This window comes from Sceloporus occidentalis, unplaced genomic scaffold (assembly GCF_023333645.1).
Source record: "Sceloporus occidentalis isolate IW3139 unplaced genomic scaffold, rSceOcc1.0.p SCAF_15, whole genome shotgun sequence".
Classification (NCBI taxonomy): domain Eukaryota; kingdom Metazoa; phylum Chordata; class Lepidosauria; order Squamata; family Phrynosomatidae; genus Sceloporus; species Sceloporus occidentalis.
In genome coordinates, this window is record NW_028316995.1 from 6,360,467 (window position 1) to 6,504,645 (window position 144,179).

Below are 144,179 nucleotides of genomic sequence, written 5' to 3' on the forward strand. Positions count from 1 at the left end.
TGGACGCGTCCCCATCATCTCCGTGCCTGCCGGGGATGTGTGCCGGCCGCCCGGACAGGGGATTATGGTGGCAGTAGACAGCGGGGGCTCTCATCACTTGTCCGTTAAATAAGCAAATCAAGTCCTGACAGGCTTTCCCTTGTGGGGGAGGAGCTGCCAGCGGCGCCCGGGGGAGGACGCCCTACCAGGAGAAGACCTTGTGCCACCCTCCCTGCCGCATCCTCCTTACTCCCTTCGTATTTTTGCCCATAGTGTCCTTGTAATGATGGCGGACAGGACAGCTCCTGGGTGCCAGCTCCGCTTGGAGTGGGTGTACGGGTACCGGGGCCACCAGTGCCGCAACAACCTGTACTACACAGCCGGCAAGGAGGTGGTGTACTTCGTGGCCGGGGTCGGAGTGGTCTACAACACCCGGGAGCACAGCCAGAAATTCTTCCTAGGCCACAGCGATGATATCATCAGGTAAGGAGCACCTGCCGGAGTGACCGGGGACCGGAATCAGAACCTTCCGCAAACACTCTACACCTGACAGCGCCACGGAGTATGATGGCGCTATAGACAGCAATAAATAATATGTCTTTTGGAAACCAACATGGAACTTGTAAACATCATATAGAACACTTCTAAAAGCAATAGGCACTGATTTTACACACGCACCCATATATACAGTATATATTTATATATATATACACACACAGTATAACACATATATAGTATGGGGATAGACAACGATATGATTATCTCTGTGTGTGTATATATATATATATATATATATATATATATATATATATATATACACACACACATAAGATACACTGGTGTGTATCTATTATAGTGAAATACTATATATATATATATATATATATATATACACACATAACATACACTGGTGTGTATCTATTATAGTGAAATACAGTTATATCAGTGTATATATTATATTATTTGCAATAATAAAGAGCTTTGCAGTGGTAACATAAATGTGCATTATTATTATTATCTTTTATTTATATAGCGCCAACAATTTACGCAGCACTTAATACCATACATAATATTCAAGGGGTCTGACAAGACAAGAATTGACAGACAAACCGATACATTAGGTGGAGAGAGCCCTGCTCGCAAGCTTACAATCTTGAGGACATATATATGCTATATATAGTGCATAGGGAAATGAGTATTAATATATTTACTGTATATGTTGTATAGGGAAATGTGTATTACTATATATATTGTATATATTTTATACTTGTTGGACTCCAGAGGGAAATGTCAGTGAGAGGAAGTCACAGCCACCCTGCAGTAAATGAAGTGACTGTGGGTTCAGGATAAATGCCACTCAATGCCACTTTTTGAGAGTAACCTTCGTTTATTGGGATTTCCCTTACTAGCCATGTAGGCTACCCCACTGGGGTTTCGTGCAGAAATGCTGGTTAATAATGGGGGAAAAGGTGTTACGTTTGGGTTTCCCGTCACTCTGCAGAGCTCCACGCTCCTGCTGATAATCTCCATAACAGAATATGAGGGGTTTGGTGAAAACTTTTGATTAACTTCGCCTTTTGTGTTTTGTTGGCTTGGTACACGGGGATTTAGTATGTATGGGTGTTCAGTAGCTACGCCTGGAGACTGAGTGGATATATTCAGTAAGTATTAGTGGACATATTGTATGAGCGCAGACTCGCTGGACATATTCAATGGGTATAAGTGGATTTTGAGTGGATGTATTCAGTGGGTATGAGTAGATACTGATTGCATATAATTCACAGATATGAGTGGACACTGAGGGTTATGTTCTGCAGTGGATGCTGAGACGATGTCTTCTGTGGGTATAGGTGAATACTGAGTGTATATATTCAGTAGGTATGAATGGATACACAGTGGATATATTCAGTAGGTATGACTAGATATTAAGCATATATTATATATATATATATATATATATATATATATATATATATATATATATATATCGTGTTAGTCCTCAATGTCTTGGTGTCGGAATTCAAATCATTTTCAGATGTCCAAAGAGTGTTTCATTCATGAGCCACGTGCGTGCTTCGTCCACTCGAATTCTAATTCATAAATTATTGGTTTAATTAACTGCACAAAGACATAATTGCTTTTAAAATCATGCGGTAGCTGGAAATATAGAGTTGACACCAGGTTTTGTGATGTTGCAGTCCACACCCCAGTACAGTGATGACCGAACGTGGTTCTCAGTTTATTAGCTGCTGTTAAGATAACCCGACCTTCTCATTTGTTTCACATAAGAGCGGCTGTGATAGTCTCCAAGCCTTTGTGATCACTGCTATGCTTCTCATTACAATGCAGAATACACTGGGCTCCCGCCTGGAGACTCCGGGGGGAAGGGCTGCTTTTCTGGGTCTCTGGGCCACTAAGGAGAAGCTCCGGGATGTAGCACGCCCCAAGTCCCGCCCCAAGCCCCATCCAAGCCCCGCCCACTTCCACATGAAAAACGGCACGTGTCCCCTGATGTCGGCAGAACCTCTAACTGACTTCAGCGTGGGCCTCCACCGACGTTAACGGGACCGCCTACCTGCATCCTGTAGGAGGTCCCGTTAACGTCGGTGGAGGTCCACGCTGAAGTCAGTTAGGCTCACCCTGCTAAAAAGCTGATACCGCTCCATCCCAGGCGCTCCGAGAAAAACCTTTTTTATTTATCCAAAAAAAAGAACAAGACTGGCATGGGTAATATTAACTGTAATTCCACAGTGGATACAACAGTGTACTCCAAAGCCTGTAACAGAATAGTGGGTGGGAAAAAAAGGCGTGGTCAAGTCAACTTGCTGAAGTTCAAACCGAGCATCAGAATGGGGAAGAAAGGGGATTTAAGTGACTTTGAACGTGTCATAGTTGTTGGTGCCAGGCGGACTGGCCTGAGTATTTCAGAAACTGCTGATCTACTGGGATTTTCATGCACAACCATCTCTAGGGTTTACAGAGAACAGTCCGAAAAAATAGAAAATATCCAGTGAGCGGCGGTTGTGTGGATGAAAATGCCTTGTTGATGTGAGAGCTCAGAGGAGAATGGGCAGACTGGTTCGAGATGACAGAAAGGCAACAGTAACTCAAATAACCACTCGTTACAACCAGGGTATGCCGAATACCATCTCTGAACACACAACACACCAAACCTTGAAACAGCAGCAGAAGACCCCACCGGGCGCCACTCCTGTCAGCTGAGAACAGGAAACAAAATTGGACAATGGAAGAAAGGAAGACTGGAAGAAAGTTGCCTGGTCTGATGAGTCTCGATTCCAGCTGCGACATTCAGATGGTAGGGTCAGAATTTAGGGTAAACAACATGAAAGCATGGATCCATCTTGACTTGTGTCAACGGTTCAGGCTGGTGGAGGTGTAATGGTGTGGGGGACATTTTCTTGGCACACTTTGAGCCCCTTAGTATAGGTATAGCTGATAATGTGGCCAGTGAGTGTATGGATGTGTATATATATATATATATATGTTAAAGCTTGCAGGTTCCTGCTTTGATGTCATTCGCAGCATGATACAGGCTTTTTGTTGTCGATAACATCTATTTATAGTAAACAAACATGATCAATTAAATGCTGAGGCAGGTGTTTCCTTAACGTTCTTTGCCAAATAATAGTAATCTCTGTTTGTCACCAGTCTATGAATTCACCGTTAATGGCAGTAATTTGCACCGCGAACCTGCCGGGCAAACTATTTGTAGAAAATCAAGAAAAAATATCAACTCCCATCAGGGACAGGATGGCCAAATCAAACTATGACCGCAAACACATCTGAGTGGGCCGGTGATACAATGACTTACAAAAAAACATTTATGTTGAATTCACTAGCATTACTGCATAGATGGAGCACAGAAAGGATTCTGGCTACCTACAGCATATCAGAAGGCAATGAAAGACATGAGTAATTAATAAATGAATGGAGCTCAGCCTATATGTGTATGTGTATGTGTATATATATATATATATATATATATATATATATATGCATTGCAAATCTTTCATTTTCTCATTGACTATGTAAAAGAAAACCCACAGAAAAGAAAAAAAAAATATATATATATATTTGATATAATATACATTTATATAGAACGTAATATATTTTAAAATGTCTAGTTGAAAATAAACGAAATTTGTACTTTTCCCCCTGTGACAGTGCCGGAAGAGTCAAGGTTCTCTTCTATTAAATAGACAGCATGCCCTTTAAGTATTTATTAGAACCCATCAGGGATTTGTAGGTAATTGGTGTGATAATGAAGCTTCACTGTGGCAGCTCAGCGCTGTGTGGTCTAGAGACCCAGCATGGGCCAAAAATGGCAATTCACGCGGGACCCACTGGGAACACTCCAGCCGCGACGACTGACCTTTAGTCTGAGATTACCTGTTTGTTTCCCGTGGCACGGTTTCGCACATGGCTAGTGAAAACACATAACACACAAGGCAGCTACTGAATTATGTATAAATCTTTGAAGGCTTTTTGTTAACCAACAATGTGATTTATGGATTGAAACGATTAATTTAACTCGTGTTTATCAATAATTGGAAACATACAAAACACTTTCTATTTGTGTGTCCCTCTAGAACAGGGGTCTCCTAACCGTGGCAGCGTTACAGTGCGTCTGGGCTCTGTTAGCTGTGGGGTTATAGTGGCTGTGGGTTTATGTTGACTGCAAGTTTATGTTGGTTATGGCCAACTATTGATTGAGGGCTGATATTGGTTGTGGTCTCTTATTGGCTATAGATTTATATTGGTTGTTGGCTCCTATTGTCTGTGGGTTTATGTTGGTTGTGTGTTTATGTTTGTTGGTTGTGGGTCTGTGTTGGTTGTGGGTTTATGTTTGTTGGTTGTGGGTTTATGTTGGTTTGTTGGTTGTGGGTTTATTTTTGTTGGTTGTGGGTTTATGTTTGTTGGTTGTGGGTCTATGTTTGTTGGTTGTGGGTTTATGTTTGTTGGTTGTGGGTTTAAGTTTTTTGGTTGTGGATTTATGTTTGTTGTGGGTTTATGTTTGTTGGTTGTGGGTTTATGTTTGTTGGTTGTGGGTTTATGTTTGTTGGCTGTGGGTTTATGTTGGTTGGTTTTGGGTTTATGTTGCTTGTGTGTATGTTTGTTGGTTGTGGGTTTATGTTGGTTGGTTGTGGGTTTATGTTGCTTGTGTGTATGTTTGTTGGTTGTGGGTTTATGTTGGTTGGTTGTGGGTTTATGTTGCTTGTGTGTATGTTTGTTGGTTGTGGGTTTATGTTGGTTGGTTGTGGGTTTATGTTGCTTGTGTGTATGTTTGTTGGTTGTGGGTTTATGTCGGTTGTGGGCTCTTTGGGGTTTGTGGCTTATATTGGGCTCTTTTTATCCCCAGGCTTTTATTGACTGTAGGCTCCAATTGGCAGAGGGTGAGCATGTCATTGTCATCCACTGCCATCATTAATGGAGAATACAATATTGGGACCCCCTTTCACTTTAATACTTCCAGTTTTGAGGTTGGTGGCAGAAAACCAAAATCCTTATAAAATTAGTAATTCAGTGTTGTCTCTTTTTCACAATATTTTTCTAGATCTTTTCTATGTGATATTTCAGGCTTACCTTTGTCTAAAATGCTACCTGCCTTTAAATCCACCAGGTTGTGTTATACATTTTATGGATGCCGGAGAGACAGACTAACCGATGCGTGTTAAATGTGGATGTGATAGTAGATCGTAAGCCTTGCCTTTGTAAAGGCATCAAGAAGCTGTAAGACCGATGCCTGCACAACTCTAGTCTCAAAATGTTTATTCGGTTCACAGATGGATCAGTGGATTTGATTATATTCCGGTTGGTTTGGGAATGAGAGATTTTAATCCAGTATTAGCTGGCGTAACGGTACATTAAACGAGAAGTCCCCTTTTTCCTTGTACTGTCTGTATACGTTGATTTGGTGGAACACTAAGGACAGGTTTTGTTTCTTACGGCTCTGTCCTGGAGGCTTGTCGTTGTAAGTAATCTTGTGCTATTAGGGAGCTATCCCCTAGTCTCCAACAACTGTGCCGATTGCTTTATGGTAGAAGTCCTTGCTGTGTCCATTACACAAAGACCTTCATTACTTTAAAGCTTCTTTTGGGAGATTAAAGCCAAGGAAAAGGAATGGTATTTTTTTAATTCCAGGAATAAAGATAGAAACGTTTGTATGCTAGCCCGCTGAATATTAAAACACGTGTGATTACACGACTGTCAAAACAATGAGCTACAGACCCTACAACATCATTTTTTCAAGTGGGATTTCCCCTTTAAAGTTGTTGTTCCACCAGGACAGTATGTTTATTGAGCCTTTCAGCATGTTAAGAAAGTAAACCGGTGTGTCCGCTATCTTCCTGCTCATCATGCTATTTTTATGATAAAAGACTTATGGGGAAATAACAAGTACCAATAAACTGTCATTATTTTATTATTTCTCTGAAGGTTTAGTCACATAAAAACAACATGGACACTTTAAGAAGCATTTTCAGTTTATATGGCAACAACCTATCCGTTTGTTTTTTGTGTCACATGGTAATTAATTATGCCCTAAAGAAATACGAACAAGGCAAATTTGTACTTGGTGAAAGAATTAGGAACTAGGAATGATGTTTGTGATTTTGAAGAGATACAAAGGCTGAATAGGTGGAACAACATATTTTATTTACTTTGTTGCACTTCCAGGACCTTGAATCGTAACGGGTACAATTTATATCATTTAATCTTGGGTAGAGTTCCGCTTCAATCTAGGTCATTTATGAAATAGTGTAACCTCTGGAGAGCATAGCCTCAAGGGCGTAACATAGGCTCATACATCCCCAATAGTGGAAGGGGCCCTGGGCTGGGCTGGGCTCCAAGGGGCCTGTAAAAGAATCGAATTATTATAAAGCTTTGCCAAACTCTAATGTCACAAGCACTTTGTGTGTTGTTTGGAGGCAGGAAAGCGCTCCACATGAAATCATTGAGGTCTCTTTAGCCCACTGCCCCGAGCGTTCACGGAGCCAACACTGAAGCTGACTGGTGGCGTGAAAGTGCATATGGTGGATGAAGTGCCCCTTTATACAATTTCTTCACCAGTGCAAAAAGTTACGGTTAAGCTAAAGCTACATCTTGATTTTTCCGGAAGACCTCATAATGTTATTGTGACAATGCTATTTGTGTCCCCGTTGCTTCTATTATGTATTGTACATGTATGTACGTAAATGCAACATGGCGTCAGGATAGAGGGCTTGTCACATTGTTTGACGTTGTTGGTGTTTAGAAGCCATGTGAAACTCTTACTCCCTGATCATATAATCCGCTTCACTTTCTGGAAAAAGAAAGACCTATGCTTTGGCGTCTACGCCTTCTGACCAGTGCTAATATTCCAGACCTTTTCTTCCTTAAAAATATTAACTTTAACAATTTATACTTTATATAGAATCATTTAATACTGGCTTTAAAGATACCCCAATACTCCCCCATCTAGCAATGACTCCCGTGTCAGTAGAATCGAGATTACTGTGTGTTTTATGCTTGAGGCCTAAGCACTTTATATATCATGCAACGCGCCTCGTCTGTTAGTGAGGCAGATAATAGAAACTAATTACCACAGATGTTGATTATTTGATTTGTGACATTTTCCAGTGGAAAGACTCATGGTGAAGATGAATAATTCAGAAGGAGAGGCAATATATTGTTTTTGAGAGCGGCAGGGAAAATGCCGGGATGCAACATGTTTCTGGAAATAGAGGCAGCGCCAGTGATTTAATCGAACAGTGTTCATATATTTAGAACCGGTAGACAGTATGAAGGCTCCCAATAATCCAGAATAAGGCCCTAAATTGATCGGGGCAGATGGACTTTGTGTGTCAGGTTAAATTTGCCTTCGCTGTTTTGTGCTAAATACTAACACTAAAATATATATTCACTTCCTCGTGTTTTCAGTGGCAACAATACTTTTTATTACTCCCCGCTTTATAGTTATTTTTTTTTTTGCTGTTTGTATTTTTTTCAGGAAAGAATCGCAGAATAGAAACCAATTTTCAAGTTTCATTTGTTAAAGTACCTTGATTTGGCAGCTAATAATGTAATGGAGGTTGGAATTCGGCAACCAATTTTGTTAATTGTTCAGCAGCTGTATTCGTGGGTGCCCATTACTTAAATCAATCGTGACCGTCAATTCAAAAGTAAATTTATGCTGCTGTTGAGGCAGCAGGCAAAAAAGAAATGGTTTTTAAACTTAGTTTAACAGGGAGTGAAGGTAATGAGAGGGTAGACATTGGGAAATGTATGGAAGATAATATTACCCGTTAATCATTAAGGTACCACATAGAACATGGTGGGTTTGGGTGTAAAAAGTGTCGTACCTGTTCGTTAGTGGTAATGTATAGGATTTGAACAGGCGTCTAGACCAGTCATTCTCATAAGTTATTATTATTACTTATTGTTTTATACAGCACCATCATATTCCGCAGTGCTGTACAATGAGTTAAAGCCCATTTATTGGCGCTACCAATGCAGTCATATCCCCGTTTTGGTGACAGCACCTACAGCTTACTCTGTCACTGGCAATCACATTTTGTTTTAGGTCCCAAAAAAGAAAAGAGTCCACCCAGTTCAATGGCCAATACTGCTGTCACATTGAATCATATCAGACTGGCCATAGGAGGCTTTCAGCTGAGATGCTACAACAGCAGTGTGGTCATACTCAGCCTAATGTGTTCCCTCTTACCGTCAGCTTTGGAGTTAAATGACTCTCAGAACCTCTCTGGCCTATGTACGCCTACCTCAGTCTCTGCCAAATTGCAGATTGTTTTGCGGTTCTCTCCTGAAGTTTGTGGTTTGGCTTCAGATCCTTCTCAGCCCACCTTGACTTTACTCGACTTTGTCTGGTCGTCTGGATAACAATTGCTTACTGTCCAGAGCTGGATTTGCAGGAAGTCTTTCAGGTCTCATGTAGGGAAATCATCACAAAAAGGAGACCAGAATTAATGAATCCTCGGACGATATTTTGAAGTGTTCTTCTTTAAGAATTGTTTGCCTGTGAGGTACTCTTCCAGGGAGCTTCCCCTGCAAAATGGGCATAGTTGGCCCTTCATAATGCACAGTTTATGTATATATTGGTCCGGTGCAGAACCTCTTCGACCAGACTTGGCCTCCACAATGCATGGTAGAGCTCGTGGGGTGAAATGTTTAGTTCTCCTGCAAACACCTACTTCAGCAAATAGTGTCAGGGCTTTAACTTGCATGGGGCAAGAGGTGCAGCTGCAGCAGGACCCACAGGGTAAAGGCGCACGCTGGCCAGCGTGTAATACTATTGCGCCCCTTTCTGTTTTTTCCATTTTGAGAAGCAGATGTGGTGTCGTCATTGGATGGGACCTCCAACCCTGCCACATACGACAAGAGCCCTAGTTACGGCCCTCCACGGTGTTATCAATGCAGATGTTTTCCTAATATTTAATGACAAAATATAATGTCTGCCAGCCCATGAAGGGAATCCGCTAATGGACAGATGGACAAAGTAATTCATCTGAATATATAATTGCCCCGGGGAACTTCTGCTATTATCAAACTGTCAATGAACTTATTAGCACATGGAATTATGAATAAATGAACACGAATAAAAAAAATAATATAGCAAAAAATGAACATGGAAACTTCTGTAAGCCCATACTTGTTAGGACATAAACGGAAATTCACACCATTTTTTATCGCAAGTATCATATTACAAAATATGTCTTCCAAAGTATCGTGCTGCTTTAATTAAGCTAAAAATGCTTAATTAAAAAAAAACCTGAAAGTTTTTCAGTTTCTATGGCAACAACCTATCAGTACCTCCTTTTGTGTCATGTGACAATTCTTGGCCAAAAATTTGAATGAGACAAAATCATAAATGATTACGTATTTCCAAGTAAGAGTACCAGTAACTAGGTTATAATGCTGGATATTGTTGTAAAAGTGTTATATTCTGCAGAGTAGATGGAACAGCACCTTTACCATAGGAAACAAAGTGTAGCATGGATACAATTATCAAAATTCTAAAAAGGTAGAGCCGGTGTATGAAATAATTTCCAGGCTCACGCTTCTGATGGAATTATTCAAAGCACTAATGCAACGGTACTTTTGATTGAAGATGCTTATAGAGTAGCGTTATTGTCTTCTAAATACATCATTCATCCTTGCCATCAAGCTTCGCACAGCTAACATTTTCAGTATACAGCAGAAATGTCCCAGATTCCTCATCTTTGAAGCAAGTATGACAATGACATCCTAAATTAAGCGTTAGACTTATGATATCTCAAATTAATTAGAGAGCCATACATTTCTCTTCCTTCACTGAGATTTTAATTATGTTAGGAGTAATAACAGGTCGGGGGATTTCCTAAGCAGTGATTTACTGGTTTAGCTAAAGGAAACTCTGAAAGCACTTTGGCTACCCACTGAAAGTAATCCAAGCAAATTCATTTCTGCTTCATTGGCAAATGATGCCACGGGCAACGAGCCGATAAAAATAATTCCATGTTTGTCTACAGGATGTCTCGCCTATAGAGTCACAGCTTAGAAAGCTATTACATGGCTATATACATATGTATAAATGAAATAAGTAATATTTATGTGATTATTATAAAGACAGGGCAAACTTCACCGACAAGTGTACCCCCCCCCCCCCAAGTGTTTAGGAGGAGGCACACACCTAATAAAACTCAAAAGCATGATGATCCTTGACAAATCAAGGCGCTCTATATCTCGATAAGCATCTGTTTGTTACATCATACAACATTACAGACCTACACTTTCAAAAATTGGATCTTCATCGGGGGAAAAAAAATACTCTTTCATTCCCTGTTTTTGGACCCAAATCTGTTTATCTGTTCTAATGAATTTCTATAGGAAGTTATGTAATTTAAAAAAAAAATCTAATTATCTTTATTTTGAGTTATCATTACACCACAGACGCTTAAAAATATCCCCGGTAAAACTACCCCTATTTACACTTCTAACCTCACATCTAAAACAAAAGTGCCCCTGTGGCAACTTGACTTTGGAGGAATGTAAAGTTTATTGGTGACGAGAGAACTCTTGCCCAATACATTGTATACATGCGCTTGGCATCTCCTGTTGTGATTGGTGTATATTATATGAATTGTTCATTCTTGCATTACATACAGTACGTTATAAATATATATAATTAGTATATGATAAATCTTTTCATAACCTACTACTTTTGCAGGGAAGCAGAAAGAAATGTATGATTTTTATTTGGGAAGCGAAAGATCTTTTGGTGTTTGTTTCACATCTTGTGGTTGACACATCCCACCAGGTGACAGAAATCACAGATCCCGCGTGTCCTCCGTCGGCGTGAGAATCCCCCGTGCTAATCAGTGCAGCTCTTATCAATGAATAATTATCTTCTTTTGTTCTAGTCAGTAGACTGCCTGCACTGCCAATATCCTGAATATGTTCATCATAACGAGCCCAATATCAACCAGACGCAGCAATAGATGCCATATAGGAAAGACTGTTAGGCATAGAACGCAAAACCGGGATGAGTATTAAGTATGACGAGAGCAAGATGAGCATCAAAGCGACCACAGACTGATTCGAGTCTCCAAACCTTCTGCATTGTAAAGCAGACAAATATATTGATGTGTTTCTTGCCTCCCCAGTACGAAAAAAACAGATCCGAGTCCATACTACTTTCTATGATCCTTTCAAGCAAACTGTATGATTGGCGCTCGCTAATGTCTCTTCCTTCACTCATACATCAAAGGAGACCAGAAAAGAAGTGAGGGACGTGGTTGAAGGCAGGGAGTTGCTATTGTAAATTGAAGGCAAATTGAGCAATCTCAGAAAAAGCAAAGAAGATCTGAAAAGCATGAAGATCTTTCCCCAAACGAAGGGTCTAAAACCCTTAACATTAACCTTAACATTATACACCTCCCGGTGTTATGAAGCAATATTTTATGGTAGCCAAACCAGCGAATTATTTCTGCCACAGCTTTTAAACTGAATCGTACATCGTCAACCTATTGATCACCTGGAGACTTTAAAAGGCTGAGAATCGGGATATTTGTAGGATGCATGCAGAGTAACAGCCGTGAAAGTCTCCAGCCGGGCTGATATGATATTCACCTTCTCGTTTCAGCCTCGCGTTGCATCCGGATAGACTCCTGGTGGCCACCGGGCAGGTGGGGAAAGATCCTTACATCTGCATATGGGATTCATACACAATGCAGACCGTTTCCATTCTGAAAGATGTCCACACTCATGGAGTCGCTGGCCTGGCATTCGATTCAGAAGGACAGGTTTGTAGTCCCGCTGTATGGCGTGTGCTGGTAACTGACACATTTCATACATATTAAATAGTTTTAGTGTTTTTTTGTTGCTCTGTACACATACATATTTAAATATTGTTTCCAATGACTGCCTTTTCTCCATTGTTTTATAGCGCCTGGCTTCAGTGGGATTGGATGCCAAAAACACCGTTTGCATTTGGGATTGGCAGAAAGGCAAAGTTCTTGCAACAGCCACGGGTCATTCAGACAGGGTAAAACACAGTACCCGTTTCTCACAAATACCACTTCATGGTGCCATTCTTGTTTTGTTTTTTTTTGGATTGCGATTACATGCATATAACGTACCATTACCATGTAAGAATGATGCCTGAAGGATGGGGGTCTTTGCATTTATATTTTAATAGATATTATTAGGCATCTGTATGTAGTGGGTTTATTCTGTGCGTTAAATATAATTTAGGTATATACTGCCTTTCTGATCAATAGTTTCATTTCATTTCGTGTCAGATATTCGATATTTCCTGGGATCCATATCAGCCAAACAGACTGGTCAGCTGCGGAGTCAAACATATAAAGGTGAGTCCTTGGCTGATTCGTGATGGAAATCCAGGAAACGTTGAAGCTGCCATTTTTGTTGGGCCTCCAAGTGGGTCCTCACACCTTTGGTGGTCTAGTATTTAGGTGAGATGCCAGGGGTCTCTCTTTCTCCTCTTCTTCCTCGCTGATTCCACCAAGAAGAGTGTGCTGGAATATGCCATTGTATTCCTACACCTTCGGCCACTTAGTCAGTAGAGGAGCACAAAGAACAAGGAGCATGATCTGTCCCACTGCTTTCCAACCCAGTATGTAATGACGTCGGAGCATGCTGGCAACAGCATTCAATCTATTCATATCTCTGCAACTTAACAGCTCTGATATATAAATCTTATCCTTTTTTCCGCAAAACATTGAACCATGTTTTAAGCCTAAAATAGTAGACGTGTCTCTATGTCCAGCATGTGAAGCATCCTCAGACAGAGAACACTGGGAAAGTGCTGCTTTATTGTTTTGGTGGGAAAACGTGGCATGCGTATTTGAGAACAAGTGTAAGAGCTTCCTTAGGGTCCGCGTGTTGAATATGGAATCTGAGGACAGTGAATTAAGAGCAGTGTTCTCTATGGGAATGCTAGAGCCTTCTGGTTTTATATGGCACGATGATTATTTTCACTCTATTTAGCACATATGTGTTTAGAACCTCTCTAAATGTTTATTGCAGTTTTGGACCCTTTGTGGAAATGCACTGACGGCAAAAAGAGGAATATTTGGGAAAACAGGTGACTTGCAAACCATTCTGTGCTTGGCATGCGCGAGAGAGGACGTCACATACTCAGGTGCTTTAAATGGCGACATCTATGTGTGGGAAGGACTGAATTTAATACGTACCATCCAAGGAGCTCACAGTGTAAGTATACGATATAAAGAAATAAATTGTTTTGGTGTATCTGTCATCACCGTACCGTTATTGTCATATGCAGTACTATTGTTTCTAATCTAAGTAATGGACCTAGGAACGGTTACTCATTAATTACCAGATTTAGAACCAAAATGTGATTTCTCCTATTATAAGTTGTTTTTTTTTGCAGCAATATAAATAGAGATCGTTCATACAGTATATGAAGAATTGTTTGCCTTCTTTATAGTATTTTGATATTAATTTAACTGGTGTTTGGCATTCCCCATTCCGGTTTGATTTATTCATGAGTAAGAATGAATGCATTATCCCACAATTGTAATTATTTTGTCTCGGTTTTCTACGTGATTCATGGACATTTGCATGTGTTAAAGCATTAAAGTGTACTGCAGTAAAATGTTTTCTTACCTTTAATTTAAAGTGGTAGTATTCATTGGGGGGTGTCTATGATATTATAGTTACTGATCGTTCTGACACCCTGTGCTCTAAACAGCAGAGACAACTGCTCTTAAACACCGTGCAGACTATCACACCCCGACACGTAAATTAATGATCTGATATCATACAATACTCATTTTGCATGTAGGATGACCACAAGGTAATCAGTAACCTTGTTATATATACTACATACTGTATGTGCTATACATGTGCCCGTTTGCATCATGTGAAATGTCTTGGTCCAAAATGGCCAACGTGCTCAACTTGCATGTGGGTCAGTTTTATTTTAAACAGTAAAAGGGTAAATTGGCTATTAAAATTTTTCAAAATGGATCTACCAATCCATACGCTGTGTTAATCTGGTAGAGTGCATTCATATACATACTTGTGTCCAGCTGTGACAGGAGTCCGCTCAGGGCCACTAGACCTGAAGTCAAGGTAACATCACATGAACCATTAAGATTCTTCTGCCAAGAAGTTAGTTACGTGTTCAACTCTGTAATCGGCATGTTTATTATTAATGGAAACTGGCCTTAAAGGGACATCCCAGACATCATATGTACTTTAATGTATATAACAGTTGAGAATCCCCCCATATGCACCATATGACACATCTCCAGACATGTGGCTTTCTTACCGGTAGTCGGCTCTAGTGCTGGCTTTTGATTTGAGTTTTATTGTAGCGACCGCTTTATTCCATGTCTAGAATGTTAAACGTGAGAGTGCGAGGTCTAGTTGTTGTATGAAATAATAAAGAGCGAGAATCGCGGTTGTAATCCGTTGCCGTGCGCAGGATTGTAAAGGATTTCAATGTTTGCTTCCTTGTCATGCAGGCTGGGATCTTTAGCATGTACGCCTGTGAAGAAGGTTTCTCGACAGGGGGAAGAGACGGCTGCGTCCGTCTGTGGGACAACGACTTCAAACCAATCACCAAAATTGATCTTCGAGAAAGTGATCAGGGTTATAAAGGTCAGCAAGTATTTGTGAAACAAATGCGAGATATATTTTGCTAGAATTCAACATATAAACATGATCTTGGTCATTAAAGAAACATTATTTCTTTTAAATATGTGGTTTATACTACCATGATTATACGAGGACTGAATATCTTAGGGGTGCGATCATTATTGCTGATTTTGCAGTACAATTCACAAATGTAATTAAATCATAGAACTACGCATTATGAAAGCCAAAACCCAGTTATCTTATCCTACAGGGAGCCCTGCATATTGCATAGCTAAATAGCTGAGGAGAACTTAAAGAAATCTCCCACATTAACTATTCAGTATGCAGGGCCAACTCCCCTTAAAAATGTAATTTCATTTTAGGAGGTAGTAATATCAAGTTCTCCTGCAAACTCCCTCCCATTGAATAGACCTTACTCCATAAAGTGTATTAATAAACATTCAAGGAAATGCATTAATGCGTGTAACGAAAGCGCGATCTCTGTTCTTTCTGTATGCAGGTCTGTCTATCAGGAGTGTCTGCTGGAAAGCGGACCGAATATTAGCCGGAACGCAGGATAGTGAAATATTTGAAGTGATGGTTAGAGAAAGAGATAAGCCAATGCTAATAATGCAGGGTCACTGTGAAGGAGAACTGTGGGCGCTTGCCGTGCACCCCAAAAAACCTTTAGCCGTTACTGCCAGTGACGATCGCTCTGTGAGGTGAGCTTTGTTCATTAAATATCTCTCTTATTAATATCACTTTCCATAAGGCATCGGGTATGGAAGATATATATTTATATACATATATATATATGTATATATATATAGCTTTCTGCTATGAAGAACGCACTGAAAGATAACACCTAGTTTATGAAATGAAGTAACGATGAGATGTGGCATCCAACACCCCACAGGCTTTAGCTTTCAGACTTGTGTCCTGAAACTGAGATTGAATATGAGAGGGGTAAGTAGGCATTAATAGTCACAAAAATGACACATTCAGCTTGCTTTTCTGTAGAAAAGTGTAAAACATGATGCCTGGTATTTATATAGCGCCTTTCTCCCAGTGGGGACTCAAATCACTTCTCAGCGCACGCTCTAGGAACTAACCGAATCGTCGGCTGAATAATATGTGTTATTATTACCCAGCGATTCATCCTGCTGGGGTGTGAGTCTGCGGCCCGAAGGTTTGAATAGGTACTGTAGGCAGGGTATTTACCAACTGAGCTATCTCACCAGCTAAAGCCTGGCTTTCATTGAATTTTTAGAAATGTTTAACTATGTTTCTGTGAATATTGATAACTTTAACTTTAATCACAAAACAATAGTTTGGTGAGTTATTGAAATGGAATTTGTGCTAAAGTTAGAACATTATGGAGGCAGTTCATTACCATGTACAAGTACAAGCTTGTGTTTGTGTAGGAGGAGTATCTGTGATAGAAATTCTTAATATACTGTATGTCATACACAACATGGCTGAAGTATAATTGGAATGGGGGAGTAAAACAAAAGCATCCATACAAGATCAGATTAGATGCTCTGACTTTTACCTGGTGGGACTGGAGTCTGGATTTCGGAGAAGCGCACAACCGTACAATATTATGCCACTAACCCAAGGACCCGTATCCTAGATAGTGATAAAGGATGATCCAAATATGGGGTCAAACACAATCTGAAGGTTGGGGCCATCAGTATGAGTTCAAACGCAATGGAGGAGCCACATTTTGGATTTCCAAGGAAATTGGCTGAGGAACACAGGAGAAGGTAGTATAGGAGAGGAGGGACAAAGGATAAACCATAGGATAACAGCCAAAACGCTAGTGTGGATGCACCATAACTACTGCTCAACGGAAATTCAAGGCATCGTCATGCAAGCTGCAGTTGCCAGAGTTGTCTGGTTAAGTCTTGTCTACTGGATACACAGGATCAAGCAGCATCTGCCGTGTTGCTCTACTACATACAACATTGCAATTAGCATTTAAACATATCCATCACCATAGAAAAACTACACCTAATCAACATAACATAAAATATAGCAGGGAAACATGACTATATAATGTATTAATGTTTTTAATAGTTCAGTAATGTGTTTCTTTTTTTTAGCTATCTTTAATAACACATTTTTAGTTCTATAGTATTTTATAGTTGCTTGCATTTACCTCCTGGCTGCTCGTTTTGAGTCTTTGTAGCACAGTATAACTGTATTGGATGAGTTCCCCATGGAATACTAATCTTCACACAAGATAGATTGAGGTTTTTTTGAGAAATATGGATACTTAACTGTGGGTGTAGAGATTTTCAGGCTGACATCTTGCACAGTATACATAATTTAATATTTCTTTCAATATGGTGACTTGTTTGTCGATGATAAACATGTTATGATGTACAGAAGGCTTAGTCTTGCTGAATGTTTTTTTCTTGGTATAGGTTATGGAGTCTTGCAGATCATGCGCTGATTGCCCGTTGTAATATGGAGGAGGCCGTGCGTAGTGTGGCTTTCAGTTCGGATGGATCCCAGCTAGGGCTCGGAATGAAGGATGGTTCCTTCACTGTACTCAGGGTTAGGTAAGAAGAAGATCATACATTTTACATAAAAAGTAGCTAACATTTGGAGTTAAAGATATGTGAAGTTTTACTACGTGTTTTCTTTCAGAGATATGACAGAAGTGGTTCACATCAAAGACAGGAAAGAAGTGATCCACGAAATGAAGTTTTCCCCAGATGGCTCCTACCTTGCTGTGGGTTCTAATGATGGTATGGTGGACATTTACTCGGTTGCACAGCGGTATAAAAAAATTGGGGAGTGTAACAAGTCTTCCAGTTTTATAACTCACCTTGACTGGTCCGTGGATAGTAAATATCTTCAAACCAATGATGGGGCCGGAGAAAGACTTTTCTACAAGATGCCATGTAAGTTAAAACATTATATTTTTTGTAAGAGTATATGATTTGAAATATTCAGTCCAAAAAAAGCCTTGTACGTGAGGACTAATTTATACACTATTTACCCTGTTGGTCATTTTCTCACCAGTTCACTATAACAAGATCAACTAATACGATGCTACTTTCACCAGTCATTAATGACTAGCATAGTTAACTGATGAACAGTCGTGCCTCTCTCACACTCTCACACGCTATTTCTCAATGTCTCCATACCGTCTCCGCTAATCTCTTCTGTGTCCCTGTCTCATTTTCCGCAGCTCCACTTCTTGTCTTGCCTCTTCTTGTCCTTTGCTTCTTCAGTGTTCTGTATTTTTTTTGGTCTGCTTCTCCCCGTTATCCGCTCCATTCATTAACTTTGCCTCCTGGATCGGTTCTGTAAAAGGACGGGGCTCTCCCCATGGTATGTGTAGCGGCTCTGCACTTTTGCAGAAGTACTCCAAGAGGCCAAAATAATTCAGACCGACCCGCAGAAAAAGAGAGGTGCAGAAATGCTTCTCTTTCTCCACAGATCTGTCTGCATTATTCTTATCTCTAGGAGTACTTCTGCCAAAGGGCGGAACCACGGTGCCCCCCTTTCATTCCTCCAATAGGGGGAGAGGGTGTGCACGGAGGGTCCGCCCTTTTGCACAAGTGCTCCGGGAGGCCATGTTAAGGAAGCAGATAGCAGGGAGAAGCAGACCAAAAGAACAAGCGGAGCTGCGGGAAGGGAAACAGGGATATGGAAGGTAGAAGGTAGGGAGACATTAAGAGATAGTGTGAGTGAGATAGCATGAGTGACAAAAATAATGAAATGCAAAAGAAAATTTGTTTGTTTCGTTGGAGGTCCCTCCTAGTTTGTAAATATTTGTACAAATAAATGAAATTGGAAAATTTCCTTAAAATTAATACAAATCTCTTTACTAGACTTCATATATATGAAGCAATGCGGTAGTTTCCTGGTATCCTATGAGGTCCCACAATACAACTTTCTTGTCTGATAGGTACCAAGTATGCATGGACAATACACTTTAATACCTTTCATGCAGCTTTGTGAGAACAAAAACGTGTATATATATATATATATATATATATACACTCTACACAGTTGCGGTGTAAGCACAATCCTATTTTATATGTCTGCATATGTTCCAGCCGGTAAACATCTTACCAACAAAGATGAGATCAAAGGGATCCACTGGTTTTCGTGGACCTGTGTGGTGGGACCAGAAGTGAATGGAATATGGCCAAAGTACACAGATATCACAGATATCAACTCGGTGGATGCCAATTACAGCAGCTCGGCGCTGGTGACAGGAGATGACTTCGGACTAGTTAAATTATTCAGGTTTCCAAGTCTGAAAAAAGGTAAGTTCATACTGTTAGAACTTTTCTTCACTGACAGCTCATATACACATAATACTTACTATACATTCCCACTCCTGCCTGAACTTCATCATTAAAACAACTGCATTAGGGCGCTAACATGCATAGTGTGTTCTCCTGCTGAGTGAATTGATTCAGTGCGTAGAAGGTGCGGGATCCTCCGAGTCCCCTGGGTGCTGTATAATAGATTGCTTTCATATGACAGGCTGTATTTTATGGATGAGGAATCCGATGCAATGACTGAATACAAGGTTTTAAGTGAAAAGCTTGCTACTCAAGGAAAAAAAAATCCTAGATCTCACGTTAAACAGAACATTTGAAATATTTATCTTTTTAAATAAAACAGGAACGGAGAGAGTATTTCAAGGATATACTGGCAATAAAAAGAAATGATCTTCTTACGATGGGGGGTATGTGTAGAATGTGCAGCTCCTATGATCGTATCCTCTTTTGGATTTAAATGCCTGGGTCTTAGAACATGTTAGCGGATGTTTAATAATTAATATTTACATACACGATCAGCCATAACATTATGAGCACTGACAGGTGAAGTGAATAACACTGATAATCTTGTTATCTTGGTAACAATGGGAAAGCGTAAGGATCTGAGCGACTTTGACAAGGACCAAATTGTGATGGCTTTAAAACTGGGTCAGAGCATCTCCAAAACTGCAGCTCTTGTGGGGTTCCTGGTCTGCAGTGGTCAGTACCAAAAGTGATCCAAGGAAGGAACAGAGGAGACCTGGGGACAGGCTCATGGGCGGCCAAGGATCATTGATGCACGAGCTACTGTAGCTCAAATTTCTGTAAAGTTAATACTGCTTCTGATGGATAGGTGTCAGAACGCACAGTGCATCGCAGTTTGTTGTGTATGGGGCTGCGTAGCCGCAGACCAGTCATGAGCACGTGAGCATAAGAACTGGACCACGGAGCAATGGAAGGAAGTGGCCTGCTCTGATGAATCACATTTTCTTTTACATCATGGCCGGGTGCATCGCTTACCTGGAGAACACATTGCACCAGGATACATAGCATTTTTTTACATATTTTGTTTATTACATTACATAATTAATCATTTTACATTTTTATGATTTTTTCCCCCTCTAAAGGAGCCAAATTTCGCAAATATGTTGGCCATTCTGCGCATGTGACCAATGTCCGCTGGTCACATGACTTCCAATGGGTTTTAAGCACTGGTGGAGCAGATCATTCGGTTTTCCAGTGGAGGTTTATTCCCGAAGGAATCACTAATGACATTATTGAAACGCCACCGCAAGGTAGGGTGTGTTTGATGTATTGTCTTTCCATGTCAATTTGTCTTACGATGCCTTTGATGGAACTTAAACACAATTTGTATAATAAATCCTTTGCTCTGTGGCGTTGGTTTAGTTTTCCCAGTAGACATCAACAGATTGTAGCCTGACCACTGGCAAACAGCAGCTGCACATCGTCAGTCCCAGTAAAAGTAATAATAAAACACACAATGACATCATTGCATTTATCCTGCAGTTCATGTCTTTGATTAGATATGAAGAGATTCGGGTTCAAGGGGTTGCTATGATGCTATGATGCTATTCCATTGCTTGCTGTTCTATTAACCCCTCTGGGTCTTAAAAAACATGATACAATTGAACAATTAAGTTTATTATACAAAAAGGAGCTTAGGTAATTGAAGAGACAAATATATATATAAAACGCCTTGTACAGTTTATGGTGGAATTTACTAATGAGGGGATATGAAGTACCCACCCTATTATATGTGTAAGGATCTGACACAAATATACAATGGACAGCTAAGGTGGCCAGCTGTTTCTATATGTTTATGTAGTTATGTAGCCTGATGTTGTTACTAAAATACAAGCCATTTCATAGTATGAGAAATATGGCCAAGTAACTTACATAATACTTTGCTTTATAAAAGCAGTCTGTTTACTTGAATTTCTATTCCTCTTCTGGATGAATTAATCAAAATCCCCCATAAAATCTGCACCTTTTTTCTAAACTGTTCCTTCACTTGAAAGAGCAGTCTAATGTCCCAGACAGCCTTCTCAACAAAGAATGCATATTAAGTTACCCAGGTTGATAGGGAAGTTAACATATAGACAATATCCCTTTGGGGGCATCCCTGTCCGCTGCCTTTGAATGGGCACAAATCGATTCTTGTGCCCTACTCCATCCTTGTCCTATGGGTTTGAGGTGGTGAAATCAAAATCAACTTTAAAAACTAATCTAAGGATAAGGAGGTCTATCCTTTTTTAAAACACATTTACTAATTTACCTTTAATATAGAAGTGGTAGGTTATTGAGCAAGAAAGGACATGCGATTTCACTTTGAACTCGCATGCCCTTGTCTGTAACTTGCAAAATTGAAACTCGCAAGCATTTGCAAAGCCTCAGAAAACAACTTGCAGATCTGTGCATTAGCATGAATACTTAGTTGAGTCTGGTCAGTTAAGTTAACCCCTACCTAAACTGACACTCATGTTGTTAGTGAATAGGCCCAATTGAGATTTTACAAGCTTGTGGATGACAGGGGAAACAAGAATATTTGACCAATGTTTGATTAATGATTTTCAAATGTTTACAGAGGGGATCATTGATTCCTGCAGTGAAGAATCTGATTCGGATATGTCTGATGTGCCAGAACTAGACTCCGACATTGAGCAGGAGACGCAAATAAATTATGACCGCCAGGTGAGAACAAAATGATAAACTGTATCCAGGTCTCTTCTCAATTTCTCAAACTTCTGAAATTTAAATATTTCATTTACTTAACAGGTTTGTCAAAAGAAAAATCATCACAAATTAAATGAGCACAATATTCCTAGTATGAATAAGATGTCATTTTTTGTGTGCGCAGCAAATATGTATTGTTTTGTTCTGTTCTTAGCATGCCGTCTCTGTATTATACAATTATGTGATGGAAATATTCAGCTTCCTAATTAGAGTGAAAGCTTATTATGCATTTTCCCTGCAGAAACCATTCATTCATAACCTTTCTGACAGCTCACCCTCTGCCTTCCGTCAATAGGACGTCTGTACACAGTGTACTAATTGTCCTCATTGACTTTACTATAACCAGGACTGACATGTCCCATTTATTGGAGTTTTTATAAAGAGGTAAAAGCTCTGTATAGTTTACTGATTCTAATTAATTAGCAGTAGCATGCTATGGACACCACTAAACAGCACTGCTTAATGCCCAATGATGTTTACGGCATGCCATGACTTCCTTGTGCTTGCAGAGCTGCTTGTACATAGAAGATATTCCGTCTGGTTCCCCCCTCCCCAAGCAAGGACTGAAATTTTACCAGCAGCCAAGTCGAGCTCCATTTTTGTTCTGGTCATCAAGTTATATATTTATATATATATATATATATATATATATATATATATATAAAACACTTTCAAAATATATATATGATAACTCAGTATCCCCTTTATCAACAAAATCCCCTTCTATGTATTTCCCTGCTTTCCATGCCACCACAAGGGATGTGTTTGGCTGGATAGATGCCCCAACAGTGCTGCCATTGATTTCAGTAGGGGTGATTTCTTGCCAGTGGTTGGCTGCTTCAAGCAGCCAATACCGGTGAGGGAATTGCACAACAGATGGGGGGATGCACTGCTGCTCTGGAGCTGCAGCTTTTTCTAAACGTAAGTCATTTTTTTTATTTTTCACACAGTAAAGAATGTATATTAAAGTACTTAAAATGCATGTATTGCTCATTGGTTGTGCTACACGGTGCCCAGTACTGACCCTTTAACATAATGATGTTTAGATAGCGAATATATTACTGAATGTACCAGATATTTCTTATTTCTCATTTTTAAGGTTTACAAAGAAGATCTACCTCAGCTAAAACAGCAAAATAAAGAAAAGCAGAATCCATTGCCTTCCCTAAAACGAGAGAAAGCACCAGAGGAGAGCCTAAAGCTAAAGTTTGTGCATGGGTAACAAATGAAATTTCTTTATTTTCTTTCAAACATCTTTTAATGTAAGCCAAACCCTGGATGCTGCTCGTACAGCTAACACCCTTTCTACATTTTGGGTAAACCGAAAGCCCGGAGTTCTAAAACCTACTTTTATCTCATTCAATAAACTTCCTTTGTCTGCAGACCTGGAGGCGGCCATTGCTGTCAGTCATGTGACTTTCCCTGATCAAACACCACACTGGGCTGATTCTTTATGGCAATGCTAATAGAGTCAGTTCCTCTATAGATTTCATTAGTCAGAGTGACAGGCTGAGTAATTAAGATTGAGCCGTTCTGTTGTTTACCATAGACAGTATGATAAGGAATCCGGATGTATGTTGAGTACATACTTACAAAGGGCATTATATTATGCTAAAAAATCAAACTACACACTTTTTAATCTGATAATAGTTATAAATATAAATAATTTGCTGCAAGATCCCCTTTAAATATTTTAATGTACCTTTATACCGTAATAAGGACAAGCAGACTTTGGTTACAGATCAGATGGAAGAAATGTGAAGACGTTTGGTTCTCACCAGCATCCTATAAACTCCTGGCCATGGCTAAAATGGAATTTTCACCCATGTTAGAAAACAGAGGGCTAACTTTACTATCTCTTTTAATGAGAACGTTCATCCGTCAACAAGTGGGCTACAATTACCCTTACTTTACTGACCCCGTTGTGTCTGATGTAGACAGCTGTAATCTGATGAGGGCCAAAATAACACAGTGTAGAAAGCAGAATGGTGGCTTCTAACAGGCATCAGAAGAAGCAGAACTTAGTCTGTAAACAACTTTATGTTGGTTTATTTACTGTAAAGAATTAAAAAAATGTAGGATTTGGGAAACGTTTAGAGATCAGCTTGTCCTGAAAATGAATTTATAGTCAAAACTAATTTTTAGCATTTAGTTTGGGTCAAAACCAGCCTGTGTCACATACATTCTGTCAAAGCTTTATGCTTCTCATTTTGACTGCCCTCTTTAAGAAGGTTAATCACAAGATTTCGACGTTATGGCCATGGCTGCTTTCCGGTGGAATACATGTAGAATCACTAGAACTTACATACCTGTAAAACCTTACAAGATTCTCTTGATGGCCCCTTAGAGTATGTGAGAGATTTGCCATAAATGTTCCCTCGAGCTGTGATGCCCCCATGTGTCAATCCCAAGTATTGTTTCATTTCTTGGCACAAGTTTTATAACCTCTGAAAACCTCCAAATCCAGGATTTGATTGCATTTTATCTTGGCTTACGTCATGAGCCGCGTTTATATTTTTTGCTGGTTTAATAGCTTTGTTGAGCTTGAAGGCTCTTTAGGGTAACATCCCTTGGTTTGTTGGTTTAGTATTGTATGGCCTCGGATAATTGGGTAGTTCATTGAGAAGTATAGGGGTTAATACATATTACCAGTGACGCAAAGGCAGATATACATTAAGGATGTTATGACTATCCCTGTTTATTGGGAAAAGGGCTAGATGGATGAAGTAGACCAAGATTAATTGGTATTAATTTTGCCACAATCTGCTACCGCCAGAAAAGCTAGTCTGGAGAAAATTGATGTGTGAATCGTACCGATGAGATCCACGAGTACTTATGTTTTCTATACAGACTTTTGTTTTACTTGGTTAGAGTAATCACGTTCAGAAGGTGCACAGTGATTGACCTTGTTGTATGTTCCTCCAGCTACAGAGGCTACGACTGCAGGAACAACCTGTTCTACACGCAGACTGGGGAGGTGGTCTACCACGTGGCAGCGGTCGCCGTGGTCTACAACAGAGTGCAACACTCCCAGCGCCTTTACCTTGGCCACGATGATGATATCCTGAGCTTGGCCATCCATCCTGTGAAAGACTATGTAGCTACTGGTCAGGTACAGGCCTTGTGGTTTCTCCATGTACCTTAACATGTACCTGAACATGTCTTCTTCTACATCTGGAACTTCCTACACCTGTTTGGAACCTGATTGTAGATTTTTACTGTGTAACAGCTACTAGCTAACATAGCATAACGTGATTTATGAGTATTCTTCATACTGCTGTGAATGTATAGAATGCATTTTGATGGATTCTATAAGAGGTCTTAGCACACATATAGCAATCATAATCCTGTTGCAATTGGAGGGTGAACCCATTCCTGCAAATGATGTGCCCTCTAATAAGCTCCCTTTGTATCTGTTGATATTTCAGTCTCATTATTACTTATTGATTGATACAGCCCATCATATCCCACCGCGCTGAATTTGCAAATGTTTGAAACGTTTGTTCTTGTTTAATGCAAATGTCTGCATTAGGAACGGAGTCTTACTTTTCATGAAACTCTACACGGAATAACATAATGGATTTCCTATTTTACACAGTCAGTGTATTAACTGATTAACGTAAGGAGAGCTGAATCTCTGCTGTATGACCTGATTCTGAACAAATAACGGATTGTCATTTAGATCGGAAGAGATGCAGCCATTCATGTTTGGGACACGCAGACACTGAAGTGCTTATCGTTACTGAAAGGACAGCATCAGAGAGGAGTCAGTGCCTTGGACTTTTCAGGTGATTACCTTATAATTTCCACCTCTATAATAATTATGTTTTACACACTGGCTATTGGTATCAGTGCATGGAATATCTTTTCAAATGGAATTCTTCTCCCGTTCATTTCTCCGAGGAAATAGCTTGATGGGATGTTACAGCGCTGCTTACGTCCGGTCATTCTGCTCCGCAATTCATCAGGGAATATGGCTCTACAGTTTATTAGGACTGGCTCTACAGCCATAGGGATGTAAAGGCTCTGAGCCGGGTATTGGAGCTTCTCTGTCTTTTACAGTCTTAATCAAGCTTTGAAGATGTTGCTTACTGACCCACGTGTAAAGATCCTCAGAGCCCATTCTACATTTTAAAAGGATTTTCTAGGACTGAGCTACTTGCAACTCCATGGACCATGTTTCAGAGTCTGAACAATAATGCAAAAGTGTTGTCGCAACGACTACATGTTAACACCAGCTATATAGTCTCACCAAAAAGGACCAAAATAGAAAAGTAATGAAATAGTCCCTTCAGTCAGTAAGGGGGTTGTGCATAAAAAAGATCACCTTCATTTACAAACCTTCTGCTATGTACTGATTACAGTTAAATGAGTAAGGGGATTCTTTACTTATACCCTTCAGTGGCTTTTTTTAAATTACTTGGTTGAAGACACATAAAGTATCGCCTAAATCCTCCATCGTAATGATCACTGCCCCACAGGGGCCGCACATGCTGCAAATATCTGCATTTACTCTTTCTTTCCTCTAGAATTAGTTTAAACAACTCATTTAAAATTGAAAGGTCATTGAGTCATCCCATTGCCTTCTTTACACAGTGCAGCGTTCTTATCAATGCAGAAAGTTTAAACACTATAATTAAGTGATAATATCCCCAGAACAGTACCCTACGCATTCAACTGAGTAATAGTTCCCAGCTGCAAGAGACAAGTCACTGGCTCCCGATACTGTCCTATGGAAGAACATGCCCATGAATCATCCCGAAATAATAGGGTCATTGACAAAGTCTGATTAATGCATGTCCAGAACATTACACCCCTTTGGCATTTCTGAAATCCCAGCCAAATTAGCAGGAAATAGGTTTCCAAATGTACTGGCCCTTTGGTAATCAAGTCCTGGGTGCATCTTCACCCACTGTGGCCCCTAAAGTTGTAATCTGGGGACATCCCAGAGTGGGTCGCCCAGACCTCTTTCTCTTCCGATAATAATAATATATGTGGTTACTCACATGTGAAGGTGGGTCTAGCGGCATATGGATCAGGGCTAGTCATTCACATGGGTTGGGCTAGCTCAGGACAGTCTTAAGTGGGCTGGGAGTAGGAGGGGATTCTGGTTGGGAGTGGGCGTGGCCAAACGCTGCTCTCCCTGCCCATAGAAAGACGAAAGTGACCCAGAGCCCTGGGGAAACGGCACGTCACCCTGAGGCTCCATGTCAAACCCAAATAGTTACCAAGTATCCTGATCAATTGATCACATGAAACTGATGCAATGTTTGAATGATCAGTTTTTTTACCTGCAGAAGAATTATAAATACATTTCTAAATGTTGCATTTTTTCTCCTTATTTTTCATGTTCAATGAAATCATAACACAATACACATTGCGCTTTTTTCTGGGATGCGCAGTGTCAGTTCTCCAGTGCTCTAAAATCTGTACTTTTCCAGGGTTTTGCAAAACATATGGCTTAGTCTGTAACAATAAGATGGCAATAAGAGAAATTATGCTATAATTTGTGACTGATGAACCTGTCTTGCAGCTGATGGTAAATATTTGGTGTCTGTTGGTTTGGATGATAACCACACCATTGTCTTCTGGGACTGGAGGAAAGGAGAAAAGATCTCCACCACACGGTGAGTAAGAGGCTTTTCATGTACACATCCGTGTAAGATCTCTACGAGTACTTGAACAAATGGGGTCACCATATAAGTTTTGTACACATTTTATTACATTATTCTTAGCCAATGCTCTTTCATGCTCTCTCACACTCTCATGCACATTTTCTTACACTCATATTCACTCTCTCTCATGCTCTCTCTATATGTCTCCCTACTTTCTCCGCCAACCACTTCTGTGTCCCTGTCTCCCTATGTACCTGTACTTCTTCTTTTGCATCTTCTTGTTCTTCTGATGTCTTTCTTCTGCTCTTGTCTGCTGCTCTTTACATCTCCTTTCTTCGTCCGCTTCTCCATGGACATGGCTTCCTGGTGAATTTCAGCAAAAGGGCGGAGCCTCCGGGCACACCCTCTCCATCATTCCTCCAATTAGGGGAGAGGGTGTGCTCGGAAGCTCTGCCTTTTTTGCAGAAGTTTGCTGGTAGGCAAGAATAATGAAGAGATTCACTGAGAAAGGGAAGTGTTTCTGCACCTCTCTCAGTGAATCTATCTGCGTTATTATGGCCTCTCTGTGTGCTTCCTCAAAAATCAGCAGAGGCACGGAGACAGGTTCTCCCCCATTCCACCAATCAGGGGGAGAGGGTGTGCCAAGAGGCTCCGCCCTTTTGCTGAAGTTCACCGGGAGGCCATGTCCAGGGGGAAGCGAAGGGGACTTCATTAGCATTGCCATAAAGAATCAAGTCAGTGTGGTTTTTGATCGGGGAGTCATCCGAAATATCACATGACTGACAACAACGGCGGCCTCCAGGTCTGCAGATAAAAGACGTTTATTGGAGCAAAATGAGGTAAAACCAAGTGTCACAGCAATGTTTTTTTGGATGAGGCTTGCACAGATTTCACTATTTATTATATCATTCCTGTAGCAGATCGCTGAGGTTGATCACTGGGAACCCTACCTGCCCTACCATCTCTTGCATTAATCAATAAGCCAGTCGGTTCCAACCATCTTATACATTGTGTTCTATGTCTTCACAGAGGGCACAAGGATAAAATATTTGTTGTGAAGTGCAACCCCCATCACATCGATAAACTGGTGACAGTTGGAATAAAGCACATCAAGTTTTGGCAGCAAACAGGTACGGCCGTAGTGCCATTTATTTTAGCACTTTATGTCTTCCTTGTTATGGGTGAGAAAACTCTGGCACGGCTCTGGCAGTAGATGGTAAATCCCAGCATGCTCAGCCAACCTACTGCTGAGATGGAACGCTGTATAATGGTGACGTCATGACATTTTTTTCTCTCCTTGCTTGCAGGGTTTTCCCTACATAACTTTTCATTTAAATCTTTTTAACATACGCCCCACCTTTTATATAAAATTAAAAGAACAATCTCATCATCCAGTGAAACTACATTACTTTATGATTTATTATATATTGGACAGCAAGTACTCAGAATCAGGAGATCGCAATAACATTTTCCTACTTTTACAAAATTAATAATTTGACATGTATTTTTGTCTGCTGAGACTAACTTGCTTTTTTAAATATTACTCCCACCAGTTTCATTCAGCTGCAATAAAAATGAAGACGATAAATGCATTAAGCGCAGAAATGTGTTAAGCTTTAAGTAAATATATGATATATCGGCCCACTAAAAGGTATCACTACCTGCTAAGTGTTTCCAAAGAGGGTATCGTTTAATTTAAGACATGTACCTACAAGAAATATTCCATCGTGGTATGAAGAATGGAACCTGGAACCTTTTATAAAAGTGATCAATTCTTATAGAAACCATTCTTACGTTTAGAAATGATTCTTCCTTCTTGCAGGGGGAGGATTTACGGCAAAGCGAGGACATTTTGGCAATGTTGGGAAACTGGAGACCATGATGTGTGTGTCCTATGGACGCTCTGAAGACTTGGCCTTTTCGGGTGCAGCAACTGGGGATATTTATGTTTGGAAGGATGTTCTGCTGCTGAAAACTATCAAAGCACACGACGGGCCTGTTTTTGCCATGTACGCATTGGATAAGGTGATACATATTTCTATACATATGATAAATATGTCACACTTGCTGAGCAGGCCCAGACGGGCCACCTGACCCATGGGGAAAGTGCCCGATGGTGTGCCTGATAACCCTTCTCATCCCTTCAATACGTTTAATGAAGCTGGCGTAATACGGTAGCATACTGCCACCTGCTGGATACAAGCCGTACTTCTCCACGGCTGGGCACTGTCCACGGAGCTGCCGTTTGACACCCACAGGTTACATTTAAGTGATCTTCTAACCAAAAAACACGCTGTAATCCTTTTATTATTAATCTTTGTACAAAAATATAAAATAATATGTACAAAACGTGCTAGATCTCAAACTTGCAGCCCAGCCTTGTGTAAAAGCAGAGACTGCATTATGTTATAATTACAATTAATGAATAACATTCATATGCAACTGGCTATGGTCATATTTTCTAGACTGGATTATTCTTTAGATGTTTGTTCGGCGAGCAATCTACAGCTAACAGCTAGTTTTTAGGGAGCTATTTGTAGTCAGGGCTTGGAACACGCGCTCACGCTCCCAAATGTTTTAGAAGAAAAATTGAAAATGTCTTTGCAGCTGGGCTATAGGTAGAAAAAAGGAAAGAAAATGAGTGTAAGATACTTAAAAATGGGCAAAGCATTAATAAAGATAGTGCTTTAGGTCACACCCCATATGCCTTGTGTCTCCTAAAAGAAAACTTGGCACGTGCATAGTCCTCTCTTCTTTAGAATGCACCCAAAAGTACCGCAGTGGCTCTTTATTAGTTCTATACCAGGTCCATGTCTTTGTTTGACAAACCCCTTCATTTCGAGAACCATAAAAACAAAATGTGACCTTTTAAAGTGTTTGGTTTAGCTGACAAGCTCTGTGGATTCACAGTCCTCACCACTCCTAGCTGCATCCTAATGGCTCTGAGAGATGAGAGCTGGAGCCCAGGAGATGAAGAGCCATTCACATGACTGATGGGGGTCATTCTAAGTACATTTCTAGATGTTTTGATAGATTCTAAATAACTATCTTACTTAAACGTAGGAATGCTAACACTCAGAGATAACAATGTTTTTATGTCTTGCGGGACAGGGCTTTGTAACGGGCGGCAAGGACGGAGTAGTGGAGCTTTGGGACGATATGTTTGAAAGGTGCCTCAAGACGTACGCCATCAAAAGAGCTGCACTTTCTCCTGGTTCAAAAGGTAACAATAATTCATACGGCAACCACATGATGTCATCGAGGAGTATATTTAGAAAGTGGTAAAATGACCTTAAAGTGTCCTGCCAGGCCCAATCCCATTAAATGTTCATTAAACTCGATGGAGACGTTTGAGGAGGGGGCTGATACAGAAGAAAAATGTAGGGGTACCAGCTGCTCTCCTGGTCCAGGTCAGGGGTGTAGAATGCCTGGTCTTGAGGGCTGCTGACAGACCAGAATTGTTAAAAGTCCCTGTTTGCACATACAAGCTCAGAAAGGTGGAAGTTCATTAAATCTTTTGTGTCCAAGCAAGGATATATTAAATACTGTATATTGAAGCCTAGCATTCCGAACTCCTGCGCTATGTCTTCACGACTGTATGTGTTATGTATGTTATAAGGTACATGGCCCGTTCTGGTCTACAAAGCCACTGGATGCTTTTTCCAGAAAGGGAACCCAGACAAGCTTTCCATTGGATAGATCATGTTTCACAAATTCTAAATGTGGCATTTCTATACCATAAATAAACATATGTGACAATATTAATATATTAAATTATGCATTATGCAGGTATGGGAAATCCACTTTGTGTTTATACTATGGGAGCAGCAGTCTTAACTTCTCCATGATTATTCATCCTCATTAATGATGTCCTCCTTTAATTGTTGATTTACACAGCTTTTGTAAGGCGAATCGGGAGAATTTACGGCCAGAGAATGTATTAGATAATCCTCATTGAACTGACCTCAGCTTCTCAGCTAAAGACTGTCTTGGAGCCCTAATACACAATACAAATGTGACATGTTGTTGTTATATTCACACATTTTGTCAGGTTTGCTCTTAGAAGACAATCCTTCCATCCGCGCTATTGCTTTGGGACATGGACACATTCTTGTAGGAACTAAAAATGGAGAGGTACTTGAAATCGATAAAAGTGGGCCGATCACCCTGCTTGTCCAGGTGAGACTGTTTTCATTGTTAATAGTACAATGGGCTTTGGAAGAAACTTTTTGACATTTACATTTTGTAAATGTTAATTTTTATAAACCAAATTAAGGCCTTGAGCTGATTAAAGCTTTGTGAGAATAATCTTGAAACATTTATTGATTGATTGCTGTGTTATATGGGGATGGACAGCATGTTGACCACGTAATCTGTTTCTTTTCAGATATGGCTAAAAAGTTTCATTTGGGGAAAAAAACAACAACATACAAACTGAAAAAATGCTATTATAAAAACCTTACTGGAAATTATTAGTATCTCCAAACTGAATTATTAACTATGGCTTTAGTCTGATATAAAAGCCTCATTTACAAACAGCAGCCACAATAATGCAATTAGGTAAAGGCTAACCGGATTACTGGGAGCATGTTCTGGCTAATGTTCAATAGGAGGAAACTTTACAATGTCATTATAATGTAATGTGATGCATCGTGAAATGTCAGGGCTGGGAACGGAAGCTGCCAGGGATGTGGCCACCACAGAGATAAGGCCCAGCATCCCTCCTTAGGAAGAAGTCGGGGTCACCATCAGTGCTGGATTTTACCAACAGAACCAGGCCCTGGCCTTGAGCGCCAACTCAGAGGAGACCCTGCTGGGTCCAGTGCAGAAAATACACGTTAGATAATTTTCCCTGCATGTACCACATCCACAGTGTCATAAATATCAGGGCTTGGAGAGATAAGCATTTTGTCCCTTGGTCTGTCCGCTCGCCAGATCATTGAACTGGTCCACATCCCACCAACCATGTGTCTTCACAGCTTTATTTCATAACATTGAGGGTGCAGCAGGATCACAGGGCCTTGCATGTTGTGCTGACATGGACCAAGGGCATGGATAGGGAGGACGTGTCTATATGTGGACATTATTGTTGCCTATGGGGCATTAAGCAGAATATCACCGTGCCTTTTGCTGCCTGCCCTTACCAGTAACCTAAGTATCTTTGTGGTTAATCACCCTTTTGTTGGGGTTGATGAGCAGAATAATAACATGGAGCTGCTTACATTTCTGTCCTTCAAAAACTGAAGGCCTCCTGCATTGAATGTATCTATACTGCTCTGTGTAATAGTGGAGTCCACATGGGGTAATGCTAAATGTCTTTACAACAGGGACACATTGAGGGAGAAGTCTGGGGTCTGGCAACTCATCCCGTGCTGCCTTTATGTGCCACAGTAAGCGATGATAAGACTCTCCGGATCTGGGAGCTATCCTCCCAACACCGCATGCTGGCCGTGCGCAAACTCAGAAAGGGTGAGTCTCCGGGGAGTGAGGGTATTGCCTACACTATGGCAGTGAATGGACAGGAAGAAATGTCCATTCTGGAGGATATATATATATATATATATATATATATATATATATATATATATATATTTAATGGAAGTTGCATGACCACAGCACCAACATACATGAGAAACCTAGTGATTACGATGTTTGCCACATACTATTATAGTTTGTTTTTTTAAGAAATGTGAAATAAAAAAAAGTTTAATTTTCCCAGTTTTGGTCACATGTATCCTAACCTCATCTAATTGCATCTCATCAGAACACATCCTATTCTTATTTATTGTTAAAGATGAACACTTGATACTGCATTGCATTCTCGCCAGTGGAACCCAACACAACCAAAAGCAGTTTAAATAGCATGTGTAGCATGTATAGACACATTATTGTGCAGTGTTCACATGTATGTGTCATGCTTTTGCTATGTTTTAGGTGGTCGATGCTGTGCCTTTTCTCCAGATGGGAAAGTCTTGGCTGTCGGTCTGAACGATGGAAGTTTCCTAGTGGTGAACGCAGACACCCTAGAAGATATGGTATCTTTCCATCACCGGAAGGAAATGATATCTGACATCAAATTTTCACCAGGTACTGCAGACTTTACAGGGCAGATGGTCTTTTCCAAGGTCCAAAAAAACAGTTACCATTTTCCATTTTTATTCATACTTTGATGAATTATATGATCAACAAAGAGGCGATCCTGTTTATTCTTGTGCCTGTGACCCACAACACCCATCCGCCTCTTTTTACATGGCTATCTGAATCTTTAATATAATTAATGTCACGTGTGAGCCATAAACCCCAAGCAATTCTTATAGTGCCATGTTTGACAAATTAAAGTGTAACCTCTTGGATGTGATGATTTACTGTGGTCCGTGAGCTTCAGCGCAGAGCCACCCCATAGCATATCGAGCCAGAAGCTTCTTCCCTTCCTCAGACGGTATTCATCATCATTCCATCAATCAATAAAAAAGGCTCCCTCAGCTTAGACATTTGTGTATCTCTTAGAAAAGGTTGGATTTAGTCCCGTGCCGCCTGCGGGGACCATGCTGTTTGCGCTGTTTGATGGGCAATATCTTGCTTTCTCAGCAGACACAGAAAAGTCATTCTTGATCTTAAGTATTGTAATTGGTAAATGGTGCTAATATGATAATGAATGATAATCAAACTGTTTTTTCCTAAGGTGTTGTCTCAGCCTTTTTTTAATATATTTTGCAGATGCTGGAAAATATATGGCTGTGGCTTCCCATGATAACTTTGTAGATTTTTACAACGTGCTAACCAGCAAGCGAGTCGGCATCTGCAAAGGCGCATCAAGTTATATCACCCACATTGACTGGGACTCAAGGGGTAATATATCCTCCTAGTTATTATCAACTGCGCATTAAGGAACAAGTGTCCTAATTCTGGGGCGCTAACTTCTATCTTCAAAGTGTGCAATTCCTATTCTTTGGCTTGCGCCAGATGGAATTACAGCCCAACATCAGAGATTCCCGATGCCATACTATAAAACTGTTTTACATCCATGGGCAGTAGTGTGTCTTAGCATAGGGACAGGAGTCCAGGGGCAGATTGCCCTATTGGACACCCAGGCTTCACAGTGGGCTTCTGCTTAGTAGGCACATTGGGAGATCAGAGATCTTCCACTTACACTATGGAGGTCTGTGCCTAGCCGGCCAAGGGCTTTTAAAGCGTAGGTCCCGGCACGTGACACAAAGGTGCCACAGGAGTCATACGGGACCCTGCGGAAGGAAGTAAATCGCACAAGGGGTGAAGGTCTGATGTGAGATGTGAAGGTCTATGAACTGGTCAGTGTATTTATATGATTTGTTTTTCTTTTTGTTCAAGGAAAACTGCTGCAGGTTAATTCTGGTGCCAAAGAACAATTATTTTTTGAAGCTCCAAGAGGAAAAAGATATGTAATCAAAGCTGCAGAGGTACACTTACTCTTCTAGTAAAAAATTGTCACGCATCAGTACTAGATTGATTGAGCGCTAGGTAATTGTGAAAATATGATACATTTCTAATATCAAAACCTAGTTTTAAAAGATAAAAGAGGGGCATGTACCGCTGGCTTTTTGCTAAGTAAAACAAACACTTGACATTATAACGCGCTTATTTCCAATAGTACGTATCATGATCTATGTGTCCCCAGATGGAGAGGATAGAGTGGCACACGTGGACCTGTGTTCTTGGCCCCACATGTGAAGGAATCTGGCCAGCACACAGCGATGTGACTGATGTGAACGCAGCCTCCCTCACCAAAGACAGGAGATCTCTAGCCACAGGAGATGATTTTGGATTTGTGAAGTTATTTACCTATCCTGTAAAGGTAATAAACTGTCCTGTCAGTGTTATATATAGATATATACACCATATATAAGCACACCTGGTGCATGTCCATTGCCCCCCCCTCCATCACCCTCCCTCCCTCTCCATACCTTGAGAGACTGAGAGGCTGGAAGGGGCACTTCGGCTCTATACTTTAAGCCATGACCAGTTTCAAGATAAGGCAACATTTGGAAGAAACAATGATGTCTATGCCTCAAAGGTCACTTATTTCTCTAAAATCTTGATTTTTCTTTACTATAACATTCCTCTAAAAAGGGTCCATGTCAAGGCTATTGGTCGTATTCATTAAGTAATTGAGTTGAGGTCTAAAGTTTTTCCTAGCACTCCATGGTAAATACATATTTCTACAATTTATTATATCTCAGCACAGAGTCTTCGGGGTGTCGTTCTGGCTAACTAGTAAATTCACGTTACAGGGCCGGGATGCAAGGTTCAAGAAGTATGTTGGGCACAGTGCACACGTGACCAACGTCAGGTGGCTGTATGACGATTCTACTCTGGTTACTGTTGGCGGGGCAGACACTGCTCTGATGATCTGGACACGAGAAGCTTTTGGCAGCTTGGAGAGTAAACCTGTAGATAGTGAGGAATCAGACACAGATGCGGAAGAAGATGGAGGTAAGAAGAATGAGGATTTATACTACACATATACTTTTCATAGGAAGAAAAGAGTGTCATGCCCTGGAGGTGTTATTATTTGTTGTTTTTTCCGTGTCCCTAACATAGAATGACAATTCCTAGCAGCGTAGCCTTATGCATTTTGTGCCTGCGCACACTTCGTTTGGATTTATCACAGAGGGCCATCGGCTTGATGAGGCTGGATGTCTGTTTTACTTTGCATGATGAATACCTTTTGAAACGGCTTATAATATATTTATGTTTTATATATATAGGTTACGATAGTGATGTTGCAAGAGAAAAGGCTATTGATTATACCACAAAAATCTACGCAGTAAGCATCAGAGAAATGGAAGGTACAAAACCTCATCAGCAGCAAAAGGAGGCATCTGTGGAGGAAAGGTACATTGTACAAACAGAATTTATATGTTTTAAGTGCTCTAAAACATTGCAATTACATACAGATGACATGTATAATGACACATAGTTGGACACAGCTTTATATCACATCGATGGACATCGACATTCAGCATAATGTCATGATTTTACTCTTTAAAAATATTTTATTTAATTTAACACCTCTGATTTGTAATCGGTGCCAAACTATTTATCACATAGTTACGGACACTTTTATTTTATCTGTCCTCCAGTCTGTGTAACAAATAGTTATGATCTAATATAAATATGTCTGAAATACAAATAACGGTTACGTACATCATCAACGTGCCTTCCCTTCATTCCCATTATACACATAAACATTACACAATATTGCATTCACACACTGAAAATGTTTTCTATCATCCATGTTACTTACAATATTTTAGACTTTGACATATGTACAAAGTATTACAATTTTCTTTCCATCACTTTTCAAAGTGCACATTTACGTTCCATGCATCATGTTACATGGGAATTTGACCATATAGATGCAAATCATAAATGCTGCCTCTTCGTATCTTGTATTTCATTTTGCATCATAAAGCTTTCAGGCAGTGAAAATTCAAAGTTCAACTGAGTAAATGAAATAAAAAAACAGAAGAGAAGATGTGCACTTCTTTCTTCTGTCTCCCTCTATATCGTGTCTTTTTCTCTCTTTTTCTGTCTTCTCCCTCCTATTTTTCTGTCCTTTCTATGGGCATTAGGTTCAGATACCAATGTAACCTGCCAAAATCAGGTGATAATTTTGCTGTTTGCGACTATTTTGACCCCTGCTCATCTCTAATCTCTATGATCATGCAATTTCTGAAAAGGTAAGTATTGTGCATGGGTTCACCCTTGTGAATCATATGCTTCCTTGCACGTGGCATCGGGGAAGATGCAAAGGCTTTGAATTCTAGAATGCAATATAACTGCAAGATGTTGCATTTCACCAGTACATGCATAACCACCATCCCCTTCCGCTAACCCACCAGCTGCTCTTCTTCATACATTGAGTTCTTGCTTTTTTATTTTCACTTTATGATTAAACAAGTGGAGTGCCTCCTTAAGTACCACCATTCCGAAAAGCGTAGCTGGTCTTTCAGCTTCTGCGGGTTATTATGTGGATTAATGCTGCAGTCCCACCAATGTGAAATCTAATAAATAGTAACACTTGGGGCACATGGGATTCTTCGTTCACAGTACCTGAAACACAAGCCTTTTTTCTGTGTACTCCGGATTTCTAATCCACATGATGACCTGACCCTGATTAAGACTGGGTATCTTTAAATACTGTGGCTGAATATGGCAATATAGATTTTAATAAATAATTGAGAATCAGCAAATGTTGCATTATACAGATGGCTAATAGATTTATATATTAAAACCAGTTGAATGCAATGTTGGTGATAATATAAAAATCATTTTTATTTATGTTGACTATTCGATGATATACTTGGGATATCTACTTAGCAATAATACTGATAAGAATTAATATAACTGCTATAATATGTTTTAAGATATACAATCAGTCATAATGTCAGATTAGAGGCTATGATAAAGTGATGTTATTTGACATAATGTAAGGCCTGCTTTGTACATGGAGAAAGTTACATGTGTGTAGTCAGTGTATTAGAACACATGAAACAATCATGGATTCATTGTTTTGTCCAAATTCAGATTTCCCAGTCTGTTCACTTCCCTTTTTGAAGTAAAATCAAAATTATGTTGGCATTAGTTATATAGTTAGATAAATAATTTGAAAAGATGCATATAGTCCATCAGGTTGGACCATTCCAGAAACCCATATTAGTTGATCCAGACGAAGGCAATGACAGTAATGTCATCTAAAAGGGAAACAAATCCTTGACTCCAAGGCAGTCAGACTCACTCTGGATCAGCATTACCGGATCCACTTACTCATGATAACCCTGTAGTCATTTCTAGAAAAACATCCAAACATTTTGTGAATTTATTGATTCAGTTGGCCAAAACAACTTCGATTCCAGATTTTAACCGCCCTAACAGTAAAGCTCCTTTCTTTCAATCTGAAGGGATGCCCACGAGTTGTCTGGAAGGTACGATTTATGAAGATCCAAAAAGACCTTTGTATTGACCTTGAACATACTTGTAAATGTTTATCATATCCCCACGAAGACACCTTGTGGCAAAGACATCCCAATTAGGACAGCCTTTCTTCATAGCTGAACTTTTCCATTCCTTTAATCATTTTTGTAGTCCGAGTTGCATGAAATTGTAACCTGGTAAACTAACAAAACATGAAAATATATAAAGTGCTTATGATCTGGTGGAAAGGGAAGGCAGTGAAGCATTTTGATTATTTAAGGAACCCACACTGGTCCTTGATGCTTTCTTGCTTACTGTGTTTAGTGTTACAGTAACAGAATAGTATGATGCAGTAGGACACTCGCTGTACAGACGTCTTCCTCCTATACCAATGATTATAGCATCTCCAAAACTAAATCTTCATAGTAGGCTAGCTAATTTTGAGAGGGCTAATAAGGGTGAGGAAGAAACAAGAATCCATAGGATCAAGAAATTTACAGAATAGAAACAGCACAGGAGGTAGAAAGGGGACAACTTTGGGTTAGGTTGATTTCAGCGAGAAAATGTTTTCTGAAAGTAGACGATTGCTGCTGCGTTTATCTGCACCATGGCACACGTTATTGTTAAGCACGTCTCCCGGATTTGGAGCTGGTTGGGATGGAGCGCACTGCCAACCTCATTTACTTTCCACTCTGCAAGTACTCCTCCACGTCTATTTTTCCTAATGGTTTGATCACATATACAGGACTTCTTCAATTATAAGACTACCCTCATTATAAGAAGACCCCCCCCAAACTTTGGATTTTAACGAGAGAAAAAAGAAAAGGCCTGAATATAAAATTACACTATTGAAAAAAATCAAACCCACTGTTCTTGTTTTTGTTGCTCTCTCTGTCAGTGTCTCCCTGCGTTCTCTTCCGACCGCTTCTGTGTCCCTGTCTCTGCTTCTTCTCTTTAGCGTCTTCTTGTTCTTCTGTCTTCTTTCTTCATCCGCTTCTCCCTAGTATCAGCATTTTTAATGCACAAAAGGGTGGAGCCTCCGTGCACACCCTATTCCCTGATTGGAGGATCAGGGGGAGAGGCTATCTTCATGGTGCACACCGTGGCTCCGCCCCTTTTCCAGAAGTACTCCAAGAGGCCAGAATATTGCAGACAGATTTGCAGAGAAAGAGAAGCGCAGAGAGGGTGCATTTTTTAAAATTTATTCTTAGAAGATCATAGACAAGTTGGGGTTTTTTGTTAGTTCAGAAGGTTTTTAGTCCTAAAAATTAAAAATCTCTAACCCAATGGTGCAAGAAACAAGTACTCTCCGATTCCCAGCGCCATGTTCACATGGGTCAATCAACTTTGATATTCACTTAATAATTGCCATTCATAGAAATGGGTAGAGACAAAAGGTATTATAATGAAAATAATTTTTCCTAAAACAGTGAAAAAAATGCTTTAGGAAAGGAAATATGAATGCAAAAATGAGATGATACCAAACGCCAAGCAAGAGAAGACGACAACAACTGCAATAGGCTATAAACATGCTACACACACAGGTTATATATACACAACATTTGTATCATCCAATGTGATAGTAGCCATATTTGTTTGTTTGCAGAAATGAGCCAAGGTTAACAAGTCTTCTCCTGTTTGATGTGTTTGTGTATGTTGTCTGGAGCTTTGTAGACTAGGAAGAAACGGTTAATATTTGTATTGTGTTTTAATTTGCTTTCCTTTGGAGGCAGGGAATTGTCAAGTAAGTATTGAATAGTAATGTTTTATATTATACCCAGTGTTATATGATCATGTGGATGTATCTTAAAAATCAGAGTTTTAGGTTCCATGGGTCATATTTATGAAGAATAGTATTGGGGAAAAGTGTAAATGTTTGACAGAATTTGCAGGAAAATGGCTTTATATTGTAACAATTTGCCCCCAAATTCCATTTTTTATATAAAATGTAATATTAGTGTAAACTTTAGCACTATCTTGTATATTTTCATACTCAATATAACAAATGTGGTCATTACATTGAGATCTGTATAGTCATGTTTATTATTGCAGTAACAGTTTAATCATTTCTATAGATCCCGTCCATAGGGTCCTACGGGTTCCTTTTCTCCAGTTACTACTCCTATGATGACTTAGTTGTTTGTTTCATGGCAGTAGAGAAGGAGGTTAATTAATATTTTGGTAGAGGGGCTTCTCAGATTTAAATCCTTCCCTGGTCTGTGTGGTTTATTCACTAAAGGGAGAGTTGACATAGGGATTTTCTCTCATATCACTGTTCATCATGAAGGGCCAACACCGGTAGGTGTCTCCAGCAAGAAGGTTTGGGCTGGCCGTGTATGGTGAATAAATCTCACTAATTTATCTATGCATTATACAGGGCCAGCCAGGCTGCAACAGGAGCTTATTGGACATTCACCTCCATATGCTATAGCGAAGTCAAGGAACTGAAACCGCTACTCTCGTCAACTCTCGATTTAGTTAATAAGCCCCTTTGTCTATGTAGCGTATGTTCACCATCACCTCCCCACCATATGTGTACCACATAAGACACATTTCTGCACTCACCCCAATGTGGTTTTTTGACTGCTTGCCCCATATTTCTATAGCCATATATATATAGCCGTACAGATTGTGTAGCCTTCTGGCTGTAATGTGCTATGATACATATTATGATGTTTGCTGGCTTGTAATTTGACCTGCACATTTTATTACATGCTTAGGGAACAGGGTTGTTATCAATCATACAGTGCACATCTTGCCAGCAGCTTGCGTTGGGAATCTATTGAAAATATCCTTGCCAAATGAGGTTCTCAATAAATATCAGGTTTTTCTCGTTCAAGTTCCCTGGCTTCTAAAAACCCTTTAACAGAATAACCAGAATAACCGCACTCGTAGAAAATGAGAGACCTTATATGTTTACCAAACGGTGTTCCTTCTGAAGTGGTGGCACCATCAGGCCTGGTAACCCGGTCACCTTCCATTACAACCATCTGGCTGGATGCCACACGTTGGTTGTTTATAGGGTGAGCGCCAGTATGGGTTCCAACCTCAGAATTAACCCTGTAATGTTACGTGTCTGCGATGACTCTTACAGTTCTTTAGTTTGCTACCAATAATTACATTTAGGGTTCAGGCTAGTAAGGTTACCATGACATGTATCAGCGTATAGATGATCACCATGTCACTCTAGGATCCCACAGGGTAGTAACAGGGCCTATTGAGCCCTGTTTATTTTCCAAGTTCATTTTTTGTTGTTGTTTTTGTGCTTTTTTATCTATTACAAAATAGTTGTGAAGGATACTCGCCCCTATTCACCTTTTAGATTGCCTGTTCTGTACTGTTATAAAAGTCAGTGTTTCTTTTAACACTTTATATTAAATATTTAATACATTTATATAATAATATATAATATTCTGTATATATTAAATAATATTCCATACATTTAACACACAACAGCGCTACACTACTTTTAACATATATTATTTTAAAACCTTCAAAAATCTAAATGCTACTCTGTATATATGCACAGTACAAAAAATATACAAACTAGGGGAGTGCCAAACCTAAAAGGCATAAAAATCTGATTTCTGCGTTGCTGCTATAATAATAATGACCAATAAGCACACAAAACATAGCGCATACCCAGCAAATACCATTTAAAAAACACTAAGGCATAAATATTGGGGATTCCGTCACACTATATGGCCATATATTGCTCAGCCCCCCACTATGGCAAAGTACCCCCATTTTGGTGAATCCTATCTAATTTTTCACGGGACTGAGCTCATATACTCTGTATATATATATAGTTTAATTTTTGTATTTCTTTAGTATTATAATTATAAAATAATGATAGGATCGGGACTAAATTGAAGACGCTGGGGATGATAATGCATTAAGAGGCTTCACGTTACGCATTGTGGATAATGTTACCGCATACAAAGCAGATGAGGGATGCGTTAAATCACTATGCGGCCGATTGTAGCTAATTCACTTCACTTCAATTCAGTGAGACTACAACTCTCATCATGCCCTAATAGCATGTGGTGTGGCTGAGAGTTGTAAAATGCACAAGTACCATGAAAAGAGTCCCCTGGGGCAAATTTGGACTTATAGAAAATTCTGTTTATTACCAAAAAAAATTATGTGGAAGTCTGTATGAGAGTTCTGGATCTCAGAAGATATACATTTCCATCAATTGTTTCCTCTAAAATAGTAAGCCAAAAGATTCTATTAATTGAGTGGCCACTAGATTGTAAGCTCTTACGCCAGGGGTGCTTATAAACTGATCATTTGTAGATTACTAGACAGTTCTATCAGAATAGGACGCTTTATTTGCAGGTGTTTGGCCTTTGTTTCTGTTTGCGTGGAAAACAGACTACACACTGGGACCAGTATACCAAGCCGGGAGCGATCCATTACCGTGATTATTAATCCCATGGACGTGCTTATAGTATAGGGAATGCCGACACAATTATTCTAAGTAACTAAACTTAGCATTTCTAATAAATTTGACGTCGTCATCTACCAGATCTGCACATTCTGTCATTGTCCAAGACCAAACTTCTCATAAACAACCACTTTTCCGCCATGGTTAAACTGGTGTAAGAGCGATTGCGGTATAACGGTCCCACGGTGTGTTCTCCCCGCTCCTTGAGTTTTCCATTGAGTAGAATTCGCTCAGCATTGATATGACGTAGTATGAGTCTTCTTACCCCGCAGACCGCCGCAATCTTTTCTGTGCGTCCTGACAATTGCTGGCATGCGTTTGTGTGGTTTGTAGAGCAAATCCAAGATTGTTCAGCCCTTGCTTGCGCATGAAATGCATGCTCAGATTCTCTCAGCAGAATTTTACTAAGTTTTTTTCCACTTGGCTTTATTTGCTGCTAAACAAGGGGATCAAGGTAACTTTAAATATTGTGACTAGTGTTACTGCGTAGATTTGTGACATGTTAAATCACTTTTTCTGTGCACATATTTCTAGGTGCTGTAGAATAATGATATATCTTGTGATATACAGTTACACCGTATAATGTTATATAGTATAGGTTATACCTGGGAACATTCTCAGGATTTAAAGACCCCTTTACTGGCGGATCTGTGATTATGTGCGATCCACACTTAAATGGGTTTTAGGGTTAGAAGTTATAGACGTGGGGATCAGTTTATGTCACATTCGTGATAACCCTATTCCAAAAAAATGTAACCCGCACTGGTATTATCCCATCACGGGACTTTTCATGTCAGTATGCAGATCATGGTCCTTTGGTATACAAGGGTAGCTTACGTTTAGTTGCGAGGTCTAAAATGTCCTTATTTATTTCTGTTGTAGGCCGTCGGTTAGCAGAGCTACTCCTCAACCTGAAAAACTGCAGAAAAACAACATCACTAAAAAAAAGAAAGTGGTTGAGGTGAGTGAATGATATACGGCTGGGTCATTCATGCTTAGAATGGTTTTCAGCCATCTGCATCAGGGATTTTCAGTTCCTGGAGCTACTGCTGCCTTATACCAAAGTCATTGTCCAGTCTGCATAAGGTGTACGAACTTTTAATAAATAGTAATATAACCCATCACGCCAACACTGATACTCAGTTATGGAGATTGTCATTTATTTTTGTAGCTGGCTTATCTCTTGGTAACTTGTGGTTGATAGATTGCGTTCTCTGCATCCTCTTGGTCTTCTTGCAGGAGCTCTCCTTGGACCATGTTTTTGGCTATAGGGGATTTGATTGTCGCGACAACCTCCATTACCTCAATGACGGCACCGATATTGTTTTTCACACTGCAGCGGCTGGAATAGTGCAAAACCTTTCTACCGGTGGGTCCTTTATTATCTGCATATTATTTATTATTATGATCTGCATAGTGGTTATAAGGGTTACTAAGGTGAGGCTTGTGTGGCGATAATGCACTATTTACAGAGAAAAAATAAAAGGCAGTTATATGTATAACTATATGCCGAAAATGTTTTTAGTTAAATGTCCCTCTCTCTGCATTTGCTGTATGTATTTAGATACAGTAGTACCAAGTAGTGATATGTAATCATTTAATCATACCTGCAGATACAGCGTGACCCCAATCCAGTCTGTCATTCACCGAGCGCAGTTCCTATTACCGCTAAAAATCCACATTCGTATATTTATGTTTTAATTAGGAAGCCAGAGCTTCTACTTGGAGCACACCGACGACATACTGTGTCTGACTGTGAATCAGCATCCGAAATACAAGAATATAGTCGCAACCGGGCAAATTGGTAAGATCCGAATGGCACGCAACGGCACCAGTGCCAGAGTACGGCTCCTTATTACCATCCGTCCGAGTCCCCACACAGACATGGGCATTACGTTACTTTATGAAAACATTACTTTTAGAAACACGCATAAATAAGCCAAACGTTTGATCCGGGTTTCATTCATAATGTATATTTACCAAGAAATGCAAAGCAGCAGAACAAGACGTCTCCAAATCTTATGGGCCTCCTTTTGAAACCAGTGAACAAACTTTGTAGACATGGCCGGCTCCCACGGGTTAATTATATCTGAATTTATTTGTTTGTTGGAAGACGCCTGGGTCATGTATATGGCTGGCCAGCCATGTTCATCGGGTAGTATACATGCATTCGGTTTGTCGCACGGCCCGGTTACTGTGTGTATAGCATTTTTCTATATACATTCCTCTCCACATATACACTAAGCTACCCCCCATGCACACATTATTATTATTCATTGTTTTATATAGCGCCATCAAACTCCGTAGCGCTGTACAATGGGTTACACATATCGCATTGTGACGCCATCACTTAAAGGTTAATTGATGGAAGCGAGCCAAGCATTACACATTTATACGGCTGCATCCATGTTTGTTTTTTCATTTTATGTAAGATATAGCATTTAAAAACCTAAATCACATTGGGCTTAATTCTGCAGCAAACGGAATTGTAATTTTCCCACAAAAAAAATTGTAGTGATGCTTTTGTTAGATTTCATGAAGTGAACATAAAATGGCCTTCCAGCCGGAGTGGTAGGGGTTAATACAGTCTATATAGTATGTATAGGATAGGCGTAAGGCTCTCTTAGTAGGGAAAAACCAGCCCAAATTGTTATTTTGTGCTGTGAAGCGATTTAAATTGTTTCTGGAAATTGAGAAGTCTTTAGAATTGTGGTGATGACATCATTATACTGTTTGTACATAACTGCAGAAATCCTGGCGTTTTACTGATACATCAACATGTGCAGATTAAAGCAGATCTGCCCATTTTTAACCAAATCTTACATTTTAAAGCTCTGTGCAGTGTACGGAGTCTTCGTAGTAAAATAAGCATTTTCTAGGTATTGGATGTCAGGGTCGGTACGCTAATCTCCCCTCCAGTAAGCTATGGCTTGATGCCTTTGAAAATGTGGCATGAAAAGAAGGGTGATAGGACACACATTTCATTGACATGCTAGTTGTGCCACTTTTGGCCACATCTCCCCCGAGGAAAATAGTCTTTCCTGAGAAAAATACTAGGTTTAGTTTTTCCTCAACATTTCATCTTGCGAAGTAATAATAAGGCTGAAGATTGATTGTCACCTTGATGTTTGAGCTGCCCCATGAAGCCCATTAAGCCCCGTGTCATCACGTATTTAACAACTGTCTTCTTTCTTTAAAGAAGAGGAATCATACCCATAATTCAGTATCGTTTGGTGGTCCCTGATGCTGATGTCATTTGCCTCAGCATTAGTGATATTATTTCTTTGGTTGTCATTTTGCCCTGATGCTTCCTCATTTGCCGTTGCTCTCACAATGCAGGTGAAAGTGCGGAGTATTCAGGTAAGGCTCCTCATACCCCTCCATGTCTGTCACTGCAGTGTCTCCCTCTGTAGCGAGCGCAGATAACGGCCGCCGTGTCCCCGTCTGTAACGCCGTCCCAGTGTCTTCTCACGCGTTCCGTCAGTTCCAGTATTTCTGTTTATTATTGGCGAGCTCGTAGTTTAGTACCTTGTAGTACACTTTGGGTGTGTAATTAGTATGCGTTTGTGTTCTTGCGTTATGTGTACAATGTCTGCACTGTAAAAAAAAAAAGTGTAACAATGTATTTTTTACCGTTTTATGCCGTTTTCTTTTATTTCAGGTGCCACACCTTCAATTCATATATGGGATGCCATGAGTAAGCAGACGCTGTCCATTCTGCGGTGCTTTCATGCCAAAGGAGTTGGGTACATTAACTTTAGTGCCACGGGGAAGCTCCTAGTGTCGGTCGGAGTTGATCCTGAACACACTATAACAGTTTGGAGGTGGCAGGAAGGTAATTAAAAAATAATTTGTCTGGCATGCTTGTCTAGAAGGTTCCAACCGGAGCAGTGAGAGAAGTCGTTCTAGGGCATTAATCTATCTACCTCCTGTATTATCGTATGAGCCCCTGGGCTAAGACATTACCAACTGAAACAGAATAACTTAGTAATGGAAGAGAAATCTCTAAGTGGAGAAAATTCACTGATTGTTTAGTAGGTTGCTATGGCAATGGGATAATTTTTCAAACTGCACCCAAATCACTTTATATACATAACCCCCACATGTCTGCAGAGCACCCTTTTCCCTTCCCTTGTTTGCCTATGGGGTAAATGTGGTTTTAGCCTCCCCAGCCAGCTCATCACCCCGAGCAGCCCGTAGTTTGTCTATATAGCAAGGCCATCCCTGCTCACTTCTGCTCGGCTTTAAACCAGGCCCTACTTTTCATTCCATTTTTCCTCATTCAGTCACTTTCTGGCAGGTAGTAAATCGTTCACGGTAACATTCCATGGCATTGTGACCCTTTGTGTATTTATTAAGATCTTAACATGTTCATTCTTGTATGTATTAAAGTGCATTTCATAGGTTTTGTGTCTTTTAATAAAATCAGTAGCCTTGGGTTTTGTAGATGATGTAACCACAGTGTTAGGAAACATAGTTTCTAATTCTATTACTGCAGAATATACAAACCTTTGCCAGAAATAACTATTTGACCAAGTAAAATTTTGCCTTGTTCAGACCTTTTGCTGGGATCACGTAGTGGTCATACGAAGAGCTGGAACGGATGGTTGTAGCCAAGAAAGATCCAAAAGCTGCTTAAATGACCTTACGTTCTACTTAGCGTTCTACAGGGTGCAATTAATGGAACGGCACCTTTAACAGTAGAAAGTATACATGTCTCACCCCGTTAAGTAGAAATGAGACACATTCACAAGCTAAGAGAATCTGCTTCACATTCATTTATATTCTATTGGATATAAAATATTTAAAACTGAAATTCCACTAGTGCATTCGCTTTAATGCAGCGTTCATTCCTCATACAAATCACAGGGATACATCTTGTGCGTTCTGTTTCCAGCTAGTAATCCAGCTTTAACCTCATAATATTTCTTTGCTGAGATTTGTAATGTTTTTGACAGGTGCCAAAGTTGCCAGTAAAGGAGGCCACATGGAAAGAATATTTGTTACCCAGTTCCGTCCAGATTCAGACACGCAGTTTGTATCCGTTGGCGTTAAGCACATAAAGTTCTGGTCCCTGGCTGGAAGCGCCTTGCTCTATAAAAAGGGGATTGTTGGATCTGTAGACAACGCCAAAATGCAGACCATGCTTTCCATTGCCTTTGGTGCTGTAAGTTTTATATATTCAGGTTCCTCTATTAACTTGCCAGGATCAAACCTCTATAGGCGAGGAGACAGTGTGATTTCTGCCAACATTCCTGTCCTCTATATTAAATATCTATAGAAAGAAATATCTATAGAAAGAAATAAATATAGAAAGAATTTTTTTATAAACATTACATCTATTATTTTCCATTGGTGTTGGATTTGCAGTCTTTCTGCCCAACTATATTTACATTGCTATCTTGCTGTGTGTCTCCAATGCAGTCTTTATTGAGGCATCATGGGAAATAACAATTGGACTTTAATGTAAAATAAGGGTTAGTTTGAGGCCCTGTGAACTTGTATAACTTTTTTGTAGAGCAGCCTCATCCGTCTTGTATATCACAGATGTGTATTAAATGACAAATTATATCGCTAGAAGATAATGTTCAGTTGAACAAGAATGTGACATCACAACACTTCTTGATATCATTAGATCACATCCAGCGTGTGGCATGGTGAAATCTGTGCAGTAAGAATCAGTGATAGTAAAGGCACTGGTGCGGGACTCTCATACTTCACATGGTCTCTAGATGAGACAGGAGCAGTAGTTCTATATGTATGTCACTGTGAAGCCTGCCCATCCAGAGCTGATTTATCATCTAGTCAGTACAATTTATTGAGATACTAATATCATTATCTTGTCATCATCCTAAAGTCAGATAAATGAATATAAAAGAAAAAACAGATATACCCCAATGCCTCACTCTGCTCTTAGTAGCAAGAAATGGCAAGTGTGTCTTCCTATAACCACACAAGTGTAAAAAAGAGAAAATTGAAATACCAAAGTGCGCTTAGGTGCAACGAATCTAAACATCTAAGAGATACCTTAACCTTTAGATTTTCCTTAAATAAAATATCTTCTGCGCCTGAACATTCAGCAATATTAAAAAATACAACAGTGTAATATTATCACAATAAATACAATTTTTGTGATAATATTACACTATTGGATATCTCATTTAATTATTTAAATTGCTGAATGTTCATGCAGAGATATTTTTCAAGGAATATCTAAAGTTAAGGTATCTCATCGTTTAGTTTTATTGCACCTAAGCGCACCTTGGCATTTCTATTTCAGATAAATGAATAGTTGAAGGTGGAATTTCACATCCGAAGAATACATTTCCGAGGTTACAAAATCTTATTTCATTCTACTTCTTTCTCTATATTGTCCCGATAAAAAGCATGAAGGGACTGAAAGGCTTTCTTGTCTGATAATACAAGCCATTGATAGAGGGCCATTCTAAATATATTTACAGATACCATTACATAAGTTATGGTGGGTAAAGGTGATAGAAAACCCTTCCACTAAAATTTAGGGGGTAGTAAAAGTATTATTAAACACTCATCTACAGACACCAGACAAGCCAGAAGGCTTGTTTTTCCCTCAGAAATCTCATGGTGCTGCCACAACCACAAGGGATTCTGGGTAGGCACATGCAAATAAGGTCAACAATTATCAGATACCATTAAGAGACATGTTCTTCTCACCAGTAAGTGCGTTCTCTGATTGCAGAATAACCTCACTTTCACCGGTGCCATAAACGGAGACGTGTACATCTGGAAAGATCACTTCCTAATCCGCCTGGTGGCAAAAGCTCACTCAGGACCAGTCTTCACAATGTACACAACTCTTCGAGATGGACTCATTGTAACTGGAGGAAAAGAGAGGCCGTGAGTACACCCTGATCAAGTTTCTAAAAACTCCTAATTCTGCTGTGTAAGAGCAATTTCCGCTTGGCAGATGCCACTTCATCCTCCGTTATGCCCCAGCATGTGGGTTCTGCTGTGTTGTGAATGTCCATACGTGTGTGCACGGGGCTCATACAAAGCAACTAGACATTTATTGAGTGCTGTATGAGTAGACTGTGTATTAAATATCACAGGTGATAAACCCTCCTTAGAAGACTTGATTGAACTATATAAAGAGTTATTTCATTTAATGGGAAAATGTCCATATTGAATTGCCCAGTTCTAGCTTGTGTGAGCCCACGAGTGGCAGTAGAGTGTGTGCTTCTCCTAGTTATCAATCACAAAACAGCTCAGAAGATTCACTGCTGACTCAGTGCCCATTGATTTCAATCCACATTAACTTGATATCTGTTGTGTTCTGTATTCTAATGTCCGTTGTATTTTCAGATATAATTGGGACACAAGCAATACACTAATGATTTATTCTTCCCACAACTTCAGTACAAAAGAAGGTGGCGCTATCAAATTATGGGACCAGGAGATGAAACGGTGCCGAGCGTTTCAACTAGAAACAGGCCAGGCTTTGGACTGTGTGCGTTCAGTCTGCAGAGGGAAGGTAAGTCGTTTTAGATACATTAAGCAAAAACTGAGAAGGTTTTACCTTGGTGAGCAGAGTTAAGTGGTTAAAATCAAGGCTGCTTACACAGTGTGTGAGAAGCCAGAGATAAAGCTGCAAGTGGGGTAAGGGGGTGAGTGGGTCAGTGAGTAGGTCAGTGAGTAAGAGGGTAAGAGTATGTATGTATGTTTGTGTGAGCATGGATGTGTATGTGTGTGTTAGCATGGATGTGTATGTGTGTGTTAGCATGGATGTGTGTGTTAGCATGGATGTGTATGTTTGTGTTGGCAGGTGTAAGTGTGTATTAGCATGTGAGCGTAAGTGTATTTTAGTGAGTATGTAAAGGCGTCAGTGTGTAAATAAAAGTGCCAGAGAGTATGTGCGTTAGCTGGCAGAGGGGAGCAAGGGGCCAATGGGGCCACCCCCCGGGGCCCTCCCCAATTATAATCTTAAAACACATGTACAAGTAAACATGTGTAAAAATTGAAAAGTAACTGATATAAAATGATAAATGATAAACAATAAACCCCAGTGATGTCACTATAACATATAATGTTTATTAACAGGGCAAAGTTCTGGCGGGAACTAAAAATGGAGAAATCATTGAGGTAGGAGAAAAAAACGCTGCTTCCAATATTATTATAAACAGTCATGTGGAAGGAGAGATCTGGGGACTGGCAACGCACCCCGCCAAAGACATCTTCCTCACGGCAAGCAACGACGGGACGGCGAGAATATGGGACCTCAATGATAAGGCAAGCGCAGGGAGCATATTCCATTATAATTTACCCTCGTTACGCAATTTCCAACTGCTCTAAAATGATCAAAAAACAGAAAAAATTACACAATGTATATAATATAAGCCAGTCCGGAGCAGGCAATGAAACCCTTACAATTGATAAAATCAGATGCAAATTTCTGGTTCAAAAGATATCATTTTGGTATAATTTTGATATACGTGGTTCTGGGGCACTTTTATCACTGTTGTTTATGAGACTTCAGAAAATGCTATAGTGCGTGTATTTTTGTGGATCACTTGTGTCCATTGACTGCGCAGGGACTGAGAGTAATTAGGCTCGGACACTAGAGGTGGGTTTCGTGCCAGGCGTAAGGGTCTTTTCGCGCCTGTCTGTATTGTCTGTGACATGAGCTCATTACATGTTGCAAAATCACGTGTGTTATGCAGAAGCTGCTGAACAAAGTGAGTTTGGGCCACGCCGCCTGCTGCGCCTCTTACAGCCCCAACGGGGAGATGGTCACCATCGGCATGAAGAACGGAGAGTTTGTAATCCTGCTCGTAAATTCCCTGAAGGTATGGGGGAAAAAGCGAGACCGCAAGGGAGCCATCCAGGACATCAGGTACTGATAATTGATGCACCTTTCAGAGCTCTGTCTGTCTGTCTGTCTATCTATCCATCTATCTATCCATCCATCAATCTATCCATCAATCTATCCATCTATCTATCTATCTATCTATCTATCTATCTATTTGTATTTAATACGGTCAGTATTGTGTAAAGCCAAACTGTTCCATGATCATGTTTCGTGTGTAATAGCTACGTGGGTATCTAAAGAAACATAGCAAATTACTTCTTATCAATTACAATATGATCTGCTTAATCGACAGGATCAGCCCCGATAATAAATTTTTGGCGGTCGGTTCTGCTGAAAATACAGTTGATTTTTATGATATTACGCAAGGGCCATCGTTGAACAGAATCGGCTACTGCAAAGACATCCCCAGCTTTGTGATCCAAATGGATTTTTCTGCTGACAGCCAATATATTCAGGTAGGTTTTACTTTGTTTGCTGTTGTTTGTTTAGCTTTTAATGTGTCATTTTTGTGCAGAGACAGGGATATGTTCATGTGCAGTAAATAAATCTATTGAAGATCGGGAACCAGTCACTCTGGTGGGCAGATGTGATCTGCTGAGCGCTTAGTAATTATTGTTTCCAAATGTCTTTGTCGCTGTTCATGATTCACAAACATCCTATGAGCCCGATATATAAGCATGCGCATGTGCAGAACCCGCGCAAGTCTGTGCAGGAGAGCTAGAAGCCGGCACGCGCAGTTATTCTGTTTTGCGTCTACAGGTAGCCACTGGTGCTTATAAACGCCAGGTCCATGAGGTGCCGTCAGGAAAACAGATCATAGATCCAGCTCTAATAGAAAGGATCACATGGGCCACCTGGACAAGGTAATCCAAAAAGATCTTTCCTGACTATTTCTGGAGCAGTTTTAAGAGCAAGTGAATTAACTAGATCCACTTTTTATCTTAAAGAAATGTACAATATAGAACCATAAGTCCTATAGTTAAAGGCAGTGATAGATAGATAGATAGATAGATAGATAGATAGATAGATAGATAGATAGATAGATAGATAGACTATAAGCTTAATTAAGCAGGGCCCTCCTCACCTTTTGCTTCTTAAAGTCCAATTTTTTAGGTGTCCAAATGGTTCCTATCTTCATGGACCTTGCTTTGTGCGCAGTGTACACAGATATGAAGTTATTGTGTAAGCGGTGCCGCCTGCCCCTTTATCATGTGTGTGGTCCTCCTTTTTGTTTATTTTCTGCAGTATTCTCGGAGATGAGGTCATCGGTATATGGCCTCGTAATGCAGAGAAAGCTGATGTCAACTGTGCCTGTGTATCCCACGCTGGGCTGAACGTTGTCACTGGGGATGACTTTGGCCTAGTGAAACTTTTTGATTTTCCTTGCACTGAAAAGTTTGTAAGTGTACATTTTTGATCTGAATCGTGTATTTCCTTCTGTCTTTATTCTACTCCTCTGCCCTTTACAGGGGTGGAATCTACTCTCCAGCTGACTTAACTTTTTCCAATAACTGGTAGAACTAGGGAAGGCTTCTGTCTCGCCGCCATTTACATCTCCTCCATGAATTCATGATCCAAATCCTAGTGGACCTGTGTGACTTTTGAGTATCCCCTTCCCTCGCTCCGTAACTCGGCTTTGCCGTAGCGATGAATGAGGGCTGCGGGAGATGTAGAGCGAAGCCACGGGGCGATGCAAGAGGAAGAGGGATTTGTGGCACTGACTGGTAGCATAGATCTCCCGGAGACCTCCCATATAATAGATTCCTCCGAGGTCTACCATGATATCTAATAACCTACTATATGTGTACTAAATGATTAGTATATCCGCAGCCACTGTAATGTAAAATGCAACAAACAGGATCCATCCTCTTATAATTTTAAATAATTTGGGTCTTTATTATGTTTAACAGGCCAAACACAAGCGATATTTTGGTCACTCAGCACACGTGACCAACGTGCGATTCTCACATGATGACACGTATGTTATAAGCACTGGAGGAGATGACTGCAGGTAATGTCACCGTGTTACATATATGTAGCCAGCTCTGCATATAACATATTACTGATTAGCTAGAGAGTCCATTTGAGTACCAGCATCAGTAAATACACCCGGAACAGTATAAATGTTGTGCTTCTCGGTCCTTTAGAAGATACAAAGCTGTTTTTAGTATAGATAGAAAAACGAGTTATTTCCTATAGAAATTATCTTGTTTGAAGAAGTCATTCTGTTTTTATTCGCAGTGTCTTCGTGTGGAGGTGTCTTTAACATACAAATCACGTGACAATGACACATGGGACATTTGATTCTAAAGTTGTGATCACGTTCAGTTCTAAAGCTGTGATGAACCTTAAGTAGACGGATTTCTGCCGCTTCCAGGAGCTCGGATTATACGACATGTACCTGTCTGATCTTAATGTACACCAAACACCTTTTCTTTAACAGAAATCATTTAAACGTTCTGTTGGGTTTTCTACAGATATTTAAAAATCAAAAGATGTTTACATTTTGTCTGATAATCAAGGGGTTATTTTAGCAAAGGGGGATGATCAATAGCGGCTACATCTTTAGTGATAATTGCACATTTTGTAAAAACAAATCATACTATTTTTGCATTTTATATTTTACATAAGCCATGTTTAATGCACTCGGGCTCTTCATTAGCAATTATTTTTTGTTTTTTTTATTATTGTTGTTATTCATAAAGTGCCTTGAAATATTTGTTGGGAGTGACTTTGGCGTCCCCCTTTAGACAGGTTGGTGCTATAATTAACAATTAATTAATAACAGTGGCTTCATACTGAGGGGTTTTGTTAGTTTGACTAGTTATGCGTTTGCAAACCCTGTAAGCTGGCTGTGAGTGATGGTAGTTAAATTCCAAACAGAAGTGGAGGACTTTAGGTTGCGTCCCCTTATATTAAAAGTCTGAAGCCCCATGTGTTGTCATCGCTCTATGTGTTTGTTCCTGGAGGGAGAAGTTCCTCCAGACATACAGTGTGTACACACTGTTTATTGCAGGGCCAAAAGGGCCAGTTGGCCTGGGCTCAGGTTTACCTTCAGGATCCCCTCAGCCATCAGCACAGATCCTTTCCACTAACACTACTAAACTACGCGTCACCTGCTGATGTAGACTTCTTGGATGTGATGTCATAACTTGTCCCCAGCAGCAGACGGCACATAGCCGGAGGAGGAAGCATTAAGGTCTGTCTCCCCCTTCGTCACACTTCAATAAAGATGGGATTAACACTATGGGAGAGGTACGCGGGCTAAGGGGGGTCCTTCTCAAAACATGTGTTTTACGTAGGCCATTCAAGCAGATAAAGCCTGGCGTAGCCGCTAGTAACATGAATGTTCCTTGGACTTCTCCAATACGTATATCTGATGAAACGTAACGGTTCTTAACAGACTTTAAGAACTTCTCAGTCCAGTGACCGGTAACGAATACATTTACTAACAACCGCTCCATCCTTTTCATACTAAGACACAACAAACCTTGAGGCATGCCGCGGGAAATCATTGTATTTGGAATATAAGTGAATTTTACGGATGCCTTGGAGTCTTCGGGTAAACGTAGTAGTAAATTCTCATAGAAGGAATTTGGTTTTTACCAACGTTATCAAGTGGTTTGCTTCCCAATATCACCATAATGGTTCCTTTAGATGCCTGAAGACACATTAGGGCGTGAAGAAGTAGCAGCAGCTCAGTCCCTGCCGTACGTCAGTAAACGGTTGATCACAGTACATGGCTCATAGTAAGCGTATCCATCTTATGCCAACAAGGATGTACGGTGTCGCCCAACAAAATAGACTTCCATTAATGGCATCCATATGACCTTCCCACAATGACCGTGACTCGTTTGCCTTATACAGCGATATTCCTAATAAAACCAACGACTTTGAAAACACGGTCACGACCCTTATAAGTGAATTCTATGGCAGATGTGCGTTCAGTGCGTATATTTATATCAGAAGAATGAATACCATACTACGTTCTCATTCTACGTTTCCAATCAATGCCTTACGTTCATCCTTAATGTCATCTAGAGTTTCTATTCATATTTAACACCTTTAGTGCCAGCTGGGAATGCAGAATAGCCATTAGCACAGAAGGGTTAACGATACATACACATGCAATGAGCACTTGTTTGCCTATATTGTAACGTCAACCATACTGATTGTATCTCAAATAAGAAAGGATTCTAGCACTGTGTCCGGAACGTAGCCTGAGCGCCATATTGTCTGTGAAACGACAGAACCCGAGTAGAGTCATCTGTGGTTCTTCTCCAGCGTGAAGGGATCACGGAAACGCGCTGCACATCCTTATGCTGAAAACGTTTGTACAACGATGTGAATGCAGATATTAACGTTTTTTTAAACCATTCCCTCTGTGAAAACTTTGTGGTGAATAAATCTGGTGTTTTCCATGTGTGTTTTTTTCTCTATCTTTCTTAAAAACAGTTTGCATTTTGGAAGAGCAGTCAATGCACTTTTATAAAAGCCTTTTTCCCCATTTCCCGAATCTTCCTGGTTTATTCCCGTCCCTTGCCTTTGCGATCCGAAGTCACGATGGGCTCATTCTACTTTCACATGAATCAGTCTTGCTGTCGATAAGTAAATGTAGGACGATGGCGTTTGAAGCCATCTAGTTACCTTAATCTGGAGACGGGATGCAGCCATCTTGGGTAATATTTGGTCAGATCACCTCTCTGTTCACGATGGAGATAATTCTTTAGCTGAAACTCAGAACATAAGGAACGCCGTCTCTCTCGACGATCTTACATTACATTTTTTTGTAACTATGCAGGAAGATAAGACAGCTAATTCGCCTCCCTCTTCCATTGAAATCATGCTGGATCTGCCTTAGCTTATACCAACCCACCGACAGCCCGACGCTAATACACTAATGTATACGGCCCAAGCAGGGGGAACGCCAAAAACATCAGCAGCCAACCAAGTAAACATTGCCAGACCTTTATTTACAGAGGAGTTACTGATTTTTATTATATAATGGAGAACTTGTTCGGTTTTAAAGGGCATCTAGTATGAAGTGCTTAGTTGGGGCAGAAGAGCTGAAGGAGTAAATCATGCCTTCCTGCACAAGAGTTGCTTTACCCAGCCACGTGTCGGACCCCACAGGACAGAATGATCCGTCACCAACATCAGACGCCATATTTCTGTGTATTATGCAGAATCCCCCCCCACCCCATACATCGGAAGAGAGGCAGCATGAAAAAGGAACCATACAGCTATCCTATACAAAGTGCATAGGATGGCTGCAGCATCCCTTTAAACCCCCATGATTCACCTTTATGTTTCTCTCAAGTACACCCCTGCTGGGGCACAGAACACTACAGCATACTTTATATGCAATGTCATGTGCGACATTACTACATAAATATCCGCAAGCAGAGTTAAACACCCCGTGTGTAACCAATAGGCTGCAAAAAGGGGCATCTGACATCATCGCATGACATCTGTCCATTCCAGCAGGAAGAGAAGATGCTGGATCGCAGTGAAGAAAATACAGCAGCCTGTGTGCATGGGGGGCACCAGGAACACCGACCTTATATTACTAGGTACCCTACATAAACTATACCGTGTACATAAAAAGAGTTCCCCTCTAACATTTAAACCACATCCCTCCACAAACTCTAATCCATTAATTACATTCTGAAAGCGGAACTTAGGGTAGTTGTGTTAATGAACCAGATCATTTTACGTTGAAGAACGATTTAGTCAATGAATGAGAAGCCGGGTAAGGTCTACAAGCTTTATTGATACTTGGGTTTTGTTTTTGTTACATATCACAATGCATTCCAGAGACTTGCTTCAGCACATAAAACTGCAGCTGTTATACGCGGCACGTTCTTGCAACGAGTTGGACTTCTACCCAAACAAATCTGCGGTGTCTGGTACGGGGTCCACAAAGAAAAAGTTCAAGTGACTGTAAAAGTTTGTGCAAAACCAACCAGTGAGCAAAAACATGCAGTTTCCAATTATTTCTATATACGTTAATTTACTGTAATATTTGTTTAATTAACAGACACTAGTGTTTAAGAGTATGTGCTATAAAGCCGGCTGTTAGAATGTCATTTTTCTTTTTCTAAAAAACAAGAAAAAAAAAAACCCGAAAGCACTGTGGAGCCACTTGAGTAGCTATGCTTTCCGAAAACACTATAGATATTGGCAATTGATAAAACAATAAAATCACAATATAGTTACCATCATACCAAACGGAAGCAATACCTCTCGGAGCTGCTTGCAGGTACGACTTAGGGGTTTCGTTAACGTTATGTGAGCCCATTCGGTGTAGGGTGGGTTTAAAGGGCATAAGTCCAATGCGCCCAAAACTCCAACCCGGCACCCAAGTGGCCCTTACAGGAAGTTTGCATCAAATCTCTACTTACTGATCAATCGTACACAGCGCAAATGTGGCGACTAACATTATGCCCATGAAAGAGCAGTAAGACTACGTCTGAAGCACAATATACAGCATGCTAAAAAAAATTGTTCTGTATTAAATGGTGCTTCACACAGGAGAAACAGAGAAAGTTTCAAATCCATACATAGCAGCTTACAATACTTAGAATGAAAACACACGGCAGTATAACGGTTGTTCCTTCCTCAAAACACTGCGTCGCGAAAACAAAAGAGAGATCTGTGAAATTGCCCTGCAACGTCAAGGTTTGTCTTTCCCTGACCCACCCCGTGTGATCCGAAAACACAGCGCCCAAAAACTGAGGCTCCTATTGGTATCTGCAGCAAACAATTAGTAGTTTCTTCTTATTCAGCTTTGCGTTTCAGCCCAGGGATCTTTGCAACGACCCTGAAAAGGAAAGGAGAGGAGAATGGGTTAACATTGGTAATGAAAAGAGAACTCACTTTCCATGAAAATAAAAGTCCTAATTAGTCAGCCTTTTCGTTTCTGCAGAATATATCTGCCCGTGTCTCGGTCATCTGACGCAGCCGACCTCCACCAGCCCGCCGCTTGCATTATTACAATATAACGAGCTAAAAGCCAACGCACTGCCCTGTGCGGAGTTCTGGAAGGGGCTTCTCTTACTACAGCCAAACAGAAAGCCTTATTTCACCAAAGTTCTCCTAAAGTCGGCTCTATCCAGAATAATATATTTCAGACCCAAAATACTTTCACGCGTAAACACCATTAAGTGCCAGATGAGCCATCGTGTGGATTTGCAGAGTTAGAATGAGTCTTTGCCTTCGATGGCCACACGCGTGTATAACCGGGCATTGTGTAATATCACGCATAAGGTGTAGTAGATGTGGTTGATGATCTAATGGAAGAAAACTCCCTTCATCGCCAGAGACATTTTATCCATCTAGAACCTGCTCTAGAACAGTCACCCCGGGACATTTTATGATCCTGTCTCACAACAGCACTTTCATTCCTCTCTGTATAATAAACATGCAGGTTCCAATCACACAAATCGTCACAAAATACTTACATATCTGTAATATTTTTAACATTCTTGTTGACGAGTGCTAGGTAGTGATCAACTTGAGTCTGCAAATAAGACATTTTATTTAGACAGGTAAGCATGTAACGTCCACTTCCACACCAAGTTTTAGAATGACCTGCATGCTGCATAAACCCCAGTGCGGTACACAGTAATGCGCCAGCTTCCCTTATCTGCAGACCTGGAGGCAGCCACTCTGCTCAAACACCACACTGAGCTGACGCTTTATGGCAATGCTAATGAAGTCCGCCTCTCCACAGAACATCATTAGAGTGTCAGACCGGCTCAGTCTTAATTACCAAGGCTATCTCTCATAGGCAGTACTATAAGGAATCAGAGTGCTTGTCTAATAGATTAGGCCAACATAACCAAACCAGGACACGCACAAAACGGCTAATAAGCAGCTGCCTGAAAACACTAAACTAGAGCACATTTAAAAAAAATGTAAAGCTTATTTTTTATACTAGTAATTAAGATAAATTAGGGTTCCCCTTTAAGTAATAAAACAGCCCAGGGACGAGCAGCAACTCTGATAAATATGAGGTCTAGCAGAGAAAGAGGCAACGTCATCACCTGGAAGACAGCTAAATATTTTACCTGATGTCTTTCATAAATAACTGGAACACTGAACAGGGAAATCAGAGCTAAAGGAGAGAAGAGACAGCGTTTAGCCCGGATAACAGGATATTTTATTATTAAATCGCTGGCTTTCCAGACGGCTTAAGAACAAAAGTAGTAAAAATGATGCCGCGACACAGCTGGCCCCCGGTGGCTTGAGGTTGCGTTGGACTAGCCGCCTGCAGGCACAAACGTTCTTGTGTTGCAATAAAATTAAAATGGCTCGTAGTCAAAACCCCACATCTAACATCCGTCAGCAGGTAGGCGCATCGTCATTACTGCTATCCGATGCCTGGCAGCTAGCCTTAGAGCAATAGGAGTGCTGTCAGATGTTTGCTTATCCATTGTACTACGCCGCAGAATATGATGCTGCTATAGAAATGAATGAATGAAATATATTCTATGACTGCAGGGAAGGACAGAAAACAGCATTGATGTTAAAACCCAAACGATCCCTCGCCTTCATGTTTTCTAACCCTTCTCTTGTGACAAAAACGACAGACATGTTCACGTAGCGCTGGGACACCAACATATAACACGGCACGGACACAAAGGCCGGAATACTCACCCAAAATCAGTAAAGTCAGGCCATTGAACAAGGCACCGATATAGGTGAACACCCACATCAACACTGCGAACTGAACACAAAGAGATTAGTGAATACGCCTCGGGGAAACAGACCGATGCCCCGGAACCTGCTTTTATTGATACAATTTTTTTTTTATTTTTTTTTTTATTATATAGAAACGGAAACGTTTTGGAAAAGCAGAGATACCAAGGTTTGCAGAGTAAATGCTGCGCATGTTCACCGGCGCAAATGGATGGGACAGGCCCTCTGCAGAACTACTCTGCTACGCGGGCACGTGATTTAATTTGTGGCGTAAACCAGCAATTCCATAGCTAGTGCCAAGTGAAGTGGGAATTCTAACATGCAGGCGTGTACAGGGGCTAAACGAGAGGACCTTTACTATATATATATATAAAAAGGCAGCTTACTGTTCAGTCATTCACAGACTGACGGACATACGCTGCGGCTTATTCACCAAGGGGAGAGCTGAGGGGAGAGCTATTATGAAAGGCCAGCTCTGGCAGGTTCCTCCAGCAGGAATGGCTGAGCTGTGAGCTGGTCCTGTAGCATGTATAATCTGATGTGTCGAAAGACTGAATAAATCTCATTTATTTAACCATACACTATACAGGGCCACACAAGCACTTCCTGGGTTGCCTCTTTATAAACTCTGCCAAGGCTCCCTTGTGAAAAGCAGTTTTATTCTGCCGAGCAGACACTGCTGTACATCACAGATCATTCACCGTGTCATTCATACACACACACTTCTTCCCGTGTCCTGGCTACCCTAAGACAGACTTGTGACCTTTAAACAAGTCTGAGAACACGAACACTCTTGTCAGCTTGCCTAATCACTTTCTCTGCGCTCCACCGGCATATAGGATGTCAAATGAACAGGAATAGATGCAGCAGTCCGGGGCCAGTAATCCGACGATACCGCAGCATCTAGAAGGACAGACGCAAAGCCCCCTCTGCTCTGCTAACGCGGCATGTGGGACATTGTCTGCTCTAACAATACGGCCATCCGCTACTCTGCTGTATCCTCAAAAGGAGCGAGTCATGGGCAAGAAATGCCGCCCTCAGCATATACCGGCCAGCAAACGGTCGGGGGGACATTTATGGCAATGTCACTCCAAACCCCTTACTGCCATGGTCTGAAATCCACCCCCCTAGGGTCTACAAATGGCAAAAATAGCAACCCCTTCCATTTACATATCGATGAGTGTCAAAGCATGAAGGATGAAGTGTTTGTAACCTACCTTCAGTGAATCCACCAGATCTTCAACAAGGAAGAGGCGTCTTAGCTCCTTGATGGTGCAGTTAATATGGTTCAGGGCAACATTACTGTACTTCTGGACAACGTCTTCAGACACGGCAACGCTGGACTCCAGGTAGGATCTGAGAAAGACAGTCCTGATCATTCAGAGATCAATATTTTAATTGCACTCAACTCATTGCTTAAGGGTCACAATAAAACAAGACGGTATCACAATGACTGCCCAGCGGTACAAGAATGTAGAAGAAATAAAACAGGCTGGGATTTTTACTTAATTGCACCCAAATCTGCCACTCATGCTAGATACGTTCTCTTAAAGCTATCTCCGTGACTAGTGTACAGCACTGTATTGTATTTTTTTGGCGTTGTCGAGGTGAAACCAATAAAAATGATGAACTATGACACTAACTCTTAACCTCTCCAGCAAACCCGACTCCCACCCCCGGGACGCTCTGAGGTTTTGTTTCCAAAAATACTTCGCTGTGTAAAACGAGACATCTGCGGGGACTCACAGAGACAACTGCTCGATCCCCGTCTGGAAAGAGCTGACGTCTAAGTGGCGCAACCCTTCAGATTTCCCAATAACCAGAGAACCGAAACGGAATGAGATCGACAGCCCTCGGTCTACTCACACCCGCGTAGCACGTTAACCCTCGAGTCGTCTATACAGGAGAAGGGGCGTATGAGAGACCGGCCAAATGGTTCTTATCTGCTGTGCTCCTCAACTCCAACACTATGTAGGCGTTCTTTATAAAAGCAAATCATACCAGAGTAAAATGGTCTTCATTTATAATTAGTCCTATGAAGTACATGGGTGCCACGGGGCACGGCACATTACACAATACCTAGTCCTACCTATACATTTTACTAGTAAATTGTCAGCACAGAAATATATAGATTATCGTTTTATATAGCGCCATCATATTCTGCAGCGCTGTACAAGAGATGATGAAAAGGGCGGCGTTTACTATCCCTTCTAAAATAGAATCTAGTGGCCTTCTGTCCGTTGTGGGATCAGATACTAAATGGAAATACTACGCCTTTACCAATAAAACAGAACACATTCTGGCCGAGCGCGCTTCCATGCCGAGTATCATGGCCGACACGGCAGAGCTCCGCTGGATGGTCTCATGCGCACAGCGACTGCTAACATTTGGTTAAGTCAGTCAAATTTAAGCATTTCTTGCATGGATATTGTGGGAGAGTAAAGCTTACGGGGAAATGAATGGGCAAAATGGAAGCTAGAATTCTTGAAGCATACGTTTCAAATAGTTATTTTAGGTACTAGAGCTGAAGAGGGTCATGTGAGTAATGAATACCGTGTGCGTATGACCTTGAGAAAGCCCACCAGCTTCTACTTAACTCATCAGTATGTCTGCACTCGAAAAGATGGAAGGTGCCGACATCTATACCCACTTTTAGGTTTTGGTGCTATATGTGGAACATATGTTCTTGAGGATGATAGAAAGGAACCTTAAGAGGTGCTTCAGAGGACAACCAACTGCTCCGAGTACATTAATATACTGTTATATTATATTCTGCAGGCAATAGAAGCAATATATCATATCCATATGCAGATTTATCTGTCCCTTTCCCCAGCCCTCAGCTATGTCCCAAGCTGAACGCATCTCCATGCTTGTTATATGCTCTCCTCCAGTCTGCTCCAGCACTGGCACTCCTGTGCGCATGCAGGGAAACCGCTCCCATTTATTTTAACAGGAGAGCTTTCCCGTCACCGACTCCTTCAAGCAGCCAATCAGTGATCAGGGAGGAGGAGGGGAGAAGCTGCAGCGTCTAGCTGGGTAAGTGCGATCAGAGGGCACTTTGGTAAACTGCTCTCGATGGTGGCAGTAAGCGTCTGCTCTGTGCAGTCAACCTCCAGCTAGACTTCAGACTAGGTAGTTTCTACATAAACAATCTTCCAACATATATCACCGGGATGCCACTAAATCAGGATAGCGACTGCTACATAAGCAGACTACAAAAAGCAGCATACATTTTAATTGTCAAGCTGCATGTAGAATGTTGAGAGACAGTCCATATCCATGGTCCACCTTGTAAATGGCTCTCCAGAATCCCCCCATATGCCTCTTTGCCCACCTCCTAGCCTAGCAGAAGACAAGTTTAGTTGACAAAGATCATGTAAGAGGAAGAACCATCATAAAATGCATGACTATACCCCCCAACACTTTTTTGTAGGACAGTCCCAATTTACAAGCACTGTCTCGATGTCCCACTTTTGCTGGCAGTGAGGAGTACAGTAAAGTTGCGGACGTCCTATGATCCCATGGCAGGCATATCGGGTTTTAGGGATTGTCTGAGATCGCCTGGTGTCACAGGCTCAGCCACGAGCATAAAATGTGCGAATCTTACAAAAACTTACCGGAATGGGTGTCCTTCGTCTGACTTCTGGATGGCCTGAAGAACGCCTTTGTATATTCTAAAGCTGATGGAAACGGAGAGCAGGGCCAAGGCGATGTACGCGGCCACACTGACAATGCTGAAAACCGTCAGGGAGAGCAGCAGGAACAAGCTGGCACCGAACACAACTCCTGACTTCTTAATGTCTCGCCAATAAATGAGGTCAACCGCTAGCAAGGGAGAAAAGCAAACATCGAGCGTTAGAACCGTGTCAACACGAGGCCTGCAATACTATTAATGAAAACACAGAGCCATTGTTAGCCCTCCAATCACACATTACTCGGAAGACAGAAGAAAGGGCAGCTGGCCGTCACATACAATGCTTCTTCCTAAGCTTGGTGGTGGAGAATTATTATTACGACCTGCTTATGTAGTATTCACACAATACTGGTTGAAAGGGTGGTAGATGCATGGAAAAGCCTCCCCGTCGTAGGGCTAGAGGTTTGGACAGTATTTAAACATGCATAGGATGGGCATTTGGTTATCCGAAACCTAAGATGAGACAAGGAGTAAGGTATGGCTCTAGGACAGACTAGAGAGGCCAAAATTTTATGTTTCTGTTAGAAACCAAGCAAATGCCCATCACGAGCCCTGTACTAACCATCAACTCAAGCCAAGCACTAACCATGTACACTTCTTTTGTACGCTGAATTAACCCCCCCTTCAATAGACACAAAAAAGAAGTCGCTCAAAAACCAGAAGATGAACACAGAACAAAACCAAGCGTGACCAGGCCAAACACCCGACGCGTTTCACACCATAGGAGGACTTTGTTTCATCTTCATACTTCTGGATTTTGAGCTGGCTCTCTTTTTTGTGGCTGCTATGGTGCGTGGGATCTTGAAGCCGGTCCAGAAACGTTCCAGAACAAAGAAAGGTGATCCCTCCATACTATATACGACTTACGAGGGCTTGAGCCGACCCGGTTTGTGTATTTGTTATACTCCCTCTTTTCACAGCACCTTTTGTTACAATCTCAGGGAGTAGTGTGGGAGATTGTAAGCTCTCGAGCGAGGCCCTCAAAAGCCAACCATTCCTCCCAGGAACCTCGTGTAGGAGTACCATAAGGCTAGAAGGCTGCTTACTGGCTGAGTTCTCAACTCCTGACGTGCCTGTATCTAATGTATATTATGTATGTGTTAACTGCCCCAATTAAATTGTACAGAGCTGTGTAATTTGTTGGCAGTCAATAAACGTAATGTAATTATTGTTATTATTAAAGCTCTGACCTATGGAGCTCATGTAGACAAGTGAAAGCTAATGACTTAATGCGTTTGGATGTGAAAATGGAAGAACATCAGAAGAGCAGACACTAGGAAGGATATTACCGGCAGATACATTACCGACGGTATGCTCTACCGCGCATGCTCAGCCCCCCTCTGACTACCTCGGAGCTGTACGCTAGCAGGGGCTGCCTTGACAGTTTCAGGATACCGGTGAGGACCAACTTATCATCCAAGTTATTTCCTATACTACAGGACTTCTTAGCAGATCTGCCTCTTACTTATAGCCAGGGCTGTACGATCTCTAACACGAATTCACAATTAACGTTACCCAGATGGACGGCTTATAAGAGAGTTGTGTGAAACGGTTCTGAGTGCCGCACGGTTCGCTACTAAATATGGTTTCGCTCGCAGTAAGATAAACATGGCGATGACTCCTGACGCGCATGGAGAATGCCAAACGTCAAAAAAGCCCAGCGATTCATCGCAGCAGCAGCACGCCCTGTACCTGGCCTGTGTGACCGGTGACATGCGTCCGAGCCTTTACAACCACACGCTACACAACTTTTACTATATCAGATATCAGCCTCGAAAATAAAAGGAACGTGGATGATTCTAGATACACAAAACCCTTCAAAGATAATTTAAAAAACGGGACGCCGGACTACATTTTCACGTACAGAGAAGGGTTTTAAAGCGAACCCAGAACCCAGCGCTGTATTCCAGGCCACAAACCAGGGGCAGATTAGGGCCCCCACTGTGCTGCGGCTCAAGGGGTTGGTTGCAGGAGAGACCCCCCCCAAACCGGCCCATTTATACCATAGAGAACGGAGTCAAGGTGTGAGCCTCCAGACCGCATCCAAAGGCTCCGCGCAAGTTATGACATCACATCCGTTTCCAGGATCCGCAGGATTATTCCGCCGTCTCAGCTTTTCCCGCATAAAGTTCCAATGACTGAATATCGTTATGCTAAAAGCAGAGTATATGAGACGGAACGAGCAGGACGTTGTTTGTATGCAAGGAATTCTATAAGAGTATCTAAAGACTTAATTAGTTATTTGATGGGCATGCGCAGTGCCATAACACGAGAATAATCTACAGACCCCATGATAGAGAATGCTTAATAAGCGACTTCAAAGTGTTAATCCGCGCTCCTCGAAACAGAGGCCTAAATGTTCTTCATCGCTGCGCTGCCAAGTAGGAGCAACTGAACACGCGATCCGACCACATGCTGGCAACGTCTCCTATAGCAGGGAGTAACCCTATACGCTCAGACCTTACATACACCATTTTATCATTAAACCCCCCGAAACGGCGAGACTGTACCGACTGCGCGTCTTCACTGCTGGAAAACGGTTTGCCAGCGATTTTAACCAGTCGCTCAGAAGTGAATGAAGCTCTTCTCTCACAGGACTTTATAATGTGACAAATTCTATTATCCACCGTCCCTACCGGCCTTCATTTAAGGAGAGAAGGCATTTTGTCAGGGCCATCACGCAGCGCGGGCAGAACACAACAGCGATCTATTACTAGTGTTTGCTGCGGGTTCTAAGCACGTGCAAGGAACGCATGTATTAAGCAGATGGACCTCCACACCCAAACCGGTGCCATGAGAAACCGGAATCACCCGGCAGGAATCTGAACGGACGCTTCGCGGCTCGCTGCATGACGACCTGTAACCCGTACCGCTCGACGCGGCAATCGCTGGAGACATCGGGTTCAAAATGAAGGGGCCACTTTACTCAGACATGGGGGAAGAAGATGATAACACCAGCATAGGACAGCACGTCCCATCCCGATACCATTTCTCTCTGGCCTAACCAACCGCCTTCCACCAAGGGCCGACATTAACAAAAGGAGAGCAACAGGAAGTGATTATTACCCAAACCCTGGGGACAGGAAGTGATAATTACCTAAACCCTGGGGACAGGAAGTGATAATTACCTAAACCCTAAGGACAGGAAGGTACAACAGCTGCTTCCACTGGAAGCATAAAAGGTCTGCGTATATTATATAGATTTATACACACTTGGAAACTTAAGCTGCAGCGTACAAATCTGTTACACCCAAATTAATTAGCCGTATGCTAATCTTTTAAGGAATCCCAAGGAGGACTGGACCCCTCTGCAGCGTCTGACATGGGCTGATTATCCATTAAATTCTTTATAATATAATAAGTAGCACACGGGCACCGGCAGGCTCTTCAGTATACTGGTGGCTGAAGTCACATCTCATGGTGTGGGGGGGGGGGGGGGGAATTAAATGGACTAGCTGCCTCCCCTCCCCCACAGCCCATTCATCGTGCCAGGGGAAGGAGCTGCACACAGCCCTGGAGCACATGCTGGCTGTGGATGGCCCCTGTTAGTGGCTCACAAAGCAAAATAGTTAAAAAGTAACCATTTGTTACAAAAAGGCACACAAGTCTAACCGTACACTATGGTTTCAGAGAAGGATCTTAGGACTTTAATAAAGAATCAAACAAGGCGAGGGTTCCTTATGGTATCACACTTTTTTGTTAAAGTCACATAAGGAAAAGGGACTTTTACATTTAATGAAAATCAGGACTTTAAATCAAGCCACTGCGGCTGCCGACATTTAATAAGCGAGCGAGAAGAAAGTGGCATCTGCTCGGGCTAAATATAGCAGCCTTAGCATCTTATGCCTTACATGTAAAGCTCATCCAGCAACGCCGGCTGCAACTAAACCCGGCTCACTGCGCTCGCAACAGTATAATATATAAAAAGGATTACCGCATAAAGTACGCGATTGCACAAAAAGAGAAATTACCAAGCTTTACACAAATATAAATAAGACTAAATATTTCACAGAAACTCATCCGTAGTAATAGTGAATCCACCATGGCAGAAAGCCCGGGGACCCACGGAGTGACACTGACCGGTTTGGGAATCCATCATGAGCTGCTCGCACCCAGACGCTGCACAGCTGACCGAGTCCTTCTATTCCCTTCCTACCAGATCACGCAGGAGGTCAGACCCAGATCTGCCTGCTGGTGAGTCAGCCCCGGGCAGGACACGCCCCCCAGACCCCACACTGACCAATGGCTGATTTACTGGGAGAGCTGTGTGAAACACACTGGGGGAGGAGATCGCCGTCTATGAACAGCCCCCCCCCCGGCAACCTACAGCCACGGGTACTATGGGAACACACAACGCGCCAAACCCTTTAAACAACTTCAGTACTCAGACTACAAGTACAACTCAGTATATACCCCGTACTCCTGACTGAGCCGCTTCGTTTATTGAACACAAGTCGTCTTTTTTTTTTTTTTATTATTTTCTTTAGTACAAGCAGATTCAAGGTGTGGAGGAGCCTTTCTTGTGGGTCTGTAATCAAAGTAATGAAATAAGCATTTCTCAGGCAAGTGGAGCAAATGTTCTCAGTGTTAAGCCCCTGCTATTTAATGGCCATGGCCCTCCCGTGTACCAGCAGCAAGACAGGGCGCCACTTGGTTCAAATTAAGCCACAAGCCAATTCAGCACGTGAACCGATGTGCATGTACTGATGGATGCCATGCACAGCTGGTGCCACTAGGGGCACTGTGAGCCAGGCTCAGTTTGGCTTAAACACGGTACAGGAACGTCATCCAAACCAAGAGCACCTGGCCCAGTCACGCCATGGTCAATGGGCACCCTGGTGCCTGCACAAGCAAACACACTCACAACTGGTGCCACAGCGTGCCAAGGGGATACATCCCTCATTATGGTATAGAGCATCCCACATTATGGTATAGAGCATCCCTCATTATGGTATAGAGCATCCCTCATTATGGTATAGAGCATCCCTCATTATGGTATAGAGCATCCCTCATTATGGTATAGAGTATCCCTCATTATGGTATAGAGTATCCCTCATTATGGTATAGAGCATCCCTCATTATGGTATAGAGCATCCCACATTATGGTATAGAGCATCCCTCATTATGGTATAGAGCATCCCTCATTATGGTATAGAGCATCCCTCATTATGGTATAGAGCATCCCACATTATGGTATAGAGCATCCCTCATTATGGTATAGAGCATCCCACATTATGGTATAGAGCATCCCTCATTATGGTATAGAGCATCCCTCATTATGGTATAGAGCATCCCTCATTATGGTATAGAGCATCCCTCATTATGGTATAGAGCATCCCTCATTATGGTATAGAGCATCCCTCATTATGGTATAGAGCATCCCTCATTATGGTATAGAGCATCCCTCATTATGGTATAGAGCATCCCTCATTATGGTATAGAGCATCCCTCATTATGGTATAGAGCATCCCTCATTATGGTATAGAGCATCCCTCATTATGGTATAGAGCATCCCTCATTATGGTATAGAGCATCCCTCATTATGGTATAGAGCACCTTTAACCATAAGTTTCAAGACGTGTATCCCAGAGGACTTAAAGCAAAACGATCATCAACGTCTTTAGTCATAGTGTTTGTTTTATACACACATGCTTTTTCAAGTTACTTTGTGGTGGGGTTTAGTGGTACTAAGAAGGATGTGTTTCAGACTTCACAACCTGCTGTCTAACAATACTTTCCTAGATCATACACATTTACTAATCCAATAAATAAAGGGATAAAATATATCCGCTAGAGGAAGGCAACTTCCCTCCTGCGGTGCCTGCCTGCTTCCTATTGTGTGCATCATTACATTTACTATCGGAATACCGTATTTATCGGCGTATAACACGCACTTTTATACCTAAAATACGAACCCTACCTGCGTGTTATACGCCGATGAATCCTAGAGACTCCTAGAGTCTTCCTCACTTCCGGTCCTGGGGAGGGCGCGTGTTATACGCCATAAATACAGCATATCGTGTTATGTTATTGTATGGGGCCCTTTACTGCATATAATCGTCAAGGAATTTTGCCCATAGAAGTTCCTGAAAACTAGAACATGCATGTTGGCAAACATTTTAAAGATTGCCCTGCAACATGGAGAATTCATGGCAGACATGTGACCCCTCACCAGAGAAGTTGTGTTCCTTTGTAAGTCATCCCCCGGTCTCTATATAGTACGGATGACTCGTAGTAACGCCTCTTAGACATGTCCTTGGGCTTACACAGCATTGCCGATGGTTCGATAAGATTAGCCGTAACATTTGCTCCAGACACGCAGCGCTGCAAGCACCCGACCTTTGTCCCAGTAGATCAGTTGGTGTCGCAGCACATCATACACCAAAAGTCACATTACGGCACATCGTGTTTAAACTTTTTTGTATATAAAAAAAAGTTTAATCTACAAATAATATTAGTTTAGCGGTTTCGTCTATAACTACTGCGAAGGAAAAGCTTGCTTGTAATCTACAGCAATAAACTGCGGAAGATCATCAACACAGCAACCTCTATGAAAAAGCTCGGTTATCAGAAAGAAGAAGAAAAAAAGTATTGGAGAGAAAAACTTAGAAGAATGCACTAATTATTATATATATATTTTTTTCAATAATACACTTCAATAAACTTCTCTGTACCGCATAACTTACAGACACAACTTCTCCATGGTTACATGAAAAGCTCATGGATTTTTTTTCTATTAACTATATTACTTTTGATGGCAGCGACAGTCTAACCTCCGGTTATCAGAGGGTTAGCAGCTTTTCTCTTGAACCAGCACCGCCACTAGCAGGACTATATAATATTAATGCGGCTATAACGTACCGTCGCAGAGAGCCGAAGGCGAGAAGTCCCGTATTCTAGGACTGTGACACTGTCTATGCCGTTTACACACAAGAGACAACACTCACGTTACAAATACACGTAAAGCGTCTGCTACCCACCGGTCTGCCTCCAGTGGCTCGGCACACACGCCATCTCGGATCTCTTCTCCAAGCTCTCTTGCAGCATGTCTCCTCGGGAGCGGGGGACTGGAGTCTGGGCTCTCCCAAAGTGAACTATGGACAGCCTTGCAGACTGATCACACTTCGCTCCACCGCCCAAGGGTCATCTGACTGCCGGGGTGATGCAACCCAAGCCGTAGCCTGGCTACTAATGCCGAGCGCTCGTTATTCACACAAAGCTTCTTACGCGGCAGATCGCTGAACGGCTGCTACAGCACCAGAGCACGTACAGCAGGGGCCGCGCATGCATAATAGAATGATCTATCAGATCTATTGTAAATGTCACTGTTCTATGAAAACACTGCCCACGTTTCTCACTGTATTCCTGGCCTGATGCAGTGTGAGCCGAGGCAAACTTTTTTTTTTTTTTTTTTTTTTTTTAAAGGGACACGCCAATAATCTGATTAATGCCTAGGAAAGTTGGGACATTTTTGTGGTGCTCCCCTCTAAAAATGTCTAAAATCCCCACCTATGCATCCACCCCCTAATGCCGTGCAGGAGATGTGATCAGCGAATGCATCTCCATGCGTGCGATATACTCCTCTCCAGTCACTGGCTCAGGTGGGGGTCTGTGCAGCACATTGTGCGCATGCGGGCAAAACTCAGCAATTTATTTCAACGGGAGGGGTTTCCTGACACTGATTGGCTGCTTCAAGCAGCTTAGGACTTAGCTGTAAAACGGATACTTTCTACATTACAGTTTCATATATCCTTTTAATCTAAAAAACTAAATCAATGTACCGGGGCAGCAGTTTGGAAGCCCAGCCAGACGAAGTGTTACTTAACATTCCGTAACAGCGAGGGTCCAAAGATCAATGCTGTCCCGTGAATGCCGATAAATGTTACACCAGTTCCATACCAGTATTAGTTATTTTCTGTTGTCCTGTAGGTGGGAGAGGCTGTCTCGCTGTAATCATATTTGTAATAATTTCACAAGAGGAAACAAAGCGCTGTAACGAGTTTTAGAACTAGGGTTTCACGCTCAGTCTGCTAAAACGGGTTTCGTCTTCCGCCGAGGACTGACAGCGTTACTTAACGAAGGGGATACTCAGACCGTGAACTTCGTGAATAACACATCTTCAAAACAATAACCATTCTTTTCACTGCTGGCTGCAGTTACGCCTTTCTAGTTCATAATGTACAGAACGGGATTTCTCTCGGAAGTGGCTTTGTTGCCATAGTAACCTTGAGTTGCCAGCACAGCGCTACCAGGCAGTACCCGACACAGGCATCTCCAACATATTTTAGTATTATAATAAGAACCAGCAAAGTGCCGATATTGCACATTTACAGTTTTGGTAGGAAGATTTTTCACCAATTTGGGTAAGAGATTTTATCTATTATTTTGTTAACTGCAATATGCCATTGAAATAGCAAATCGAGAGAAAAATAGTGTAAAGCAATAATTCTGAACATTATCCAGCATCAGAGGCCACCAATTGAAAGGACAATTCAGTATGTTGTAGAAGTCACTCCACGCCACTAGATGGCGCCATAGCACTGGCAGCATATACAAAGATTAATGTACGTGTACAGTATACATTAACACAGCTCATAAAGTACAATAAGATTCCCATACCTACCGATAAAAACACCCTGATTTAGGTCTTTGTACACTAAGCTTCAGAATGTAGAATGTTGAAGTGACAGTTCCACTTTTAAAAGGCTTTGCCCAACAAGCACATCCTTATCTATATGAAACCGTTATGTGAAGAGGAAAAGCAGAAACGAAACGGTCACCGGTATCCAGGCCAACGATGGAACCGAACTCAAAACAAACCCAGCGAGAGATTCCACTCGCTGACAATCTATTTGCCGTTGTTTATTAGCAAAGTCCTCCAGAGAAGCAACGCTCACCAACAACAGAGACAACTGGGATCCCCCGGGGCTCTTTTGAAAATAGAAAACAAATCCCCGGAGAACAGGCTTAAGCTTTCTGGACTCGGAATTCAAAAGCAGCAGCTGACTGCCTATTCATACAAAAACACACACAAAACTAATAGGGAAAGAGCCGCCTCGTGTAAGGGTAAGTAGTCATGTTACAAATCAACCGCGTTTCTAAACTAAACATTACATTAATTTTGCGATAAGCAACGTGCCGTGTAGAAAGAAACCCTTTGTTACCTGAATTCTTGAAAGCAGGTGTAGCAGTAGCAGCCACTTCGGGATCTTGGACTTCCTTTTTCTCTTGTGTAGAAGGAACGCTAAGCTCTTCTTTCTTTGAGGGAGGCAGGGGTTTAGCAACAGGTTCTTTAGGCTTCAAGGAATCCTCTTTAGTTGTGAGATCGATAGCTTTAGCGAAGTCATTCGATTCATCCGGGCCTTGGAACGGTTTATCTTTCTTGTGGTGAGTTTGATCCGAGGACAGAGCTGAATACAGGTCTTCATTTTTCTCAAAGCTGGGGATGTCTTTAATAATTGATTTCTCTGGCATTTTGGGTTCTTCCAGCCCACCACAGGGAGCTTTGGGTGTAAGGTCTTCTGCTGGTGAACCTGGTAATGAGCTTTCAAGGTGTGCCAATTCCACCCCAGGTGAATACTTAGGACTGGGTGTCTTGCCCGAACTGAAGCCCATTCCAAACTCTTCCATCTGCAAAGGCTTATCTTTCTCTTTGACTGCTTCTGTACTTGGTCCTGTAGACAAAGTATCAGCAGAATCTTTGAAAATGTTTGACTCTGGTTGATAAGATTCCAAATAAGCTTTATTTGCGGAAGGCTCCTTAAACTGTAAATCACTTTCAAAGATATTTCCTGGAGTCTTTACACTGCCTAATTTAGAGTCCCCAACGTTACCTGAAACAAACGCATGCTCCTCAGGCTCCCAGTGCTTATACGATGGTTCGCTGGGTTCAGATTCTGGTGAACTATCATCAAAATGCTGAATGAACTGGGACTCAAAGTCATCGTTTATCGCTTTGGAAAGAGCCGGTGCAGAAGACTCAGTTGGGATAGTTTCTTTTATTAGGTCACAAGCTATGGATATGTAGGGCGCCTCTACTTCCACTGGTGACTCTCTCTTCTCTTCCACACTTGGGGCAGCTTTGGCCGGTTCCGGTGACACTGTTCTACGTACAGCTTCTTCATAGGAAGGAGGCTTCTCAGACTCAAACTTTATCTTCTCCTCGCTAACAGGTGCACTTCCCATGGGCGAAACATCTGGTTGGAACACACCGGACTCTAACCCAACAGAAGCAGATGTTAAAGGCGCTTCCATAACTATATCAGGCAGTACTGGTGAAGACACGGACTCTGTGCCTTCGAACAGCACAGGAGCTTGAGCTGTTGGAGTAACATTTTCCTGTACCGATTTAGCTGCTGTTTGCACCAAATCAATTTTTGACTCGTAGCCAAGTTTGGTCACGCCGGTATCATGGGCTTCGCTTTCATATGCTTCTTGTACAATGTCAGGAGTGAGCCCTTCTGGCTTGCTGGTCGCTTGGACCAGAGGAACTTCAGTGGTAGCCCCAGTAGTGACATAGTCCTGGCCCACATGTTCAAAGAATGGGTTTAGGGTTGCAAGATTTGCTATAGGATCTGATGTTACTCGGGCTTCAGCTTCCGCCATCTTCTTCTCATCCGTTATATTTCCTAAATCAGTCAGCGGGCTCTGGTCCAGAGGAGGAAGCATTTCATAGTCTGGGGACTCTGCAGGAATCGGGGACACCGGAGTCACCGGAGTAATATCGTCAGACAGATCCAATTTATCTTCCTCGTACTTTCTCTCTGGCTCTTTTACACTTTCTAAGTTTAGACTGTATACATTACTATCGAACTTCACAGCGCCAACATCACCTGACCGCGTGCTCTCAAATGGTTTGAAGTCAGCGTACTGCTCATCACGTGCTTCTTTGATTTCAGAGAACGCCTCGCTCGGGGGCCCGACAGACTTGAGCATTCCCGAAAACATCTCTTTTGCAGACTGCGCGTAGTACTGCGAGCTGTCTTCAGATGCCGTCTCTTGCTGAGACGTAGGATGTTCAACGACATAACCTCTTTCGGAGAAGATCAAGTCTTCCTTTGCTTGCTTCTGGAACGCTATCTCCGTGTGATCGGTCTCGGTGATGCCAACTAACTTCTCATGGAATCCAAGCTCGCCTACGGACCTTGCTACCGCGCGCGTATCGCTAATGGATCCTTGCAAAGCTTCCGGTGGGGTTACATCAGCGTGAAAAGCGACAGAAGATAGGTGTTCTTTAAAGGAATCAGCAGATAGAGGAGACAAAGAAGGGGCGGAAGTAGCAGGCTCAAGCAGCATAGATGCAAGTTCCTCTTGGCCAGCTGACATAGCGCTATAAGTCTGTGGCAAGTCCAGTACTTTGTCTGTGACCAGAAAGTAAAGTTAGAAGTTGCAGACAGTTGACAGGAATATTAATGCAAAGAAAAAGCAACAGAGTGTTAAAGAAAGTGCAATAAAATTATCAGGACCACAAAATGTTCACTTTGATTCTAAGTTGTCCAATTAACAAAATGAGTAGTTCTAGCTCAAAATGGAGGACAATTTGGCTTTGTGGACATCACTAGGTAAAACCTTGAAATTAAGGTTAATAGGTGGAAAAACATCAAGATTTATTAACTTATTTACAGATCATTTGGCAGGGTTTAGGACCCATCGCCATGGTGATTCCCCTAATTGTATAAATGACAGATGTCTGACGTGCCAGCTTCTGTGTTGCAGCATTACCCGGTTACCAATTCGAAAGAGATCCTCCTCAAAAGGTCCATGTCTGCATATAAACGCTACAGTAATGTAGCGAACGCAGGATATTTGAGTGCGTTATTTATATTTTAATGCAGTTCATAGTATGGAAGATGTGAGACGAAAACGTTTTTTTCTCTGCTATGTTTTACTACAGTAAGAAAGTAAAGCGATTTCCACGCATGTTTGAAGGGGAAGTCCGATACAATCCAGTGGTGTATAAAGTCATGTAGGTTGGCATTGAGAAAAGCCTGTTTTTTGTTCCAATAAGCTTCCTCTACAGACGGGGGTGGATGCCCCTGCTATGAGTCATGTGACTTTCCCTGCACAGTCACTACACTGAGACGATTCTTTACGGCAGTGTTAATTAAGTCTGTTCCTACACAGACTTCCAGAACAACTGGCTGGGTGGTTAATCAGCCGTTGTGTTGACCACAGGTAAGGAGTCAGGGTGTTTCTCTGGTAGACCGTGGGTAATAATAGTTATAACGCAGGCCAATACGCACCAGAAGCGTACAGCACAAGATTTTTGGCACTTTTAATGTGATAATGTCATAAAAATGGTGAGAGTTCCCCTTTAAACACACTTAGCCGACATGAAAATTGCAAGGCACAGTGAAACAGGGATATTAGCGTTAGAGGGTTAATGCGGTAGAGACTAAGTACAGGATAGCGGAAAGAACTTGCCTGCAGAGGAGTGCATCAGAGGTGCAGATGCAGCGGTAAGAGGAAAGAGGTTCTCATCTGAAAAACAAACACAACAAGACCTCAGCAGACGTTAAGCAGCACAGACAGATCATGCAAGCAAGAATCCAGAATAGGTCTTTAGGGTACATTCAAAACGAGGCGACCCCTCAACGAACGTGTGTTTCAGGAATTAACGTGAAGGTCGTCCATTTTTTGGGCTAATATTTCGGTAAAAAAACATAACATTGTGGTGCTGCGTAGGGAGACCCAACATGGGGAACAGCATTTCAGTAAAACATATATTTATATATACCAAGCATTACACGCCATCAAGATACAAATATACACGGGATAATCAACCGGGAAGGGAGGAAGCCCCTTTCATCGAGAGGCAAGATACCCCCCTCTCCATGTAACAGCGTACGATCCATAGACTGTAAGGAAAGCCAGAGGAAGATCTTCTTCCCATGAAAGGTTTGAGCGGCCGCTTACTTTTTTGTGCATCACCATTGTATTTAAGCAAAGACTTCTTTTCCCCAGATGGGGGAAAAAAGCCTAAAAAGTATTTAAACTGGAAAATACCCGAAAGAACAGATATTTTCTATTTAACATCTATACATAAGCAGTGAGCAAAAGTCTGGCCTAAGACCCACACCTTACTGTACTAAGCAGAGTAAATGTAAGCGACACATACACCACCAAGCGTCAACGCCATCTTTTGTATATGTGTGTATAAATATTTCCTGATATTCTCATTTATTTAGGTTTAACAACAAAAAAAAAAAAAAAGATTTTTTTCCAGGCATTCACTGCTATTAAAGGGACAGTAATGTTGTCAGCACTTCAAATTAGTGTTCTTTACATCTAAGAACAAAAAAACATCTAAAACCCTCAATTGCCGCAACATATCCCCCCCACTCTACTTGCGCGAGTCGTAGCTGCTCAAAGCATCATGCATATGGGGGTCTCGTATCTCCCTGGGAATGTCACCCCCGTGCTGGGGCGGACTGACGGCCAGGATCCTTACACGTGCCCAGTGTTACGCAGAATGCATTTCTGGGACAGCTTCAGGGAATTCTAATGAAGGCTTCCATGCATTTACAGGGGGTAAAACAATCTAAGGGCGACACTCTGCTGCCGTACGCGTACAGCGCCTATAATGGCTGAAACAACCCTGTAAGGCTTACAGACAGGGCGGGCCGGCCACCAGCTAGACATGGAAGCCCAAACCAAGCAGAAGGGCATCCGATTAAAAATTGATGGGTTGGCCGTACCAAATCTAGCTGTAGTGCTGGCAAACGGCCCGTAATAACGCACAGCCAGGTCTGCAAGAACCCCACAATATGCATGTATTACGCAGGGCCAACTCACACCTTCTTGTAGGCAAGCTGAGCGAGTAAGACCCCTCATCAGTGAAATCACGGACTCGCATCTTATTATGTATATTTTTTCCTCTTCAAGAACGTCCAAGTGATCTTCCTGGCAGCAGATGGCCGCTCTGACATGCATACTATGGCTAATGGTTGCCGATGTGCTCACGTCAGGACGGCTACATTCAAAGGTCAAACACTCTTTAATTATTTAATTTACCGTAACCTTTGTGCAGCTTCTACGACTGGCCATTTAGGCTTTGCTCTCGTTCATCTTTTGTACATTTCTTGTAATTAATATACCGTATTTTTCGCTCCATAAGACGCAGTTTTTTTCCTCCCAAAGTAGGATGAAAAATCAGCCGCGTCTTATGGAGCGAAGATGCAGGCAGGGAGGGGGGGGGGGCAACGATATACCGTATTTATCGGCGTATAACACGCACTTTTTTAACTAAAATCCGGAGCTTAAACCCTACCTGCGTGTTATACGCCGATAAATCCGGGGTCGTAACTGAGGCAGGCGGCGGCGGCCGCCAGCAGAGGAGTCCTGGATTTCTGCCAGTCAGGGGGGCCCAAGGGGTGCCGAGCGGTTGCTGAAGACAACCGCTCGGCAACTCTCGGGCCCCCCTGCCTGACAGATATACAGGAATCCTTTGCTGGCGGCGGCCGCCGCCACTGCCGCCTGCCTCAGCGCTTCAACTCCTGTGTTGGAAGCGTTTGTCTCGGGTGCCGGCGCTTTACGCTGGGCGCCGGCATATGACGTCAGACGCCGGCGCTCAGCAGTGAAGCGCCGGCACCCGAGACAAACGCCTCACGCTTCCAACACAGGAGTTTAAGGTAAGTGACTGGGGCGGGGGGGGGGGGAGATCCTGAGAAGGGGGGGGTTAGGGAGTTAGAGGGGAGATCCTGAGAAGGGGGGGTTAGGGAGTTAGAGGGGAGATACTGAGAAGGGGGGTTAGGGAGGGAGGTCTTACTGTGTGTGTCTCACTGTGTCTGTGTGTGTCTTACTGTGTGTGTCTTACTGTGTTCATAGCTTATTCAGTTATTGTAATAAATATTTTAGCCCATTTTTTAGCTCAAAATATTTTTTCCTTTTTTTTCTCCTCTAAAATCTAGGTGCGTCTTATCAGCAGGTGCGTCTTATAGAGCGAAAAATACGGTAATAGAAAGCAAAAAATGCATCGCAATATAATGAGATCAGTGATACGACTTATAATAAAAAGAAAAACCAGAATATTTCTTCACCATTACACTGAAACGATTATGAAAAATAAAAAAGGAGAATTCTCTTTTTTTTTTCCATGTTCTACTGAATTTTGCATAACCCACAGATTGACAAGTGGTGCGTTCAATTTTTTCTCTCTTCTTTTTTGGACCGAGAAGAAATATCCTCGATAGAGTTTATAAAAAGTCTTAGAAAATTAATTAAAAGGGGCAATTGTTGATTGAAATATATAATCAAATTGTCTGAATCATCCAAAAAATTATATTTTGATTATTAATTCTGATTTTAATTAATGCTGATTTTTTTAGTTAGTTTACCTTCTCCTGGAAGCCACCTGGCTAAAAATGTTTGCCCTGTAAATAAAATAGAAGGTGCACGTCAGTCATCTGTTACACTAGAAGTGTGAAAGGCGACACTGCAGCAGCCACAATCCCGACCGAGCGAGAATAATGCGTCAATGAACTCCACGCTACCGGTTCTACACACGCCTTGGAAAGCCAACGGCCAACCCTTCCCAACGCGATATTGTGCCACGTTTTCAGCACTGGACCCAGAGTACAATGTATACCGCACAGAGCACTGTATTTAATACACAAAAACATTTTTTACATGGGGTTCCATCTTTAAGATGTTTGTTTTGAGTGACGGGCGAAAAGGCACAGAAAAAGAGTGGCTTTAGCTAGAAATTGGGATCATATTCATTTAGGGCTGCAACTAACGATTATTTTAATAATCGATTAGTTGGCCGATTATTTTTCCATTAATCAGATAAAAAAAAAATTCAATTTTTTTTAATTTAAAATAATGTAATAAAAAACGTACAATTTACACTTTCATCTCTTTATCACAATGGCCTAGTAGTACAAGGGCAGTAACGGAGTCTGTCTGTGCGATGCAGACCCCCACCGGCTGACAGAGAGGATGATCCTCTGTCAGCTGGTGGGGGTCTGCACGATGCGCACAGACAGCCTCCGTTACTCACCTTCACTTACGCTGAGGCTTCTATGAAGCTGCAGTGAAAGTGCCTGTCAGCAACGGAGGTTCACAAAGCACCAGGGAGTCGGGAGAGAGGCAGAGTGATGTATGGGAGGGGGGAGGAGTCAGAGGGGTGTATGGGAGGGGGGAGGAGTCAGAGGGGTGTATGGGAGGGGGGAGGAGTCAGAGGGGTGTATGAAGTGGAGGGGAGAGGTGGAAGTTGTCTGTGCGCATCGCACGGACAGCCGCCGGCCGACAGCGAGAGGAATCCAGGTCCCCTGCAGCGTTGCGGGGATCTGGATTCTAGTGTTATAATCCGATCTGTTTGAGGTCGGATTATATAAGGAGAGGGGAGTTTTTCCAGAGCATTTGCTCTGAAAAAAAACCTCTTTTTATAATCGATAAAAATCGATTCGACTAATCGATTTTATCGATTAGTTGTTTCAGCCCTATATTCATTATAGAGGAGGTTGCCATAGACGTCCTAAATACCAGATTTCTATTCAAGTGGCTACAGTGCCTGTGGCATGGAGCGAGGGAGGCAACTGACCCATTGTGGGTATCGGTGTATTACGATTGGGGTGGCCAGAGCACCTGAGGGCCAGATGCCTGGCTGGAAAAAGCGGAAGGCCTACAAGCCCCAGCTCCCTACAGACAATCCAGCTCATGGTGTCCTTCCGAACAAGTGCGGGTAAGAGCCTGCAGATGAGGTTTTGGAGGGCCGTTGGGTCAGGGTCCCTTATTTTTTATACATACAGGACTGGACAGCAAGCATAAAATCCACCAACAGAAATGGCTATTTTTCCCTATAGAGTAGTGGCCATGGCTTCCCAGCAGTAGTGCCATCTGTATCAGTGCTCACCACGAACACTCAAACTATTTGATAACCACTAATCTATGAACCACATGGGGATGATTGAGAGAAGACCTGCTGGCCATGTATAATGTGTATCTATACATCATATAGGGTTGGGGTTTATCCACGAAAGGGAAAGATGTCTGGAGAGTTGCGTTTTAGATTCCTAACTTCACTTTACGTTATATGAAGGGCCTACCCCGGAGAGCTTTTGCAGCAGGGAGAGCTTGTCCATCCCTGTATGATGTATACCTGGTACCTCTGCCTGTCCTCTGCTCTGACATCCACGTCTCGGGCTACCCCTATCCTAACCAACGTTACCGCAGCTTATCAGACTCCTTTGTCTCCAGTCCTCACCCAGTGTTTTTGGGAAACTTCCATCCTCCCATCACCTCCTCTCCTTTCTTCGCATGATTTCCACATTCTACCGTCTCCCACCGTAACGTCTTACTTCTCAGTCCGTCGGTATATTTGTAAAGTAATCTGATTTAAACTGCTACTTCTGTGAGGTCTAGTCCATCATATCTGGGACCACCAAGTAATTGGCGTTAAGCTCCAGGGCGCCGAACAGAAGGATCAACTTAATCCATTTTACTGCAATGCAATTGCTAAAAGCTAGAATACACAAAATTCCTGGCCCATTTTTGGCCCTTATGCTGCGCTTGACACTTGAATGGGCATTTATGCTGGTAATTCTAAAATATTAGTATTTACAAAGTAAAGGGACCTCTCGTTAACTAGAAACACAATGACATATTTTAATGTAAGCCAAACACTTCGCCTTAAGCCATTTTCTAGAGAGCCTTAGAGGAGAATGATCTCCTTTATTGAGTGCTGTATATGGTAGGTTGGCACGGTCAAAAAACGAATCTTGGTCCAATCCACACCCTTTATCTGCAGACACCTCTCTCAGTCATGACATTTTGGGAGACTTTCAATGCGCCAACAACTCACTGAGTAGATTCTTTTTTGGTATACATTATACATTATAGAAAGATACAGCAATGGGAGGCATTATAATAAGGGCAATTAGTTATTACTTCATAGGGTTGGAGCTAGCAATGTTAAACTTACATTGAGCGTTGATCAGCCTCCAAATTACCTCCACTGAGCTGATTCTTTATGGAAATTGTAATGAAATCCAGTACTTTACTGACTTTAGTCTGGTTGGGTAATTAAGACCGAGTCATTCTACTGTTTACCACAGGCAGTATGATAAGGAGCCAGGGGAACTATAGGTGGAAGCTTCTCTTCAACATCCCAGTCTACCTACCAAGTCTACAATCCATCTGGCCATACAAGGTTGTTTCCAATATTTAAGTTAATACTTTTTAACCTGTTTCAGGGGCAACTATTTTCCAATGAGGAGAGTAACCTGTAAATTATGAATAAAGTGCCCGGTTATCTAGAGAAGACCTTAAAAGTGGTTTATTCAGCAATGAGGAGTATGCAGGAGATGTTATATCTTGAAGGACCAACCCCAGTCTACGTCTCCTCGAAGAATAGATCGGATGGCCCTGTATAAAGCATATTTAAATAAGGCAGAGTTCTTGAAAATTTACCGAATCGTGCAGGGCCAAATATTATTTGCTGGGGTGGTCCTTTATAATGCATGGTGAAGTCAAGGAGTTTCAACCATAACAAAATCTCCTGCCATGGGAGTAAAGCCCAAAAGCTTTCCAGCAATATTCGTTCCCGACAACCTATGGATCCTGCCGGCTCATTGGTTAAATGCAGACATGTGATTCGGGAGGACATACTCTGTCACACGGCATCAACAGGAGCATCACAGAAGAATAGGTTTCAAAAGGCACTGTGCTGTTCGAAGTGTGTGCAGAAGTAAGCATGTTTATGCTTCATCTCTAAGCATGCGCAGGTCCGAGTACGGGACTTTGGTAATTTGTAAGACTTCCAAAGCAAATGACAGCCAGGGCTTAACCAGCATAAGATCAAAGCTTTCCTTTAACCCGCCGTCTGACAGCGATGAACCGTCTGCATTTCCTTTGGCAGCCAGAGGATTAAACATCCCCCAAAGATAACACTCGTGACATTTAGATTAAATTAGGGCCACACACAGTTTTATACGGAGTGGAAGAGCTGGGCTTTATACCGAGTTAGAGGAAGTTCAGCGTATCAATGACATCATATGGTTTTACACTCAGGAAAGGTTTGCTGGTGTATGCCGTTCTGGCTGCTAATCCGAGAACTTCTGACTGCATATCTATACCCCCAAACCCTAGGCGAGAACTGAAGCCCCAGGAGATAAGCCCTTCTGGCATAAAGTCCATACTGGACAATGGCATATTGTGCTGGAAATGAACAGCGTATATTACAGGCAGCAGACACGTGGTTGGTCTGCAAAGGGGGAAAAAGTCCTTTCTAGGAAACGTTACGTGATAATGTACAGCAGCTTTCATTACTCTTCAAAGAGTCGCAGCGGGATGTTGAGTAACTCCATGATAGAGTCTGAGTCATCATCATCTATACATACTGCACACACACAGACCCTAAAAATAAATCAGACCTGCTACATTGTATAACTACAAAGCAGAAGGGTATGTTTAGTATCCCTAAAGCTTTCTGAAATCTCACTAATAGAATATTCTTAAACAATGTAAATTTTCCCCAAAACTAAAGGCCCGACCCACCCCGATTGAAAGAATAATCCGCGCAGCACCGAACTTGCTGGATATAAATGCGATGAGCTGCATAACGGCAGAGCACATCCAGTCTCTTGGGCATCGGCTGAGTACAAGAACTTATTGTCTCTCAGCACTCGTTGCCAGACATTATAGAGCGAGGCTATAATTCTGCGTCCGCGATCTTCTGATGCGGCAGCTAAGTTCCCTTCAAGCCTTGTGAGGTTCTGAAGCCATCACCCCAGCCAAACAGCAGCGGCTGAGAGGTTCCAAGCCAAGGAACGGACTTCCAACCTCAGACAGTTGAGGATGGTGGGAATAGTACTGGCGCAAGTTACTTAGTCCCCATGCTATGTTTCCCAGAACGCTAGAGAGGCTACAGGTAGCCAGATTTCCCTAAACTAAAATAAGATGACCACTTTCTCACATTTCTTGGGCGCTGTGTGTTAACAGCAGTTATATCTACAAAGAGGCACCTGTTTAAGGAATATGCAGTGACTTGATAGGAACCTGACTCAGACCACCACACCTTTCCAAATACGAGGGAGCGAAGGAAACGTGCGCTCCAGACAGTCTCTTCTGCGTAGGATGGAACCACCAACACTCTTCATACAACATGCTTTCCTTCTGCACTCACCAAGTACATACCACAAATAGGTGTGCTGGCTCTCCCATCACGCATTGACACGCAAGAGCTGCCAAAAGCTCAAACATCTATTTATAGGTCAAAAGCGGAGGTCAATGTATAGAATACACGAAAAGGCCTTCGTGGGATAGCACAGGCCACCGTACATACATTCTACCCCCAAAGAACAGGCCGACGCAAGACGCCGCACACTGCTGCACGCTGTGACCGAGTGCAGAAAGAGATAGGATTGTGCCCAGTCATAGACGCGTGGTGGGGGTGAAGTGATGGAGGAGCTGACACCAGCCACACGCCCCCCCCCGGCCCAAAGACTGCCTCTGCTGGGAATCAGGTTTTTCCAGGCAGTTGGCACACATCAGACCCCACCCCGGCAGAAAAAATATCCATTATGCGGACTCACTGCCCATACCCCTCCCATCAGAACCAGGGAGGGCATCTACAAGTCATCCTCACCAGGGTAGGATGGGCAGCAAACAGCTGCGCAGCACCACAAGCCAGGAGGGTGGGCAACCAACAGACACAAAGCACGGTCTGGATTCAGAGAAATGGCGGAGCCGATGCACCTAACCTCTAATAGGTGATCGCACATCAATACTTCAGGGCACCTATGGGGCAAATCGAGCCATCTGTGATCACGTGATGCTCCATTAGCCTGGCTGTAACATTTCATGCATTGATCCATTCGGGTAATAAGGTGATTACACCCCAGCGCAGCCTTATCCAAGCGACTGTTTCATATCTGGGATATAACACATACACATCATTCGTATTAACGCAGCGAGAATTACCCCCAACGGAAGCCACATCTAACAGAGGGTGGTGGCATTCGGGGGGGGGGGGTATTTGCCACCTGGGGGGGGTCATTCATCCCCTGCATTGGGGTGACCTTCAGAATCGGAGGCTGATGGAGCTGACACGTGTCTGCCTGGTGCTGGGATGTCTAGCCCTAAAATATAGGCGGGGGTTACTCACCCACAGAGCCGGTGGGGCCCCTGCTGGGCACGGTGGGCCTCTCATCTTCCTCCTCCTCCTCCTCCATGGGGGCGCTGGGTACTACAGAGGCAGCGGGCTGGTCGCTGCTGATGCTGCTTGGCTCTTCTTCCTCGGGTGAAGGCTCCAGGCTGTCAGAATAGCTGGGCTTCTCATCCTCCTCTTCCTCCTGATCCCGGACACGGTGCGGCTGGCTGCTAGGTGGAAACCCCCCAGCTCCTCCGGTCAGATCCAGCACATCCAGCTCTTCCCAGCGCTTCCTATCCAACTCTGGCTTTTCATCGTCTGGCGACCCATACGGGTTAAGACCGCTATTGCTGGACGATATGAACGGGGACTGGTCCTCCATGGCGGCTGTCGAATGAGGGAAGGGGTAGTGACCGGCAAGACAGAAAGAGCTGCGAGTGATGCCGGCTGGAAGAGAAGTGCGCCACCCGTCTAAGAGGAGAGGGAGGGGGAAGAGGAGGCAGCGTTAACAATACTGAGGGGGGGCATGGGGACAGCGCCACACCCTAGTGACTCATACCCTGCCAGCAACAATCATGGCGCCGCTGCCAGCTTTACATTCCTGAAAGGAATCGGCCAGCCGTTGAAAGAGACGAGGCACCAGCGTAGATTGACAGCGGCGTAAGCCACTACAATTCAGTAAAGCGAAATCTGGGCGGGGCTACAAATAAACGAATAGACCAATTAACGAGGAACGGGTCCTGTAGAGGATGGTTACTAAGGAAACTAACCGGGGTCTCAAGGCCTCGATGGATGTGAATGACAGTTGGCTAAGCAAATAAACGCGCTACTTGAAGCACTTGACGAAACACAGTCCGTAGTGTTAAATAATTAATAACCGGTTCTGCGCTTATCTTGTTGTTCCCGGAGAAACCTCGGTGCCAAACTATCAATAATAATAAGCGTTTTGGATGTATGATAAGTAAACGGACCAATTGTAATCCAATCACAAAGCGCAGCCTGAGTGCGTGGTGGGTGGTCTGCCTGTCAGGTGGGCGCGTCTATGTGCTGAGCCTTAGTCCGGGGTGAACAGGGGTGGGTGTGTGATGTGCGGTGGATAGTCTGCGGGTATGTCACGGCTCAGCACTATGTGGAGTGCATGTGTGTCATGGAAACAGTGGTCAGCGCGACAACCTTACGTTACAGAGAGCGAGAGAAGTAAAAGGCGCCAGACTGATTCAGAGGGGATCGTGCTAAACGAAGCAGAGACTGGGAGCAGAAGTCCTGATTTCTGTAGGCCTCACCAGCTGCCCCAGTGCCCTGCTTTTGCGGGAAATTGGGAGCACGGACCGTTTGGGAGATCCTCTGATGGCCCATGACTGGGCCGTTGGATTACCCAAGGGGCCGCAGCAGCTGTCACGTGGGTCCCTGTAATTCTGTACTTGCGTGACGTCAGCATGAAGCATGATGGAGTGATGACTGTTGGTTGCATCATGGGCCACGTTATCAATGAGCACCTCACCGGCTTAAAGGGTATTTAATAAGAATCAGTACGGGCGTACGGCTGTTCATTTCAGCAAAGAGGTCGTTTGGTTTGGTAGGCCGACCCATGGCAGAGCCCCAGCCACCTCCAGCACGCACCACCACCACTGTTCTCTTTTAAGGACCAACGGCATGGATACTGCAATGGAAATGGGATGGCAACAAAGGAGATCTCTGATATCCCCAACTCACCCATTAAGTGGTGCAGATCTACCTCCCTAATTCCAGTCTGCCTAGTCCACAATACACCGCAGTTATAGGAATTGCACATTTATATTCCTCAGTAGCCAGGCCGGTAACATTGTACAGTGTGAGCCAGGATACGACTACGATCAATTCCTTCATAATAATAATGTTATTGCTAGTAGCCAGTAATTAATGGTGGATGATCAGCATCATCAAAACATGCTTCCACATTCCATGATACTTGGTTAATAGCGGCTACCACCTGACATAAATCAGTAACATTTTTGTCATTCATAAATGACAGCTGCTGGTGGATATACAGTACTTCGCGTACAAAGGTTCCCGAAAAGGTGCTTCACCGTATTGAAATATCAACAGCTATTAGAAGTTGGGGCGACTTTGATCTTGAGATGACAAGATCAGCCAGATGACCACCCGGCACAATGCACGTTCACCATTAAAAGCTGAAAATAATCCAAGAGGAATCCAGTTGCTGTAGAAAGTACTGCTTACGGCCCTTATTACTTTGATCAACTGAATTGTCTTCTGGAATCAGTGGAACTTGCAGTGCTTTAGTTGATAAACTAGTTGATAAACACGATTCAATAGCGTTGGCCTGTCTTGAGATATGTTTACTTCTCTATTGAGTATTCGTTTCGGAACAGTTGTCATTAGATTATGATCTACATGTCATCAGGCTGATGTTGTTGCGTGACATTGAGGGTATTCGATCTTCCGGAGGGCATGAAGTGGGACCTTTACCATGGTGCCACATGCTGTCAAAGTGCGGCTGCACGCTTGTGATTATTCACAGCCTGATACTGACTGGAAGGAAGAGTTTTATAATTAGTATTTTAGGCTTTCTGCTATATTTTAAGTTATTCTTGTCTTTAAGGAGAGGAGGGAAGGCGAGAGAAATAATGGAAAAAAAAAGTTTATTAAAAAGGTTACCTAGCGGCGTTGGTTACGGTGGGACCTGCTAAGCGTTCACTTGTCTTTACTGGATCCAGAACAGCAAAGAGACTAAAGGAATATTTTTGGAGGATCACTATAATTGGGCTGAGTCCAGCATCAGCATTTTGTAGTCTACCCATCATATTCTACATCAATAAGCTTTCTCAGGCCGCGATGAATTGTTCTGCGTTACAAAGCATTTTCTGGATGCCTGCATTATTCTTAAAATCTTTTTCATCTGAAGAAACAGGTTACGTTAAAGATGTCGGCTTGCTCAATTTAACACTATTTTAACTAATGGCGATATTAGACACATAATTCTTAGTACTGTAAACCCCTTAAAACTTCTCAGAATTTATTGTTAAATCATGTAAACCTTGACCTTTTGTCCTTAACATACCGTATTTTTCGCTCTATAAGACGCACCTGCTGATAAGACGCACCTAGATTTTAGAGGAGAAAAAAAAGGAAAAAATATTTTGAGCTAAAAAATGGGCTATAAAAAAAGGACATCATCCTCCCGTCATGCCTGCACAGAAAAAAGCTGGTCAGACATGATGGGAAGTGTAGTTGGACTACAAGCGCCGTACTGCGCATGCGCCGGCGCCATACGTGACACGGCGCTTGCGTCAAATCCCCCCGTCCTCTCCATCCAGTCCGCCCTTAGCCGTCGCAACGGACCAGAGAAGAGGAGAGGCGGCGGTCTCCAGATGAAGACCTCCCCTGGACGGCGAAGCGAGACAGAGACTGTCCGGGACACTTTTGGTGAGTACCGTATTGGCTCGGATATAAGCCGCCCCCGTATATAGGCCGCACCCTAAAAGTTTGGTGCTTTTTTAAAGAAAAAGTTTTTTTCTTTAAAAAAGCACCAAAAAACATACTGCCACTCTGCCCCCCCCGCCCCCCGAGATATGCTACCACTGTCCTCCCTCCCCGAGATACGCTGCCACTGTCCTCCCTCCCCGAGATACGCTGCCACTGTCCTCCCTCCCCGAGATACGCTGCCACTGTCCTCCCTCCCCGAGATACGCTGCCATTGTCCTCCCTCCCCGAGATACGCTACCACTGTCCTCCCTCCCCGAGATACGTTGCCACTGTCCTCCCTCCCCGAGATACGCTGCCACTGTCCCCCTCTGCCCCCCCTCCCCAACTTACCGGAGCAGACTCCCGGGTGTCTTGCGGGGCCGGCGGGGGACATCTACGCAATACAACTTCCGGTGCGGCACATCCGGCACCGGAAGTTGTATTGCGTAGACGTCCCCCGCCGACCCCGCAAGACACCCGGGAGTCTGCTCCGGTAAGTCCGCGGGGGGTGCAGAGGTAAAACGCATCCGCACGATGCGCTTAGACAACCTCCCGTGCCGGCACCCCCCCCCGTGGGAAGTGCTGGCAGGGGAGGCTGTCTCAGCGTATCGGGGAGTAGGATGCAGGTCCCCTGCACCGCTGCGGGGGATCTGTATCCTAACCCCGCTGCCTGCCCGGCACCCGGGACTGCATGTCCCGGGCGTCGGGCGCTAGACCCCGAATATAGGCCGCACCCCCACTTTAAAGTCTTAAAGTGGGGGGAAAAAGTGCGGCCTATATTCGAGCCAATACGGTATATCGTTGCCCCCCCCCCCTCCCTGCCTGCATCTTCGCTCCATAAGACGCGGCTGATTTTTCATCCTACTTTGGGAGGAAAAAAACTGCGTCTTATGGAGCGAAAAATACGATATTTTAAGGAAAGCTTGATTTATGGTAACACAAAAGCAGGGGCTGTTATATGGTCCCCATAGAAACTGGATGAATCAATTAATTAGATTAATAACATTAATCCTTCACTGGAAAGAGGATAACAGATCTGCTAAGGTTTATTTGCAGAATCACTAAATGTAACAATCTAAGTGGAACAGCACCTTTAAAGTAACCCCTTCTCTTGTAGAAAGCAACGCAGAGGGTGGACGCGATTGGTTTTAATTGAGATGATGGATACAGATGTTTTCCGGTCACTCAGCAGACAATCTTGGTATTGTTTTTGTGTGAGTAGGCTTTGCCGGATTTCCATTCCTGCCATATGGAAAGAAACCTATGATAACACGATGCGACGGCTCGTGAAGCGAGGTTGGTGAGTACAACGATAAATACGCATTTAGCTGCCGTGCCGTCTCATTAACGACTGCTCTGCAGAGAGTATGAGTGCGATAACTGGGAAAGCTATGGAATCGAGCTGCTCTACATTCTCATGTTACATGTCTAGACAGAAACCCCAGTCCTGCTTTACATTCTCATGTTACATGTCTAGACAGACACCCCAGTCCTGCTTTACATTCTCATGTTACATGTCTAGACAGAAACCCCAGTCCTGCTTTACATTCTCATGTTACATGTCTAGACAGACACCCCAGTCCTGCTTTACATTCTCATGTTACATGTCTAGACAGACACCCCAGTCCTGCTTTACAGTCTCATGGTACAAGTCTAGACAGGACGTTCTATTCACTAAAAAGTGAGATTGTGGCAGAGTTGGAAATGTTAGCTTCCCGATATCACTATGCATTATCAGGGGCAAAACCCAGTGAGCTGATACCTGCAGGAAGGGCTAATCTAGCCCGGTGCGATGCATAGTTAATATGGGATATCTATTAAAACCCTCCTTGCTGATTTAACTATGCATCGTACACAGGGCCAGTTCAGCCGTCATGCAGGAGTTATTCGCTTGGGCCACATGTAATGATCAAAAAAAAAAAAAATCAGCTGTATGATCACATGTAACCAGTGCTGGACTGGGGATGAAAAAAGGTCCTGGCAGTTTAAGGTCAGTGACCGCTAAGTGATGTATGTGCAGACTCCGGCTGGACTCTACACTATTACATTAATGCAGCGTGTGTCTGTATCCAACCGGCGGCCACACACTGAAGGACCACATCTAAAGAAGGTAAGGTAAGTAAGTGCCATCATCAGACACTGACCCACCAGCCATTTGCCAGATGGCCAGTGCAGACCGGCATGTAACATATGCAGGCAAATCCTTCATCAAATAGTCTATTCTGGGTGAAATAGTAATGTCTGAAAAATATCAGATTGCATGGCATTTACCTACATATTAAAATCCCAACATCAAGAAACAACTGAAATAACCACAATGACACCCTTTGTCTACAGTAAGTATGGAAAGGTTAAAATAATTATATTAAGGAACAATTTCACGTTGCATCATTAGATAAGTTGTACTGTCATACAAATTGTATCAACAACTAAAATAATTTTCTTAAAACTGGCTTCAGAATCATCTTGGAAAGGTCAATGTTTTGTTCAAAATGAAAATGCAATCAAAGAAGGACTTTCATTATTAAGGATTAATATTAAAAGTTGCCATGGCAACAACAGTAATCCACCAATACAAATCTTCAATTTGGAAAAAAATATTTGTAGAAGCTTAAATCCCCCGGAGACATAAACCTAGGTGATCTACAAACAAGAAGAAAAGGGCCTTAACATAACATTGAAAATCCCATCACCAAATGGCGATATACAACCGCTTTTATTGTCATGGTTATTCTTTTGCACAGATTAATTGTTGGATCAGTGCATCCATGAGAAAACATCAATCCTCCACATGTTTGGGGTATCAATGCCACTGGCTTATCCACAACACTCTCATTACAATCATCCTCACCCAAAAGTCGCTCTTCTTCTGTCTCATTCCATCTCAACCCCGTAAAAGAGCAGGGATCTCTTCTCCTTCTCTGACAGTATTTCTTAACATGTTATTAATCTTATTGTCTGTTTAAAGTTAATTTTCTCCCTGTTGCAAATGTGCTACGGAATGTGCTGGCGCTCTAAGTTGTCGTGCTAGGTATAGGAGTCGGGGTATTGATCTGCTGGTATCACCTGATGGGCAAAACACGGCACAGAAACAGCAGGACCATGGTGCAGAAAGGCAAGACAGGATCTTAGTGACGGCAGGCCTAGGTCAGTATACCAGAGCAGGACTCGAGATGTCAGTACAAAGGGATAAGGTAAGAAGACAGTATGTATATCTGAGAGCTCCCCGGGTTTCACACAGAGTCTCTGGTTGAAGCCTTGCTTCTGTGGGTCTCCAGGTAGGTTTATTCTTTCTCTGTGCACAGAGGCAGTGTTTGGCCGCGCACGCAAACACACACTTCCCACCAACTAAAGAATGACTAGGGCTATCCTGCCTACATGCATCTAGCCTCACCCCTTCCCCAGAGAGTAAAACTCTGGGTATCCTGACCTGGTTAGTTGCCAAGTGTAGAGGAAGAAAGTGAGGTCCGATTCCATCCTGGTTTTAAATCCATTTTTTAAAGTTTCATCTTTGAAAATAAGAACGTGGGCCCTGCAGAAGGAGAAGGCTTTCCGCGTGGACATCAAGCATCGTTATAGCATCCAGTATATGCACTGCTGTTTAATGTTACAGAACAACGTGCTCCTTTAAATAGTGCGTATGTTTTTGTGCTTTGAGGTTGTCTCCCATAAAGTGTTTTTTCTATAGGAACCACATGCACAATTGTCTTCTTCTGTATTTGTCTATATGTTCTTTAATGTCTCTGGTTCCATGGGTGGAATTTAAGATCCATGAGAAGGAATATTTGCCCTCAGACACTTACAGATTCATAATGATTCCAAGTTCCAAAGAGAGGAGGTTATACAGAGCTGGAATTAAAAAGAAAATTATAAAGGTTATGGAAATGGAACAGATATTAAACTTGGTTTCAGTCCAAATTCTTAACCTGATTTGGTTATATTTAGCAGAAATTTGGCAGTTATCTTTCATTTTTTCTTGTAAATAGTTAACTATTGGTGTATCACCGGACAACAGAACTCAGACGGCTAACTTCATCTATTAGAGTGCAGTGGTGCCTGCTGATGTAATTCTGGCGTTACTCGTTGTCCTGTTGATGGGCTTCCAGGGATACCTTGTGTGTAACACAGAGGTCACTGTCCATGACCGTCCTCGCGAATCAGTAACGAATGTAGCCTTTTTGGCACACAAAGCTTTTTGACACATAGTATTTCTGTGATGAGACGGTTGCAGAGATGTGGATAGAGACAGAAGTCCCACTTTCAAACTCATTAGACTTAAATGTGCATATACAAAAATATTCATGCTGTTTTTCTAAAGAGGGCTGTAATGCAAAAAATGTTCTTGTGTGAGCGTTTATAATCCAAGAGGCAACGAATAGTGTGATTGTGAATGTGTTTGCATAGTTTTACCTCCATTTGTTTCAGTGCCAGGCACACATCCCAAAGTTCGTCCTCATTAGGAAACAACACACTGCTGTATGTCGCTGGCACTTATTTCTGTCTTCTATCAGAAGTAGCATGGTTGCCCTCAGACACCACGCAGCATACTCATTTTGGCCAAAGGATGTTTGATTGTCACATAGAACCTTCTTCAACAGGTCAAGGAGCTTAATAGAATTATTACATTCTTACTAAACTCAGCCAAGTTGATCATGCCTCTGCCAGGTTTTAACAGAGTTGAGACCTTAAAGACTTCCAAAGAGACTTGACTCTAAGGCTGAATGAGTGAGTGGAGAGATATGCCAGAGTTTAGCTGATTGGGGCTATTTAAATTGGAACAGACTGTGATGCTCCTACCACATTTAAGGGATTGAATACTAATTTCACTGTTCCCTCTCAGGTGCATTTACTTCATTAGTAGATGTCCCCCGGTAGATATGTAGGAAACATTTAGACTTCAGTTGTATAAAAGCAGATCCCGATTCCCCTGCAACATAAGGAATCATCCCCTTAATGTGAGGAGATGTTTTAGCCACATAAACCCTTCACTCATGGCGATCTAGGCCGAAACCAGGCATGGAGCTCCAGCCTGACTGGAGCCAACAGCGGCTCATTCAGCTCATCTTATTTTGCTATTGGACTGGGAAGAAATCTACCCCTTCAGTTCTTCTTACTCTAGCCCCAGACAGCCTTAAGTGAGTGGGGATTAGTAGGGGAAGTGACCAAACACACCTTCCCTGCGAAAGACGAAACTGGCCCTTGGGAAGCAGTGCTTCAGTCAGAGACAGCACTAAACCCAATAGTTTCTAGGTATGCCAATGAATTAGGAGGTAATCACTTGACCAGTAATCCAAAGTAAGACACAGCCTGCAGTGGTATAGATGCAGGTTATTCTGGATATGCAGAGTGTATTGCAAATGTAGAAACCTACATGAACGCAATGATGGACAAGATATGCGATAAAACAAGATAAAATATAATTTGAATAATTTGTTTTCCTATCTCTTGTGCAACAATAGTCTTCATGGAAGTGTAGAAGAGGAAGTGAAGCTCAGTTTGCTTAGATCTACAATGGCTGTGGCTCACAGGAAAGGAGCAAAGCCTAAACAATAGAGGACCCATAAAGCATTACCAGAGTTTGCGAATAGCCGTCTATCGCTATATATTGATAACTGTCATGGAACCATTACCTCTTGGCACATTCAGTCTTTCATGGTCCTTGCATGGTTTGACCTCTAATCAGTGAATGCGTAGACTTTAGTTTTTGTCTCATGTAACTCTTCTCCTGAAACCTAGAGGAAGCATGGGAGCATACTTATGTACACTTTCTGCACATGCTCTGAAGCACTCGCATCAGCATTCATCCAATTATTAATGAGCATGTGAAGAATCATACTTAGTTATGTTTCCTGCTTTTAGAAGTGACAGCCGGAGAAGTTAAATGACTTAACTCTAATAACGAAAGAATACCTACAATGACTTCCATTCGGTGAACTGCGTTGGAGTCCATGCACAATGCGTGAATCACTGTATTATTATTAGTTTATTATCTGTCACATTTTTTGCCTCTTACTGTGCCTGATCACCCTAACATATAACGTAAAATACGGTTATTAGGAAGCGTTTATAAGTAAACTGAATAATGCTGTGTGAGTGACGGATCCCCTGTAACCAGTGACTGTTGGCCTGTAACCAGTGACTGTTGGCCTGTAACCAGTGACTGTTGGCCTGTAACCAGTGACTGCTGGCCTGTAACCAGTGACTGCTGGCCTGTAACCAGTGACTGCTGGCCTGTAACCAGTGACTGCTGGCCTGTAACCAGTGACTGTTGGCCTGTAACCAGTGACTGTTGGCCTGTAACCAGTGACTGCTGGCCTGTAACCAGTGACTGTTGGCCTGTAACCAGTGACTGTTGGCCTGTAACCAGTGACTGTTGGCCTGTAACAAGTGACTGCTGGCCTGTAACCAGTGACTGCTGGCCTGTAACCAGTGACTGCTGGCCTGTAACCAGTGACTGTTGGCCTGTAACCAGTGACTGTTGGCCTGTAACCAGTGACTGCTGGCCTGTAACCAGTGACTGTTGGCCTGTAACCAGTGACTGCTGGCCTGTAACCAGTGACTGTTGGCCTGTAACCAGTGACTGCTGGCCTGTAACCAGTGACTGCTGGCCTGTGTGTCCACCAACATATGACATCATTTCAGTGATTGCACCTTCTTTCTGCTTCTCTGCTGCAGAGACGTTTCTAGACCACGATGCAGGAGATAAGATGTCTCCGCACCGCAAAATCAGTAACAGGAAATTACTCTGCCAAGAAAAAAAGGGAAGCTGTGAATCCAGAGCAAGCTCGGGCCATTATGTAACCCAGTGTGAGGCTTAATTTAATAAGCACAAGAACAGCACAGGCACGGCTATAATGCGACTGAATGTAATGAAAAGTGCTAATGGTCCTATTATCATAAATTATTTCAGCTGGGGAACATGTTTTTTTTTTTAAACAATAGGGTTTTTTGTTTTTCATAATACTGCTAAAAAAATAACGCTACAAAAATAGACATTCCTTTACTTAACCATAAAACCTAAATGATCTGCTCCAAAAGACAAAGAATTATTTAGGTTCCCCTCCCCCCAAGTTGCAATATCTGCAATTGTTTTTGAGAGACACATATCACATGCTGCTGATCAACACATATAAAGTGCTGCCCTGCAGTATGTGGGATGTATAAACACACAATAGAGAATCTGATACTCCTTTATACAGCCCATATATGACAACACTTTTATATGTGCATACCTCCAAAGCGTGCTGTTTTCATGGGACAGTCCCAATATTTGGGCATGTCATGCGCCAGCTCAAGAGGCCCTTGGACCGGCCAAAGGATCTGTGAAATCACGGCAGCACCCACATGGCCACCTAGTGACCCTCTTCAGATGAGCACCGCAAAGTAGCTCTTCATGTATGGTGAGCTGGTGGTCCTGCCCTGACCATGGAAAAACATCAACATTGCTGGTTCCATCATGTTTTATAAATAGAATGATAGATTATTATTATTATCTTTTATTCATACAGCGCCAACAATTTACGCAGTGCCTAATACAATACATATATTCAAGGGGTCTGACAAGACGAGAATTGACAGACTAAGACAAACCGATACATGAGATGGAGAGAGCTCTGCTCGCAAGCTTATCTTGAGGGAATGGCTGTGACAAACATAAGGCATAGAGAAAGGGTGAGAGGTAGTGTGGGGGTTGTATCAATGACAGGGAAGTTCTAGCAGCTAAGATGGTTCGGCTTCTCTGAAGAAGTGGGTTTTTAGATGTTTCTTGAATGTTGGGAGGGTGAATGCTGAAGGTTCCTTGGGAGTAGATTCCAGAGATATGGGGCAGCCCGAGAGAAAGTTTGTAGTCGGGAAAAGGAAGAGGTGATGAGTGAGGAGGAGAGCCTTAGCCCATGGGAAGAACGTAGGGATCGAGTAGGCGAGTAGATGAGGTATCTCTTAAACAACTTAAATTATATTTCCATAACACAGCTTGTTATCAGAATCAGATTAAGAAATGTCTTTGGTGTTTTGCAGACTGCGTCAGTAGGTCCGTGACACCCTGATCATGTAGGATCACACTGAAGATTGGATGTGTAAAATGATATAACACCTGCAATTCCGGCTGCCCTGGGACTATCTGAAATAAATCTGAGCGATGGCTTGCAATAACTTGTCTGCGCATTGCTTGCTTTTGTAGTTCAGTGCACTTTGCAAACACACCCAGGTAAACATGACCTTGTTAAACCGCGCCTGAGTGGTTACTTCTATAAATCATTTCTTTACATGTACCAAGGTACACGGCTACGGCGGGAGCAGCCAACAACATGACACAGCGGAATACATCATAAATCAAAACATTTACATGACAGGGGCATCCCTCCCGAAACCAAATAACCACAGAGGCGTGAGTGCAGGTGCCCAGACCGAAGCGTTTATTCCAACATCAATAACCAAATGGATGTGACATGTAACCTGCGCCCAACATAAATAATGTCGGCCCCTTGGGAGGTCTGCTCAATTTTCCTCCTCCACGTTGGTTATCACACGCTGACGTCCCCGGCCACGCCTCGCATGCAACGAAAACAAACATAACAAACGGAGGGCAGGGTGGGACGTTGTTGCCAACTGATCCGGAATGTCACGCTGTACAACAATATGAAATATATATAATACATCTAATATATAAACTGTGAATGGAAAATAAAATGGAATTGTGGAGTGTTTAGAAGCGGAATGTGCCGGCAGTAGTAGTGTCCTTGTACTGCCCCACCTGGACTGGCCGTCGGGTAAACAGGGCAAATGCACCCAAAGCCCCCTCCATGGATTGCTTCAGATCCTGACCTCTAGGATGGGGCCTGCCAGCTGGAAACGTATGACCTCATCCTGCAAGAGATATATAATAAATACATCTGCCCCATGCCAGGGCTGATTGTAACCCCCAGCCCTGCCCTGTTACTCACAGACACTTAAATGGATGGCTTTATAAAGACATGATTTTTTTCATATTGCTAATAGCACTTATGTGACTTGAGTCATGATGTCAAGTCATGATAAAAACCTTTATGAAGAGAGACCTTTATGGAGCATTAAGATTAACAGGCATTTCTGCCCAGCTGCCATAAAGAGTCATTTATTCCAATATACACCAATATATCGCTCCTATCATATCGTTCTCGTATTTATTATGGGACATAATTTATTATGGGCGTATTTTGTGAAACCACCAAGATTATAAATAAATTGCACTGGTTTATATCTTTTAGTAAATATTTACCCATTTGTCTTTGACCATTCATGTCACTGGAATCCCCCTTTATACAGAGGTATATTTTATACAGAGCTAATGTTTTAGAAATAGTTTTGGTGAATCGTTCGGCCCTTTTGTATAAGGATTGTGTGACCTCATTCCTAAAATACTCATGGTGACGACCTGTTTCTAAAAGCAGTTTGTTTTAAATCCTTCTCCTCTCTTGGGGTTTAGTACAGAGCGCAGTGCATTCTGCGCCGTTACATTCCCTTCAATGCTTTCTGAGCCGAACCAGTAGATCAGCGAAAGTATGAAGGGCCTGGTCTGGTGTAAGGGTGGAATAAAGAGACCGTATGCACCCAACCCCCGACATTCACGATTCAGATCGGTGACCTATATCACCATTATTTATTTTTAATTTTTTTGTGGAGGTTAGGGGTAACGTAATACTGTAACAGCGAAACTCTCCAGCAATCCTCCGTGAGGACCCGGGTACTGGTTCCTGCAGTGTCCCGGATAGCCTCATCAAAAAAATACTATATATATATATACACATATATATTATTACTATTTATCTTAAGGGTATGTATGCTCTGATTATTCTTGCCACTGATTGGCTGCTTGAAGCAAGAAAGCATCCCTATTGCCCGCTAATCTCCCGTAGCCAATGTGGCCACCTGGGTGAAAGTAGAACTGTGGGGGAATCCCCCTTTTAAACCCCAATTCCATCCAATCCCTGCTCCTCTCGGGTTCTTTCTGCCCCTTTCAATGTGATTTGTGGCTAGCCCCACCCCTATCTACTGCTAGGCCCACCCAGTGGTGTATTAACCTTGGGTGCTGCCCCATGCCGGACACAGAGCAGCAACCCTTGTAGCCCCCTTTGCAGTCGGTATCCTGGCCAGGGCTGAATAAGAACCTTAATATGCATTCATTACATTTGCTTAAAAACATTTTTACTTTTAAGTGAAGCTGCAGGTTCTGAGCTGCAGCACAACATCCCCTCCATGTTTTTTTTTTTGTGCCACTGAGTTCGTGTATGCATCATGCTCAGACTTCATCGCATTTCTTTTGGCAGCATCCTTTTTCACAGGTTTTGCGGGGTCCCGGGAAAACAATCTTCAGCGGAGAGGAAGTTTCATTTGTATATTTCTATGGCGTTTTCCCAGGAACTCACGTGGTGGGTGTGCATGAAGAAGCCCGGCGCCTAATGTGTGGGCCGATCCTCCGCTTGCTAAAAGACTACTCCATCATTGACAGTCAGGTGCAGACTGGGCCTGGCAAACCGTTGGGCTGGCAGCCCCTGATCAGCCCCTTGGTGAGGGAATGACTGATAATCATCATCATGCACTGTAATACATTTCTAGTAAATGTATAGATCGAATGATGTTGTCTGATTACATCTCTGTGTCGTTCATGTTAGGAACGTTGAATAAAAATGCCAAAAGGCCAGATAATAAATTCATGGGCAGGATCCTCACCTCCTGTGGTATTTTGTTGGTGTGAACTTGGTAACCACCTTTAACCGGATCCGGTCCTGATAATTCATTGTTGCTGTATGTTATTTTTGTTATTAAATTGTATTCACTGTTATAATGTATTATAGTAACCCATTGTGTCCCTCGCCCCGGCTATCGTCCGACTAGATGGGCGGAATGATTATCTGCCATCAAATGCTATGTTTCCATCTCCTGTGAGTCTCCTCGGTGCCTTTGTGATCACAAACACATCGTGTCTCACCTTCCTCAGGTACAAACATACTGGCTACTTTGAATGAACATACTCCCGCCATATTCTATGCCGTATTCTATGCCCCATTGGACGGAGATAATGAGTGATTTGTGTCTTGTACGTTTACCCAGATTCACCTTGTCCTGTGTCCTTAAAAATAATTTTTCTTCAATAAATGGTTACGTCTTGTGTCTCGTCCGGACTGGTGGTAATGGTTCATAAGGGAGACTTCTTCATGGAGGACTTGGTGACCTGGAGTGGCTGCCCACCTATAGCCGGTTAACACTACAAGGAAGGCGGCAAGGGATCCTTCAGTTGACTCCTATATTACCCCATATTTTCATTGTATATCTTGGCCCTTAATAAATAAAAGGTAATTATAATAAGATTGATTAAGAGGTAGAAAGAGCTCATCATGGAGCCAAAAGCCTAGCAATACGAAACCCCAAAACACATCAGACTGTAAAAAGATTAATGGCTACTGACACCATAGATATCCACTCAAAATAATTGAGTGACAGGAGACAGAAGGTTTTAGATAATGGTGTATATTTGGACGAAGTGGGCTACCTCAGGGATCGGTATTGGGACCCTTTTAAATATTTTAATTAGCAATATGGCATAACGTCTTAAAGGTAAGGTATGTCTTTTGGCAGATGATACAAAGGTCTGCCAAAGAGTAGACACTCCAGGTGGAACAATTCAAATAGCAAATGTTTTAAGTAAATTAGAAGAATAGTCGAGAGTGTGATGGCTGCAGTTTAATGTTGATAAATGTAAAATAACGCACTTGGGACGTAAAAATCCCAAAGCAGAATATAGCATTGTGGACGCTGTTCTGTCAGTGACAGCAGAAGAGAGGGACTTCGGAGTAATTATTTCTAAGGACTTAAAGGGAAGCAGACAATGGAATAAAGCATCCGTAAAAGCAAGCAGGGTGATGGGGTGCGTAGGGACAGGCATTAGTAGCCGGAGGAAGGAGGGGGTTCTAGAGTATTGTGTAACGTTCTGGAGACCCCATCTCCAGAAGGATATTGACAGACTGGAGAGTGTTTATAGGAGGGCTACAAAAACGGTGAGACTAATAGATCATTATCTGTATAGAGAGGAAAGAAGAGAGTGGGGATGTAACTGAAGCATTTAAATACTTAAAGGGAATTAACAAAGAAAGAGCAATGTTAGAACATTAGGTCTAAAACTAGAGGGTCAGTGGCTTAGAGGTAATGAAAGGAAGTTCTATTTTACTGAAAGGATAGTGGATAAATGGAACAGTCTCCCAGCAGAAGTGGTGCAGGCTAATACAGTGAGAGAATTTAAACAGGCATGTGATAGACATAAAGCTACCATCACTGCGGGACCAGACCAAGGACTGACAGGGATTCAAATCCCTTACATCCGGAAAATAGGCAGACAGGATACGATAAGGACACGCTTTGTATGACATGGCATGCTTTACTTTCATCTCGTCTTTATTTTACGTCACCTTTTTTCCGGTTTTCAAGGTTTAGATTGTGGACTGGTGTCTCACTGCGGCAGAATTTTTACCCACTAACAGAACGGAATACAAACATATTGTGTTCCTTACGCTAAAAACGCAGATATGTAGCGTTTAGGGAAAGCCCTGATAAATGCAGTTAAACAAGAGGTTTTGCCCAAAGGGCAGGGTGCAGGCCTGAAATGCAATATTCTTGTGTGTTTCACACTACAGTCAGCAAAAAATGGGATAGGATTTATAAAATATAAACAGAATCACGGGGTTTCAAAGCGTTGTATTACTGAAGAAAGGAACATAAATATAAATGCAGCCAGTATTTTTTATTGTTGATTTTGTAAATACAGTGTAACATGTAATTATTGTTGTGTGTTTTTGTATCGGTGTTCTAGTTGATAGGTGTAACTTTAATAGGAGGTTCTATTTTTACTTTAATGGGAGGTTAACTAATTGGGGCCGTAGTTGCTAAAGGGAGATGAGTTGTGTGAAACACAATACACATTACAGACTAGAGTGTCAGATGCCGCACACAGACAGATCTAAAGCGTTGTGCGTTGTGGGTGCAGGCACAGGGCTCCTTGTAATGTTGTACTATTGTTGTACTATTATAGCCTGCTGCTTGGAAAGGGTTCTGACATAATGCAGGTGATGTAAGAGGCTGGCAATGCGGAGAAGCTGTAATCTATAAAAAATTATCCTTCGGCTCGCCTCTACAGCCGGTATTTGCACAATATACAATCTCAATGCTTCACAGGAAATACTTTGCAATATAAGCCCAAACCATGGAGAAATGACTGACATGTAGAATTGCGCATGTTCTTTGTATATTCATCTTATGCCAGAAAGGCAGGGTATTTAAACAGATCAAATTTAAACAGATTAAACAAGATTGAAGTCTATTTTTTTGCTTAGAATAGTGGCTAGTTTCCTCACTATCTATCACTTTTCATTTAAGTTTTTTTCTCACAAATATAGAAATAAAATATATTTAAATAAAACAAAAACTTGCACATACTGTGTAAGGTATGATAAATAATGCTGTCACGCAACAACTAAATCGTTTGTGCAAATCAATGAGAATATTTTATTTATCAAACTACTAATACAAAAAATTCCACTAGGTTTTAATGTGGGCTATCGGCTCGCACTCCCCCTCTGCTGGCACGCTGCAGTATTACAGGAAGACATGTTCCATTATTTCTGCATCTTCATCCTTGGAGGAAATTTCGACTACTCCATCCTGTGATGTTACAATAGACAAGATTTTGTCAGACAGCTCCCGGTAGCCATTGTCTGAACATTCACTGGCAATTTCCACCCATCCTTCCAGTGTACAAGCCACATCATCGAGAACGACTTGTTCCAAGGCACCTGAGAAAGAACGTAAGTATATGTATAATACAAAGAATTACAGTGATGCAGTTGCGTGTTACCTTGTCAGGCGCAGACACTATAGTAGGCATCGGTGAATTAGAGATATGGTTTTTAGAGCAGGGTTCTCCAACTGATCACGTGCTTGTTGGCTAGAGCTCAGTAGTCTCTCTTTTACCATCATTATCTCTTCTCACTCTGTCATACAGGGTTGCGCTGTATCCCTTTTCTGGAATTCCCTTCCCTGTTCCGTCAGAATTTTCTCTCTCGTATGCAAATTTCAAAAACTCTCTGAAAACCCAGCTGTTTCAAGAAACATACAATCTTTCCATCATCATCATCATCATCCTGTCTAAGCCACCTGAACAACCAACAACCTTAACAGCTCATCCGGACTCAACCAACTCATCTTCATCCAAGCAGTCCTCTCCTACAGTTTCACTTCCCCCTCAACCGACTAGATTGTAAGCTCGCAAGAGCAGAGCCCTCTTCTCTTTTTGTATTAGTTTGTTATTGACAAAGGCTGATTTTACTTTTTGTACCCTTCGTGACAATGGCCGTTTTAAAATTTCTGCGCTGCTCGTGTTTAGCTGTAATTTTCTTCTTTCCTGTTTACTGAACCCATACACATTAGATATTGTTATTTTCAGGACAAGAAGGGCTTTCTTTAGATGACATTGTTTTGATAGTATCATATTATTTACTATTAAAAAAAAGTATAAAATATGGTGAAAAATTTACCCCACATGCATGGGTTTGTCATTTTTTGGGGGAACTAAATGGCCACATTTGGTACGTGTGCATTTTTCTAATTGGAAATTAGATGTGTGGCCATCCTCCCCCCCCCCCCCCCGTGTTAATTGGGACATTGTTGAACCCGGCCAATTCATTTTACCCCATCAAATCATACATTTTTTTAAAGTAGACACCCCATGGGCATTTAATATGCCAGTATTTTAACTCTTTCCATGCGAGAATTGTTTTAAGCTAATGTGCTAATTTTAGGACTTGCTCACAAAAATATATTTTTTAGATATATATTTTATTTTTTTTGCCTTTTTTTTTAAAAAATTAACATTTTTTTTCAACTTGAAGGTTCCCCTGATAGTGACATCAGTGGGAAATTATTTTTACATTTTACTGTTTTTTTTACTATTTTTTTCTAATTATTATTAATTTTATTTTTTTATTTATTTTTACTAATCACACTGTGATTAGAAAGCTGGGCTCCATTGACTTGCATGGTTGAATGCAGTACCTGTATTCAACCTGCAAGTGGAGCCAGAGTTCTCTAGAGGGTCTGTAGACCCTCTAGAGAACTTTTTCCTCTTTTTTTTGTTTTTTTTCCCGGGCCGCCGCCATCTTGCTCTCCGGAGCGGTCACAGTCCATCCAGAGGTAAGTGTTTGGTGTCGCTGGATGCCTCCTGATCGAGGCATTCCAGCAACACCATTTAAGTTTAGGAGGTGATCGTTGATCGCCTCCTAAACGCTTTTAAAACGGGCGTCCCTAGTCCCGATCGTGGCGTTGCTGAATGCCTCGAGGTCGAGGCATTACAGCAACGCCGTTTGGGTGCAGAAAGCGAAAGTAGATCGCTTTCTGCACCCGTTTAAAGACGTCCTGGCACGTCAATTGTCATTAACGACTTGATTTTCCGTGACGTGCCCGGACCGGCAATTGTCATCAAGGGGTTAAATTATTTCACTGATTGTAACAACGCTATGGAATCTGTTGGCGCTATATAGATAAATGTCATGTAATGAGCGAAACACCTGGAGTGGGTGCTGTATTATCTATCCTGCCACATCTATCCCTCTGAAAGAAATAGAAATGCAACTAAAAAAATAAAACATCAGCGAAGGATAAATAAAATGTTTCAAATACATCCTTAATCCCTAAAACAAAATTTTTTTCAAGACACATTTGTAGCAGCCAGGGGTAATCCTTGGATAACTGACACAGACATCATTCGAGACACTTGTGGGTGTCTAGAACTTACCCTACTCTGCTGTCTGCCATCTAGAGGCGCCTGGGTGCAGTGCGCCCCCTCTGCTCTGATGTATGCAACTTGTGTATCACCTATGGCCTGCAGCCTGTAACAAGCAGTGCTATATGTACGTTATAATATATATAATGCTACAATATTGTGCAGAGCATCATAGCTGGTTTCTACATCAATAAATATTAAATTTTTACTACATGGAACCAAAAGATACTGTGGTTCTTTATAATTAGACATATACATTATATTGTCCTATTTAAATAATCAGATAATAAGTATTAGGGCCCATCTCACAATCTTACAATCTAATAATAATAGGAGACTGGATTAGTCCTCAGCTAAAATGCAAAGTAGAGACTTCCCAGACTCTAAGAGAACGATGTTTGAGACTCTACAGGAATATATTAATTAAAGACAATTTTGGAGGACATCAGTATTATAGAAATATGTCAAATAGAAACCAACGTCACAGTGTTTTTCCTGATCACCCAGCTGGGTCACTTTAATCTACTTAGATTCTAAGTGCCGGAAAAAAATATTTAAGGAAGCTGGAGACTAAGATCTTTAACAGAACTGGCCTTCCAAGACACAAATTGCTTTTACGAAACAATAATGTATGAATTGAGATACTAATTACAAAACAGATATGATTCATTCTTTCCATTCATTATAATGGCTTTTAAAGGGATAGCAGAGCCATCCAATCATTTTTAAAATTGAGCTCATCATATACCCAGCTGATGTCATAGCTCCAAAGGGCTGAAACAGACTTAACTGCTGGTTAAGTTTTATTGATTATTTACAAAGGTAAGCAGTGAATAGCAGCTGTATAAAAACCTCAGGTTTTGAGGCGGTACTGGCATTTTGTGCATGTGGAAAATATTCACCTCCCTAGCAACTCCCAAATGCCAGCCAGCCAGAAAAGTTATTGTATTTCCGAAACAGCGGACCCCGATGTAATGTGGCATTACCCAGTACTCGGTTACGGCTACTAAATCAACATATCAATCAATCTTGCTATTAGAAGAGAACCGGTGGGTCCTCCGGCTCCCATAAACCCGCCCCATAAGATTTGCATAGCACTTATATTCTATCGCATTAACACTTTAAAAATCTAAACGCATATGTTTATTTTTGGAACAGAAGTTCTCTAAGTAGCCAAAAATCTATTTCACTTATATAGTTTGTAACAAGTGGTTGATCTTTTGACCAGTATTGGATAAACTGAAATGTAACTAGAATCAAGGAAATAAAATGTAAATAACATTAACAATATTTATTCATACAGCATTTAATGTCACTCCCATATATGATCAATACTTAAAGCAAATGAGACGTCACTTTCTAAAATGTCCCTGCTATAATTAGAGCCATTGTATATTTGGACAGCGACGTGGCGCTCGCTCGCACATACTTACTTTCACAGCACATGTGTATGTCGTGTAAGAGCTGGAAGCCGTGCTCTTTGTGATCCGTGTAGATCAGGGACAGGGCAGCCTGTCCGACAGACAAAGCTGCCGGCTTCTCCCGCCACTTTTTGGTCAAACCGTGGATCAGCTCAGCCGTGGGACAGTTTTTAAGCAGAAACAGATAGTCATCTATAAGAAAAGCATAAAATACGGTGATTGTATCCTCAACTTCTCTCAAAACAAGTACCGCTACTGAAGGAATCTGCTCATCAGGTTTGTTTGCGACAGGAAAACTCAGTTACTTCCCTGTGTCCAATATCTTGGTAACAAAAAGATCTGAAGGATCTGTCTGCAGAGGGTATGGTTTATTGCTGAGTGCATAAAATCACTTAAGATGGCAGGATATTTAATTTATAGTTATTATCAGAAAAATAATTACCTAGTGAAAAGTGTCTGGATTCATAGGTATATTCCAGTGCCCCTTGAACTTGGCCCTGTAAACACATACAGAGTGCTGCTTTCCTCAAATTATTGCATTTTCTGTAGATTAACTGAGCCAATGCCAGGCAAGTAGACTTGTGGTATGGTTCTTCATCCCCGTATTCTGAAATAACATCACCAAGTGCCTCAGAGAAAGTTATCCTAAAATTTTATAAAGAATAATAAACACCATTATGGAAGTAGGCAAAAGAATTGAAGTAAAAACTACTGATAGATTATCCTAAGAATATCAAATGGCCAAATCATGGGCTGGCATTTTTTTGCCTACTATATCAGCTGGGCCAACATGGACTCCATTGTGTATATGGGCCGGTTACAAGGGGGATCTCTGATTTCGCCCTAGGGGCCCATGGAGCAGCGGCACACACGGGGAGCCTGATCGCCCGATCTGCTTCAGTTTATGCAGCAAAGGGCCTGCCGCACCCCCGGAACTGGCACTCTAGACGAGCGAGACCACAATACACCCCTAAATGCTTTACTGGTATTTGTATGCGACAAGAAGTATCTAGATCAGGGGTTCTCAAACTGCGGCCCTCCAGCTGCTGCAGGACTACATCTCCCATAATGCTTCTTCAGCTAACGGGCTGGCTGAGGAGTATGGGAGATGTAGTCCTGCAGCAGCTGGAGGGCCGCAGTTTGAGAACCCCTGATCTAGATTAACAGATGCGACTTACTGCCTTCTGCGCAATAAACTACTTAAATAAAGTAGGCATTGGATATGTTTTCTAAAATATTAATGTTATTTGAATGATTTACAGTTTACCACAGGGCCCTGGTGCGAAAATCCCCCAACTCCAACAGCTGGTCCATGAAATTATTGCCCCCAAACAGCTTAACACACACAACGTGACTTGAGACGTTCTTGTCTTCCCGTTTCTAAACGATTTTGAATCAGTATGAGGAGACAGGAACAAGGGGGCCCTGGAGGCGCGGGCCGCTGCGACCCCTGTCGTTACACCAGTGCTTGAAGGACATGAACAGGACATAAGGCTCTTCTGGACATAAACCAACACAAAGACAAAGAGACTCCAACACAAAGACACAGAGGCAAAAGGCTCTTCTGGACATAAACCAACACAAAGAACCATGTATGGATTGAAGACTTACAGCCCTTAGAAACACCGAATGGAGAGATTGGTCAAATGGCTCTTATCTGCCATCATGTTTCTGTGGTTTAAACTATTTCTAGAATATATTGTCTTGAAGTGACTCACTTTCTTCTTGGATCGAGGCAAAAACAAGCAGCTACGTTTACAAGACAGAAAGGAAAAATACTGCTCATTATGGTCAGTACTGAGCAGCATCAATAACATCGTCCCCTATCTATTGTACCAAAGTCAGATAACAATGTAGCATGTACAGTATAGATTTTAGGAACAGTCCCAGTACCTGGCATTCTCTACAGAAAATAGGGGGGGATTTCACATTACCTTTGGTAAGTCACCCAGTGAACAACCAGGTCAACCTTGTTTTGGGAAAGGGCACATTTAACTCCCTCCAGTGTGAGGATCGCATTGACTGGGTGCTTTGCCATAAAACTCGAGCCGATAAGTGCTTCAAAAAACAACAATAAAGGAGAAACCAGCTCATCGCTGGTAGCAACAGCTGTGGAAAGAAAATTAGGCAAGATTTGTAGATTCTGCAATGTAAAAGCATAATTTTTCAGCATGCGGTGCTTGGTACATTATACTATGATGAATTATGAGATAAAAGAATATATGGTTTAAGTATGTATACGGTATAAGTAAGAGGGCCTGCTAGTGCTATATGTGCCAATAGTGTGACCTTGTCAGTGACACACACGATATCACTGTACGAAACATGGATCCTAGTTAACAAGATTCAAGTGATATCTGACCAGGTAAATGTAGAAGGACTCCTTGAATGGTGAGCAGGTGGTATGTAGACATGGGCTACACAAGCATACCATTGGCATTGAACTTGTTTTTCATAAACCAGCCAATGACGTCATCTGTTACTGCCATGCCCCTGCTTAAGTAAAATGCACAGGAACCTCTGCAAAGTACCTTTAAACCTCTCCATGGTTTCCAAGTTTTGGAGAATTCCTCTGGGACTGTTTGCAGCAAAGGTTGCCGCTGCCTTATACCGACCACTTGCGAATAACTCATTAAACCTGCGAGGGAGGAAAGCAAGTCAATCTCTGCATGCCTGAGCAGCTACAAGAATACAAGGGAGGGGGGCAAAAAAGCCAGATTTAAACCGAACATCATCTGTCACATGAGCACCGGCGTTAATAAGGATAATCAGCTTTTGACGTGCCAATGTGAAACTTATTTTTTCTGATCTAACTTTTTCTAGATCTCCGTGCAGAGAATGTTTCTGGAACAGATACCAATATTAACAATGTCCTGCCAGGATTATAGATTTGTATAAATAGATTGGAATGAGATAATTTGATATAGAATCTTTAGGAGGAAGGTGAATTTAGATCATATGTCAGGTGGGTGATGAGAAGCAAGTGAAACAGCATCCCAAATCTATGTAGTAGGTGCACAACTGCTGTATATTCATTAAAACGAGTACTAGTAATCATCAAATGTTAACCAATTTATTCCAAATTACCTTTCGACATATTCTAGTAAAGCTTCGGCTTCCATGCTCTTCCTGGGATCAGTGTCATCAAATACATTTGCAGGTATTGTGTCATCTATAACAAAGTACTAAAATATATTTAAAGTCCTTTAAAAAACACACATTGTTTTCCTCCATAAATTATAAATGCATTAAAGGACGCCGTTTGTATGGTGGGGCTCTTAAACAGAACGCCGTCCAGCCGGTGTGAGCCTAGCAGATCAGAGGACTCATCCCTCGTTGACACTGACCGTAAAGCTTCCCAATGCGGATATGCACATGATCCGATTCCGATCATTTTATTATATAGTCAGTCCCTAACTATATTTCTTTCTTTCTGTATCTCAAGCCTTTAAGACAGCTGGAATATCTTTCTCTGCACCTTGAACAACCTTGGTGAAAACTGGTAAATCCCACCTTTGAATCATCGTCCCTGTCCTTACGTCTGCTTCCAACTGAAATCTGCTTGCAGACCACGCCACCAGATGGACTATAAGTCCTACACACCTCGCACACATATAAGTCCTTCACCCATTTCTGATCCTCCCAAGGACTATTCATAATAATTTATTTCTTTTTTTTATGAAAACTTTTTCTTCAAATTTTTTCAGTTGTTTTTCTACATGAATACATTGACCAATTAATCACGGTAGTTTTTTCAGTTCAGATTTTTGATATATAAAAAAAAATTGATAAAAGAACAAATTAAAACACTCAATAAGACTGCTATGTATTGCAATGAATGTGACCGAATTGTGTTGATGGCCTGATGACATGCTCAATATTTAATGCTAGTGTTTTATTACAAGTACTTCTCACTACCGCAGACATATTTATCAATACAAATAATATTCATATTTACCCAAAAGTACCTTTATATGCATTTTCCTTTGCCACTGCTTGGGATATAGCCTCATAGAGAGTAACACTTTTATCAGACTTCGCCCAAGATGTAATGGTGTCTACTATAATTCTTTTTTTCCTGTATCTAAAGCAAAAATAAAATCAACGATTCACTATAAAGCAGAACAAACATCAAAATGTTAGAATTATTATTTTGTTTAACTTTTGCTTAAACTAATAGTTGTTAAAAGCCATTTTTACATATAAAGCCTAGAGGAATGCAGAAGAATTTAATTACTTGAATTACTGGAGAATGGCCAAGCTCCTGTTAATGCTTTCTTTTGGGGTATAAATATTTGAATCCAAAGTTCCAAATATTTCAAAGTACAGCCTGGCGTAAGTGAAGTTTTATATATGAGTTATTGATTTCCCCATTCATAATATATGTGTATTCAAAGGATACTAATGCTCCAGCGAACCAAAAGGGGTTCACGCACTTTTACCTCTTGTGTAATATCTCCTTTTAGACTGTAAGCTCATATGGCCAGGGCCCTCCTCACCTTTGGTTTCTGTAATTGTGATGATGAATAGGTTGCTAATAGTTTACCTGGTCATCGATGTCTGGTTTATTAACTCGGCTTTATCTCTCTCTTGCAAGGCAAGTATAAGTTTTTCATCAAGTTCTTTTTTTATCTCTGCAGGAACATATTTGGTTTTTATGTCATCTTCAAGGGTTTGCATCTTTTCTTCAAGCTGTTGCTGGTATTTTGTAAGAGCTTCCATATCAAAATAATCTTCTATAGTCAAGCCTAGGGTGCGAAGCAAGCCAGTCCAGAACAGCCATTGATAAGAAGTTATATACTTGATCTTACAGTATTTCCAAATAAAAATTCCGGAACAATGTCATACCTTTTGAGCAATTACCCTTTAATACAATAGAACATTTCTGCTGATTGTAGCCCATTTAACACTTAAAATGAATCTGGTCACCTGTGCTAGTGTAAAGTACAAGAAAGCAAAAACTATTATAATCAATAGGAATCATTGTAAGAAGACAAGTTAAAGGGACACTCTATCTTATGTACTTTAATTTATATGATAGTCAGGGCTGACAATAGGGTTAGTGGCATCTCGGTGCAGTATCCTTGCTCAAACATCCACTCACTTTAACACCATACACTTACACATACACACACCACATCTCATTCACACTAGTAACCCTATGATCACCCCTGAAATCTAACACCATATGCTGGCACACACACATGCTAACACCATACACTAACACCCACACTATAACACCATGCAGTAACACATACATACACAGCATACACTCACACATAAATGTGTTTGAAGAATGCATATTAACTTACTCAAAATGCATTCTTCCTTAGTGGGCCTTTCACAAACATTAAACTGTCTCCCCAAAAATATAGAAATATAGGTATTAACAATAGAGGATTCACGTTTTTTATTAAAGATCTGTATATCGCGGCCTAGTACCTAATTGTCAGAGTACATACCAATCCCATAACATTCTCTGTTTTACTGTAGTGACCATTTAGCATGGCTGCCTCTATGGGTAAATAAATTAGAATATGGAGACTAAAAAACAAAGGGGCAAAACAGTGAAAACTGGTGTCATTAACATGAACTGTATGTTTTGTTCTGTATATGACAACAAATGTTTGTATAGGAAGCAGAAAACTACCTGGTATAGGCTTGAATGGGTCTGTCTCTACACCGTGGAGTCCTGACTCGCTCCGTTCAGTCATCTCCGGTGATTTTAATCTCCTCTCTTCTTGAATCTTCTGGATCTGACGTTCAAGTTTGCGAGAATCGTTTTCAATTATTTCAATCCTACGGGAAACATCAGGTATGTCGGGATGAGAGACAGTGTCTGCGCGCATGAAATCCAGCCAAATGGTGGGGGCACGATTATTCATTGAGTAAGCATTTTGTGCTGCAGCCCCATAGAAACACTGTACTCATTGAGAGTGTGAGTGAATTCACTCAAGGTGTTCTGTATATTGAGCAAAATTTGAAATACAGTCTTATCGCCATAGCAGCCAGTGGGGTGTTCCTGCTTATTACACCATTTGTTGCTATAGTGATGATCACTTTTCAATATTTTCACCAAAATGCCTTTTTATACAGTAACCCAGTGACTTTTGATAACTTTTTGGGGTTTGATGTTACTTCTGAGATATTTGAAAGTTTCTAGAACACACAAAGCAGCAGACAGAATATGAGAAGAGCTAATAATGTTCTATAACTCTGCAATCCGCTCAGGGTTTCAGGAAAACAGGGAATGAATGCAGAACGTCATCATTGGGGAAGCATTGCCAGCCGCTTAACCTGTTTATTTGTTTTTGAAACAGACATTTTAAATTGGTTTATTGAAGTCCACTTGAAATCCCCACTTCTGTGTGGTCTGATAAGTAAAAGCTAAGTGGTCCTTTTACTAAAATACAAAATAGTGCCCACCTACCTGGCCCTGCCTCCTCTGAACATGTATTGTATAGAAACACTGAGCGGGTTTCAATAATGAAATCAAAATAAGATTAAAATGAAGCACTCAGTGATGAACCTGGTTGTTTTTTTGTGCTATAACACCCTTTTTGTGTCCTTTTTTGCCATCCTCACCCCGTCACCCACATTTACTGGACTCGAACATAGACAGGAAGAAACCTGTAAATCTTGAAGACAGAGTCCCTTTAAAAGTACATTTGTTTTACTGGATTTGAGATCAATTAAAACTGTAAATATGTAAATGTCCCCGGTGATAGACCAGGGAGTGAGCAACAATATCTATTTAATCCAAAGCAGAAAATCAATGGATATGTCTAGTTTTGTAATAAGGCGCCCACCCATAAAGCCCCCACCCTTGACAAAGATGGATATCACGCTGGCCCATTTATTCTTTCTAGCCTGGTCATCATTTATTAATGCTGAAATAATTTATTCACTGTGTGATACAATAATAGACTATAATATATATAACTATACAACTAGTGATGACAGGTAGCGTAATCCAATGTACTTAATGAAATATTTAGTGCTACTGCCAGACGCTGATAAGGAATCAGAAGGACTTCACTGAGCCTGCCAAGTATATATATATATATATATATATATATATATATATATATATATATATACACGCTTCTGGAAATGCCAGTGATAGCCCTGTGATAGTATGGCTGCTGTGAAGTCTTGGAGGATATCTCTCATCAATGTTTGTATTGGGGGCAGAGCATTCTGGGTTCATCTTCTGACAGCAGCATCATCTCTAATGCCATGCAGCGCTATAGTTATTTATGATAAATATCTTATGATCTCCAATCTAAATGTAAATCATTTTAAAGGTATCTCAGTCTCTCTTCAGGTGCCTCCTGCAGGACAGATTGTGAACGGAAACTGTCACATCCAACATCTATTCTGTATTACCGAGCACTGATACTTCCTACTTTATACATAAGAATGTGTAATGTATCTAGAATCCCGAGTGACTGCTACTGTCAGAACATGAGCTCAAGAGTATGAGGGAATCGTGACATTTAATCTGCACTGCAAGTCTCTTCTACCATAAATCAAGTTCTGGGTATGGGAGAAGCATGGATCTGGTTCAGTAAGGGTTAACCCAAGCTCTTGAAGATGTTGGACTATATCATAATGATGAAAATGATGATGGATACATCAACTTACTACATCGCTGAGTAACCCCAAGTTATTTTCAAGCCCCCAGTGATCTAATGTGATGGAGAATGAGATCAGGGCATCTATTGTTAGTTCAATTATCTTCTGGGTGGTTCTGCTACATCAGAGATAAAACAAGGGAACGTCCATCAACCCTCAGCGTTACTAATGATTATACTATACTGTAATGGAACAATGCTTTTTATGTGTTTCAAGTGACATTTTGGGTTTTGACACAAGGTGTCAGTTATCTTGGTCCCATTTCCGCATTGGGCTATAGTCCAATTACCGTGTGACGGTTACTCACCTCTGCGTCAGTTCAGCAGCTCTTTTCTTGTAATACATAAGTGTGGTTGGCTCAGCTGCCAAAGACTTTAGCTTTCCTTGAAGGTGAGCGGCGTGTATTTGGCCCTGCTTGAGTGCATCAATAAATTCATCATACTCTCGCTTTATCGCACTGAGAATGGGTCTGTAGTCTTTGCAGTATTCTATGACCTAAAACGCATCAAAGAAAAGCAAAATAATGCCTCTGTCGCTGCCGATGCTTGGAGCAGTTTTGTTCATATATGAAAATGCCAAGTAATTATCAGCTTCTAAACTTCTGGCCATTGGTAAGTCCAAGATATACAATGCTGTATAGGTAGGTAATACTGAATAGCTGTTCGCTGCTGTGATCCCTAGTAAAAAATATTTGAGTTTGTTAATGTTATTATCATATGTGCTGATTCCTGCTATTAAAAAAGCAACTAATACCCCAAATCTGGATCAGGCGGAGGATGGGAATTGCTCATATGCTTTCATTTGGAAGGTTATGTTCATGGTTGAGAAATCCCATCCCGGTTGTAAATTATGACCATACATTGTTTATTACAACTATTTAAAACGTAATAGTAAAAAGCGTTTATATATATAAAAATTAAAAAAAACATCTAAAATGAAACCAAATAAATATTTTAACATATGTCAGACTCAGAGCTGATGTCATAATAAAAATATCACATAGAAAAGTTGTAGACAGGGGGGTCACACTGCAGAGAGCGGGACGGGTAAGAGTTGGATTCATCCAGAACTCAATATAGAATTTCGAAACATCCCATCTGTTTAGCATTAGAACAGACATGAAGACCTCATGGAAGAAGCTGCTAACATTGCACATGGATGTGTGATAGAGGAACTACTAAACTATTCCACTGCTACCAGCTTTTATGGTCAGACTGAAAAGAAGAACAATGGGTAGAGGTAATGGCATACGGATAAGGATCAGGATACAACGACATGGGGGGCATTCTACTAGATGGCTACAATTGGAAAGGACTGACCTATATTGAGGTTACTGAGATGTTGCAGGCTAGTGTGTGATCTCCTTGGTGGTGGAAAAATTTTAAGGGAGGCTTCTAGGAGTCTGCTATGGCCATGGTCATATTGAGTTATTGGGGACGTTGTGTATAGTTTAAGTGCAGGAGGGATCAGAAACGCATACCTCCCAACAGTCCAGATTGTAAGGCACTGAGTCCTGTATAGCTGCCCCGCTGTCTTGCATTTGAGGGCAGTGGAGAGCATGGGTCATTTCGGGAGCACAGACCTATACTGCAGCTACGACTATTGTAGGTAAGGGGGTGGGCGGCCATCCAACTTCTGAGACTAATTCCACCCATCCCAAAACAAGAGCAACATAACTGTGAGCCAACGTTACGATCAGCTACATTCCTATATAACTCACCTTATCAAACACTTGTGCATGGATAATATACTGCTCTTCAACATCACACTGACCCGCAGATCGCAGCTTCTCACTTTCTGTCTTTATAAACCTTTCGATCTTGTCCAGAAAGGCTTTATCTCTGTTACTGGAGATCGGAGGGAGAACGGGCGCTCTGGGTAATCCCGGAGAAGGATCCGCCGGGGCAGGAGATTTGTTTGGTAATTTGCCCCGTTTGTTTAAATGACCGGCTAAGGACCTGTGAAAGATAAAGCAAGTCACTGATACAGCCATCCGCAACCTCTAGGACTCCAACTGCTAAGCAATGCAAATCCACCGATTCCCATCGAACCTATGTAACTGACTTCAAATAAAATGTATTTCTTCTGTACAGCATATATATATATATATATATATATATATATATATATATATATATATATATAAAAGAAACAATCGCAAGCTACTGGTCCCTGTATATTATATTATATATGATACATACTATAACAACAATGAAAATAGACATAACGTCACATGTTTCAATTTGATGTGAAGGCAGATGTGAAAGAGATGTATTCCCTAATACTCTGTCCTGCTATTAATGAAAACATCAGAAAACTGAATGCTGTGCATAAGGATAGCACTTTATTTTATTAATATTACTTTATGTAGCACCATCATATTCCGTGGCGCTGTACAATGAGTAGACAGGACTTAACATAATTTGATTTACAGAAACAGAGGAGGGCGCTGCTTAAAGAGCTTACAATCTAGAACGTTGTGTTCACTAATCCAAGTTTAAGTTTAAAAGGCTAATTGATCATTACATGTTACAGCTAGAAACGTCCTTGTTTTCAATGAAAACAGCTAAGTGACCCCAAACCTTTGAACGGAACCATCTTGGTCACTGTTGGTCCTTCATACAACACAGAGAGATGAATCTGCAACTCTCCTGCAAACCCTCACTTTAGTGAATAAAGATTTAACGGAATATGCGATAACAGAAAATGAACTTTTATCAAAATCCGATGTCCTGGAGCTCCACGCCGCTGAGCATCTGCAGTCGGTTCCGACAGGTGAGGTTGAGATACTTTTCCATGCCAGCTCCAGGGAGTATTAAAAGACGCGGGATTTCACACGAACTTGTTTGTGAATTTGGCTACTGACATGTAAACTTTGGCTCCCTACATCCATTGAATTTTGAATTCCCACCCTGACTAGTAGCAACTCAGTCTTTTTTCACTTTACGGGTCATTATAATCCCATGGAAGCAATAACATGAGCTGCCTTTTACATTCACGGTTTTATAAGAGCAGCTGTAACATAATGCCGCTAAAAGCTCTTTTTCACCCCAATTTTCGTTCTTCCACATTTGGATATTACCTTTCCATAGTGCCTTTTCTATCCTGCGTGTGGCTTCCAGTTGCTAGGGACAGTTGCCAAGGGCGTGGCTGTATGAAACATTGCCAGCGCCTGACAGGAGAATGGGGGAATTATGGGAGATGTAGTTCGCTATGAGAAAATGGAGAGCCAATCAATGTTACTCCGTTAAACTTTATTTTAGCTGACACACACCTCTGCAATTTCCATCATTAAATAATATTTTCTTCGTACAGCAAATATGTTATATGTATCAATTAAAGCTAAGCAAAAAAATAGGGACTACAAATCCCAGCATGCTCTGCTGCTTGGGGTCTTTAGCGGAGGAAAATAGGAGAGGAATCGCTTATTAAGTTGAACTATGCTTCTATAGCATGCAGTGATAAGTTGAGGGTATGCGTGGAATTACACGGGACGGGCACGCCGGTAAAATGTGTGAAGCCTTGCCCTCAGGCACTGAGTTGGCCGCCTGTCCCCGCCCACACCCCTGCTCTCGAGGTAGGAAAACCCCGTACCGCCGGAAGGAGGCCCTCTCTCCAGGATCCGCCATTAGCAGGAGGTGAGTGCTGCGGCTGAGCTCCGGAGCCCGGTCTGTAATAAAGTAGTTTCCCGGGCGTTTGGGGCCGCCGTGGACCCGGTTACCTCAGTGGATAACACCGCAACTTCTTCCCCGCAGGTGGATCCGGCGCCAAGATGCAGATCTTCGTGAAAACCCTTACGGGGAAGACCATCACCCTCGAGGTGCGTGCCTGCATGGCGGTGGGCTGGTGGCCTGGGGCACGCCGGGCAGGCGCCCGTACAGGGCCCTTCTTCACGGTCACTTCCCTCTGGATTACGGGGTCGCTGTGTCGGCAGTAATTGGCCGGATTCTTTTGCCGCATGTGCTGCCGCCGTTACCCGCCGGCGTGTCTGTGGGCTCGTAGTTCGGACCCGGGCAGTCTGTGTTCGGTTTCACCCGCTCCTCGCCGGCGCACGTGCGGAGGCTGCGGCCTGGTTCTCGGCCTCCTGTCACATGGCTCCCCCGTTCATTTAGCGGCATTTTACCGGCCAGTCTGATGTCCCGGAGAATAGGGATTTCTGATCGGTTTTCCTGGTTAAAAAGGATCTAAAAACTGAATTCCTTCCACCTGGCGAAGGACAACGGATTCAGGGCTGTCAGGAGATGTGATGGAAACATTACATTCACAAAGGGATTCCCAGTACAGGAGAGGTGGATCAGTGGAACAGCCTCCCAGTAGAACTGGTAGAGGTTAATAGAATGATGGGATAGGCATGTGGTTATCTTGAATCTAGAGCATGGAATAAAGATTTAGTTAGTTCTGGATAAATGGCAGACTAGATGGGCCCCAGGGGTCTTTAATGCTGTCATTCTATGACTGTCTCGCGCTGTCTTTAGAATGATCTGTGTTGTCATACATTATCGTTTATATAGCGCCAACAATTTACACAGCGCTTAATACAATACATAAATTCAAGGGGTCTGATAGGATGAGATTTGACAGACTAAGACAAACCGATACATTAGGTGGAGAGAGAGCCCCCCCGTGACAGCCCTGCATCTCTCATCCTTAATTCCTGATGTCCAAACCGCGTTCTGTCCGGTGGATGATGTTTTTTAGCTGCATGGCCTGGAAATGTGGGAAGCAGAAGCTCGTTTCTCTCAATGAACGTATTGGCCAACTCCTATGCAGCCGTTCCTTGTCCCCTATACATACTGTGCTGCCTCTATAGTCTCCTTACTTTTCCATCTTCTCTCGTAGGTCGAGCCTTCTGACACTATCGAAAATGTCAAGGCTAAGATTCAGGATAAGGAAGGTGAGTTTACCGATTAAACGAGATGATTTACATATTAACCCATTATATGCCTTTTCCCAGATCGTGTTATCTAATGTGTTGCGTTATTTTAGGCATTCCTCCTGATCAGCAGAGATTGATCTTTGCCGGCAAGCAGCTTGAGGACGGCAGAACTCTTTCTGATTACAATATCCAGAAGGTATGCGTTCTGTTTATAATCCCTCGCTTGTGTGCCGCCTCACACGATGTATATTTACTGGCGTTTTGTCTAAGATCAGTGAAAGCTCAACTGCAATCAACTTTGATAATTTTGATAATTTTCAGGTTTATTCCTCACATGCGTCTCTACAAACTATTTGCTAAGTATTATTGGGCGTTGAGGGCATAAGTTCTAAGATCATGATGTTGAACATTGAGTAGACAATCTGCCGTTGTAACTTGTATTATCTCCCGTTCACTATCGTACTTACTGCCACCATCTGCCTATAGATTGCGTTTTAGATATTAAATGTAGATCTCGTGGCTTGACCTATAACCCAAATCTCGATTCTCTGCCCCCCAGGAGTCCACTCTTCACCTTGTGCTGAGACTCAGAGGTGGTGCCAAGAAGAGGAAGAAGAAGTCTTACACCACCCCCAAGAAGAACAAGCACAAGAGAAAGAAGGTCAAGCTTGCTGTGCTAAAATACTACAAGGTAAACGCTACAATAGACTATTCTTGTCCCTCTGTTTAGTGAATAGTGTAAACTATTACAATAAAGTATGATTCATAGAGTAGACTTTTGATGCCTCGTCTGTCTATCCATCGAGTCATCCACAGTAAACATGTTGTGTGTAGACTGTAAGTGGTCTTTGTACTAGCGAAAGTACAGGTTGAGGTCAGTAGTTGTGTATTTACTTGTCATAAAACATCTGTCTATACAATAGATGGCTCTTAACGCTCATTTCATGTGTAGCCAGGCAGGTGCTGGTTTCCATTTCTAAAAGTATCAGCAGAACTACAATGGCTCCCCAGCTTGTTTATTTGAATAGCATTCAGATACATGGATCTCTTGTTGGCTCTGTTACATTAGAAGCAGAGCATTAACCTATCGATGTTGTGTACGCTCTTAGTAACATTTGATAGAAAGGAGCGGTTACCTGACCTGTTAAATGGTTTGTAGACTTAAGATGCCCAATAGAACACCTGGATTCCATTATCCTCTTGCATAGAGAAGCACAAATTGATGTAAGGAGCAGTTGGTTTCCAAATGACCTGATTGTTTTTTTTTAAAGCATGTTTTTCTCATTGGTGTAGCTCGTTGAAAGCGTGTATTTAATGTGTCTCCTGTTCTTGTAGGTTGATGAGAATGGCAAAATCCACCGCCTGCGCCGTGAATGCCCTTCAGATGAGTGCGGTGCCGGTGTCTTCATGGCGAGTCACTTTGACAGGCATTACTGCGGAAAATGCTGTCTGACATACTGCTTCAACAAGCCCGAGGACAAATAAATGTACATGTGTTAATAAAAGGTGTCCGCTGATATTCCGCGTTGTCTTTTTTTTTTTTCTTATGTGCTTCAGTAACCTGGTTAAAAATGAATGATTGGAGTTACGGATAGCGAACTCTATGTAATATTGCTAGCTATCTACACTTCTCGGCTTTGTACTTCATCCGTACTCTGTGCTAAATATGTGGCTACTGGTGTATCTTGTAGATCTTAATACAAGCTTCATATTATATTCGCTTGCTGGTGTGTTTACATTATCTAGACTACATATTCCTTTCAAACCTTACTGACCGTTAACGTTGAACAAACACTTGTTGCTCTTTAAATCCTACCTTTGTCAGGTAGTGTTCTAAAAGCTTTATCATCTGCCTGAGCGCTGGCTGCGTATATTAAAGGTACTTTATCTCCAGCTGGAGAACAAAACCTATGTGAACGTCGCTTCTGAAAAGGTACAGAAGTAGTCTTAAACCCAAGAGAACAGAGGCAGGTCCCACAATAAAAATTACAGACCAGAGAAGAGCTTTGAGGAAAAAATAAAACTTTTGAAAGAAGATTGAAAATAATAAAATGTGGGTGTGCGAATGGTGCAAAGTATATCTTGGAAGTATTCCATGCTTCTACCTGTGGTCTTCATAAACCAGGAATAGGTGCCCTCATCCAAATCCCAGAGAGAAATGGTTACAGGTTGAGTAGAGGAGATGGGAAAGCCCCACCACTTACAATTAAGGGGCTAGCAGAGGCATTATTAAATACTAATCTGCATAAAGTGGATATGGAGGCAAATGTAATCATTGTTAACCTAATTTGCCCACGTAAAATCCCTGGTGCTACATGTTTCTGTGGGAATGGTGAGTCTTTGGGTTGGTCTGGAGGTTGTAGATTATTGTTTAGGACTGGCTCCGATACCCTGCGATCGGTCGGGGCAGGAGGCGTACTTAGAAGAATGAATGGGCTTGTTACTATACAGTGACCTATCGCTAGTAACGCATACTTAAATTGTTTTATGGTATCTTGGCTTTTCTTCCTGCTGTCTATCTTTCTGCTTCAAAACTTTGCTGCCGTTTAGCTGAGAAGTTGGCTGCTGTCGGTCTGGCAGCCCAGCGCTGGACGGACGCTGATCCCAGGGAGTATTACGCACGGAACAAATAAGTATCTGTGAACACAGATCGCTGTCCAAGCACAACGGCTGAAATTCTAGCCGGAACACCAATACTATAAAAAAAATCCTTTCAACGTTCATCGTAAATGGATGGTATGTCAAGTGCTCTGGCTAATAAATGCCCGAGGTCAAAGCGTCAAAAGTATACATTTGGATATTAAAGGTCGCTTTCAGCTTTTTTTATGTTAGTGTGAAAATGATGGCATTCTAGTCCAATTCATTATAGATGTGTCAAGAAGGTGAAACGCTCTATATAATGTAGAGTCACGTGTCTAAGGCGTAATTGTGATTAAATTATTCTGTAGCGGCCCCATATCAACAACCCATTCCCCTTTTATAAACCCGTAACCATTTTAGATGTAAATTCTTTGATAAATACATAATGTAGTTTTTCTAAATCTGGAACATAAGTGTAATCCGATGCTTGTAATGGGTAACGTACAGAATATTAAGGGCTCTTGATAGTATAATGTCAGGTATTGTATTTTATAGACTCCCACTTAAACCAAATACAATGCTAAGCAGATAAACCAGTTTTGCGCTGAAGGGTTAATCAATGTAAAACAATACAGACATATCAAGCCCCTTCAGTTTCTATGAGAAAAGCCTATCAGCGCCTGCTTTACTGGTGCATGATAACTGCGTTCCCAGCAAAACGCAGAATAAGAAACCTTTACTTGATCAAATCATTATTTCTGGCAAGATTGGGCATTCTGCTGCTCTAGGAATGGTCTTTATAATGTTTCATTCAGCCACATAACTTACATCCAGCAGAGTAGATGGAACTGCACCTTCGATACACCAGTATTTTGCTACCGGTATGTTATGGTTGATAATTCTGCTTGAATACAGGTGACTCTATCTTTAAATAAGCACATGTCAAACTTTCCTTGATGACCAATATTAGAGCCATTTGGTTAACAAGCAAGTCTCTACGTAGAACCATATTCATGACAGGCTACTTAAGGGTTAATATATCATTAGTCCCAGGACCAGCTCATCTAGAAGGTTCCCAGGCATGGCCACGGGTGGTCTTCATCGATGTATCTTCATTCCTTTAAGAAATACATTGTGGGTTATTTGAAGTTGCTCACACTTTCTGCCCGCACCCTTCCCAAATTGACTTTCGGTTTAGTAATATTTAGTGATATTTCTTCTGCATTATTTATAAGCATTTAACTAATTACAAGCTGCCCCTTTCTAACCTCAGGAAGGGAACACTTCATCCCTCTTTCTGCTAAATTAGCTGTTTTTCACTCAGGAATCCCATTCAAACACTCTTGTTCCAGAAGGAAAAGGGAGTCAGTCCCCTGCCCTATTAAGACAAAATATAGGAACCGGGTGGAAAGAGAGCGTGAAATGATCCAAAATGTGAAACACCTGCTGTAGAAACCAAGCTCCGCGCATCACTTGCGATGTTCCAGTTAGCGTAATTGGTCTCCAATTCCAGAATTACGAGATCCTTCCAACGAATGCATTCCTAGGTTATACATTCTAACCTTACGAGTTACCACCTTGTTATACATAAGGGAATTAAATAGTTAAACTTTAAAGAGCCATTAAGTCTATATCTGATGTGACTAAGATTTATTCCTTAAAGAGAGCGCTGGCAGGAGAATCCAACCCCAGTGAGCATCTGCACCAAGAATTGCTTGGATTTCTATTTATTATTTGCTTGGATTTCTATTTATTATATTTATTATTTGTTTGGATTTCTATTTATTTGGTGCTCGGTTTTTGCTCTTTGCCTCCTCTAAATGGCAGACGTCCCTCCAGCTCAAACTGAGTTTTAAATCGTCCTACAGAGTAGTTGGTAGTAAAGCCGACATGGAAAGGTAGGGAGATGTAGGACCAGATACATGCTCCAAACATAAAGACACGACTCGACGTGGGACATACGTTCTGGGGGGCTACGTGTTCCGAGGAGACATACTGCAAACGAATTGGGAGAAAACAAAGAGCCAAAATCAAAGGCTACATATTTATTCATAAAAAATAAAAATAAATTACGCGTCTCTTTAAATAGATGGCGAAATGTAAGCTGATGCATTGGAAACAAAGTACTTTTCATTTTTCAGCAAGGTTGACGCCGTTACCGCTGGATCTGTTTGATCTATAGGCTGATCCCAATTACGACACAAACATCCACCTACACCATGAAAAGGGTCATTTAATCGAAAGCACACTGGGATTTAAGAGTTAAAAATGTCCATTTAAAATCCAGGATCCCACGATATCTTCTGATGAACTTCTTTTTCCTCAAAACAGACAATTTCATCACCGACATTCACTTCTATATCTTTATCTAGACTTAGACCACACTCCACTCCGGTCTTCACGGACTGAACATCTTCCTTGTGGTGTTTAAGTGAAGTTAAGTTACCTGTGGAAGTAAAAAGATAAGCAGGTAAACAACAAGGAGACTATTGTCCTGCACTATGACATCACAACGTAATCCACGTGATCTCGTAACATCACTTACCTTCCCAAATAACATTTTTGTTGCGGATTAATTTAAATTTCTGTTTCCTGTCCAAAGCTCCTTTCTGGACTCTGCAACCTGCCACCTGGACCTTTTTCTTTCCTGCTGTGACGTCAAAGGTGGCCAGTACCGACGCCTCACCTTATTACGGAAATAAATATATTTATTGCCAGATGATAACTGAGCAGTGGCTCCCAATGTTAACGTTAAACACTAGAGTTCTCAGCGTCTATTTACTTTAATGTACAGAGAGAATACCTGCCAGACCAAATGCATGCCACAGAATATCTGCAATTAGGCCAAAGACATTCTGCCGGTTCGTACGCAGGATCGATACCGTGACATTATATAACGGGACCAGATCATTCACAGAAATAAATAATGGAGTGGGATACGGAGTGGAGTGGGATACGGAGTGGAGTGGGATACGGAGTGGAGTGGGATACGGACTTCAACATGCGTAAAAATGTTACACTTACGGATTAGAATGTCCTAAATCTTTGGGGAACCCCCCCAAAAAACAAAAGCGTGTACCTTTTACAATTTCTTCCATTAACGGGGCTAATTTGCTACTGAGTTCTTGTTTCAAATCTTCAACCAGATGGTAAATGACCCGATGAAGTTTCACTGGGATGTCCTTCTTGGCCGCAAGTTGCTGAACGGCTTTATTTGCGCTTACATTAAAGCCGTATATGTATCCTGGGTAAAGGGTAGAAAATAAAGTTATTTTAAAGGAATTTTACTCTTTAGAGACTTCTCTGCAAAGGTTTTGCGATACAAATAGAATGTAAGATAAAGTGTACAGGAGATGTGTGAGCGACACATGCTGAGCGTTGTGCTGCATGAATGGCATGGGGGGGGGGATTACTAATTCCGATATACACAGACCTGATCAGTATACTTCCTACTATATGTAAAGTAAAAGGCTGTAGGCAGCATTTCTACCAACTGGTATACAATTACCCCCATGCAAGAAATGTTTTTCATAAAAGATGAGAGGCTTTATATCTAACTAAGCTTTTACCTTTGAAGGTTTCAGCAAGTGTAATGTCGTTCTCATTGATGTCGCCGACTCCGAAGTGAACCAAGTCGAGCTTACACTGGTGATCGGCATCGTAAGAGTCAATAATACTGAGCACAGCTTCCACCGAACCATCAACATCACCTGGGCAGAGGCAAGGAGGCTGTAAATATACCCAGCAGCGAAAGGGCTTAAATATAAAGAAACGTCCAATCCCTCTCATAGAAATGGCTTTTACTTTAAAAGAAATCCTTTGACCCATTTAGTGTTTAGGTTGATTATGAAGGTTTATAGAACGCCTGTGCATCTCGATGTAAAGAATCAGTAGAGCTTAGCAAGTATGGATTTCGTAGGCCTTAATTATAGACTGTCCTGCTAATTTAGTAAAGTGTCACCTTTGATTATTATAGGGAATGTCAGATCTTCTCTCTCGGTCTTCTCTCCAGGTCTGGTGGCCATAAGGTGCTTGTTAGCCCGATACATGGCGGACTTCCTCTGTCTCCAAGTCATGTTGCTGAATGACTCCAGGTTTTTCTTATAGGTTTCTCGGTGCTCTTTCTGTCTGGCTTCAATAACCTCCGAGTCCTCCTCGATTTTCTCCTGCTCCTCTACATACTTCCTCCATTCAACAACCTCCCGAGCCCGTTGCTTTAAAAAATAAACAGACAATAACATTGTAAAGTATCTAACTCACATATGCGCTTAATGAGCAATTGTTTAATGCTGGAATGGCAAACATTTATTATTAAAGCTATTTCGGGGGGGGGCAACAGGGGGTTCAAGTAGCTGCGTTGGAGTAGCGCAGCGAGCTGCATGGAAGGCAAGCTGAAGACAAGTTATTTGCGTGTATCTGTGGATATGTTAGTGTGAGTGAGTGTGTGTATATGAGTGCTAATGTTGAGCGTCTGGATGCGATTATATGTGTGTGAGTGTGAATGTCTGGGGGGGTGTCTGGTTGTGATAGTGTATGTGTGTGCGTGTGAATGTCTGGTTGTGTTAGTTTTTTTGGGGGGGTGTTAGCATTAGTGTCTGGTTGTGAAAGTGTTTGGGGTGTTAGCGTGCGTTTGTGTCGCCGTCTGTACCCCTCTCAAGGAAAGGCTCTGAATCTGCCCCTGTCCAAATTACTCTTGGAACAGACGCTCACTGCGGTTGGCCTTTTGTAATGCAAAGTGAAGCCAGAAAGATGAAACTGCAACCCTCCTGCCAACTCCGTGAATAATTGCATCCTTGATAATTGGCCACTATTATTTTGTATCACTAAAAAAGATAATTTATATGGTCTACTAGTTAATTGTAGCTTTTCCTGACCCCCAGGTTGCAATCATTTCATTGCCATACAAAGTATTTACCTCTGATTCGACTTCTAATATTTCATCCCCAGCAGATGGCAGATCCTTCCAGCCCACAATCTCGACCGGCATACTGGGGCCCGCATGGTTCAAGCTAGTGCCATTTTCATCAAACATCAGCCGCACCTTTGCCCACGATTTACCCGCTACCAACACAGCGCCGTTTTTGAGCGTTCCTCTCTGTACGATGGCTGTGGTCACGGGGCTACGAAGAACAATAGTTTAGAGGTTTTACTTTTGAAGCGATAACCGTTAACACGCAGGAAATATCCGTGTGAAATATTTACCCTTTTCCTTTGTCTGTACGACATTCTATAACGGTTCCTTCCACGAGACCGGTCGGGTCAGCCTTTAGCTCCAGGACTTCAGCTAAGGTCACGGTGGCTTCTGCTAAGGCTTGTAGGTTGTCTCCCTGATATACAAGAGGTTTCCCAAAATGAATTCTAGTAACATGCACTTATTTCTCCTATGTGTGATGCATTATACTTTCCACGTGTTAAGACTCTATACCTTCAGTGCAGATATATGTACAGCCTGAATATCTCCACCAAACTCCTCGCATATGATGTCATGGGACAGGAGCTCCTTCTTTACTCGGTCGGGATCCGCTTCCGGTTTGTCGCACTTATTTACGGCAAGGATGATGGAGACTAATATGAAAAAGAAACCACGACAGACGTTTCATCCACACGCCGGGAAAGGAAATAAGATTCTATGGTTGTACAGAACAGTTTGTGGCAGATCATACGGCTGTTGCTTTCCGTATAGCGAAGGGAAGATGTGCGCGATCCTTAACAATACATGCCCTTTATGATAACCAGAAAGTAAAAAATGTTTGTATCCTCACTACCTTTGGCATTTTTGGCATGTTGAATGGACTCCACCGTTTGTTTCATTACTCCGTCCTCTGCCGCGACCACCAGTATAACGATGTCCGTGACCTGCGCCCCTCTCGCTCTAATTGCAGAAAACGCAGCATGGCCGGGGGTGTCAAGAAACGTGATCTTCTCTCCCGAAGGTAAGCGAACTGCGAAAAAGAGATCGACAAAAATAAAATACTAGGGAATCGTGAAGATAACGTGATACTTACAGCACTAACAGCTCTGTAACAGATGCTATGGAATCAACATGGACTCTAAATGATACACAACAGGACTGCACTCAAACAAGTGAATAATCAGGGTTTCATTAATATCTTTTCCCGTTAGACAGATTCACACAACAAGACCCACACATGCACCAACACACTCAGGTTTATTCACTAAACAGTGAGTTGCAGGAAGCTGTTGTGACGTAAAGAATGTATACTTGCTGTATTAAATGAATACCATGCCAAATTAATGCATTGTGATGAGATTCTCTTCTTCCGTAAGTCACTGTTTAATAAATAAAACTTACCAGCACCGAATGTCTGGTTAGAAGTGAGAACAAAGAACGCCTCGAAGTAAAGGAAGTTTATGTCAGTGGATCCCACCGTTAAATGCTCCGATGTGCTGGGTGATGCCTCCGGCCTCCATGGCGGCCACTTGAGATTTCCTTAGCTGGTCAAGCAGGGTTGTTTTTCCGTGGTCCACGTGTCCCATTATAGTGACCACAGGAGGCCTGGGAACTAATAGAGCGGGATCAGCGCGGCCCCTGTAATCAGAACGCATTTGAAACGCCTGCCTTACAGATGACGTTTACACGAGATATCGGCAAATATATGAAAGGATCATTTGTTCAGAATAAAAACTGCATACATTAACTGATCTTTATAACTGCTTTGGGACCGATGAGCGATGTACTAGTTTTTTTTTCATGCCTACACTCCTGTTACAAAGAAATCATCTCCTACAGAACTCAAAACCCAGAGAGACGCCAATCTGGGGTTAACAGTAGCCTCGGTTTTTGCGACGTAGTAGAGACAGGTGCCCTGTCCAGAACAGGCTGGGGTATACGAGTTACATTTATCGGCAGTACCTCTTTACAGCATCTTTATTCTCTTTCACCTTTTCCTGCTTCACTTTTGCCCATTTAAATTTCATGCCAGATTTTTTTATCGCCTCCTTCACCCACTCTTCACCGAGGACAGAGGACTCGTCCAGAGAGTCCAAATCAAGATCCGTATGTAAGAGGGCTTCGTAGACATGATCTGGAGAGAAAAAATACACACATTATAGATACATGCCATATAGATACATGCCATACATACGCACGCGTCATATATAGGGGTCAGTCATTAAGCATCACTCCTGGCACCCAGGGTTTCATGTGCTAACACAGCTAGCCTTTCCTTTATATGGCAGCGGGTGGGTGCTCGGTGGATTGTGCATTACCCAGGTAATAGTAGCAGGCAGCTTGTGGATTTAGGGGCTCCTACGCATGGAGAGAACTTGTCACCCCCTTTCATATACAACAGAACAAGCGCAGCTTTGAGTACTAGTGTACTTCTACGCTGATCAAGGGATACAGTTGTATGTTAGAAAAAAAAGAGAGCAAACTTGATACCTTTATTAGCTAACTGAAGCATAATAGATTGCAAGCTTTTGGGTCTCTTATTCTGGTATATTATGTACCAACTATAGAAATCACAGACTCAAAAAAAGGATCAACAGCCCATTTGAAGGACTCTGTTAATTCGTCTATTTAATGCAAAAAAACTTATGTTTTCTCAATACACTATTCCTGTCAATTTAAAGTTGAATTTAGATTCCATCTAAGACGGACGGACGGAGGGAGGGAGGTCCGGAGGCTCACGTTACAGCATTGTGCACACGTAACAAAAAGTGGCAAACTAGTCCCTACCGTTCAATTAGCGCGTCTGATCTCTGAGCAACGAGTTTACGCCACCCAACAAGGCTAAAAAACTCCAATCCGGAAGAAATGAAGACGAGAGGAATAAATCCTCGTTTAACAAAACAAGACTCACCAGCATCTTTATTCATGGCTTTTGCGAGATCACCGACCGTCATGCTCTGCCATATTTCTACCTCTTGTTTTTCTTGTTTAGGTTTGATTGGGGAAAGTTTATGCTTTTTTGCATGTTTTCCCTATGAAAAAAGCACAAAAATAAGAATCACTAATGCTCCTGCGGAACACACAATAAACATGATTACCAAGGAAAGAATAATTTATTTTCCATCGAGTTTCAGTACAAAACACTAACATCAAAAACAGCTAGTTTACTTTTAACCTTAAAGTGGATCTCCCACTGATTTTTTATTACTAGTAACAGATTAAAATGACAAAAAATGTCATGTTTCCTTTTTGAAGCTGTCTTAGTCCTTGCAGAATATAATGTTTTCAGCCGGCTGCATGTTGGCCGTTTATATGTATTCTGACTGTTCCGTTACTTTAGCTCAATCTACTAGAGAAACATTAACTCCTTATCACTGCGGGAAACAATAGAATGGCTCAGTGTTAATCACCCAGCCACACACTGACAACAATGGCAGCCTCCAGGTCTCCAGATAAAAGGTTTTATGGGATAAAAAGACAAATAACCAAGATTTTGTCAACAAGAACCTCCCTTACTGTATATACCACTGTATTCTATACCCCACTGTATTCTATATGAAAAAAATACCCCTTTAAAGGCAGCGCTCAGGCCACTTACGGCAATCAAATGCCACAGAATGGCAATTAAATGGTTAAAGCCAATAAAGGATACCCGTTACCTCTTTGGTAGATGCGGCTCGGCAGAGGTCTGGGCACAGCCGGGCAGGCATGGCAGGCAGTGACGTACACGGGACGGGTCTCCATCGCGCCCTGGCTGCGTTCCCGAGGCACACGGCATGCAAGCGGCGGCAGGTGCTATGGAACTGAATCAGCCGCTCCAGCTGCAGCACCACCTTCCTGTTCATTGTCCTACTGGGGATGGAAATATAAGATTAAAGATTTATTTCAATACGCTATTAATATTCCTAAATATTACCCATTTCTGAATTATTTCAGCCCAATGAAGCGGCAGGAACTATGACATACGTGTCCAAAGACCCCCAGGCGGACACGTGTGATTGCGCCATAACCATATTTATACGATAGAATTACCGTCCTTTATACGTAGCTGCCATGAACCCGGTGCCATCGCTACGGATGGGGTGGTAAATACCTTTATTCTGCCCCAAAATCCCATCAACTTTACACAATAAGGAAGAGTTGTGGTTTTAACTCTTACTGGGCCAGCACTAGCAAGTTTCTCCAGCAAAAGCCCTGCATACTGTATTATTCAATACCTAAGGAGATCTCACTGATTTAACGTCACATTATAGCGGGTCACAGGAGTGGGACGTTCGTAACGCACAGCGAAGAGGAGGCGCTGAATCCCAACTCTTCTATTAATGAACAGATCCCGCTGCATTTGTCGCGGTTCCTCTACCGATCATCAGATTCATTACGGACTACAAACAGATCACGTAAAGTCTGATCGCCCAGCGATGGGAGGCGTGACGGCTGCCAACCCCTAACACTCACAGCTAGGAAACCTTAAACGGCTTCCGGGACCCGGCCGGTAGATAGCGGTGCTGATTGGAGAAACTCCCAACGGCAGACCGACAGCCGCACCGATCGCCGACCTATTACTGAATTTAAAGGGACGCGGCTATCATACGCATTACAGAGCACATGAAGGCAGGAGCGTCGCTTTAAAGAAGACAAACCCAGTCTGGCATCAAAAGAATTTCAGAGCCTGAAGTCGGTCTGCGTGACGGAAGATACATGATGTGTTTATTTAAACATAGTGACAATTGTCGATATACTGTTACATTGTTACTGTATACAAATCCAACAAATTAAGGGTACACTGATTGATTCATCTTTCATTTGTCACTAAATAGAATTTGACGGCGGATCAGACCCACTCAGCTCATCTATCTGGACCGTTTTTCCTGCCGTAAACACTTCCATAATAAGTGGACCCTCTCATCTCAGAGTCAGGGGCCATATGCATGTTTAAATTCCCTCACTGTATTAAACTCTACCACCTCTACCGGGACACAGTTCAACTCATCTACTAGCACACCTCTACATTACATCTAATGCCCGTACACCCTTAGATGGGGACCGTCAGCAATTATGTAAAGCAAAGGGGTGCAGGCAAATACTGAGTGGTGATTCCAACCCAAACATGACACCAGCTGACAAGCCCTAAAATCACAACCGCAATACCAGCTGCAAAGCATTTACCCTTCACTAACACCACAGTACAGCACATTCAAAATCTCTAATCTTTATAGCGAGAACAGTGTCATACGGCTTAACAACGTGTATGTCTGCAGGCTCTGCCTTAAATTGAAAATACATATTATTCCCTCAGGCAGCCATCATACCGCTAAAACACACGAACCCATTCCCCGTTTAATATCAATACCTTCACTGAGATCCAGGCGGAACATGCTGACCTCTTGGTGGTCACGTGACAACCCTCCGCCTATCCGCGCTACGTGTTTGCGTTCTAAATACTAGAGTTTCAATTTGGTGTTATATCATTATTATTCCCCGCTTAAATGAATACGAATTCTATGGACAATGTTGGATTTAAACTGGCAGCGATTTTTCTTCGACGTACAATCCTGCACATAAGACTGCATACATTTTTTTTTTAAATACTTTAGCTGTCATTTCATCTCTAGAATTTACAATCTTCGACAGAATCCTAGAAAATTGCCCTCATAATCGGAGGGCTGGCGCATGCGCTTTGATTTCCCGGTGCCACTAATCTGCCATGCTAGTTGCTGGAATTTTAGTAATTCTGGCTAAACCATAGCTGTCACATTATCGAAGGAAGTGGCATCGTACTCAGGACTCATCCTTAACATCATCACAGAATGAGGGAAATAATGGAAATTATGTTTTAAATGTAAATCGGATGTATGGGCAGGTGCCCTACTTTATATGGCGCTTCTGGCTTTTCTCCAGCCATGCAAAGTTTTGTGAATCAGAGCTAAAAATCTACCACGGCAGTGATTTGGTTTGTGACTATTTTAAAAAGCATGCAATCCGCCTTCGGGGGTATGTGCAGTGCTGTTATACAGGGTGGTGTCCACCAGGGGGCACTGCATTGCCGTCACTATTAGTTTAGATTAGATTAGATTAGCCACCCAGGAGCACTGTGGACCCAGCTGGTAACACAGGGGCAGCACAGGGGGCATTCCCATTCTCAATGCTTCAGATATCCTGACAGCGAGCCGTGCTGTCGGAATGGTGACTTTGTAAAAGTAATTGATGACGCCGGGTGAGAAACATCGAAAAAAAAGCAAACAAGAAGCAAATCTAATGAATTTTATTTGCCTAGTATGGACCCTGCATTGGGATAGCTATGGTTACTCCTCTGGTATGAGCTTTAGAGATCAGCAGGTTAGCCTTCAAATTCTATGATTTCATTCATCAGAATATGAGCCTCGCTAGAAGAACTCGTTTCTACCATGAACTGGAATGACTTTGTGCCATCGGTGCCGAATACACGCCAGCTCCAGATAGCCAAGGAGTTCATCCTCGGCTGAAGAGAACCCCCTCAACGCTTCTGCTGGTCATAGCAGACTATGTTGTTTGGCTCAGGCCCAAAAGATGGCCCGGCCCGCTGAGCTCCTTCCCGGTAACCTGCAGATTAACAACTTGGAATCATTTAAGCAAAAAAGCAGCTGCAAAAGTGTATTCAGTCGCCTCCTGTACAGCACTTCATAGAAACATCTAATGTGACAGCAGATAAGATCTATTCGGCCCATCTCGTCTGTCCATTTTTCCCTTAATTATTATTATCTTTTTTTTATATAGTGCCAACAGTTTACGCAGCGCTTAATACAATACATATATTCAAGGGATATGACAAGACGAGAATTGACAGACTAAGACAAACCGATACATCAGGTGGAGAGAGCCCGGCTCGCAAGCTTACAATCTTGAGGGAATGGGGTGACAAACATAAGGCACAGAGAAAGGGTGAGAGGTAGTGTGGTGGTTGTATGACAGGGAAGTTCTAGCAGCTAAGATGGTTCGGCTTCTCTGAAGAAGTGGGTTTTTAGATGTTTCTTGAATGTTGGGAGGGAGAGTGAAAGCTGAAGGAGTAGATTTCAGAGATATGGGGCAGCCCGAGTGAAATCTTGTAGACGTGAAAAGGAAGAGGTGATAAGTGAGGAGAGCCTTAGCCCATGGGAAGAACGTAGGGATCGAGTAGGAGTCCTGAGTTTTGTCTTAGATCCAGGGTAGCTTTATGCCTCTCCCATGCATATTTAAACTCCCTCACTCTATTAGCCTCTGCCACTTCTGATGGGTGGCTGTTCCATTCATCTAACACCCCTCTCAGCAGTGGCATCGCTACAGGGGGGCAATTGCCCCCCCAGGTTAATCCTTGCCCCCCCTGTTGCCCCCCTGCCGAATTTGAATAAAGTCGCAATACGACTTTAAATCCCGTCTTTTTTTTTTTTGCGGAGGAGAGAGAGGGGCACCTAGCAACCGCTCGGCGCCCCCCATTCTCCTCCACGAGGCCTCTACCTCCGTCGTGGTGCCGGCATTTCATGCGGAGCGCCGAAATATGATGTCATATTTCGGCGCTCAGCAGTGAAGCAGCGGCCACCGCAGCAGAGAGGGAAGACAGAAGCCTTGTGCTCCCGTCGCTGGACCTAAAGGTGAGAGAACTATAAAGGGGGAGGGTAGATAGTGAGTAGGGAGAGGGGTTAGAAAGTGATAAGGGAGGGGGTACATATTGAGGAAGAGGGTAGTAGGGAAAGGGGAGGGAGAGAGGGTAGAAAGTGATAAAGAGGGTAGTAAGAACATTTAAATAAGTAAAGAGTGTGAATTAATGTGTGGACGCATTGTGTGAATGAGGGAGAGCATGAGTTAATATGTGTGTGAATTGTCTGAATGAGAGAGAGCATGAGTTAATATGCGGGTGAATTGTCTGAATGAGGGAGAGCATGAGTTAATGTGTGGATGAATTGTCTGAATGAGAGTGTGAATTAGTGAGTGACTGTAAAATTGTTTATATATATAACTAGCAGGATGTTTGAACCTTGGGGACCAAGATGGCACAGGCGGGTGTATATGGAACAAAGATGGCACAGGCCGGGCTGTTTGGGGAAAAAGTTGACTTGTGCTGGGCTATTTGGGGACAAAGATGGCAAATCTTATGTGTGTGATCTGAGTGCTGGTCAGGTTCTATGATGGCAGTGTGGACGCCAGGCATGGGCGTAGGAACCGGGGGGGACAGATCCCCACAGTAACTCATGCGGGGGACCGATAATTAAGAAATCCCCCCCAGGGCTGTAGGAACCCCCCCCAATAGAAACGCCGCAAATGCGCAAAGTTTTTATTATTATTTTTAAAGGTGGGGGGTCATTTTCGGTTTTGGCTAAGTGAACCGTGAATGTTTTGGTCCAGAATTTTCATTTTGGTGCATCTCTAGAATAAATAGAACTATTTCATTTTTAATTATCCTGAGTCCTGAATTTGTAGTCACAAAACTTTCTAGGCCCAGAAATCAGTGAGAGGAAAAGGAAAAGTTTTGTGTCATTTCCTTTATTTTAATCTGCATATTTTATTAAAGGCCATATTTTCTCACAGTGAAATATGAGTGCGGCCCTCGCACGGATACAATTCTGATGAAGTGGCCCACTGCAGAAAAAACTTGGACACCCCTGGGGTAGACAGTGAGAAGGGGGGTAGGGAGAGGGTAGCTAGTGAGAAGGGGGGGTAGCGAGAGGGTAGCTAGTTTGAAGGGGGTGGTAGGGAGAGGGTAGCTAGTGAGAAGGGGGGGTAGGGAGAGGGTAGCTAGTGAGAAGGGGGCGATAGGGAGAGGGTAGCTAGTGAGAAGGGAGGGTAGCGAGAGGGTAGCTAGTGAGAAGGGGGGGTAGGGAGAGGGTAGCTAGTGAGAAGGGGGCGATAGGGAGAGGGTAGCTAGTGAGAAGGGAGGGTAGGGAGAGGGTAGCTAGTGAGAAGGGAGGGTAAGGAGAGGGTAGATAGTGTGAGAAGGGAGGGGGGTAGATAGTAAGAAAGTGTGAGAGGGGGTAGATAGTGTGAGAAAGTGGGGATCTGATGGGGGAAAATACTGTCCCCCCCCAGATTTTTAGGGGTTCCTACGCCCATGACGCCAGGGCTGGCTTTGGGGTGTGCAACCTGTGATCTATGCCTGTAATTTAGGGGGTTTTAAATATACCTTTTAATGACGTGTTTTTATGTGAATTCCAATTGATCTATACCTGCAATGCTGGGTTTTTGCGTTATTTTCTAGATCCATATCTATATATTTTCATACATTATTTATGTATACCTGCAAATACAGGGTTTGTATGTCTTGTTCAGTTGATTAATACCTGCAATGCTGTTTCCATGTATTTATTTGATCTATACCTGCAATGCTACGTTTCATATATTATTGTATACCTGCAAATATAGGATTTGTATGTCTGATTCTGTTTATTTGATATATACCTTCAGTGCTGAGATCACAAGTGAATTTCAGTTGATCTATACATGCAAAGCTTGGTTTGTGTGTTAATGTGTTGATCTATACCTGCTATCAGCAACTGGGGCTAATAATATATATCGGCAGCAGGGGCATCAATACACAAGGGGCAAAAACACTAAGGGGGGTATAAACGACAATGCAGTGTGATAAATCCATCCTGATGTAGACGTCTGCAACGTAGATTGTGTCCTGCTGTTTGTATGTTTTTGGTTATCAGTGTAGCAGGTTATCAGTGTGTGTGTGTATAGGTGTTGGTGTGGCAGAGCCTGTCCTGGTGTGTGTGTGTTTGGATGTGGGTGTGGCAGAGCCTGTCCTGGTGTGTGTGTTCGGTTGTCAGTGTGGCAGAGCCTGTCCTGGTGTGTGTTTGGATGTGGGTGTGGCAGAGCCTGTCCTGATGTGTGTGGGTGTCTGTGTGGCAGAGCCTGTGGCTTCAGGCTTCCCATGTTGAATGATCAAGTATTATTTTAGCCCAATAACAAAAGTATCATTCCATAGCACATTGCTTTTGGCAATATATATATATATATGTGTGTATGTGTGTTTTTTCAGTGGTATGATTTAATGGTGGAAATTATTAATGCCCCCCCAGTTTGACTGTGGTATCTTGTGTGCCCCCCTTTATATTGTTTCTAGAGTCGCCACTGCCTCTCAGTAAAGTAAAAGTTCCTGACATTACAGCTAGACGCTGGATCCTCTAGGTTTAGATCATGACCTCTTGTTTTAACATTTCTCCTCTTTTGATTTAGCCGACATCTTCCCGGCACAGCATGGAGATGGCATTTGGCCCACATAATCCTCCATTTTCGCATATGTAATGAGGCTTTATGGGTCCATTAAAATGCATGAGATATAGGCGGATTAATCCATAGCTCTAAACGCAGACGCGGCAGCTCTGTGCACGCTTAACAAGTAAGGCCGATCCTTTTCTAGAAGCTCAGAATCTGCGCAGGGACTAAACCCCATAGAATAGCCAGTGACAGATACGGATGTAAATTAGCATCCGCAACGCCCGCAGAACGGGACGGTGTCACACGGATCTAATAGGAATATCCGACAAATCCTTTCCCAGCTCCTGATATTCGGATTACGTGATGCCTGATACGCAAGTTCTCAGGATCATTTACAGATCAAGTAATGCCAGACGTCAAAATAACCCAACGAAGTCCTGCCCTGGGGCTACTCCCGAATAAGTGTGTTTGGATGATATTTCTACCCCGCTGCTTTCAAACCGAACCACCAATAAAATTCACACACCCACAAATGTAAAGGGACGCTGCGGCCATCACATTCTCTGTAATGCATGTGATAACCGAGACGTCCCGTTACATTTCTGTGGTGTCCTCCTCGCAAATACATGGGGGGTGATCTGCACAATCCCACCATATGCATCCCCCCACCAGCTATTTCTGGTGCAGGAGCTCTTGCGTGTAATCCAATTACAGGGGTTTTGCACATGCGCAGGAAGTATGTCCTATTTGTAATCAGGATGATGATGATTAATAATGTTACATGCTACCAGGCAATAGTATTATTATTATTATATTATATTATATATATATATATATATATATATATATATATAAACTGTTATTTCTTGCTTATAAATGAAAACATATATAATCTTTTAGCGATTTTTATAAGCCAAGCTGATTTCAGTAATAACATCCTTTTCATAGCTTACTTTGTCTCAATGTAATGCTGCTACAATGTTAATAAAGTTTTGTATATACAAAAAAAAGGCCTTCTGAGGACGTGTGAGCGTTTCCCACGTATAGACTCGTTAGACTGACAGCATGGCGGGCGGTCTGCGGGAGGAGCTGCAGCGGTACCTGCAGGAGCTGGGTATCCAGCCGGTGTGTGTGGAGCACCCCGAGGTGGGTCGGAGGCAGGGGGCGCCGGAATACTTTACCTACCGTGTAATACTTCCCTATGTATTCACTGCATAGAGTGTCCCGGGACGGCAGCCGGTATACCCACCCAGGCACAGGCGTACCTCCATTTATAATACATCGCTTGCAGCACCCCAGGCCCTAGCATTGCCAGCTGCGGACAGCCGCTCGGAGCTACTCCCATGATGCCGATAGGCTGGTGCTTTCATGGAGGGTCTCTCGCCCACTGTCCTTGTTACACAGCACTTTAATCCCGCATACTGGCTGCTGGTGACAGTCAATTCTCTGTATCTGGCGTTGGCTGTTTGATGCGCATGCGCATGGAAGATGCATTAGATGCCCTGGCAATCTTGCACCCCCATGGTTTAGGTAGTGCTGAGCAGGAGATGTGGGGGAAGGAGCGGAGGGGGGGGGGGGGGGTTGAGAAGACCATCCCAAATGCATAGAGATGATCCTGATGAGTCCTTATATGCTCTTGAATGACAGGAAGGACATAAATAACAGTCCAATCATACACGTTAAAGTAAACAACTGCTAGTCATCACTAGATGATAGCAGCTCCAGGATCAGGATCATTATCCCCCCCCCCATCCTCTGTCTCTGCATAGAGATACAGGGACCGTTGACCCGCATGCTTACATTCCGCGGTGTGTAACAGATTCTAAAGCAATGTTCTAGTAGGATCCGCCCGCAGTGAACGTGTTCTCTTGTGCTCGTAGGTGTTTACCGTGGAGGAAATGATGCCCCACGTTCAGCACTTGGAAGGAGCACACAGTAAAAATCTTTTCTTAAAAGACAAGAAGAAGAAAAGTTTGTGGCTGGTAACGGTTTTACACGACAGACAAGTAAACCTCAACGATCTCGCCAAGAAGCTGAGCGTTGGCAGCGGAAACCTGAGATTTGCCGATGAAGCAGCAATGCTGGAAAAACTCAAAGTGGGCCAAGGATGCGCCACGCCACTTGCCTTGTTCTGTGACAAAGGAGACGTGAAGTTTGTTCTAGATGCGGCATTTCTGGAAGGTGGTCACAAGAGACTCTATTTTCATCCGATGACCAACTCCGCCACCATGGGCCTGACTCCGGATGAGTTCACAACATTTCTGAAAAAAACTGGGCATGATCCGGTTATGATACAGTTTGATGAATGAATTCACTACAAAAGTCCAGAATTCTGAAGAATCTAGAAGATTGCCAGCTGGAGTGGAACTACTACTCTCATAACGACCAGCCACTACAGCTGGAAATGGCTTATACGTACGACTAAACATCATGTCAGTTGTAGTTTCACAACAGCTTTAGATACTATTTGGGTAATCCTCAGAGTAAACAAGGAAGCAGGAGAGTTGTAGTTTTAAATCACTGATTTCATTTCATGAGGGTCCAAACAAATAACTGCAGAATACATAAATCACCAGGTTCTCACCATACTATGTAAGACGGGGGGACAAACTCAGACCTTCTTGTAGGAGACTCGTGCCAAAGTTGGTCCTTCATAATGATTTTGGTAAATTAAAACCACAGCTCTCACGCCAACTCCTGCTTTAGTGAATAAATCCCAAGATCCAGTAAGACATAATCTACCTCGCAAGAGTAGCTGCAGAATGTAGATATTATACATTAACTGCGACGAGCTGTGGACTCAATAAAAACATTTTCTAAGAAATACTCTGTATGGCAAAGGTAATGATTATTAAATATAACAAAGCTCACAATGCTAGTTTTTCCCCTTTTTTTAGTTTACATATGAAAGTCCACAACAGCAATAGCTACTGTGTCCCTAGGTTGCGTCTCATTGTTTAGTGATTAAGATTGGGTAAAAAAAAAAAAAAAAAAGTTCCAGACATCTTCGCCAAAGTAACATTGTAAATACTTTACATTATTTAAGGTGTTAATAATCGCTTACCTTTAGGATAAGCTGCAGCTTCTCATTTGAGCACCTGTTTGTAGGTTTGGGAGGGGAAGGGACAAATGCCTATAGGGGATTCTGCAGAACTCGCTCAGGGACCACTCACCTAGCATATTCATTCAAATACATACGATGGCCGAAGTGGCCATTTCATGAAACATTTTTATTTCATTGTATGTATGCAACACGATCGTGAGCTATCTACTACCACAACAAGAGGACATAGTCTTAAGTTAGAGGGGCAAATGTTTAAAAGTAACATCAGGAAATATTACTTTTCTGAAAGGGTAGTGGATGCATGGAATAGCCTTCCAACAGAAGTGGTAGATGTTAATGCAGCGAAGAAATAAGATAAGGCCAGGGACTAAGGAAAGTATTCAGTGGTTGGACCAAATGCTTCTTATCTGCCATCACTTTCTATGTTTCTATGGACAACTTGACAGATATTCTGAAGATATTCTGATTCCAAGTGTCATACAAAAGGTATGATGGCAGATAAGAAGCGTTTGGTCCAACCACTGAATACTTTCCTTAGTCCCTGGCCTTATCTTATTTCTTCGCTGCATTAACATCTACCACTTCTGCTTCCAGAGCTCCAAACATTTACTTAGAAACAAGAACAGAAACTCTGAGTAAATATAGATTGACACAATGTATGTGAAATAGATGTTTAAAGCCCCGGGGACTGAACAGCTGCACAGTCCCGGGTCATTCAATACCGAGCTGGGAATCGTGTCGGCACAACAGATGTTTCTTACCCACATGGGGTGATCGTTTAAGTGCTAGGACCGGACTAGCTGCATAGTAGATTTTAAAAAAATGCCATGCAATAGTGCTTTGAATTAAATCACAATGAGCGAGTCTGCTGCTAGCAAAAGTGAAGGCTCACATATCTAAAATGACCAAGTATCTTCTGTATGTGAATAGATTAGGAATATATGTAACATTTACATCCCAGAGCGAATCAATACTGATAATAAACAATATGTATCGTGAAGATAAATTATAAAACAAACTACCTTAATAAATCTCTGGCCTCACCTTTTGTATTATAAAAGAATGGCGACATCCAACATGAAAGCTGTATGGATGATAGGTAAGAATTCACATTTTCTCAGAAGTACCCGCTTCTGTTGCAGAGTTTCTTCTCCCGGATCATCCTTAGGAAGCTCTCACGGGACGTCCCAAGAAGTGGCGAGGAAAATGCGAGTTCTTCCCTGGGAATGCCTAGGCAGCACTATTTGGAGACATCCTGTGAGCGCTGCTTCTCTTTTCCAGATGGAATGGGCCAGATATTAGGAATCTTGAAATCTTTTATTGGCGAGGCGGCTCCATTCCAGAGAAAGTGTTTCATCTGTATCGGCACAAGCATGTTCTAGAATGATTGACATGTCCCAAAATGGACTTTGTGCCAGCTCAAACGTTATTGAATGTTGTCTATTCTATATTTAATAACCAAACTGCTTTTCCCCCCACCGAGAAAAAATAATGTCTACACAGTATTTTTGTGCATTGGTTTGCTTACGTATGAAGTATACAGATGATTAGATTTGTGTTTTATACCATAGCCGATTGACATTCTCCTGTGCGATGCTTTGATCGTCGTAGACAGGTATATAATTGCAAGGAGATCCGTGGCAAATAATTTACACCGCGTAGTTAGCCTTTTAATAATATAAATATGCTGCAGGGCAAGAGATCTTATTTCAGAATGAGTGCAGTGGCTTATGTACCATCTAACCAATAGTGCTTCCAGAAATGATCCATTCAGAGAACACATTTCATGAACTTGGTCCCCTCACTTTGTGTAAATGATGGATGGAGACACGCTAACTAAATAAAGCTCGAGGTTTTCATGCTGGAGCTGTTGGGAGTTACTGATAAGAAAATAAATATGGCGTATTATTACCCAGGGAGAAAATAGCTTTTAGTTGATGCTTGGATGCTTTTAACTAACATCTCAAATGTCTCTTCAGATGGAATGTAGTAGGAGGCCGGGACATGGGAAGATTGGTAGGAACAGAGAGAGACCCCAAACATCTGCAGTTAAAAATAATTATAAGAGCTTTAATGGCGTAGACATCTCCAGTTCTTAAAGCCCTGCACAGATTACCAGGAGATCACCGGGGAGGGGTAAACGCACCAAGCCTGGGAATTTGCTATAGAGTCGAAGATTTCACTTTTAACATATGATATTCATTAAAAAGAGCCAACACCACACTTCTCCTTCAAGGGCTTAAGTCCTAATGATCAAAGACACCAGAGAGCTAAAACGTAACCCCTCCTGCCATCTCATGGGTTAGTAAATACAACAGAATAGGTTCACTTTCAGCACAGAGCTGTTGGATGTCGTGTTCAATCCTGCGTGTGGTCATTTATAGTAAGAATAGCAAAGATTCTCAACTTTGAAACATAATGTATTTATCTCTGACTGCCACCATAACCAGCCTGGTACACCGGTCCATGAATATTAAGAGAACTGCTGGAATACGTCCAGATCAGCTGAAAATACTTTTAGCGGCTTCACTGACTTGGCAAAGCCGACTGCCCTGCCTTGTAACGTTAATTAAGACAGATCTGTTGGTCCTTTGTTCTGAAAATTTGATTACCCCGGCCGTCTTATAATAGAGGTACCTTCTAAAAGCAAATATCGAAAGAGATAAGACCTTATGGTGAAAAGGGAAGCTGAATAATCAATATAACGACAGCTAATTTATCATAACCCTGTGTGAACAGATCCCATTCCAGTTATAGGTAATCATCTTTAGTGTTCGTATAAATAGCCAGTAGAACACATTACGACGGGTACTGTATTAAAACCAAATTAGAGAATGAAACCACTGATAACCACTAAAACTAAGAAAAAACAAGAAATAGTTTAATGACAGTAACATAATAGTGAATCATCTGATGTATTTTCAATGCAGTTCCATACATTGTCCCGCATACAGCATTACGCATTCAAACACAAGTGAACATAATTATAAGACATTATAGTTTAAATTAGGATTCTTTTTTTGCCATTGAAACAATATTGTACAGTAAAATTCAACACACGCTCAGATTAATAACTCACGCTCACCTTTAACCTCTTGCAAGCCAGATGGTTCTGATATGCAGACCAATCTGGCAGCAAAAAGGTTAACCAGATTAAAACATGGAATTCCCATTAGGTTAAAAAAAAAAAAAAACACACCGATCCATCAAAACAACTTGATATCTGAAAATGGGCTCGTCACGGATGCTAATTCTTTCCCCATTCACTAACATTTTCAGTGCAGAAACATCATTGTCAGTCATTGTCAAGTTCTGTAAAATATTCAGGAATTAAAAGTTCTACAAGAATAAAGAGAATAAGATCTTGTTATACCGCATATATGAAGAACCTTATAATAATGCTACAGGAGGCATTAAGAGCCACATTATTTATGGCACGTTGCATGGCAGTCTCCAAAGGGAGTGAAGAAAATCCTTAATACTAGTACCCAAATATAGCGGGTACGGAAAAAAAGCAAGGAAAGGTGCCAAATCTCAGAAGGTGGTCATGTGTTGGGGGGGCGGACATGAAAATACTAACGTGTGACTTAAAGTCCATAAGCGCAGCCACAAATGGTTTGAAGAGGCATCATGCAGTGTGCGTCCAATCACATCAGGCCGTGATTAAACCAGGAAGCTTCGGTTTTTGGGAATAAAAAAACCCCAAACAAATTTTTTCGGCGAATAAAAAAAAAAAAAAAAAAATTATCGGAGAAAATGTTTTTAAATGAAATATTCAGAAGCCGGAAAACACTGGGTTTAGTTGACAAATGTTTGTTCCTGGGAATGCTTGCAGATCCTTTACACAAACACGACAGCGGTACGTTCCCCCCCCAACAGGGAAAAGTGCATGGGACTCTAAGATGTCTCTATGGTTTGATTTTTTTGCATTTCACTCCGGCAGAACTCCTTGATTCAAGGAAGGAAGGTGTCACTCGTGTCCAGATCTACTGTGGAAGTTAGCAATTAAGTTCTCTGGTGAGCGTTCACCGGGCGGGCGGGAGGTGTCGCTACTTCAGAAACACACAACTTCTCAATGACAAATTGAAGGACACTTTTCTCTCTGTGTTTAGTGGAAAGCAGAAAAAGGAAAGAAAAAGAGAATATCATAAGAAATGCAGAACGAGTGGTCTAGAAGCATTGAGTTATGAAAGGAGAGGAAGCATGCAGAGCGAAAGAGTTAAATGTGCCTGTTCGGAACTAAATTAAATATATTAGGGTTACATATACAATACATTTTGGGTAACTGTATTCCCCAGTTAATCCTCTTTATTTCATCAGGGTCCTTCCTAAATCCGCCTGCACATCCTCGTTCCCTGCTGGAACGTTGTACGGTTACCCACAGGATTAGGCTTTAGCAGTTAATTGCCCAGGACTGTTGCTCAAGATTTTAAACTGCATTTGATTTGATTTGAAACGTGATTAAATATATTATATATACCTCCTCATATTACACCACCTTAAAAACACAAGTTTAGGTTGCTTGAGTGATTCCTACATCTCCTTAATATGCAAATATTGTTAGATCGGGTTAATTCCAGCCTAGTTCTAGAAAGTAGTTAATGTATACAGAAGCGATGTAATGTATACAGAAGTCTACTCGATGGCTGAAAGAAGGAGGTTCGGTGGAGTAAGTGGATCACTTTTTGGCATATTGCTCCACTTACAGCTCCGTAAATAATAAATCATCTATGCCGAGATTGTGGTTTCTAG

The 144,179-nt window shown here is 42.1% G+C and overlaps 6 protein-coding genes across 8 annotated transcripts; 3 read left to right on the plus strand and 3 right to left on the minus strand.

Annotated features, from left to right (window-relative positions):
- The first annotated feature begins 265 nt into the window (after positions 1-265).
- Positions 266-54,274, plus strand: LOC149303185 (echinoderm microtubule-associated protein-like 6). Of its 3 annotated transcripts, XM_089481495.1 has the most exons (43): positions 266-462; positions 12,119-12,278; positions 12,422-12,520; positions 12,777-12,845; positions 13,525-13,710; positions 14,991-15,126; positions 15,623-15,824; positions 17,532-17,669; positions 17,758-18,014; positions 19,179-19,391; positions 20,519-20,686; positions 21,997-22,103; positions 23,245-23,363; positions 25,071-25,257; positions 25,828-25,933; positions 27,679-27,772; positions 28,790-28,890; positions 29,583-29,785; positions 30,872-30,983; positions 31,812-31,939; positions 33,088-33,229; positions 33,695-33,847; positions 34,478-34,609; positions 35,108-35,196; positions 35,415-35,591; positions 36,028-36,229; positions 36,505-36,631; positions 40,443-40,457; positions 44,046-44,124; positions 44,403-44,532; positions 44,869-44,967; positions 46,503-46,523; positions 46,825-46,998; positions 48,122-48,330; positions 49,882-50,039; positions 50,559-50,673; positions 51,240-51,428; positions 51,860-52,032; positions 52,301-52,463; positions 52,768-52,871; positions 53,254-53,407; positions 53,919-54,019; positions 54,250-54,274. In XM_089481495.1, the coding sequence occupies exons 1-43, from the start codon at positions 266-268 to the stop codon at positions 54,272-54,274; spliced, it is 5,913 nt and encodes a 1,970-aa protein (XP_089337621.1). The 3 variants fall into 3 exon arrangements, with proteins under 3 accessions (XP_089337621.1, XP_089337622.1, XP_089337623.1); XM_089481496.1 differs by lacking the exon at positions 40,443-40,457; XM_089481497.1 differs by lacking the exons at positions 40,443-40,457; positions 46,503-46,523.
- A 4,514-nt stretch (positions 54,275-58,788) lies between these two features.
- LOC149303186 (reticulon-4-like) lies at positions 58,789-86,852 on the minus strand. Its single transcript, XM_089481362.1, has 11 exons — positions 86,780-86,852; positions 85,512-85,967; positions 76,829-76,885; positions 73,595-75,765; positions 70,885-70,912; positions 64,329-64,536; positions 61,929-62,067; positions 60,670-60,739; positions 60,081-60,127; positions 59,472-59,530; positions 58,789-58,831 (listed from the first exon to the last, which is right to left on the minus strand). Exons 1-11 carry the CDS (start codon positions 86,850-86,852, stop codon positions 58,789-58,791), a joined length of 3,351 nt encoding a protein of 1,116 aa, XP_089337488.1.
- A 15,732-nt stretch (positions 86,853-102,584) lies between these two features.
- LOC149303187 (clathrin heavy chain linker domain-containing protein 1-like) lies at positions 102,585-115,818 on the minus strand. Its single transcript, XM_089481363.1, has 11 exons — positions 115,546-115,818; positions 114,133-114,320; positions 111,838-111,986; positions 110,734-110,935; positions 110,156-110,271; positions 109,275-109,359; positions 108,719-108,825; positions 108,122-108,296; positions 106,630-106,832; positions 106,200-106,379; positions 102,585-102,781 (listed from the first exon to the last, which is right to left on the minus strand). The coding sequence occupies exons 1-11, from the start codon at positions 115,816-115,818 to the stop codon at positions 102,585-102,587; spliced, it is 1,875 nt and encodes a 624-aa protein (XP_089337489.1).
- A 1,633-nt stretch (positions 115,819-117,451) lies between these two features.
- Positions 117,452-120,198, plus strand: LOC149303188 (ubiquitin-ribosomal protein eS31 fusion protein). The gene is made up of 6 exons (XM_089481511.1): positions 117,452-117,463; positions 117,581-117,645; positions 118,665-118,719; positions 118,812-118,897; positions 119,261-119,392; positions 120,037-120,198. The coding sequence occupies exons 2-6, from the start codon at positions 117,598-117,600 to the stop codon at positions 120,184-120,186; spliced, it is 471 nt and encodes a 156-aa protein (XP_089337637.1). The 5' UTR covers positions 117,452-117,463; positions 117,581-117,597; the 3' UTR covers positions 120,187-120,198.
- A 3,359-nt stretch (positions 120,199-123,557) lies between these two features.
- Positions 123,558-130,038, minus strand: LOC149303189 (translation initiation factor IF-2, mitochondrial-like). Its single transcript, XM_089481364.1, has 13 exons — positions 129,853-130,038; positions 129,105-129,225; positions 128,156-128,327; positions 127,671-127,831; positions 127,047-127,223; positions 126,707-126,846; positions 126,484-126,608; positions 126,197-126,401; positions 125,243-125,495; positions 124,851-124,991; positions 124,361-124,525; positions 123,827-123,967; positions 123,558-123,727 (listed from the first exon to the last, which is right to left on the minus strand). The coding sequence occupies exons 1-13, from the start codon at positions 130,036-130,038 to the stop codon at positions 123,558-123,560; spliced, it is 2,157 nt and encodes a 718-aa protein (XP_089337490.1).
- A 7,390-nt stretch (positions 130,039-137,428) lies between these two features.
- Positions 137,429-138,672, plus strand: LOC149303190 (prolyl-tRNA synthetase associated domain-containing protein 1). Its single transcript, XM_089481439.1, has 2 exons — positions 137,429-137,509; positions 138,244-138,672. The coding sequence occupies exons 1-2, from the start codon at positions 137,429-137,431 to the stop codon at positions 138,670-138,672; spliced, it is 510 nt and encodes a 169-aa protein (XP_089337565.1).
- Positions 138,673-144,179: the final 5,507 nt, after the last annotated feature.

Excerpts from the sequence above, each read along its gene's own strand:
- LOC149303187 (XM_089481363.1), bottom strand. The coding sequence starts at position 115,818 with ATGGCTGTATCAGTGACTTGCTTTATCTTTCACAGGTCCTTAGCCGGT. Across the intron at positions 106,833-108,121 it reads CACTGGGTGACTTACCAAAG|GATAACTTTCTCTGAGGCAC; the intron begins GTAATGTGAAAT and ends ATAAAATTTTAG. Across the intron at positions 106,380-106,629 it reads ATCCAGACACTTTTCACTAG|ATGACTATCTGTTTCTGCTT; the intron begins GTAATTATTTTT and ends CTTTTCTTATAG.
- LOC149303190 (XM_089481439.1), top strand. The coding sequence starts at position 137,429 with ATGGCGGGCGGTCTGCGGGAGGAGCTGCAGCGGTACCTGCAGGAGCTG. Across the intron at positions 137,510-138,243 it reads TGTGTGTGGAGCACCCCGAG|GTGTTTACCGTGGAGGAAAT; the intron begins GTGGGTCGGAGG and ends TTGTGCTCGTAG.
- LOC149303189 (XM_089481364.1), bottom strand. The coding sequence starts at position 130,038 with ATGAACAGGAAGGTGGTGCTGCAGCTGGAGCGGCTGATTCAGTTCCAT. Across the intron at positions 127,832-128,155 it reads AATAAAGATGCTGTAAAGAG|GGGCCGCGCTGATCCCGCTC; the intron begins GTACTGCCGATA and ends TTCTGATTACAG. Across the intron at positions 126,847-127,046 it reads ACATGCCAAAAATGCCAAAG|TCTCCATCATCCTTGCCGTA; the intron begins GTAGTGAGGATA and ends TTTTCATATTAG.
- LOC149303186 (XM_089481362.1), bottom strand. The coding sequence starts at position 86,852 with ATGGGCCATCAGAGGATCTCCCAAACGGTCCGTGCTCCCAATTTCCCG. Across the intron at positions 75,766-76,828 it reads TCTGATGCACTCCTCTGCAG|ACAAAGTACTGGACTTGCCA; the intron begins GCAAGTTCTTTC and ends TTCTGGTCACAG. Across the intron at positions 58,832-59,471 it reads GTTAAAAATATTACAGATAT|GGTCGTTGCAAAGATCCCTG; the intron begins GTAAGTATTTTG and ends TTTCCTTTTCAG.
- LOC149303185 (XM_089481495.1), top strand. The coding sequence starts at position 266 with ATGGCGGACAGGACAGCTCCTGGGTGCCAGCTCCGCTTGGAGTGGGTG. Across the intron at positions 28,891-29,582 it reads CAAGTTTTGGCAGCAAACAG|GGGGAGGATTTACGGCAAAG; the intron begins GTACGGCCGTAG and ends TCCTTCTTGCAG. Across the intron at positions 52,033-52,300 it reads GGAGCCATCCAGGACATCAG|GATCAGCCCCGATAATAAAT; the intron begins GTACTGATAATT and ends CTTAATCGACAG.
- LOC149303188 (XM_089481511.1), top strand. The coding sequence starts at position 117,598 with ATGCAGATCTTCGTGAAAACCCTTACGGGGAAGACCATCACCCTCGAG. Across the intron at positions 118,720-118,811 it reads TAAGATTCAGGATAAGGAAG|GCATTCCTCCTGATCAGCAG; the intron begins GTGAGTTTACCG and ends GCGTTATTTTAG. Across the intron at positions 119,393-120,036 it reads CTGTGCTAAAATACTACAAG|GTTGATGAGAATGGCAAAAT; the intron begins GTAAACGCTACA and ends CTGTTCTTGTAG.